The 144179-nt window shown below is 39.1% G+C and overlaps 4 protein-coding genes and 1 long non-coding RNA gene across 8 annotated transcripts; 3 read left to right on the top strand and 2 right to left on the bottom strand.

Annotated features, from left to right (window-relative positions):
- The first annotated feature begins 45824 nt into the window (after positions 1–45824).
- CALB1 (calbindin 1) lies at positions 45825–63850 on the top strand. Its single transcript, XM_033082225.2, has 11 exons — positions 45825–46003; positions 46263–46339; positions 50752–50826; positions 55425–55508; positions 55597–55653; positions 58598–58675; positions 60905–60960; positions 61057–61096; positions 61184–61237; positions 61370–61441; positions 61864–63850. Exons 1-11 carry the CDS (start codon positions 45922–45924, stop codon positions 61975–61977), a joined length of 789 nt encoding a protein of 262 aa, XP_032938116.1. The 5' UTR covers positions 45825–45921; the 3' UTR covers positions 61978–63850.
- Positions 63851–67502: 3652 nt separating this feature from the next.
- Positions 67503–85527, bottom strand: DECR1 (2,4-dienoyl-CoA reductase 1). Its single transcript, XM_033082099.2, has 10 exons — positions 85452–85527; positions 81997–82199; positions 81038–81095; positions 80802–80888; positions 77305–77452; positions 74059–74158; positions 72762–72834; positions 69763–69909; positions 69386–69448; positions 67503–69293 (listed from the first exon to the last, which is right to left on the bottom strand). Exons 1-10 carry the CDS (start codon positions 85515–85517, stop codon positions 69234–69236), a joined length of 1005 nt encoding a protein of 334 aa, XP_032937990.1. The 5' UTR covers positions 85518–85527; the 3' UTR covers positions 67503–69233.
- Positions 85528–86785: 1258 nt separating this feature from the next.
- NBN (nibrin) lies at positions 86786–112162 on the top strand. Of its 2 annotated transcripts, none has more exons than XM_033070416.2 (16): positions 86786–86965; positions 88438–88571; positions 90843–90988; positions 92239–92398; positions 92835–92938; positions 94602–94719; positions 95000–95190; positions 96181–96281; positions 97750–97885; positions 98293–98556; positions 98832–99297; positions 101244–101315; positions 103429–103584; positions 104559–104672; positions 105656–105705; positions 107899–112162. In XM_033070416.2, exons 1-16 carry the CDS (start codon positions 86935–86937, stop codon positions 107927–107929), a joined length of 2274 nt encoding a protein of 757 aa, XP_032926307.1. In that variant the 5' UTR covers positions 86786–86934; the 3' UTR covers positions 107930–112162. The 2 variants fall into 2 exon arrangements, with proteins under 2 accessions (XP_032926307.1, XP_032926298.1); XM_033070407.2 differs by having other exon boundaries at positions 97741–97885.
- Positions 112163–116857: 4695 nt separating this feature from the next.
- Positions 116858–131941, bottom strand: OSGIN2 (oxidative stress induced growth inhibitor family member 2). The gene is made up of 6 exons (XM_033070429.2): positions 131610–131941; positions 128526–128680; positions 123141–123277; positions 121295–121486; positions 120585–120676; positions 116858–118651 (listed from the first exon to the last, which is right to left on the bottom strand). Exons 1-6 carry the CDS (start codon positions 131651–131653, stop codon positions 117604–117606), a joined length of 1668 nt encoding a protein of 555 aa, XP_032926320.1. The 5' UTR covers positions 131654–131941; the 3' UTR covers positions 116858–117603.
- Positions 123385–134199, top strand: LOC117001845. 3 transcript variants are annotated; one of them, XR_004419138.1, is made up of 4 exons: positions 123385–123829; positions 125060–125164; positions 131118–131302; positions 132561–134199. It is a non-coding gene; the product is annotated as an uncharacterized LOC117001845 (long non-coding RNA). The 3 variants fall into 3 exon arrangements; XR_004419140.1 differs by lacking the exon at positions 125060–125164 and having other exon boundaries at positions 132561–134198; XR_004419141.2 differs by lacking the exons at positions 123385–123829; positions 125060–125164 and adding an exon at positions 127193–127743 and having other exon boundaries at positions 132561–134198.
- Positions 134200–144179: the final 9980 nt, after the last annotated feature.

The raw sequence follows: 144179 nt of genomic DNA, 5'->3' as shown, positions 1-144179 counted from the left end.
CTGATCCCCAAAGAACCAGTTCTTGCAGTCTCGCTCAGAAGGTGTGCCATATCCCTTAATTATGTTTCTCATATGTTCCAGTGCTGAATATTGCAGCAGCTTTGTATCAGAATTTAGGTTTCAGAGAATATCTGCAACTAACTGAATTCTCCTTCCAGCAGCAGCAGATGTCTGTGTGTCAGTTCATGAAGTAGCTCACCAAGAAGCTTGTAACAAATTACTTCCAGGGCAATTATTTTGGGTCAGCAGTTTGCAAACAAATTTTCAGAACAATTAAAATGTTTTATTTCCCCACAGGTATGAGGATAATAAACAAAAGGATCCCTTTACTCAGTATGTCTCTCCTTCAGAAATTCTTCAGTTCTCTTGGAATCTGGTCTGAGATACCTTCTTTCAATTTTAGTATATAGGCTTTTGCTTTTTAAATGTTTTAAAGAACCATTTAGTTCATGCATTCATTAAGTTAGATGACATTTACTCTCTGAAAGGTGGGGATTATGCCTGATAGAAAATCCTTGAGTAAATAAATTCTTGCAAAGAATGCAAGTTTAGATGCTGTTTCTGTACATAACGCAGCCAGGTTCAATTTTTTGAGGTTATTTGAATTGTGAGTGAGTTCAAGGAAATTAAGACCCCTGATGCTAACAGCCATTTAAATAGAGGCCTTTTGAAGAAATAGCTACAATGTCTCTTGCCTGTTTCCCAGTGTTCTGGTAACAGCATATTCACTAAATGCCTTTAAATTTTAAAGAGTAAGGTATTAAAATGAACAAAAACTCTCCAGAATCCCAGGTGTCCACCTAAGATTCCCTGCAGCAGAAAAACACACAAACAGAGCTGATTTTTTCATATCTTTGATGTGAGAGAAGGCATAATGAGCTCAACAGTATTAGTCTCTAATAGAAACTAGCAGAAATTAGCTCCATTTTGCTTAATAAACTCTTAAAAAAAACCCTGGTTTTGATGTTAGACGCAGAGGAGATGAGATTTTAAATCTCTTATTTCATCTGCTCTCTGGGATGTTCTTATTTGAACAAAATAAAACTCATCTCTCTAAATTAATGAGACTCTTCATTTCAGGATCTCAGTTTGTAAAGTGTGTATTAGATCCAGTCAACATCTGTTAAATTAAAACAGCTATTCAATTGCAATTAAAATTTTTCTAGCAATTTTTCATTTTGGTCTGTGTTATAGTCTGGTGCTGACAAGTAGATAAAGTGACTCAGACAAATTCATGCTACCTTCGTTTAAAGCATCATTTTCTGGAGCTTGTTAAAATTTTGGGTTTGAAGAGTTCATTAGCAACATTTTCACAGTGAACCTTAACCTTTTTAAAAAAATCTTTGTGGGTTTTGGAGTAATTTTACCACGTAGAATTGAAATCTTTGGAAATCTAAAGAAAGCAAGAAATCAAGTGGCATTTAAGCAGTTTAAATAGTTATTTCTTCAAACCTAACAAGTGAGGGAGATACTTCCTCACTCAGACTTATTTTCAAATATGGAAAACACTTCCACAGTGAAGACAACTTCCTGCACAGCAGATTCCCACTTTCCCGCAGGATCTGCAGGGCAGCAAGGCCGGTGGGGGTGATGGGTTTCCCCATGGGACACAGAGTTGCTTATCATTCCCATTCCCAATGGCAAGGAATGGCATGCTGTCAACAGACCTGCTTTTAGCCCAGTCCTTTAGCCACAGTGAGGGGGTTTAAGAAGAAGAGCTCAGGTGTTTCAGCATCACACTGAGATGACAGCGTTGGCACACTCTGCATCCTTCCAGAAATTTCTGCAGCATTCTTGAATTCAAGCAACTAAGGCAGCAATTTTAAGGGCTGGCTTTACCTTGGTAATTGTGACTGGATACAGAGTTTAAAAGGTTCATTTCCCTAATCTGTTCCATTGCTAATGCCTGCTTAGTCGTCAGGATATGTTGATTATTTGTTAACATATTAAATATTCATTTCTGTGGCAAAATGGGTTCCTTTAGGATATAGCCACACCTGTCCATAGATGCACACTAACTATATGCTTACTGCTGAGCTAAGCCCTGAGGAGGTGCAGAGGAACTTGTGTTCTGGTTCCAGCAGTAACTTCTGCATGGAGCTGCCCAGAGAAGTTTGTCCTGAATCTCTGGGGATGTCAGTCATGCCAGCCAGCCTGTAGTAGAGCTGTGACACTGCAAAGAGACTTTACAGACACCAAAGCACATCTGGCATCACAGCTGGTAACTTGCTGATAGGGCCTGATGCTTTACTTAGCATTCACCCCTTTCTAATGCTAGAGGCAATATTAAAAGCAGAGATCTTTAACACATCAGCCAAAGTTTCAAAGAGCAGATATCACTAATGCTCATTCAATTCCTTCTGAAATTTGTCATTCCAAATCTAATGCCACTGTCATTCTCCGTTTTTTTCCCCATAAATAAATAAACAATAAACAACCTTTAGACCCACGGAATAGTAAGCGATATATTTTCCTTTAATGACCACATTTTTCCAAGTCAGTGGAAGAAAATTCACCATGTTCTAGTCTCTCTGGCTCATTAACTCCAGAAATCTGATAATGATTTTAATGTAAAAGAAAAATGTTAGGTTCTAAATGAGGACAAAATAAAACATGCACAGGAATAAATTAACCTGTTACATCCCCCGAATGATTACTTGCACTGACCTGGAATTTGCATTGAAAAGTGCCTTATAAACAAGTGCACAAACTCGTGGTTCAGCTCACAACATTTAAAATTAATGGGAAATTCTGTACATAGACTTATAGATAGACCCTATAGATAGACCCTATAGACAGATCCTATGTTAGGTGTCTTCTGATCTTGCTCTTTCTCATAGTGTCTCCAAATTCAGAGCAGTGCACAGTAACTGCAGCAGGTACAACAGGGCAAAGTGAGAATTAGCTAAGCACAGAAGCACAGCTGGTTTTTGGAGCACCAAATGCAAAAGCAAGCTGCATTAAGGTTTTATTAAATGAGAACGGTCACAGCTATTATTTCCATTCCAACTTCTAGTGACTGTTAGTCAAGAAATCTCATGTTCTAACATGTTTTGAGCTCCAGTTTTGGTGTAAATATGCATTAGAACAACAATCTGTTGGTTGAAAGGTGGTAGTCCTTAAATGCGATGGCAGCTGAGAACTGCCAAACCTTTTATCTTCAGAATTAGCTTTGAAGAAGCTTCAACCCCAAGAAGAGTGAATTAAGGAGAGCTATGGAAGATCACAGGAAGTTTCTCAGAAAAGAGGAACAAAACCACTCTGGGCATGATATAAGGAGCTTGACAGTTTGAATTGCAGAAGTCAAGAGGCAATGAGCACAAACTGAAACACAAGAGGTTCCTTCTGAGCATTAGAAAACACTTTTTCACTGTGAGGATGACTGAGCACTGGCACAGGTTTCCCAGAGAGACTGTGGAGACTTCACCCTTGAAAATATTCTGAGGTTGTATGTACGTGGTTCTGGGCAAGTGGCTCTAGGTGGCCACTAGGGCTCTAGGTGGTTTGAGCAGGGGGGTTGAACCAGATAACCTCCAGGGGTCCCTTCCAACCTCAACCATTCTGTGGCTCTGAGAGCTCAGAACAGCCAGAAATGAGCTAATGTAATGATTACTAGGTAACACTAGCTAGTAGGTATGCATTTGCAATGCAATGAGGAACTGTTCCCACTGACCTTCAAGTATAACCTCAGCCAGAATATAACTTTAGGTCAGCAGCAGAACCTCTAAACTGCAAAGTTACAAGTTATGAAGACAAAGGGGAATTTAAGAGAAACCTAAACAACTGGAAACAGATCTGTTAAATTCTCAGGAAAAACCCTGGGAAGTCATTATTCAATTAAGGCTTTTATCCAAAACACAGTTCCTACTAAGGACTCCAGAAGCAAATTTATTTCCACTGTTCAAACTTGGTAAAACCATCAGCTCTGCATGGAGAGCATGGCTGTCCAAAAACAGTTCTGATATAACCTGTCATAATGAGCAAGAAAAAGAAGCCATGAATGAAAATTTGTGTTTGACAGAAGAGCAATTCTCTGAAAGTCTGAGCAAGGCTCAAGCAAATCAGGCAATCTGTTAATCTACTCTCCATCCTTGGCAAGGTCTAGGCATACTTCACAGGGCAATGTGTTCCTGTAGGATATATGGGCAGCAGCAGAACATTTTCCACTCCTAGGGAAAGGAAAAAGGCTGCTGCATTTATGTGTTTTCTCCAAGATAGTGCTGAGAACTTCAGAAAACATTTTCCCATAAATATTCCAGAAGAAAAAAAGAAGGAAGTTGGAGGGATGTTTTTTTGTTGGCTTTTTCCCCAAGTGGCAGTTTATGAAATACTTCATCAGACTGAAGACACAGTTTGGCAGTGGGAAGAGGAATTATTCTGCAAATCTAGTATGAAAAAGAGTTCATGTTTTGGGGAGGTCAGTGTAGTGGAGGCTGGCTGTGGAGCTGGACCTCTGTAGGCACCAGGGAACCAGCTGAAATCACATGCTGGGTTTGTTAGAGCCTAAGGAACAGGGAGGAAGAGAGCAGCTGTTGAGTTTGCCAGCTGGAGTCTTAGATAGGTAGGGTACACATCTGTGCTTCTGAATGCTTATCTTTATCACGTCTTGTCCTCAAAGATTTCCATTTGCTCCAAAATGTACCAGGGAAGGAGTGATCTCTCCGACATCCTAGTCCACAGGACCACAGTGAGCATCTTTGTGCCTCCCCTTCCTTAAAGGCAGCAAGCAGATCTAGTTTTAGAGACTGGATGCACCCCTTCCTCCTGGAGCAATTGGATCCTTAGCCTATATCTGAGGCACCCATCACTGCAATGTAATCCCTTGTGATATGTAAATCCCTGTATGGTGAAACAGGACTCATTTTAGGAGTATCCTAGTCCACCAGGTTCATTCTCTGCATTCACAGGGGTGGGAATTCCAGGTTCACCCTCAGATAAAACACCCTGCTCTGAAGCAGGACACTGATGTGATGACCAAGCACATGGTAACTGTGGAAAGGCAACATGATGCCATGACATGTGATGCCTCTATCCTCTATCTGCAAGAACAGGAGCACCATCACTTGCAGACGTATCAGATTTTTCATCAGTTAGCAGTGCAAGGTCTGAAACATGCTGCTAGTTCTGTGTCCATACAGACCAGCTTTTGGAATTGAGACGTGCACACCCCTGGTATGGGCTAAATCAGGTTTACTGCTGGTCTAGCAGCTAAGCAGTGCCTCTCTCTGCTCCTTTCAGAAATGTATCACCCACTTTTGGGGAATCTAAATTTAAAACAGACAAGTCTGTGCTGCCCATCATGCAACTGCCCAATACAGGCTGGGTTTGAAGGAAGAGCACTTCTGGAGATAACACCTGTGGATGATTCAGAGGTTAGTATGTGCTAGTGACCATTCCCAATTAATAATATACCTCTCATCTTGGTTAGGTGTGCAGATGCTCCCTAATCAACAGACAATCAAATTCCCCTGGCTCCCCATACACAGTGAATATCACAGCACCTCAGGGAAACCCTGCTGGCAAAAAAAGTTATGTAAAACTTGTTAAAACACTGACTAAGAAACCTGTCCTCCTTTCTCTTACCAATCAAGTGGTGATGTCTTCCACTCACGAAAAGTGATCCATAGGTAACTACTTCCTCTACCTTTTCTGGATATTTGGCTTATAATCCTTGAAATTCTTAGTGTGGCTATGGGCAGAGGGAGCTACATGGACAGGAGATGGCAGTCTGTATCCTAAACATAGATTCTGCCCTTTCTCTACTTTGCCATTGGTTCAGAAACCAATGGTTTGCACTTAACATAGCAGGATGCCACAAACCACAAGGACAAGGCACAACTTCTTTGGCATCCACTCAAATTTTGTAGAAGAGGAAAAGCTAGACCTCAAATCATGTCCAGAATGTCCTCTCTCCAAGCATCCCAGGAGTGTAGGAGGCTTCAGGGGATAGATAGAGAAGAGGTGCTGCCTTCAAATCTGGCTCTTTCTAGTTACCTAAAATGGAAGGCTGAACCAACCCGCATAAAACACAATCTGTGCAGGGCCACATACCCATCCTAGTTGGGAAGTTTAACTGAGGCTCTGTCTGGAGTGCTTTCTGTCTTACTGTGACTCTGGTCAAGAATAGCAATGTTTTGTAATAGTACTTTTCACCTGTCTTCAGAAATATTCAACATCCACTTATGCGATATGCTGTCGAATATAAACCCAAGATTATTAGAAGTCACTACTGACACTCTGCATGTGTTTTTGAGCAATTATCCTAGGGTGACTGAAGGAACTTTATTTCTTTAGAAAAAGAGGAGCAATAACAAAAGTTTGAGGTTTTATTTTATTTAGTACATGAAAACTATAATTACAAAACTAAGCTTTAAATTTGCTGAAGACTCTACATAAGGGCAAACAAAAGAACAAAGAACAAACAAACATCTGTTTGACAATGTAAGTTTTCTTAAGCACTTGGGTAAATAGAAAAAGGGAAGTCCTTTCATCCAGGTTGTTGAAAGGAGCTAACTCATAAAAACAGAGATTTCCTCCACCTACTGGATTATTTTTCTGCTAAAAGAAGCATACAGGGAAGGATAGGATGACAAAAATCTGCTTCATCACTTTACAAAAAAAAAAAACCAGAAAAAGAAACAACAAACCACTTGCCATGCTCTGGAAAGCAGGATGGGTGAGTGGTGAGCAAAGGACAAAGGGAACTTCTGAAAGCCTCATTTTCCCAGTCAGCATGTAGCAGACCTGCCTAGAGGCTTCTCTTCTCAGTTTACCATGGCAAAGGAAAGAGTTGTTCAGCAACTTCTGAATACCCTAGCAAAGTAGGCAAATGTAGTGACCAAAGGTGGAGAGAATTGTGAGATATTTATGAGACAGTTGTGTATGAATCTCTATTTTACTAGCACATGATATCCCAAATTAGATATCCTAGAGATAGCCAAGCACTAAATTAGAAAGAGGATCAATATGTACAATACACCTTGTTCGAGTTATATGCCAGTGGGCAATCCCTGGAAAGATGCCTTCTTTCTTACAGAGAATTGGTATGAAATATATTTTTTTAAAAATTGCTTCAGGTTTTCAGAAAATGGTGGTGTTATCAGGCAACACTCTGAAGAATCAAAAATGTTGTCTTTCACATGGGATATAGTTCAAAGGTGGAACTCTGACAAAGGGTGTTTGGGAGACCAGAATATCAGTGTATTTGGCAACACAACAGATTGCTGGATAATTTATATACTGTAATATAGGTATTATGTTTGGTTTTTTTGTTGTTGTTTGGGGTTTGTTTGGGTTTTTGTTTTTTCTTGGGGTTTTTTGTGGCGTTTTTTTTTTGTTTTTTTGGGGGGGTTGGGGGGTTTTTTTGTTTGGGTTTTTTTTTTGTTTTCGGGGGGGTTTTGGGGTTTTGGGGGATTTTTTTGGTCTTTTTTTTCTTTTTTTTCTTTTTTTTTTCCCCACAATGGAGACGTTATGATAGGGAGAGAGACTAAATTAAGGAGCAATATCCAGGAAGATATGCAAAAAGAAGCATCAGCCAATCATGTTTGTTTTTTTACACATACTCATTCAAGATTTGTATTACTGGGTAGTGCTGAAGGCACAGCTCTCTCTCCACAATCTTTTCCTTCATTCTTCACTTTGTATATTTTTATTGTGACAAATATTATGATTATCTAGATTCTTGTGTGAGTATAAGATACACTTATCTTGATTGTTTCATAAGTGTTCAGCCACCAATGGCTCAGCTTGCTTCCAACCAGGGGTAAGAGCAAGGAGGAGCACATCACAGACATCACTACTCAGGCAATGTTGATAGCCAGATGTGAAAACCACATTTCCACTGTTAAAGGCCTCTATCTACAAAGTAAGCAAGTTTGCCCTTCATTTTGAATCTCTTGAGATTCACATGGCTGCATAAAGTTTAGAATAGGTGGGAGGGCATTTTAAGTACCTGCTATCAGAGTCACAAGATTTCCTAACAAAAATCCAGGATTAAGCTTATCAAAGTTCCACAACTACCTAGTTAGCCTTTGATATGACTTATGACTTGTCTCAAGAAATGAGAAGATTTATTGAACCATTCAATGCCTTCATTCCCCCACAAAAAAAAAAAAAGAAAAAAAAAAAAAAGAAAAAAAGAAAAAAGCCCGAAAGGAGGTGAAATTGCATACAGGCCAGTCAGCAGGTTTGGTGTTTGTGTTTGTACTTTCTTAATTGAAGCTAACAGCTCTGCCTTCAAGAAGTCAGCTGACAGAGATCCAGTTCTGCACAATTTACAGTTTGTGGACATACAGATTAGAGCTGACTGCAGAGTATGCACAAGCATTATTTTTGTGAAACCATTTGCCTGACAGCTGCCTTCTCAAGAGGAACAAGATACAAGCTCATTCCGGTTTACAATTGATGGAGGAAACAAGAAATCCTTTCTGGTGTTTGGGTGGAAGCCAGGCATGAATGAATGAAAATGTAGATCTACATTTTTCTTACACTGACAAAGGATGTATGCCTCTTTCTCTGCTTTAGTGCAGGGAACAGCCTGTTCGTCAGCTCTTTGAAAATCAAAACAGATTTTTGAAGGAAGCTTACCATTTACTGATTCAAGAAGTGCACTAAAATCCTATCAGCTGTACAAGACTTGAGGAATAGTCCCTCAAAAATCTCCTGAAAATGTAAGAAAAGAACTTGGGAAACATATGAACCATTCCCCTAATGAATGATTGTTTAAATTACAGTAAAATAAAAGTTAGTGAGCAAACAAATAAAGCCATTCCCACCATTCCAGAACTCCCATTTTGCTAATTATGAATGTTTCAACTTCTGTACTAAATTTAGGAGCTCTACATGAAATCTTGGCTCTATTGAAATTAATGGAAGTTTCTGTCATTTTGAGGAGGTTCTAAATTTAGCTAAATGAATTTTCTCCTCAGTAGTTCAGTGCCTTGTCATGGTTTTGCTGACACTAGCCAAATCTACATGTCCTTGCACTAAACAGTAACAGCCAGTGGTTTGTTTGTTTTTTTCACAATAAATGCTTGTTTCAGCCAGTACTTAATTATGGTTCCCCACACTCTACTTTGTTTCCATATATCTGAGAGAGGCCTTTACAAGTTTGACAACTCTGAATATGTTCCTAAAAAACTGACTGAATATATTCAGTGTTGAATACATAAAGATCTCAGGCATAAAAGAGTTTAGAGCCTCACAAGGCAGTGAAGTGTAAATTATAAAACTGTGTAGTTTTGACTGTCCTACAGTGGGATAATCTGTCTACTGATAGTCTGAATATTCTTTCAAAGTCTCCTAATCAATTTTTATGTATGTTAGACCCCTCTATTCTTGTGAAATGGGAAATCTTCAGATATGGAAGAAGTTTGGTAATTGGCTTATTTTGCATTTCCTTCTGAATTAGGCTTGATGAAAATTGTAAGTTGTCACAAGCTGCCATATGTAAAAAAATCCTTCCCTGATCCTTAGAATTTCCACTGCTGAAGTTGGGGCTAAAATAGGTAACAAAGAGCAAAGACCTGGGGATGTCCCCAAGTAACCTGCACAAAAATAGCAAGGAAGAGACAGCAGTAATGACCAAACTGTAATATTTTATTATGCAGAGGTAAAAAACCAGACATAGTGGAGACAACTTCAAGTGAATTGTGTTCATCTTTATAATAAATCATTTTTCTAATAGAAAAAAGCAATACAAAGTGTCAACACATTAATACCAGGACAGCTAGCATTGATGAAACACAGGTCCATAACAACTTGTGAGGAAAGGAAAATGGAAGAGGGATTTCCTGGGGTTTTTTTTCAAACTGTAGAGAATCATGAGGTTCCTCTGCATCTTATCAAGAATAATTGTGCAGAATATCTCAAATCATCTCTAAATGAGGTAGTAAAAGAGTTTAAGACCTTTAGGAGGTAAATCAGTTGGAGCCAAAAATGCATCTGTAATGCTGCTGGGATTCAATCTGGTACCTTTTTAATTTGGCTTCAGATCTAGGATTTCCATTCTTTCCCCACCCGTCACTGAAACAGCTGTGAGCCTTTCCAAGAGTATTTCTTTCTAAAGCACTGCAGGTAGAAAAGGTAATATCAACTTCTTTCCTTTGCAGAGAGTAGATTAAGGATGAGGCACTTAGGAACCCAGTATTTAGTGATATTTCTGAATTTGTATGTGAATGGCTGCCACAGGAAAATATGGAAAATCAGTTGAAATTTTGCAAATCTGCCTTCCTGGGCAGTCAGAAGACACCAATGGACTCCAACATCCCAACAGGTCCCACATTCCCATGCACTCAGGTAGGCTTCAAGGCAGCTCCAAGTGCGGGTGTGTGGCAGTCAGATCTCTGCTCTGGGTACCGTGGACAGAGCCATTGGCTTCAGTGGGACTTGTATGGGCAGGAGCTTCTGAATTCAGTGTCTGAGAGAATCACCTGCAGGCTGCTCCTGATGCCTCGTGACAAGACAGACACAGTCTCCAGACTTTAGGCTCTATTTCCATACACAAAAGGCCTATAGATAACAGAGGAACCCACTATAAGTATTTAAACAACTTGGTTCAGGAAATACTTGAGTCTCAAATTTCAGGAAGTTGAAGAGATCTTGGAGGATATAATACTCCTGTCCCTTCTGTATACTTTTCCCAGTGCTGGTTATCATCAAAGAAGCATGATGGGGCACATAGATCTGCAGTACGTCTCAAATTCTGGTACTGTCTGCAGGTTTCTTGTCCAAATACAAGGTGGAGGAGCACCTGGTGGTGATCAGACTTGGCTTTTGGCAGTATTATCCTAACTGGCATTTGGAAAAGAGTCAGTAATAATATAGTCTGTATGTCTTTCACAGATGGGCAGCAAAGGTGAAGGTGGTGCCTAGAGTAGTTGCATATGAGAAGTTTGGTAAATACAAAACACATAGGCGGAGTTAAGGAATTAGAATTGGTCTAAGATTGATGCTTATTGATCCAAGCTTGCTGCTGTCCAGGGCTGTCATGCCTGGACCTCCTGCACATTTCATTAAGAGATCCAGTTGTCAAAACACACTGGTCTAACCTGAGTGTCCCACTGGCCTCTCTTGAAAGACTTCATAAGAGTCAGAGTCTGTCAGCTTGGAAAATTAAATTAATTGCTCCTTCTCCATAACTTGAAGTTTCTAAATGAGTAAGCTGAATAAAGCCCTGTCAGTTTTCTAGCTAGCAAATTTACCCAACAATATTTTATCTGTCTTTGTAGTCAAATTTCATCCTTCTCCTTGCCTACTCAGCCATTACACAAAGAGCAAATCTTGAGATCCTACCTTATCCTAAATATCTTTATCACATATACATCGTAGCAGAGCAAACCTGAGGGCTACGGTGAAGGCTAAAGGCATTCCAGTACTAGGAGCCCCAAGAGAAGCTGTAAGAACCCAAGAAGACATTGATCTTTTTATACATCAAGTCTCTTGAAAATTCAGTTTATTGATTTATCAACTGATGCAGTACACAATAGGGATTTTCCTGCTCCAAGTTTTATTTAGAACTTGCAGATTCCAGCAAAGCCAATTTTGGCTTAATTCTGTTCATGCAGACGTAACATTGAAAAATCTGTTGAGATGCTCAGTTGAGCTCTGTGTTCAGTAATAGCTTCATTTCACAGTGGAGTTTGGTGGCAGTAACACCAAACCTCACCCAGATAAGAACCCTTAAAGATATGACATGTGGGTTTGCATTCCAACCTTAGGGCTTGGCCTATCCCTCATTAAAAAATACTGGATATGGTTCACAAACTCACTGTGGTGGATGTGTTATACCAGATAATACAGAGCTAGGTGAACAATTTATTCACTCAAATACAAAGGGCTTTTTTGGCTTAAATTCCTAAAGAATTTTTTAAAAATCATATATACTAAAAAAAAAATAAATTTAAAAGTTCATTTAAAGCCTGTTTGTCAATGAACCCTCCCAATACACAGACTCAGTATATCATTCTGAAGCTAACTTAAAGATCAGCAATTAATTCAAAGACTTTTAACTTTATTTCAATATGTCAGAAAATATTAAATGGACGCTGAATATCTCATTTTAATTATTCTACTGTTTTTCCACAAAAACAAATGAGATTATTGTGTGTCATTAATGAAACTTTGTTCTTTGTTGTAAACATAAAAATTCCACCTGAAATCATTGCTGTTTATAAAATTGAATTCAAATTTCTAAGCCTAGTCTAGGGAAGTTATAAAAACTCCTGTGGGAAACAGCTTCACCAGAGCAGATAGAACCTTAGCTGCCGGAGTATGCTGTAAAATGCCCCACAAGATTCTGCACACACAGGGGCAGCCAGGAGGGCAGGCACTCACTGCCCCACAGCAGTGGCACATAGCCACAAACATCCTGAAAGAGATTTTAAAACTTGTGTTTGGCCTTTCCTATATATTTTATCCTTTATTTTATATTTCATTACATTTAGTCAGTCCTGTTGGTGGCTTAGGCAAGGACCGTTGTGAACATCACTGAAAAGACTGAGTTTCTAGAACAAAATGTGCTGAGAAAAATTCATAATCTTGTAAGTCTGGAATGTAACCAGATCCACATTCTTTCTCACTGAAGCTTTAAGTGGAGCTGGGAAACAAGGTTTCAGCATAGTGCTGAGGTGTGGTTGTTTATAGCACGTCAGTGTTAAATAACAGTACCTCAAACCAAACTTACTGCATAAAAACAAACATCCATGACATGAAGTACAGTTGTTAAAGACTCATATCAAGGGGGGATTGAAAGGCTTCAGCTGGAGCTAATGCAAAAAGAGATTTTTCTGCATATCCTGTTGAGTTTTTTTAACTGGATTTCCATAAATTGCACAGACTTTGGTTAAAGTGTTGTGAATGCTCACTGTACTCCTTGATCAGCCCCAAGCTGTGCAGGTTGAAATAAAGCAAAAGACAGAGGACAAAAACACTGAACAGAAAAATCAGTATTGCTATTGTGACTGTTTATTGTTTGGAGCAAGAATTTGAAACGTTAATCTTGTTCCTTTTAGCTATGAATGACTCACTTTTTGCCAAAGAACAGCAGTTTTAAGCCATTTTAAACAGCTGATGTCATCTTAATCTTGATAAATCAGTAAGCATGAAAAGAGATAAAAATCAAGTTCTCCAGAGAGTGACATTAGGCAAAGAATGACACCCACTAATCTGTCATACTCCACAGTCATACACAAATGTAGGTAATAATAGTGTGTATAGTGTTAAAAAAGATGGATTTTAGGATGCTTTAAGGGAAATGCTTTCATTCCTGACTTCTATTAATGTCACATACATTGAGACTGCAAAGACAAAGCAACAGACTTGGACCCTGGGAAAATGGGATTAACAGTGAATTGGATTAATAACTCCCTAGGAAAAGAGACATTTTCTCTATGCAGTTTAGGGTGACTCAACATTCAGTGTTATATCACTTAGATGTATTTTCCTGGCCTGGCAGATTTATTCAGAACCCATAGATGGCCATCTTTGTGGAGATGGCCAAAAGGCTGAAAATATTAACTTAACTTAACTTAAACTTACACTGAAGGACAAGGTAACTTTCAGCAAACACCCACTTCACTGAGGTGGATGCAGGGCACTACTTGTCCTCTGGCAAGAGGCACACGAAGGCAAGCACAGCAGCAACAAGGACCTGAATCATTGTGTCTCAATGGCTGGCAAGAGGCAGACTGTATTTCAGGGTACTATAGACTGTGTGACATCCAGCTTGGTGACAGTGTGGGCTGTCAGACACAACACAGTTTATTTTGACCATCCTGTCATGACTGCCTAGGAATCCCCACGACTGCATAGGGAGCCCTATTGCTGCATGGCCATGGTAAGCTCACCAATTCATGCTAAACATTTATATTACATAGCTGTAGAGGGCAGCCTGAATCCAGCTCCCATTTCCCTTCATTGCTTAGAAAAACTAGGTCTGGCAGTGTGGAATACCAGGTGTGCTGCCCTTGAACACAAGACACAGCACAAACACCTAAATCTTCAATACATCTGAGCAAAGACCCTAATTTTCCTCGTCTGGAAAGCCCTGGGCTAACCACAGATCTAATAAATAAGCAGACCACTGTTGCTAAGATAGTCTGGTCTCTAGTTCTTTCTGGCCTAGGTCTTTCTATTGAAGCTGTCAACAAAAGAACTAATTATAATCTCAGACATTTTTGTGCTGAGACGTTCTCTGTCAGGAAGGAAATAAGTAGCACTTAACACTGCTCTGTGGACAACAACTGGAAGATAGAAAGGTGTGATTGCAGCCAATCTACATCAGACTTGATTAATTTACTTTAAAAGAAAAGCATTCGATGTCCTAATTACAAGACTCATGGCAACCAGGTCCATTTTACACAAGCATGTTTGTTTGGAGCCTTGCAAAAGTGCAAAGGAGGGTGAAAGGTTTGAAGGTCAAGATAAAAGTAGGGGTCACAAAGAAATGCAAGAGGGACATTGGATAAAATAAACAAAATTAAACTATACAATATCAAAACATATGAATTTTAATTTATCTTTAATTTAATAAACCTTATTTATTGATCAAAAGTGAAAAGGACATTGAAGAAAAATTAAAGGAAAAGAAAGGACTTTTCCTCCTAAAGAAAAAAGAGAGGAAATCCTGATTATTTCCTGTTCTCTTAGCTCCCAGGAAAATATTGGATTTACCACAATGTATGATATCTGCTCTTGTTTATAAGAAGGTTTCATGCTGGACATATCAGCATAATATCAAGTCAACAAGGGCAGGAGCCAATTTGATTTGCAAACTCTCCTCCTACTAAATTAGGACTTAAAGCAAGTGGGCTTTGTTCTCCAGGTTCAAGAGCAGAGCTTTTGTCTCCTATAAGCTTCTGCTTGCCTTAAATCTTAGTTCAACTCTGCAGCAGTTGTGTGAGATCCCACATAGACCTGGAAAACTATACTTATAATCTCAGGATTCAGGCTGGAAGGCTTGAAGTAATCTAAATGTGAATGACAGAGGAAATCCTTTGCTTTAATCATCACCCAAAAATTTTCACCGTACTCTAGACAAATTTCTTCATCCTTTTTGGCAAGTAAGTAGGTTAGAAAGTAAGATCCACAGATTTAGTATCGAAAGAAGTTCCTTGAAAAAGTTTGCATTATTTTAGTAAAGAACAGGAGCTCAAGAAAATTGCCTCCTTTGCATTCCTGCTTTGGGGATAAAAATACTAGAAATCACACATGGTGCTTGGAGATCAGAATCAGATTTTCATAATAAAAAAGTAAAAAAAAAGATAAAGAAAAAGAAGAAGAAGAAGAACTGGACTATTTTATTAGGAAAAGAAACAATATAGCTTTGGCCACTGACCAAATGACACCTTCTTTAGAACTACCTTGCATGTATAATGCTTCTCCCCTACTCTTTTCATATCCCACAACTGTGATGATGGTGCTAACCTAAACTTCGGATATTGTGCTATGCCTGCAGTCTCTGTAACTACTCTTTTAATACTGCAGCTGTTTTTTACCCCTGAAAAGAGACATCAGGGCGGGGAAAGAAAATGCAAACACATCAGTTTCCTGTACATAAACCTTGAAAACTTTTTTAGCAGTGCAGCATGAAACTTTGTGTTAGAAGGTGAGATGGAAATCAGCCTTAGCTGTGAAGATTAAAAGCAATCAGGGAGTTATCTCTTCCAACAGCTGTTGGACTCCCAAAATCTTACATCAAGAAGGGGCATAAATATCTTGGTACTCAGCTTCCCTATCTCATTGTGCTGATTTACTTTCAGGATGTAACAATTATTTTACGCTGGGTGAATGTGTGCAGATTGTGGAAGTATTTCACTCACAAATCCCTTAATAAGACATTGCATTCCCCAGCGTATTGCCTTACCCTGCATGCCATCCTGATTGCATGTGCTTCAGCCTGAGAACAAAGCTAGAACCAAAAAAGGGAGCTTAACTTGTGTTTTTCTCATTGATACTGTGCTTAAAACAGTCATCCCTTTTAGTGTGAAACTTCTGCTGAAAAGAGACTAATGACTGGGTAAGGAACAGAGATCCAGTTACTGGTTGGATGCATAAATTCACATTCTGTGTTTTAGACACATTTCATTTGTTGATTCATTTTCTATTCTGTTATTCCAAAGTGGTCTTGATCACCTTATGATTTTTTTCTTAACAAGAATTTAGGGAGTTGTATCATTTACACTCTGTGTATGATTCTACATAAGATTCTAAACATTCTAAGCAAGGGTCTAGTTGTGTTCCTTAATGCCTTGAACATGTTCTGCTGTCCAGGATCAAGGTCTGCCTGTGCTAACACCAGTGTGGAAAACTCCTGAGGAGGAGGGCAGCCTCCCATGCACTCCTGGGTCCCTGTGGGTCACGCAGATGACACAGCTGATGAGCTAATCACAAGTCAGTTTGATTGCTGTTTCAGCAAATCCAGATTTCCTTGTACTTTCAACCCCTTTCTGGCCTCCTACTCACCCTCTCTGGTATCAGCCTCAGTCTTTTTCCTCGAGGAATTCTTCCAACTTTCTCTTATGTCTGGGATCATAGTGTCCATTTCTCATCTGCACATACCCTCTGGACAGCTGAGTTGTCACCCCCAACAAGTGCTCCACAAAACTACCCCCAGTGACAAACTCAGCATTTCAACCACTCTTCCCAAAACCAAACCACTACTTCTTCAGAAGCAGGAGCACAACTTATTATACCAGGAAAAAAGCACATCTTATTTAAAATTTTACCACTCATCTTCTAATACAGACTGAAAGATGTATTGCTCTACAACTATCTATGTTTACACTAGAGTTACACCATTTCTTTATCACCAGACTGTGACCATGGTGCTAAACTGCCTCCGGGACAAACTGTGTATGGGTAATAGTCACCAGTTTGCACTGGCCCTCAGATTTCATGGAAATTGTATGGAAAAGTGCCTGGGCAGCAATGGGGACAGTTTTAATAGTCTAACATAGTATATAATAAGATCTTACTGTCCAGTGACATTTCCTGTCACCATTTGATAGCACAGACACTGCAGGGAGCTCTGTTAGCTGCTGGTCAGTGGAGGAACCATTCTTTAGAGGTCCATGGCTTCAGTGTGTCTCTGTCCCAGCTGTAAAACTGGGAATTCTCCCTTTCATGGTGAAATTCTTCCTTCAAGAGACTCTGTATAGAGAGACAATCTGGATTTAAACATCTAGGCTTTAAAATCATTCAACCATATACAGTAATTTCACGACCATAAGGCGCACCGGACTATAAGGCGCAGCCCCTGGGAGTCAGCAAAATTCACAACTTTGTAGATCATATAAGGTGCACCGGACTACAAGGCGCACTTTTTTGTTTGCTGCGAAGATCCGTGCCACGCTCAACAAAGTAACGAATTAGTAATGGAAAACCATGATTGTGAAGTTTACTGGAAGGAGTACAGTTTGGAAACATTTTTCACAGATCGGCTTAGGCTTTCAAAGGCAGCCCCAGGCGCCCTCCCCGTGCAGTGGGCCCTGGCACTCCTGCCTGCCCCCGGGGCTGCCTCCCCCTTGCGGCTCCGTACTGCCGAGGTGCTGTTCCCCCTCGCGGCTCTGCAGAGCCACCCTGCCGTCCGTCCCTCACTCAGCTCGGCGCTCCTGCTGTGCCGTTCCCTCTCTTGGCTCAGCGCTCCTGCCGTGCCGTTCCATCGCTCGGCTCGGCACTCCTGCTGTGCCGTTCCCCCTTGCGGCTCCGTGCTGCCGCCATGCTCTTCCCCCTCGAGGCTCCACGGAGCCGCCGTGGTGCCTGTCCTCACTCGGCTCGGCTCGGCAGCTCGGCCGCCCTGGTGCCCATCCTCGCTCGGCAGCCCAGCCGCCCCGGCGCCCGTCCTTGCTCGGCTCAGCAGCATGGTTGCATTGCTGCCTGTCCCTCGCTCAGCTTGGCGACTCCGCTGCTTCTCGCCCCTTCCCCGCAGTCGGTGGCAGCGCCGCTGCTTCTCACCCCTTTCCCGTGGCCGCAGGGGCTGCGCCGCTGCTTTCCCGCACCCGGCGGCGCCTGGCGGCTCTTCGCTCCCCGTGTGGCCAGCAGCTCCTCGTTCCCCCCACGTCAGGGCCAGGACCGGGGCCGGCGCTGGCTCCCTCCCTCCCCGCAAAGCTCCTGCCGGCTGTGGCTGCCCGCTCCCGCCCCTCCTCACGACTCAGCGCTCCCGCGGCACTGCCCCCGCCTTGCGGCTCACACTTCCAGGGTGGCAAATGTTGCAACTTTGTCCATCAGATAAGGCGCACTGGACTATAAGGTGCACTTCCGGGTTCGGGGGAAAATTTTAGTCAAAAGGGTGCGCCTTATAGTTGTGAAATTACTGTACTCCATTAGAACAAGGAATAATTGTCTTGTCCCTGCATCCTTGCTGCTGAGGAATCCTTCTCCATGGTCTAACAAGGTCTTAAAGAATGTATTAATGAAGAAAAAAGATGGTACTTGCAAGGAAGCCAGCTGCACTTCTGCTCAGTGAAGGTGTGTGTTTCCCTGCTGATGTTTCCACAGCATCAGTCCATGTCAGATTTAATAATGAATATGGAAAAGTTGTGCATTTAAGATCACAAGTTCTCTGCCTTGCAAGAAGTTTGATAAAAAGTCCCATGCACTGCTCCCTCCCACCATATGCTTGCAGGGGTCTCATGCATGTAAAAATCTGTTTCTGTTAACCTGTCACATATGACAGTTCCTCACACCATCCCACAGGCAGGTAGCAGAACATTCTGTGGAGCTGAAGATGCAAGATACTTAATCCTCTAATACACTTTTCGTAATTTCAAGGAAATTTAACACTCACAGGGAAATGGTAGAGACGACCAGCATCTTGCACTTTACCTTTGAATATTAACATCAGGGTGTGCTCCTTGTTAGGTGGACTCACCAGTTCCCATCAACCCTGGTGCAGAAAGACCTCTCTCTGAGCTAAGAGGCTTGGTTACAGCTCTGGGCTCCAGCTGAGACTGTCACATTTGGGGCCAGCTATGGTCATGGAATTTGGAAGGTCACTCTCAATCCACATGGAAGGGAACATCTCACAGAAGTTAAAATCCAAGCATTATTTTGTGGCAGTTTTAAGCACAGCTAACAAGAACTGAGTGTGAGCCAGTTATTAAGGGACAAATGGTTACTCATATACATATCTATATGTTTAAAGGGGAAGAAAAACTTTGGTTGATTCTGCTTATCTCCCCCGCCTCTCTTGAATTTTTCACACGGTGATGTTGAAGCAGGAATTTGCTGTCAGTCCTCATTAGAAGGCTGCACTAGCTAGTACATGGAAGGCATATGGTTTTCTGTAGGAGCACGCTTTCTCCTGCTTGCTCTCTGCAGCCAGACTGCTAATGAACTTACTGCTTATTCAGTTACAGGGCTCCTCATGAAAAGCTGGGAGGTGTTTATGGCTCCAAAGCCTCATAAATGAGAATGGTAAAATTATTCCTGCTGACTGCACAGCAGGGCCCTGAGAATACAGCTAGCTCTAATAATACTGTCCAGACATCTCATGCTTCCAAGTTAAAGAGCAAACTACCTAATTGAAGCAATACACATGTCCAAGATAAAGCATAATATCCCTTAAAAAGGAGCTTCCAGTAACTTGTGTCCTCAGCAAGAAGTAATTTACATGCACTCATAATTCTGCTGTATTGCTTTTTTTGTTAAGCAGATCGTTGCTCTTTTAACAGCTCTTGTTCTGCTTGATGATGACATCTCTACTGTCCCAATTCTACTTTTTGGGAGGGATGTGGAGACATCTTGTGCTCTTTAAATTACTAACTTTTCTGAAATGGGATGCCTAATGAATCAAGATTCAGACATGAATTTCTGAATGTCACTTCTCTGACTGAGGGTGTTGCAGATCCACAGAGTTAACTGTACTTTTGCTTTAAAATTTAAGAGATCAATTTTCATGTTGAACAGTGTTACAGACTTAGGCTGTTCATGTTTTCCTAAAGGAAGACAAATACAGTAGCAGAGCACAAATGAAAACTACTCCCACTGTACACTTGTAGAGACTGAAGACCATTAATTAAAAATAATGCAGAAATTATTAATGTTTCACACCACTGCAGCTGCTGCAATGTGAAAAATATTACCATATTTTTCAAACCTTTCTGGAGCTAAACAAGATCAATTATGAGGCAGCAAAATGTATTTAGAGCTCTAAAGCACCTTACACTTGTAACACCTCAAGGTTGGTACTAAACAGGATTCAATAGGCTGTCCAGAAGTTTTTGAGTCATAGATTCATAGGATACTTTGGACTGGACAGGGCTGGCTGACCTGGTCTTGAATGTTTCTAATGATTGGGCATCTACGACCTGTCTGGGTAACCTCTTTCAGTGGCTCACCACCCTCATTGTAAAAAAAATTCTCTTTCTAGTTTAAATAGACCCGCTTTTAGATTAAATCCATTGCCCCTTGTCCTAGGTGTCCTAGTCTCTACTAAAAAGTTTGTCCCCATTTTTCTTATAGGTGTCCTTTAAATATTTAGCAGCCACAATAAAGTTTTCCTGGAGCCATCTGTTCTCCAGGCTGAACAGTCCCGACTCTCTTACAGGAAAGATGCCTCACACTGATCATCTTCATGGCCCTCCTCTGGTCCCACTCCATCAGGTCTGTCTTTCCAGTGCTGATGACTCCCAAGCTGGAGACAGTAATCCAGGTGGGCACAAGGGCAGAGTAGAGAATCATCTCCCTTAACCTGCAGCCCATCCTTATCTTGATGTGGCCCAAGACACAACTGGCTTTCTGGGCTGTGAGTGCACATTGCTGACTCATGCCCAGCTTCTCCTCCACCAGTATCCCCAAGTCCTTCTCCACAGGTGTTCTAGCAATCCCTTCATCTCCCAACTTGTATTATACCAAAGGTTCCCTGACGCAGGTGCACCACCTTGCAATTGGCTTTGTTAAACCTCAGGCTTGTCCAGACCCTTCTCCGTGGTATTCTGTCTTTCAGGTGTGTTGACAGCAGCACTCAGCTTGGTGTCTGCAAGACAGAGTTCACCCTCACAGGAGAACTGACTGCAAACCAGAGCAAGATGTTTGCTTTTGTGAATATATCTTAATAGATTTTTTTAAGTACCAGAGCAGGTTTTGCTGAGATATTTTAGATGCTTGGCATCATCTGCAAACTTGCTGAGGGCACATGTGGTCCCACTGTCTGTGTCATTGACGAAGATATTAAGCGGTCCCAATAAAGACCCCTGAGGGATGTCACTTGTCACTGGCATCCATCTGGACATTGAGTCATTGACCACTATCAGCTGGTGGCCATCTAACCAGTTCCTAATCCAACAATCAGTCCAATTTACAAATCCATCTCTCTCCAATTTAAAAGAGAAGGATGTTGTGGGGACCACATCAAATGCCTTACAAAAATCCAGATAGATGACATCTGTGGTTCTTCCCTTGTCCGCTGATGTAATCACTCCATCATTGAAGGCCACTAGGCTGTTCAGACAGGATTTGTCCTTGATGAAGCCATGTTTTGGCCAGCACTTTGTTCATAATCTGTTCTTTGTAATTAAGAATATCTTATTGCAGTGAGGAAGATAAAAAAAATAATTGCTCTGTCCATCTGTTATTTGTCTTCAAACTGTAGTCCTTTAACTGGTTTCTGATGGAAGAGGTAACTCTGTATAGCGTTTTACCTCTCTTAGTCTACTAATTAACCAGATGATTGCTAGTAGCATAGAGTGAGTCTGTTGGGGAGGGAGTGAACAGGCCTGCCTATCATTTTCATTAAATTCTTTTTGGTATGTATATGTATATGTATATGTATATGTATATGTACACAGTAGTTTGCAACTGGCATTGGGATCTCCCACTTTGATGTTGCACTAATGCTGACAAGCTCATACTGACACTGAGTTCAGTGGCTGGAGTGGATGTGTATGTGTATGACAACTTCCATTGGAGCAGTGTGACTTATGAACTGTAATGTATATGCACATGCAAGCATTGTGTGGGGAATGGTGGTTTTCCCATCCTTGGAAGTGTTCAAGACCACATGGAGTGGGGCATTGAGCAACCTGGCCAAAGTGGAAGATGTTCCTGACCATGGCAGGGAGGTTGGAACTAGATGACCCTTCCACCCAAGCTTTTTTATAGCTCAATGTATGTATATGATTTTAAAAGTCACTCCTGTTGCACATGGTATCTGGAATAGAGCTCAGGGTCTTCAGATTTCAGTGAGCTGATGGAATAGGTCTTCATCCAAAATAAGGAGATTATAAGCTTGAAACCTTCTGAAAAGACCCATTTATACAAAATCAAATTAGGAAATTTGAAAAAAAAAAAAGGTTTGCAATTCTTTGAGCCTTTTTAAGAGCGTTAGAGACTCAGGACCCAGTTTTCCCAAACAACTCAGGCAAACCCTCCAAATCCTGCATTCCAAGTCATACAACAGTACCTCAAGCCCTTCCCTCAGCATGGCTTTTTCTTGTATCAAAGTATCCCACTCATCAATATGCCTCAAAATTATCATTTTCCGACTTTTTTAATAGCTTCAGGATGTGTAAAAGATTTGGATTTTATCTCATGTCACAGGAATTTGTTTGGATATGGTAAATTAACTCTTGCTTCTAGTCCTCTGTTGCCCCTTTGCTGGGATTAAAATACAAGATGCATGCTGCTGGTGCTTGACTGTTGTTGTTGATCATTCAGTTGTTCTCCCTCTTCACTTCAAGTTACAGTAATTTCACAATTATAAGCCCCACCATTTTGACTAAAATTTTGGTCCAAACCCAAAGTGTGGCTTATAATCAGGTGCGGCTTATATACGGACAAAGAATGAAAAGTTGCTGTCCTAGTTTGGAGGACAGGTGTCTGCTGAGAAAGGCAAGAGCTTCTCTTTGAAATGGAGAATGTAAATCCCCTCCCTCCAAATTATTATAATTTTGAAATCAAGGGGCTTTCAGGTAAAAATATGCGAATTAGGAATAACAGTTCTTTTCTAGGGAAATTAAAATAGAAATACAGTACTACAAAGAAACAAACCCCAAACCCTGACAAAGTCAGAGTACAACCTGACACCCCATCAGGCAGGGTGTTGGTAGCAGTCCCATTAAATGGTGGCTGCATCCTCCTGCAGTGACAGATGTGATTCAGTTGGAGCAGTGCTCCTGCAGAAGGTGCAGTTTCCCTCCGGAGGTTCAGTGGTGATGCGGAGAAATCCAGTTTTCCTCTGGAGTCCAGTGGAAAAAGGGGCTCCCTTAGTGTCCCAAAACCTCTGTTTTTATCTTGGTAAGAAATGTTGGGCTCTTCCCCCTGGCTGGAGCAACTTCCAATGGGATGAAGTAATTTTATCAGTCACACAGTGGGACTCAATGGGCCATTAGCAGAAAATGACTCCCTGGAGGAAGGATGGGGTGTGAAAAGATAAAGAACAATGCCCCGCCTGGTTTCAATGGATGGCCCATTAGCAGAATATCTGCCGTTGAGATAAGGATCACTGCCCGACCCTCAACAGATGGTGATAGAATAGATACCTTTTATCACACTCTGTATTGTAACGTGTGGCTTATAATCAGGTGCAGCTTATGTATGGACAAAGAATGAAAAGTTGCTGGCACCCGGAAATGCGGCTTATACTCAGTGTGGCTTATAATCGTGAAATTATTGTACTTGTAAAGGATGAACCAAACCCAGCTATTACTGAATTACTTGCAAATAAAAGAGAAAATTTGAGAGAGTGACTGACACAATGGCTGACATACAGGATGTGGTATGTCCTGAAACCTTCTTACATGTATTTTGGATGTCATCCTTTGAGGTGGTCCTCTAAATCTAGCAAAGAACAACACAAAAATAACACAGAGCTGAAAACGATCTCCTGGACACTGAGTTTTTCCCTTTATTATTTCAGGCGGAGTGCCACATGAACTCTTTACTGCCCTACCGAGACTTGCACCAGCTGTATTGCACCACAGTCAGGTGTCAGACACCATCTCACAGAGCCACCATTTCTCTCTTGCAATATAGTAAATGCCAAGTTAAATTTCATAGGGATAGGAAGATATTTTCCCAGCATCTAAAAAATTACAAAGGCATTGTGTTGCTTTTGCTACTCAAAGAGTTCACCAGTTTAACAAAGAAAACTAGTGCATTAATTTCTCCTCAAAATAAAAGTAGCAAACTGCAGGAAGAAATAAGTGTATTAATGAGCAACAGCTCAATACCCAGAGCAGAAAAAATTCAAGGGAGACAGTAGCACTGTTGAAGAGGAGGACTACATTTCCACCACTTGAATAAGACAGGGAATTCAATGGGTGCCTATTTGTTGGAGAACTGCAGAGGACCTCTGTTCTGGATTTGCTGGGATCACCTGGGGTAACCTTGGCCAGTGAGGGTCTAAAAGAGCTCTTCTACCTGACTTCTGCAAAGTGCCCTATAGAAGGTGTGCAGTCAAAACATGTGGGCTCCAAACAGTGCCACTAAAGAATAAAAAAATTACTCTCCATTCAAATTTGTTTGAGGATCTGCTCAGCCAGAGCAGAAGTCTTCTGAGGTTTTTGAGGTCACCACAAGAACAAAAGAGTTTGTGGGCTCTGCCTTCACCTTCCCTTTTCCTCCATTCCTTTCTAAATAGCCATGCCAATCCCTGACTGCTGCTCTGCAGGCTGGCAAACCACTCTGAGGAAACACTGCAGGAAACCCTTCAGATGAGAGAAGGTGGGATGGAAAGCATCACTCAGTGGATTCTACTGCCAAGCCCTGCTTTCGTATTCTCTTCATACAGCTGAATCATTATGAAGCAGCAGCTCACAGTTGGATTGTAAAAGCTCCCTGAGGACCCAAGACAGGCAAAGAGACCTTCAGAGAGCTGCTCTTTGCAGAGCTAAACTGAAGAGAGGGTGGGGCTGATATCTAAAGTGGAATGATAAGAGATACTCATTGGTGAAGAGGAAGGATGCTAAATGGCTTATTTACATCACCATTTCCTCTTGACTTGCACATGCTATCAATATTTGTGCATGTGTGATATGCTTCTCTCTTTCCCTACAATTATGTCCATTTTCTGCACCCTAATAAACAGATTTCCTACAATTAGAGACAGCTAGCAGGAGGATTATTTGGCAGCACAGGACACTGCTCTGTGATTTGGGACTGGGCCTTGCTCATTCACTTGTGAAGAGCAGTCCTAGACATATTGAACCCGACCATTTTTGCTGCTATTAGTTACCTGGCAGAGAGTTTACATATATCCTGGTATGTTTACCCTGACAAAGTTTGGTTCTGGATACCCCAGTGAGCTCTGGTAATCAAGTATTCAAAAGAGCATCAATGACACTAATTAATTCTACTCTGAAACTGCCCCTATCTTTTTCCTCTGCTCTTAGATCAGCAGTGTTAAAACTAAGATTTGTTACAGAGATAATAGGAATTTTAGCAAGCCATCTTACTGAATCCTCTCAGGAAAGACAAAGTAGCAGAGCACAATTGAATGGCCCAATTAACCTCAGCACAACATCTTCAATTGGCAATATAAAAAGCAAATGTAGAAGTTCCTCATCTAATATCATTCAATCCTCTGCCATGATTACTTATATTTTAGAAATTACCAGAGCTCTGATGAAGTTTATATACTAATTTATGGAGGGTTTTTTTCTGTCAAAATACCAGTGGCAGAAAAAAAGTGCAATTTGAAACTAGCCCTCAGTCTAGGAGAAATTCAACTTTTGGTTATAAATAGCAGCAACACCTGCCTAACCTAAATGCTCATTTTACTTTAAACTAGTTTAATTTAAGCAATAGAAGTTACACTTACTTTTAATGGGCAGCAGCTGTTCATTAAATTTATAATGACATTTGGGTACCCTGGTGATAGACATTCAGAAATATCATATACATAGAGACAGAAATTCATTAGTAGCACTACCAAGATGGCTTCGAAAGGAAATTAACTTGAAAAGAGACACTTGTTTCACCTCCATTGGCAGTTTGAAAACCTAGACTTTTATCTAAGGTATATAAATGCATCACAGAGTGGTATTAGCCAAAGCCCATCCTATAAAAATTCTGAAGAATTTTCACTGTGAAGACATACACACACTTAGGGTTTTTCTAAAAAAATTATCATGGTACTGCTACCACTGAAATATAGATTGGTTTCACTTTCATTTATATACAGAGATATACAAATCTAATATAGAGATTTATATATTACCACCAAGGCAGTGGTGTGCATTAGAGTTCATGTGTGTGACGGTATTTTCCTGTCAGAGAACTGCTCATTTTTAATGGACTCTGGCTCTGGACCTTTGATGCCAAGTGGATTATTTTTAGCAGCTTCAGTAGACAAAAGGGTTGACCCACACATTATGAACTAATACAGAAAGTAATTACAGAACTCTGGTAACCAAACAGCTTTAGTCTTTTATGAATGCAGTCTCTCTCTATTGATTATACATTTAAATCTATCTCCAATCTCTTATCTTGGGTCTCTTCTTCATGTCAACTCCATATCTCCTCTCTGAAAGTAGTACTGCTAGATCTACCTGTACCATCTTACCTACACATATGATGCACATGCTTTACAGCCCAGAGAACTCAGCAGGGGATCAGTACTAAAAATATTATTCCTACTTTCATTAATAAGGCAGCCAAGGTCAAATAAAGCTGCATGTATGGACTCCATGGCATTTCAAATAGTCTGCAGTGAGACCTTTGCAACCTTTTTTACTTCAGTGGGATTGCCAAATATAATCCTTTGCATTTCATTAAGTAAGTCTGTTAACTATACATAGGAGTGGACTAGAAGATGACTGGATTAGAAGAAAACTTGTAAAGTGACACGCAAAACCAAACAGCATCTTTGTTAGTTTGGTATGGCAAGAATTGATATAACCTCAATCTGTATTACTTATGTGGATCAGTAGGAGCAGATTTATAGAGGGAAAAAGAGTCTGAGAATCCAATACCCACACAGTACTTCTCACAGGGTTTTGTTTTGCGTTTTTCCCCAGAGCAGCTCTAGTCCAGTCCCACAGACCTGTCTGTGGTTGCAATGCATTAGCTACACTACTAGAGAGCATTTTCCCCTTTAGTTTCATGCAAGAGAAATCCAGTCCATGTTTCAAAAACTGTTCCATGACAGGTACCAAAGCATGGTAATAATGAGCAGAGACATTTGTTTCAAAAAACTCTTCTGATCCAAAATAGTACATGAACGTAAATAAAAAGCATAAAAGCAGGGGTTTTTACATATATAGGAGACAGCTCATACTGGAGCACCTCTGAGGACTGCCTTTGAATAGCTCTGATAATTTAGAAGCATTATAACCTCACATAGCTATGTGCATCGTTCATTTTTTTCTTCTGTTAAGTAAGTCCTCCTGTGGCAGGAAACTCATTAGCAAATTCTCTGCTGAAAGTAATGCTTATGTAAGTTGAAGAAAAGCACATTATCAGAAGAATGTTTTGATTAATTTGCTGTTCATTAATGATACACCTCTGTGGCTGTAGAGTAAGTTCTTTTGAACACAAATATAACAATTACACACAGCTGGGTTTTTGGGGTTTTTTTTTTGAGAATCTAGTGTTCTGAGAACATTTAATCACTTCTAAGAAATGTGGGGTATTTGTTTATTTCAGGTCCCCATTTAAACTCTGAAGCACACAATTGCAGAATGACTGACAATCTGAGGTCCCAGAGGGCTTCTTCCAAGAAAGCTACAATTGCAGAGCCATAAAAAGTCTTCCTGGTGTTAAAAGGTGACCAGGTTTGTATGTCTTGTCAACATGAATCAGAGATAGAGAACACGTATCAGCTTTAAACAGAAAACTTACAGTAATTTTCCAGCAGGTCAACTTGGACCGTTACTATGATGTACCTTAATCTGGATCATGCTTGCTTTACTTCCAATGCCATTGTAAATCAAAAACTTTGACCCCATTTCCTTAAATGATATGCACCTTTTCGTGACCTTTGTCAGAATACTTAGCTTGTGTGACTGCTAAACTGGATATATCTTTCTTTTTATCATATTAGCAATTAGTGTTTGTTGTAAGGAAAAAATAAAAATTGAGTAGCTTTGAATTTTTTCCCTGGGAAAAAATTATTTTAAATGAGGGCTTTATTTCTGTAGTGCATCTGTGCTCTTCTCCATTTTAAGTGGTATTGTAGTGATGAAGACATCATCAGTGTTTTGACAACATCTACTAGCTACAGGTGCTATATTACTCCCAGCAAAAATAGCTGTCCTAGTAACAACACTGTGCCAAGCTGGTACTTGGTAGTTATATTTGGCCAACACAACCTGCTACTAGATACGGTGTTCTTCACTGCAGTGCTAGTGTGGTAATAGAAAGGCCTCCTTCATTCACTTATTGTTTCAAAGCGTAAAACAAAACAGTCCTCACAGACTGTGTGCATTTCTAGGTTTCTAAAGAGCTTTATGATCTTAGGATGAGAACATTTCAACAAATATAAGTAGGCATACTCTCATTTTCTCCACAGTTTGTCATCTGCCTAATTTTTTCAGTAGGTTTGCCCAGAATATTACTTTCCCAGCACTCAGTTTCAACTAAGCCTGATCTGCTCAAAAACCTGCTCACAAGTTTCACTCAGCCTCTGAGCAAAGATTGGCTGGAGTGACTTACCAGTTAATAATTGATTAAAAGAAAATGGCTCTTCCTCCCAGACATCTTCTCACTTTTCCAGCCTGTAACATCAGATGTGTGGGAGTTGCAACGGTCTGCTGTCACTGCTTCCACTCCTGTTTCTGCTGGAGCAAAGAGGGCAGAGCACTGACCAACAAAGAGACATCAGAAACACAGCATGGTATTAAGCTCTTGATCATTAAGGAGAATAAAGGGCCATATTTCAGGCTAACAGCACAACATCTGCCAAAAAATCTGCACGGAGCATTTATAGACACAAATGGGTACTTTGTGAGCACACTTCAACCAAATAACTTGAGCGAGCAGGTAGTTTTCCAAATACCTTCCTCGCTTTAATCCCAAGGCAGAATGCTGTGCACAAATCAAGCAGCTTAATAGCATTACCCTATGGAAATGTGTCCCCAGAGTCCAATGTTCCCTCCTCTTTCTCTAGTACCCCCAAAATGACTCCTGTAAAAAACAGAACTTGTTGCAGGAATAAAAAGAGCTTGAGGAGTTTAGTTCTTCCATTTTCACCATAAGAGGGAAGAAATTCAAAAGCATGATGCACAGAGAAAGTCAATAGGAATTTCATGGATCTCTGTGGAACATTCCTTCCTGCCCTGCTGTTAAACCAAGTTAAATATTTGTTCATTTCTTTCTCTGTAGACAGAGAAGATTTAAATGCCTTCAGTTTTGAACTCTTGTTAAGAATATTAACAAAGGGCTAGATAAACAAGGGATCTTAAGACAGCTGTCCTCTAGCCCTCTGATGTATGGCCCTGGGAGGGAGTCAGTCTGGCTTACACAGGCTGTAAATAGAGCAGAATTTCTAGAGACAGGCAAAACTGGCAACCCAGGGGAAAGCCACCTAAGTCAGCAAAGCAGAAAAACCCCACAGAGGTGTCTTAAACTCCTCCCTTTTCGCAACTGTTAGCTCAAAATCTGCTCCCATACACGAAAACACTGAGGTGCTCAGGGAAAGGTGGCCTTTCAGGAATCGGTGACATAGCAGGAAATCTTCTGCTGATTGTAGAGTTACACTGGGTGCTGGTTAATGCTGAAGTGGAGCCACAATGCATGTGAATCCTGCTGAAGTTTGTTTCTTTTCTAAAGTGATGATGACACAGCCCTTTTATTCAAACCTTTGATGGAGATCTGCTTTCCTTGATGGTGTCTGCAGCTTTCTGAGATGCAGAGATCTTCATTTGGCTTCTGCTTTAGTCCTAACAGGGTTGAACTCTGAGCATGAGAAGGCCCTGTCTACACATCCATCCCCACACTTCTTTGTGGCCTGCTAGAAAGGCATCTCCTCCCTGCCATAGAAGCCATTCATTTTTTGCATGGAAGAGGGGAACAATCATTTTCTCTGTCTAGTGGTTGAGGAAGTTTAAAGAGAAGTAAGACACTGAGAAGTAACTATGGGGCTTATATATCAAGTAATTTTCAATAAAAGATTACCACAGAAAAGCTGAGGATTTAATTTTTATAACTATTCAGGAACTAAAATGGGTTGCATAAAATGTTTCACCTTTAGTATTTACTGCAAATGATCCCATTTCGCCTCAACAGGACCATGCTAGGGCAGCACTTCACACTGGCTGCCATAACTTACCCACCTTCTGTGGTCCCAGCTGGAGCCACAGGAGTGGTTCGGGTTTCTCTGCATGGCACTGAACTGTGTGGCATTGAACTGTCCATTACTTCTGCATAGAGAGAACTTGCTCAGAAAAGTTTTGTTTCCCACTTGAGCCATCTCACTGACTCTGTTTTAAAGTCCTGCCAGTTGACATCCCCTGTCCTTGCTCCAGCAGAAGTAGGACCTAAATTCAGAGTATTTTTCCTCTGAGCAAATAATACAGGAATAGTCATGAGTCTTTTTGACTCTGCAGCCTGCAGTCAGAAAAATAAGTTCATTACCTTAAATACATATAATAATTTCCAGAAGAATGCAGTGCACTCCTCCAGAGGTCTCAAGAATGATTAGGGACTGTACAGGTTTGGAAACAAACCTTGTGCTTTCAAATAAGGTTTCTTATGGCCTTCCATATTACAGAGCTAGCTTAGCATGTCATGGAAAAAACAAGAGGGACTTTAACAAAACAGCATTGTCAGCCCTTCCAGTTTTCCCACTACATTTCTTTAATCCATTCAGAAGAGACTGACCTTTTTTCTTTTCTATTGGTCTTCTATTCTTACCATATTGCACAACTGAAAATCTGACATCCTTAGCTTCTCAGGTATTCATTTTCACCATACTGCTCTAAGAAAGAAAATTCATGAATGGGAAATTGAAGCACCAGACATCCAAAGAGCTCCCAGAGCCATTCAGGGAGTCGATTCAGGGAGCACTGAGTCCAGACCTCCTAAGTCTAACAGCAGGACCTCAGCTATTCAATCATCCATCCTTTCAATTGCACCATTTACCTGTCCAGAGATCACTTTCACATGATAAGTCTTTTTAATTTAAAAAATACTTATATTTTCAGTGTATGTTCATAACAAGAAAACCAGAATATTTTTACTGAATTATGTTCATTCTCTATCAGTTATTTATGAATACGAGGCCTGTCTCTCCTTATTCAATAAAACAGGTATGTATTAATTTAAATTAATGCAAATAAGCACCATTGATTCCTCTGACCCCTTTAATTCATTAGCCAGGCTGATTAGTTTTTTAGATAAAGTTGAAGGGAAAAATTATACCCAAGGTGAATTTTGAAACAACTGTGTCAAACTGAAACCGATCCTAGAGTGATCCTTATCTGCAAACTACAGGATATTTGTTCCACTGAACGTCAGAAGGATAAAATCTGTCTAAAGTCTCATGTTAGCAATGGACAGCCACTAAAGAGCCCTGCATCTGAGAACAGGCTTTACTTTACTGACCATAAAAGTAAACATTGTGTCTTATGCTCCTACTTAGGCAGCAAAATACTCTGAGATCGCAAATTTCTATGTTTTCCATACTGTAAATATACAACTTTTAATGGGCCAGTCCTGTATTAAAAGACAGTCCTCAGCAGAGACCTTGCAAAACCCAGCCATTGCATCAGTAAATGTTCTGGCTGTGTATTCTGACCTTTGCCTCCAGACTTGGGAGCTGGAGGAAGGCAGAGATGAAGATTCTTACAAACCAAGTGGAAATTTCCAGAGTGCTCAGTCTGGTAAGGGCTGCCCAGGTCCCAAGGGAATTACTCACAGCCCCTAAATGCTGGCTGTATGATGTGATAATGGGGCATTTTAAAGCATTTCTCCTCAGAACAGGTGTATCTCATCTTACAGTGTAGAGAACACTTAAGAATGGGGCAGCCACAGAACCGAGCTTTTCAAATAAACCTGAAAAGTTTGTCAGGGATTGTTATAATACAAGAGAAGCCAGGCAGTGATTTCAGAAAAAGGGAAACTTCCACGCCGCAGTCTTTAGCCACGAACTTGAGCTAAGTGTTCGGTGGGGTCTGGCAGCTAGGATTACACCCTGCTACTCTGCTCTTAAGGATTTGAACTCATGGTGCCTTACAGTTTTCAGGGAAGGAAAGCTCTCACTTTTAGGTTATCACATATTCTTGTGGGTAAGGGGAAGGAAAAAATCCTGCTTGCAATTTTTCGTGTTGGAGCCACTCATTTTACATTGGGTGATTAAATAGTAATTGGCCAGAACATAAGCATTATTCTCTAGATGTTCCTTTGGGCAAAGGGATTCCCTGTTTCTATCCTGCCTCATGTTAATGCCTGCACAGAGAAAGGAAAGCAGGTGGGTCTCCTCTTTCAGCTCTTTTAGGAGAGTGCCTAGCAGCTGGGAAGGTACTCCTTCCCTTTGGACAAAAGAACATGCAGCTAAACGATTCAGTGTCCAACAGCTGCAAGGGCAGGATGGGAGAGAACCACAGCCTGAGGTACCCCACCATGTGCTGACTCACGAGCAGAAAGGAGAGGGCAAAACTGCTCTTTATAGTTTTGGAGATGTAGGAAGAGAAAGGGGAGAGGTACACATCCTGGACCAAGATAGATACCTCACCAGGTCCACAACAATTGGAATTCACTGAAATCCAGAGTAACTGTAGTTCGGGGAATGATTCTCCTCTCCTGAGCTCAACATACCTCTCATCAAAGAAAGAGAGATTTGCGGGAAACAGAAATAAAGAAAGGTGACATCTAGCTGCACTAGCAGGTGTCACGAAGCCTGGGACAAGCAGCACCAGGGATTAAGGTCTGGCATTCAACAGAAGACATGACAACCTCTGAAGAGAGACTTGAGGCAGAGGACCCATGTGTCCAGGTTGGTGGTTGCCTTATGGTCATCCACTGACACATCAGTAAAAGTACAGCTTGCATTCCCAGGTTATTTAGCTCTGAATTGCCCATGAAAATGGGAAAACATTCCTTGAAAAATGTACCTGTGCTCTTTACATACTTATTTTCAAATGTGAGTCATAGACTCAAATGCCTTCTAGATTTTTAGGTTATGCAGAAGAAATTAAAGAGATTGCTGTGGATAAAGAGAATTTGTCATATCTATGCCATACCCAGCCATCACCACGTAAGCCCTGGTAAGAGGGCTATGAGCAAGCAGAACCAGCATGGATGGAGTTCTGTGTCCTTCATCAGATGCAGGTCACTGCAAGAAGTTCACTTATACAGTACAAATTTAATTCAAACCTGTATTAAACCAACTGGAACTTTTTATGTCTACTGTGTAAATAGTGAACTCTATGTCATTAATCTTAGAAGACTGATTAATCCTTTTTAGCATTTCATATTACCCAAATGAACTAGATAGGAAACAATGTCTTGGATGGTTTTAAGAGGAACCTTTAGAAACAGTGGGACAAATCTGCACATCACTATTTTCAATACAAATGCATTTCAGGCTTCACTCAAATTCCTCTGGAGAAAACAGGATTCTTTTCTTCTGGGTCAGATTCTTGCTCTGCAGGCAACATTTGTACTAACACCTTGTAAAACAAAGTATTTCTAAGCTTTGCCTACAAACAAATGAAGTAAAATGGGATGCATCAATTTTGGAGGCATATTCACCACGGGTGCAAAAATCTTGAATACTGACCCTACAGGTCTTGAAGCTGTAAACATCAAGAAAATATAAATAACAACAACTAACATAGAAGTGATTCCCACTTATCTCTTTTTTCTGAATTCCCTTCCCTTATTAGATTATTATCTCTATTCTGCAGAAGTAGGTTTTCCCTCCCAGAACCACATTTTTAAGCACAGGTGGGAACAAGAAATTGCCCAACTCATTTACAAGGAAGTTAGTCACAAATCCAACAGCAAATGTGGGGTATCTTGCAGCAAAAAAAAAAAAATGTTTCAATGCATTAACATAAATATATAGCTCCAGAGACCTGTGGCACTTCTCATCACTTTAATGAGGAGGCACTTAGGTGGCTTTTATTCCCTCTCACCTGGGTGTTCACCCTCTTCCTCGTCTCCCCTATATGTCCTGTCCTGGTCGTTAGAGATGCTGAAGGATTTCTCCAATTACTGAGAGTAATTTTCTCACCTAACAAGCTGCCTTGGTCCACAGAGGTGTCATGGCAGTTTTCAAACTGTTTTTTCTCAGTACCAAGGGTCTCCCCAAGTTTGGGATCACCTGGAGGCCAGTTAATCTCATGTTAGGGCTGCTTTGTGTGGAGGATACAAAGGTGAGCTGGGGGAGTGTTTGCACAAGAGTATTTGGGACTCCTTCCAGTGGTGTGAGATTTCTTGGGCATGGTGACCTGGTAACAAGGTGCCTTACTGAGCCAAGAGTGCAGGAGCTGGTAAAAAACGGGTATTTCCTGCTAAAGCTTAAAGGACCTCTCTCCTTACCTTCTCCTGAATAAAACCATGAGGAAAAAAAAATTTAAATCAACAGCTAATCAACACATTTGAAAGTTTTTGTTGTCTTTTTTTACCTCCATGAACTAACAAAATAAAAAAGATTCCAGAATATTCTGAATTATACACAAATGCACAAATGTTTGCTTAGAAAAGAAATCAGGTCCAAAGGGAGATAGAAAAAAAAAAAAAAAACAAAAACAAAAAAAAACCCCAAAAAAACCACCACAAAACCAAAAAAGCCCCACCCAAACCAGTAAAGCTGATAGTGGAGACTGAAGCCAAGGTACATCTCCTAGACTAGCACTCCCTGACAGCTCACAGCATTTTCATGAGCAGTGATATAAGTCAGATTTTTATAAACACCACATACTTAAAGGCATTAGAAACATCATTAAGGAAGGTTACTAAAACAATTGCACCAAATTCTTTTTGATGGTTCCAGATACTTTTATTCGCCAACGTCAAATACTTACCAGTGATCAGTCTATAGCTGCTTTGCCTCTGCTTTAAAGAAAGTGACTGTATAAAAACCATATATGAATGAGAAATTTTACCTGGTAAGGACAACACCTTCTAACAAAAATAGAAACCTATATTTAGGTTCTGTTACTTCATGCCTGGTTAGTCTGGAGAGCATGTCCGGGAGAGCAACTGGTGTTAACCAGTCTGAGAGTGTGATGCCTGCAGCAATACAAACTTGTTAATCTTAAGTTTAAAATAGATTCTCACAAGCAATTCAAGTTAACTATATCTGATCCAACTAGTTTTATCTTAACTCATCACTTCATTTCATCTCCTCTCTTTTAGTGATGGGAAAATTTAATATAATATCTTGATCATTATGTAGCCTGCACTGAATTGTAGATATAGGAAATTTGTGGACTTTCTAAACTTACAGCTTTAGCTCAGTGGAGTTAAATGAAACATCAGACACATAAATATGATGACCCTTATGCATGTTTCAGTTATAATCATAAATTAGCTATGGTCCTGATAAAAAAATAAATAATAATTTTATTCCACTTAGGAAATTAATTTTCTTCCATCTTGAGCTACAGTACACACCACAAAAGGTCCTAAAACTGGTAAGGATGATAATCTTCACCACCTTCAGGAAAAAGCCTTCAGGAAATGATGGTGAGCATCTGCAGCTTCCAATGCCTTAATAGGATCTGTGTGCATTGAGTTTTGGAAAGTTATACAGTGTGTTCACAGGTGCCTAGATATAGACTTTGGAGACAGATATAAATCTCTAAACTGTATTGCCTTTATCAAGCAGTCTGACTAAACAATGTGCATTATTCTCTTGCCAAACTTTCCTTCTCTTAGGAGAAGGAAAGATCCACTTGAAAAACCGGGCTGTGGAGTGTTACATTTTTACTTGTCTTCCAGAATTTTTTAACAACTCTGGTTCCAAGAACAGAAAATCACACTGGGCATCCGCTTAGCTCAGTGCAAAGATCCTGCTTCAATTCGGGCTGCTCCATGGGGATCACCCCTGGTGGGATTTCCTGGGCCCTGTCTTCAACATGCAAGTTCCAGATACTTTCTGATTGCCAACAGTTTAGGAGCACTCTATTGCTGCTTGTTTATGCTTTACTGTCTTTTAATGATATGGAGAGAGAGAAGATTGTGAATTGCAATTGCAATTACCAGTGCTCTCCCCATGAAGAAGTGACCATGAGGAAAGCCTCCGCCAACTCTGCTGCCTAAAGAATGCAGCCTGCCCACTGTGCCTCCTGTGAAATCAAAGCTTCCTCCCACTTTCTTGAATTGTATCTGCTTTGTACATTTTGTTTTTAAGAACAAATGACCTTGAAGCTGTATGTGTAGCAAAAGGGAAGAATATGAGTCCTGTGTAAGAAACTGGAGAAGTATTATGGCTTTTATATCAACATGCAAAGCATCAACAAGCCAGACATACACATGTGCATTGTGAACTAAAAAAAGTCCTGCCCTGGCATCCAGGGAAGATGCAGCTTGCAGTATTTAAAAATACATCTTCAGGCTACTTGAAACATTAATTATAAAGATTAAAGATTAATCCTGCTCTAGGAACTCGGCTTGTCAATGGAAAATGTATGGTGAAAGAGATTGTTCTAAGTCTTTAGCAACAGTACTGGAAAGGGTCACTGAAGTTAGCAAACTTTTCTCAAAGATAAAGGCTCTGTGTGTTTCAGAATCTGAAGAGCAGCCATGTGAAACACTCCTAATTCCTCCACTTATCTGTACACAAGAGAATATCACAGAGAAAAGTGTCACCCCAAAAGGCATATAGGATATTAATGAAATAAAGGGAACAATAAAGGTTGGCGAATCAGAATGGCGTAAGAATGGTAAATCAGAACAAGCCTGCTCTAAAGTATATGAGGTACCCAGAGTGCAAGATTTTGATCAGTCAAGCATATGCTCCATTACATAAACGCAGGACATGAATGGAGCTCACCACCAGAACAAATATTTACTTTCTGGTGTGTCTGTCCTTTAGTCATTGGAGTGACTGCCAGAGAAGCTACTGGAGCTGTCTGCCTCAGAACAGTTCATCTTCTAACATATGTCTGGATAGAGTCACAGCCCATACAGGTGTAGGGAGGAGAATAATCCCTTCTCGGGTCCTCCTTCAGGTCTAACTCAGGCTCTGTCAGGCCGCAGTGATGCTGGTGTTAAAGCTCACAAGTACCATTATTTCTCAGTTACTTTATTCATTTTTTGTGGCTTTCTGGGATATTTTCCTCTGTCCATTCCGGACACAGATTCATATATTGCTTCAGGCTGTTTCACACTCATTTATCTGTCACTTTTGCGTTTTCCATGCTTACCCATGGCACGCACTTCCTTACTTTCCTCCAGACTCTGGAAAGAGTAGGGATGTGGTGAGAAGCAGAGGGACAGACATTTCAAAATAGTCATTCTGAGTGACTGATACAGCCAGTGAAACACTGCTGAAAAGTTGTGGGAAACCTCTGGCTATTCTTCTAATTCCCAGCAAGTCTGGGATAGGTTCACTGCAGACAAAATGGCATCTGAGAGCCAGCCCAAGCACCGGAATATGTAGGATTCCCATGCTTCATGTGAAGAGCCCTATTACAGCTAATGGTGGAACACAAAGAAAACATATGTAAAAATCCTGCTGATGGGACTGTGGAAAACAAGAGGCTTTCTGGAAGTGTCTCTATGCCTCTTAACAAACTGAAATGGGACTAGAAACCTGGACCTGAGGTCAGTCTTGTGTTGCAATTGGTGAGACCAAGACAAAACCACCTGAGCAGGTAAGTTTGTGCCCTGAAAGTACAGAGACTAACTGAAGTATGAATGACATATTTTTTCCTGTATGATTGAGTGCAAAATGCCTTTGTGTTGCTTAGTTCAGAGCTATTTAAATATAGGATGAGCTTTTCCTGATTTACATTTCTTCCTCCTGGTCAAACTGGCAGCCCTGCTGGTGGCCACAGCTAGTCCTTAGTTGAGAGAAGAAAGCAAGCTCCTCAAAAATCTTTCCATGGAAGATACTAACTACTCACATTCACTGATGAGAAATAATACAGCAGGTTGGTCTGCACAGCCCTTACACTTCTGCTGGCTCCCACAGCAGCAGTGCTGCATGAGGCACGGTGGGAATGGCCACGCAATCCAGGTCGATCTCAATCAAAAAGTAACAAAGAACTCAGTGAGTTTGGAAAGAGGACTGTGAGGCTAAAGTTGTAAACTGATAACAGGTTGGACACACTGCACTGTTGTGTTGTGAAAGCCTAACGTTTAGCTTCTGTTTGCTTTAACTTGCTAACATTTTCCATCCTGTGGCTGTTGTAAATGTCATTTCTTTCCACAATCATGAGGTAAGGCCCTGATCTTTTCTCAGAAAAGGGTCCAGCTTTTATATCAAACCTTCTAATCATCATTTTACTGCAGACCTTGGACAATTTCGATAAGTGGTTATGTTATGAATTGTTGGGAATAAGGCTTCTAATCTTGAACTTGAGTGCAAGCATGTAGAATGGATTCAATTTTGAAATAAAACAAAATAAATACTTTTTAATGTATAATTTACAAGATTCCAAGAAGCTGCTGTGATGCTCAGACCCTGCAATCATTTCCAGGAGCTACTTAGAAGAAGCTGTCAATTCCTTCAGAAGTAATTTGCCTAAGAGATTTTAAAAAGAGATGCCTTAGTAAATTTCTCTTTTCTAATTTTGAACTCATCTACAAAGTAAATTATTTAAATTTCTAAAGAACTTTTTTTAATAGATCGGGGGTTTGAAAACAGTGTTCTAAAGTCTGCTTGCACAGTGAAATACTCTATATTCTAGATAAAATCACACACATTTTAATCTGTGGATTAGAAAGAAGATAAAATGTGGAAATATGAAACATAGAAAAAAGTTAAAAATAGAACAATGCAACAATCTACGTAAAACGAGCTCATATAATCTGGGAGATAAACAGCATACAGATGAATAATTCTCATTTTGATATACAGGATTACCAGGCACTGATCTTCAGTGAGAGCTGTGCATAAGAATGGGCTTTACAGCTGAATTATAGTTATGGTATTTGTGTGGAAAAAAAAAACCTGAGTTACCTGCCTGCTTCTGTAGACTTCTAGTTGCAGCAATGACTGATCACACATATCCATACCAAGAACTCACAATGCTGTGCAGTAGCATGCAGTGACTGAAATTTTTATGACAATGGCACTTATGTCATTTTTGCTGAGCTAGTTTTGAGTTCAGCACAGTTGGAAGATGAACCTGTTCACCTTATAATATTGTTTGCTTTATTTATTGTTTTTTCCATATTACCCTTTGAGACTCTCACCGTGTAATTTTATGGCTTTCAAGTTGTGTGGGTTGACCTATAACTGTAATAAAAGAATTTGGAATGAGATAACACAAGTTTTTCCATTACTTACAAAAGGCTGAAGCTACTTATTAAACAACTTCATATTCTCTAACTTTGCTAAGATGACTACTTTTTTCAAGCAACAGTTCTGCTGTGGTAGACCCTTGTAGCACACAGATTGTATGAGATAGGCCTGTGCTGTGAACCCAAACAAGAAAATACTATGGTTTATGTTTTTAATTCAACCTTTATGAAGAACACTGCATTTCCTAGTTACAAATTAACAGTACGTGATCATCCTACATAACTACTCGGGGACACAGGTTGTGTTTCTCATGATTCATGCTCTTCCTAAAGAGCATTGAGTTCAGTTCAGATGATGCAAAGAAAACAGAGAGGAAGATTTGTCTCTCATTCTGTCCCCAGGGGATTGACCTACCAAACCCTTCAACATGGATCCTGTCACATCTAGTGTACCCCTAAGTTCCATGCCTATGGTCACACAATCAGCTTTTCCTCCAAGTAGAACAGTGCCCTGTGGATGTGCCTGGACTGCAGGCAGGTGTGCTCAGGGTGCTCCCCACAGCCCTGCTCCCCCACTCACCAGGACGGAGGGACCTGTGGGTGTGCTGTTTTTCCTTTCAGCTGTCAGCTCAAGTTTCTTCGCAAAAAAAAAGAAGTCAGTGTTCAGGAAGTGAAGACTGTGGGAACAGGGACCACTGACACACACCCACTGCAGAGCTAATGCTTGGCCAAAGCATGCATACTGCCCTGTAAACCAGCCACAGTCTGAGTTCTCCAGGATGTAAAGTGAAAATGTCCTAAATACTCAAAAGAAGCTCCAAAATTCTCCAAAGAGGTAGGCAAACCTTCTAAATTAGGATCCTAAATTTCCAGCTGTCTTCCGGTAAAATGTCTCACAGGGCAGATATCTGAAAACTTTAGTAACTACCACCACTATTAGTAGCACTAACATCCCAGGTCAGTACTTGCTAGACAATTAACTCTGCTGAATTTGCTTGGAATTGCATGCAAATATACATAATCTAAACAGTGAAATGGGAAAAAAATCTAAACAAAAAGAAAATAAAAATCCAGTCTGTCATACAGCAACACAAGCCACTAAAAATCCCACTGAAACTCACTGAAAATCAACAATGGACACTGGATCAGGCTCTCATAGATAGCACTGGGTCCAGTGAACTGCAGCCCATCCCCAGTCAGTCTGTGCCATGGAGAAAACTCAAGGCTGAAGGTCTCCTTGTGGCAGGAGTAGCTTTGGCTATAGCAGTAACTGCACAACACTTCACAGGCCACCAGGGTAAAAGTATTATGGGATTGTGGCTGGTGGGCAAGAGGAGCTGTTTTTCCTGGTTTGAGTTAGATCATCCCTGAGCTGCTTTCTACTGGTATGGGTTAGGTCATCCCTAAGGCTCTTTCAAATCTCACAGTTAGCCAGGAAAAGTTAACAGCAAAACACAAGACAATACAAAGTTAGGCATAGCTTGGGAAAACTGAGGCTAAAAGCAAGAATGCTGCATGATTTCACTTTTCTGCTTGGCTATAGTTAGTCTATAGTAAGGAATAGATCATCAAACAGATCCCATCCACATCAGGTGCTATTTCTGGTGGTACTGATACATTGACAACCCAGTACAACCTTTCATGCATGAGCATGGTGTTGTGTTCCTTCAAATGATAAAACTGTTTCTCTATGTCTGGAGCCACAGGCTATCATGCTCCCAGCTCCTGGGAATGGTTGGGTTGGAGTTAGGTCATTGCCACCTGTGAGGTCTGGGCACCCATTTAGTTTTTGAAGGAAGGGAGCTGCAAAGTAAAGAATGAAATGTTCTGATGTCTATGATGAGGATCTTACAGGTTGGGAAGACAGAGCAAAGCATGGTTGCATAGATTATTGGCCTTCTAGTGCTAACAAAACTGTTGTTGAGCATTGCCTTGTCATTATGCTTCTTCTTGGAAAGCTACAGATGAGACTGTAAAGATATAAAGTGGATTAGAAAGGGATGAACTAAACCCCAGCTTCATCTGTCAGAGAGTTAGGGCTTGGATTATGCTGCAATCTGAATTCACAAGTGACTCATCAATTTGCAGTTTCTATTAAAATATATTTTAAGTTCTCAAAATTATTTTGGACAATTGTGTCTCGTGCATGAAAAATATATTTCTGTCTCTGTATAATACTGTCTGTCAAAACCAGCAAGACTTGAGTATTCCACTATTTACATAATATATTTCCTGTGCCAGTAATGGTTTACCATAATGACTATATAATCCAAGGGCAGCTTAACATAGAAAGTGCATTTCAGTGCTGCATTTTGTTTTTCATTTTTAAAGGATACAAATACTGATTGAAATGTAGATAAAGAAAAAGTAAGCAATAAACTATTCTGTAGGATTAGCCAAAAAGACACATTCCCACACACACAGGCAGGCATACTTGGTGGTAGTTGCACACATCTCAAGCTGCACTCTAGAGCATAACACTACTTCTGCAAACAGCCCAACAGGTACCAACACTGTTCCAGCTTCTCTTCCTGGTTTATGTGTCAAGTGTAAGCTTGGGGATGTTATTTGAGTACCTGGATCAAAGATTTAAAAGAAAAAAGTCTTCTAAGGTTTGAGTTCCAAGGATCCCTTTATAAAGCACTAGCCCTTATCTATCATCTGGTTTGTACAGCTGTCACCATTAAGACTGACAATAGCAGGATATGTTATACTATACTGTGCTATGCTGTGCTATACTCTGTATAGGTACAGGTGTGTTCCCTTTTTCAGAATTAAATAATTTTCATACCTTTTCTTTTATAAAAGACAATTATGATTTTTTCAGATAAGTATTTTAATTAAGAGTGTAGAAGAGCAAGAGACATCTTCTCTGTATCATGAAAAATTTGTAATTAAAATCTTTGAAATCACTTGCTTCAAAATATTTCTTAGTCTTATGGTTCCATATGGAAAAGCTGGCAACTTCAGGCAAAGACCAGGATTTCCTTCCACGTCTCTCAGGAATGACTGTGCTGCTAATAGTCACTATGGATCCAATAGGAAAGAAGAAATTAATAAGGGAAATACAGCTACAACTCAGGATCACACAAAAAAGTGATCTTTCAAAAGAAAGGTGACAAAACAGTCCCTGCCTTTGATACAATTTCTGATGATGGGCTGAGAATAGCTAAGTAAACAACTTCCGTGGTCCTTGTAGTGCTTTTGTGTTCATATTGGACATGTTCATCTGCATCTCTTTTTATTTCTGCTCAACAAAATCTGGTGTGTGATACTTCACATGATGCTTAAATTTTTATGTTTTCTGACTCAGAATTACTTGTCCTGTTATTTATTTGGGGAATATTCTAAGTTATAATTGCCATGTTTGATTTCCACATATGGTGAGAAACCCTTGGGCTATTACCATTAGGTGCTTTCCTGAGAGTGAAAAGTCCAGTAGTCAGTGTTAAGAAGTCTCAGAAAAACAAAAAACATATAAAAAATATTAATGAAAAGCATTTGAACAACAAATTTTTTTCAAAGAAAATCATCATCACTCAGATATTGAGTCAAATCCCCAGCTGACTTCCGTGTAGTTTTTCTGATTTCTATGAGATATGGATCTGGCTCATGTAGCTCCTGTAAAAATGAACTATGAGGCTTGGGCTTCTCAATAAAGTAATTCATTAATCAATATGTATATCTGCTTATCACCATACATATAATTCCTGAAAATGAGAAGAATTTTGTCCTTGCATAAAGCCCTCTAGAATCACAGGGAAAATTTGCATGGATTTCATTGGGTTATAGATCACATCCTGTATATATCTACATTTTAAAATCTTTTCCGGTGCTTCCTCTTTCAATGGAAATTAATAGCTTCTTGAATTGAAATGACCAGTTTCCGATTTAGTTTTGCATAAGCGGAGTCCAGTGGGATTAAATATGAATGCTGGCTTGGTTATTCATTAATCATAAAAATATGGTGTGCAGTTAGTTATATAAGTGATTATTTTTGCACAGAAATGTCTGCTACTTTTATGCCTGTGCAGAAGGATCATGTCAAGTGCAGCAGGGAACTTATAAACCCATTCACCTTGATATACTGTTTTATAAAGAACACGCAAAGATGCATAAATGCTCTGGAGCCAACACTGATTTTGTAGAAGTTAGCATAATGAGAGGTCAACGTGTCCAAGCATCTGCATTCAATTGTACAGTTATGAGGAGAAGCAGCAAAAGTTCATGTGAGACCTCTTTTAAATCCTCCTGGCCACATATGACCTATGTAAAATATTTTATTCTGAGAACTTTTGAAAATGTAAACATTGCAGCTCCTGTTCGTTTCAAAGTCTGAACAGTCAGATGATCAAGGTTGAGCTGGCCCCAAACAATGCTAAATTCTTCGCTCCCATTCAGCTACAGTCTTTTGGGTCAGGGAAAAGGGACAAGAACAAGATGTGATGTGCCATTGGAAAATGGTAAGCATCAAGGAGCAAATCAACATCAGATGCAAGTCAGAGGTCTGCTGAAACAGGTTCAGTACTTGGTTTCTTTTCCTGCAGGCTTGCTGGAAGCTGAAATTCTGCACTGGACAGGGTAATTCAATACGCTTGGCATATAAGAAGTTGCCTCACTGGCACAGACATCTTCTATCTAAAAATGAAGGAAATGCTAGTTCCACCTTTGTCTCCTTCCAGTGTCCTTGCGTCACTGGCACCCCATTGTCTTTTCTAAGTACAAAGAATAATCCCAGGCTTGATTCACTGTGCTTCCATTTGTCGAGGCCAGAGCTCTGCCATGTCCTTGCTCCTTGTAAAAATAAGCCTCATGAATTCTCTCTTTTTGGGTAATTATTGCTACTTCATGGAAATGTGTTAGGTTCAGATTTTTATTTTCAAGAAAAGATGCAGACAGATTACAAAAGTTTCATATGGCTCCCACTGAAGTCTCCTTCTCTGAGAAAGCCATTTCTTAAAAGTGGTTCCTAGATGGGGAATTGGTCCAGTCAGGATTTTTTATTTCTTTTTTTACACAGTGAAACACAGAGCCTGACTGTAAGGAAACATTAACATTTCTTCAACCCTTCTGCAAATATAGTGGGTATTTGTAACGGCAAAACTAGTCTGAACATTTTTCACTAATACAAATATTTTGAACTGGAGAGATTAATAATCAGTTTCTCGTGTCTTTTCTCTTTGCTGCTGGCTTGTTCAGTTGCTAAAAAAACACAGGCAACCTGGTGCATCTCTTGAAGAGCTCACAGCCAAACAGCAGTGCCAGAAGAGAGGGCTGCACATAACAGGTGGAGAAACAGGAGAATGGAAAGATGGAAGGAATCAAGTATAAGGTCTCATGATTACTTAATCACTATGTCCACATCTTGTTCCATAATGCATACAAGATTTCAGCCACTCAATCTACTGAAATCCCGCTCACGACATGTCAAACTTTAACTAAACATCCCCGTCTCATCCTGATGGGTAATCCATCCCCTTTGGCATTTCACTGTCTTCTGCATTATCCTGTTATTTTGTTATGCTCATGCTATTTGTGAGCGTTAACATACTATTGCCCTACTGTTAGTCATGCTGATCACGTAGCACATGGAGGTTTCTGGGTTTCCCAGCTGTTCACATCTCTCATCTTCACTGTACTACCTACTACATTTGACAATGTCCTGTCAGCCAGTGATCTTGACCATCAAACCATTGTAACTCAGTGTAGTATCTGAAGGATCCTGCTGGAAGGAGAAAGGCAATTTCAGTGCTTCAGAGTACCCAGGTAGCCCTAATTAGTCATCCCAAAAGGGACTTAGTCAGCATTACCAGCACAGCACCATGTTTCGCCTCTGCAAGAAGAAGATTTTTGTAAGCTGCTCTGTCCCCTTCCTCCAACTCACTGCTGATGAGAGAGCAAGTCTCCAAAGCTGGTCTACCAACAAAGAGAGCAGACTGTGGTAGTGTCCCTCTTGCCTCTGCATTCTTTCTATGCTCTCAATACGGATATCTCAATATCCCATGGTATCTCGGAATATCAGGTAAATGGTTGCAGCTCTTCATAGATCAGCTCTTTGCAAAGCTATCTGCAGCTCTGGATTGGGGATGGAACAGTGAAAAACGGATTCCTTGCACCCCACATGGTGCCCCAAGTGTTTTTTTTCCTTGTACCGGGACATCGTGAGGTGCTGCGAGCCACGCTCTAAAATCCAGGCGCCTGTTCCACACGGACACCCCACGGCCGAGCTGGGCGGCTGCGCTCACCCTCGGCCCCCACGTCCCATGGGCACAGCGAGGGATGCGCAGGAACTCCCGAGCGGTTCGTGCAGCGCTGCTCTCGGTGCTCTGCGCTCCCCGCTCGGCACCCTCGCACCCCTCCCACGTCCAGGGGTGCCGGTTCCCGAGGGCTCCGCCGTCGGGAGACCCCGGCCCCCCCGCGCCGGGCGGGGAGGGCGCGCCGGGGCCCGCGGAGAGGGAGGGCAGCGCCGGGGGGAGTGGCCCGGCCGGGACGGCCTCATAAATAGCCCTCGGCGGGGCGGCGGCGGGAGGAGCCGTCGGAGCCGCCGCTGCCGTTCCGCGCCGGCCGCGGCCAGAGCCGAGTCAGGACCGCGGACAGCGCCCCCCCCCGCGCCGCCCCGCGCCCACCATGACGGCGGAGACGCACCTGCAGGGCGTGGAGATCTCGGCCGCCCAGTTCTTCGAGATCTGGCACCACTACGACTCCGACGGTGACTCCTTTCCCTCGGGGGCGCGGGGGGCGAGGGGGGCGAGCCCGCGGGAGGCTGGGGGTCAGCACGGCTGCCCGCCCGGAGCCGGCCCGGTGCCCGCCCGCAGCCCCGGAGCCCTCAGGGGCCGGGCCGGGCGAGGTGCGCGGGGAGCCGCTCGCCGGGAGGGAGAGCCGGGTCGGAGACTCCCCTGCCGGCGCTGGAGAACGGAGAGAGAGTTTGGAGGGAGCGGTGACGGCAGCCGTAACTCTTTCTGTTGTAGGCAATGGGTTCATGGACGGGAAGGAGCTACAAAACTTCATCCAGGAGCTGCAGCAGGCGCGGAAGAAGGCAGGCTTGGTAGGTTAATGTTTCGCCCCGCTTTTCCATCTTCTTCGGGAAAGAAGAGCTTTCTTGAGCAAACTCCAGTTTCCCGGTTCCTCTGTTCTCTCTTGCCATCACACGGTTCATGCGCCTGCCGCACCGGGCAAAGGGAAATAGCTTGGTTAGAAATGAGCAGGTTGCAAATCAGATCAATCGTCTGCTTTGGAAAGGTGAAACCAGAGTCCACCTCACTGATGAGCGGCTCCCGCTCATGCCTTGCCAGGCTACAAGCTGATACTTCTGACAGTGCTCAAAAAGAAAAGTCAAGAAATGTATGGATGCTCTCTTTTTGTCTCGCATGGGACCTTATCCCATTGCAATTAATCTTATATGATCCAGATATGTACTCATTAAAACTGGCGGGGAGAAGGAGGGAGAGGAGAGAAAAAAGAGAGAGAGAAAAAAATCAAAAGAAAAAAGAGGAAGAGAAAAACCTAGAACTTCAGAGTAGTTGGACTCTTAATTTCACACCTAATGGGCAGCATGGGCTGAAATGCGTTTCTGCCCCTTGGTGGTCACTAAATAGATCTGCAGATGACTCCTAAACACTTACTGCTCTTCAGTAAGAGTATCAAATCCAGTCTGTTTAAATGGCTTAGAGAGGCAGCAAAATTTCTGGCAGTGTTGTCAAAACACTTCTGTGTGTGAGTTATCAAAACATTAATTATTAATTTCCTCTAAACTATACCCATGCAGGGAGGAAAAGAAAAGGGAGAAAGAAAGAAATTAAAGATTCCGTGTAAAAATACAGCCACTTTTAGCATCAAAATCCAATATATACCTTAATGGAATCAGTCTAAATGAATCTATGCTGAAAGACTTTTGAAGAAAAAGAAAAAAAAAGTAAGTGGATGATGTGTGCATGAAGGAAATAGATTAATACTTCATAGTAAGAATGCCTCCAAATTGAGAAATAGTTTTTTGACAATTAGGTTCGCTTTTAAAGTTCCTATATCTTTTAGACCTAAATACAGAAAAAAAATTTAATATGACTAATTGCTTTTGTGGAAAATTGTATCATATAAATTGTATGAGTGCAAACTTTGCACATATGAAAATGTGTCTCCCAGCAATGCCTCTAATGTTACTGCAGGCTAGGTAGCAGTTAATTCTTATTAGAGACATTGGTGTAGGCTCTCATTTTCCTGAGTGTAAGTTCAAACTAAAATTAAAATAAGGCAAAATTGAAGTTAAAAAAACACAAAACAAAACAGAAAATTCGGAAAGGAATGTGGGTTTTTTTAGGAGGAAAAATAGCTATTTTTTTTACAGAAAAGATTAAACAACTTCAATGAGTTTCAAGTACTGCAACAGAGCAAATCTGTCTTCTGTGCTAAAGTGAGTGCAGGAAACTTAAGTTTGCTTGGTAGAAAGAAGATATTAAAGCCTCTTTATATTTAGTATGAATGACATTGTTAGTAGAAATGCTAATATATTATTGAGTAGCTAGAAATTAATTGGAAGCTCAAGGTAAAAAATAATTTTAAGGTTAGGATCTTTTTTCTCTTGAAGCAATTGTGCATCTCTTAAAAACATAGCCTACTCAAAGCAACACAGAAACCCTTGCAGGATTATTCTTATGTGCTACAAATGTTATAATGGATGTGGGTTTTTAAATAACTCATGCTGATATCTGACACTATATTCTAAAAATGCTGAGATGTTTAAATTTTTCTGTCCCATTTCTCTGATCCAAACCTAGCTTTGGAGTGTTCTGCTGAAAAGAGCACTCTACGGTAGCAAAACCAAATCCAGCACCTGGGCTGTGGGCTCTGGAGTACAGCTATGTGTCATCTTGGGTTTCAAGTCTAACCTGATTCTTGCATTTTAAGGCTCATTTGCTAAACAAGCATCTCATTAGTTCATTTCTTGTCTCACGGGATACTAATTCAGTATCTTTGAATATCTATTCTTTTGCCAGAAGGGACACATTGAGAAACTAGTGTAGGTTATATGTCATTTCCTTGTCTGTCCTTCTTTTAACACCCCAAAGCTTCTTTGTCATCATTAACTTCTGGATTTCAGGTCACTCTTCGGCTCACTATTTTTGAAATATTCAATTATGCATTCTTCATAGCTGGATTTTACATCAGTCATGCCATATGCATTACAGAATTACATTGATGCTGTCATTGAATAGGATGGTTTAATATTTTCCAATATTCTTCCCAACTACAGAACTGTTCTAATTATGTTCTGATGCTAATCCTTGTATTAATCCACTCAGTAAGCCTGTACTTTCACAGCTGCTTTTTCTCAGACAGAGAGGTAGCAGACTAGCACCCCAGAAAGGAGGGAATGTCTACTCAGAACTTTTATTGCTTGGGCTTTGGTAACGTTTGTCCTTTTTGCTTCCTGCATTATGGTAGATACTGAATTGATCTGGTATAACTTCAACCATGTTAAAATAACTTATTTTTAAAGATAAAAGCTACAAAAGTGTATAAACATAGCTTCTGTTTATTGTGACCCACATTTGTGCAACACATTCTCTATTTGGGTGTGCCGATTGCCAAAAGAAACTCTGGGATATGAGTGACCAATGCAGAGGTTGAGAAAGTGTCAATAGGTGGACCTTGTCTGAGCTATTCCACACCCGTTTCTCACTTTCCCTGCCTGTATAGATAATGACAATATTTCTCCACAGAAGTATGTGACTTATGAGTACAGTTATGTGACTGTTTCTGTAGTGCTAACTAGTCTTACATTTTCAAATCATATATAAAAACACTAATTATTTCCACTTGTGGGAAAAGTATCTTTTCTGAGGTATCTGAGGTGTGAAGGGCTAATTTCTTCTTCATTTCAAAAATTAAGCACTGCATCTCTATCAGGTTTAGGACTAAGCTTGGTTAAATTTAGGCTTTAAACACTAAATTTAATGTTTTTGAGCAAAAATATTTATTTGAATAACATAACTCTTCAAGCAGCTCATGAGCAGGTGAACACCAAAAAACTCACTATAATTTCTGAGCAATGAACTAGAGAGTAGCTTTTCTGTAAGTTAACCTGTAATCAACTGTGCCTTCTTCAATGACTGGACACTGTCCAGCACTGCAGAGCTGCTATTAGAAAGATTAGTAAAATATTTAACCAGTACTAATTAAAATCCAAGTGTCTAATTCTCCATTCTATCTGCTAAGCAAACTTGTCCTCACTGGGATCATTAGATGAAAGGTGACTTTGAAGTCCATTATATTAATAACCGCATCTCTAATTAAAGCCACAGCAAATTACTAACCTGCTATGGATGACTTTGACAGAAATAGGATACTAGGCCGTGACTGTGTCAGCTACAAGGAACTGACATTTTAGTTAGCTTTGGTAGGTGAAATTTGGGACAAGCTACAATGGACTTTGGACAGCTGAGAGTCTCCGTGTCTCCAGTGAGAAAATCATTTAGGTCCTATATAATCAGATCTATTATCACAACTAAACCTCTAATTTCTAAAGTCTGACGTAACTTCGTCTATAACTGTAGAATCATCCATTGTTTCAATATAACTGTAACCCTATTCTTGCTGAATGGTTTCACTAGCTTCCACCTCTAAGAAATACAATGAAAACTAAAAGTTTAATCAGTATTAAAGGCTGATGACATATCAAAGAAAGTCAGGTCAAGTTGAAGTGTGAAATTGAATATTTAGATATTTACGCCATAGCCTAGAATGGAAATAGTCTTTAGGAAACAGGTGCTATAATTTATATGGACAACAATGATGGCATTATTCTAGATTTAAGGTACTGCTTAAAGTTTTCTCCCACTTAAATCTCCCTTTCTACATTTAAGCAGTGACATTTTGATTCTGTTTCCATGATAACCAAATACTAAACAGTGAAAAATATGATACCGTGATGAGATCTTTTAAGAGTAAAATAGCATCCATTGTTCAGGAAAAATCCACTCAAAGATGTGGAAAGACTATTTTGGTGTTCAGATGTATTATACTGAATTTTTTTTCCTTATTTTGAAAGATTTTGCACTGCCTTCAAGTTACTAATTTAAAAATGAAAAGTGAGAAAACGGGGTCATAATTGCCTATGAACTTCAGTCACCATCCTAAACAAAGAGACAGTCAGACACATCTTCCAACACATCTGTCTTTATAATTTTTTTCATTTTGTAAATTATAATACCGTTCTAAGTATTTAGATGCCAGTTATTCACACCGGCTATAATATAATTCCCTAGGAAGTAAAATTTATCCGAATGACATTATTTATGACAAAAAAAAGCTCATTTTTATTTAAACTTGATGAGTGTAGCTGCAATGTATGAGTACTTCATTAAATGTGGTATATTATTTGTCAAATAATAGATTATTCAAGTATGTTTACATATGATTATTGTATTTTAAAGTAATGATTCTATCATTGTAACTTTGTAGGATTTAACACCTGAAATGAAAGCTTTTGTGGACCAATACGGGAAGTCTACTGATGGAAAAATAGGTATAGTTGAGGTAAGACAGTTGCTTTGTAACTTGAAGAAAATACATTTAGCACAGAACAATGTGAGCATAATATGCCAATACTTTGGGTTTTTAGATACAGAATATTTCTTCCTTGCCCTTAAAATCTTTTATTTTTTCTTTTCACTAATGAAACTTTTTCATTCCTTACCACATTGCAGACATTTCACAAGTCCCGTAACCTTCCTCTCTTTATTCAATACAAATAAGCATCACCAGCAATTTAAGTTTTCTACAAAGCAGATAAAATTTCTATTTTAGAAATTTAAATAAAAAGGTAATTTGATGTAAAGTAATGTGATGTAGTGCTACCTGTGGTTTTGAACTCATGCTCTGTCACCATTCCTAGTAGTGATGACAACATCCGAGTGAACTTTATTGGGCCGTCACTGTATGTGGTCTATTCTAAAAAACTCAAAATATGGTAAGTCAGCATGTTAATCATGACTGAAAAAGAATTTCTTAGGATTTCCTTTCTTGAACTCTTAACAGAATTGCAACAGAAAATTCTTACATTCCCTACTTTCATTTTCTGAAGAGGATGAAGATAACCAGCTTCTCCTCTACAGGTGCTCAACAATTCTATAGCTTAGACAACTTTCTAGGGAGGGGGGAACCATTGTGTTTTCTCTAAATTACACTCTTCAGCCCTGCAAGTCAAAAAGGAGAGTTTGTGGGGTTATAGGGTTACAGTTTGAGAAGTCACTTCTCTGAGCTCAAATCAATGACTCATTTATGTCACTCTGACTGCATAGAGACCACAGTTTTATTATTAAATGATATTATATTTTTTCTGGATAATAAGAAATCTGACCTAGAGAGCTAATTAAGAAACAGCTGGAAACAAGCCAGGCCTGCAAAACTTCTACAGTGACCAGCTTTGGGTCAGTATCTAATTTTAAAACAGAGGACTGAGTAGAATCTGTAGAAGTCAATAGGAAGTGCCACTGCTGATACGGTAGATCATTTCAAGATACCTTTTCTCCTCTGTCATGTGTCTGAATTTTATATACTTGTTTAAAGGCATATGTAATTGTGACTAAACTACTACAGAAATATGAACAACTTATTTCGCTTGCAGCCACAATTGATTTTTAAAAGTGCATCTTTTAATAACACTTAGCATTGATCAAATTGCTTTGCATCTAGAAAGAAGTAGTGTTTATTTGGCAAAACATTTTTTTGTTGTTTTGGACTAACAAATGCTAATTTATTTGTTATTGAAGAATTTTATTTAAACTAGTCTTTTTCAATATTATATAGCAAGCACTGATGCAAGAAAAATGTGTGAACAGTGCCTGAAAAAGACTGTGCTTCTTCGCTTAGGAAAAGATGACTGAAAGTTTTGCCTTTCAAATTCTATTTCTAATTCTGATATTGACTCAGTGAGGGAAGATGAGCAAATCCAAGTGGGTCTGATATGGCTCACCACCCCCAGTGAAGTGCCAAGCATGCTCAGCATCCACGGAAGCAAGTGAATAGTGATAGTATGGAGTTCAGTGACTGAAGGGACTTTCTCCCTTAATATAGCAGTTTCCAAACCCAATAGCTATATTTTGTTTCCCTTACATCAGCATGAAGCTTGATTTGGAAACTGCTGATGGGACTCATGAAATGTGCAGAGCAGTATGATATAAAAGTTGGTATTTGGACTTAATTCTCCTTCCTTATATTAAAGGAATTATCCAGTATTTCCAGATTGTTCCCATTTACATAGTACATCAAAGAGTTTTTCTGAAAATTGTGTGAATGCTGTCCAAGAAAACTTATGTAAAGTCATTCAGACTCCCAGCCCTCAAAATGAACACCCAAAGACCCAGCCTTTGACAAAGAATGTGCCAGCCAATAATGAGTTTTCAGGAGAGGTCTGTTGACTGAGATAAAGAGGAGGCCTGAGTGGCTTCACAGAGGAAGAAGTGGATTTTCAGCTCAGATTAAGTGTTGATTCTGTCTTTGCAAGCACACTGCAGTTAGTTCCCTGGCTATTATCCAGTGTCCTCCAGCTAAAGGCAGAGCCTGACCTGCCCACTTTCTTGCCATTGTGTAAGAGACCTTTAATTCACCTTTTGTACTCATTGAGACCAATGCTTTTACTAAAATGTGGCTGTAAAACCCAAGGTTTCAAAACTCACAACTGCAGCAGTTACACATTCAAATTATTTGAAGATTACTGCTGCCATAAAATCGACTACTTACTAGCCTAAATTATTCTTTGTACTCCCATGCTCTATTATGGGATTTTAAAAAGCAAATTCACTTTATCAGGTGAAATGAATTTTAAATAGCATTTAATATCAATGGAATTTACTTAGAGAAAAATGTCTAGAAAATAGTTCTGATATTGTTTTAGGTACTGAGAGTGGTTTTTTGCTAGGTAGTCTCTAAAGACACACTTCAGCTTGCAGCTGTCCAGAGAGGAGTCAAACCAGTCTCAGGCTGTGTAGTTGTCCTCTATTGCTTGTGGTCCAGAGATAACCAACCATCTCCATAAAAGCAGCAAAGCTCAAGGCTCACTAAACTACTATTGCTGCCATACACAGACTTGCAGTGGTCTGAACTCCTGCTCAAACACGCTCACAAAGCCCCCCTATGCTTATCCCCACTAAGGAGTCATCACTTAAAAGAGCACCAGGTTTCCATCTTTCTTCTTGGTAGTGGTATAAATCTGGGACTGGGAAGTTGAACCAGTTTCCCAATCTACTCATCTCTTTAATACTGCAGCATTTTTTACAAAAGGCAATTTCATGCTTTCCCCTGAGACTTACAAAGGGTGAGAGGTATAGCTTAAAATAAGGTAATTTTCTTCCAGAGGTAATATATTCTGTGCCTCAAATACAGTTTGGTACTGCTAATAAGCTGTTAATGATCCTTTGGACAGTTACTATTTTACTGTGCCCTTGCAAAATTCACAGGAGTTAGCTATGTCATTGAACGACATCTTTATTTATATTTTCCAGACAAGCAAATCCTTTCCCATTGTTACAATCAGTCACTTCTCCCAAACTATCTTTGTTATTCTAAATAGTTCTTCCATTCAACATTTGCTGTTAAATAAGAGTGTATTCTAACAATCAAAGCTTTCCTGACATGAGAGAAATAAAGACTTTTTTTTCATAAATCAGGACTAAGTTACACACACTTAGCTGTGGCATACACATAAATATATACTTACCCATACGTGTATGTGCTATTTATAATGGAGTAGGTTTTGAAAGCTGCTGACAAAAACGCATTTCTTAGGTTGATTTTGATTTCATGTTCAGCTACTTGGCAAAAGCACTCGGAAGGCTCTGATGGGCCTGACAGCCTGTTATCAGCTGCGCCATTTCTGTAAGGAGAGCGCTCTGATGTGTCTTTTCAGCCGTATCAACACTAAAAGAATTTAACTGAGTCCCTGTAATGTATGATTTTAGAGAAACAAGAGATATGTCTCTGTATCTTTGTTGTGTCTGTGGGGTGAGAGCTGAAGTCGCTTATGGCTCTGCTGGTTCCCAACGAAAAAGCCTCAGCAATTAGGCAATAGCACTGAAATAGGCAGAACAAAAGATGTGAGGGTGTGAAACGAAAGCAGAAAAACAAAAATTTGAATCGAGTTTTTAAGATGGGACTCCAGAAAGTCTGCAGATGTCATTTTACATAAAAGAATGCAGCTAAGAAATCTGTCTTTCTCCATTTTCTCTATAGTAAGCACAGCTGGTCTATTCTTAAAGTAAAAAGTTTTTTTTAAATCAAAACATATTTCATACATTTTGAGGATAGAAAAAAAATTGAGCTTTTGTTAAAAACAAATCATGATTTTACATTAAATTATACAGAATACTTTCCATCTTCTACATTTGTTGCTTGCCAAAATTGAGTTATAGCAAATGAACATTTTCAATAATCAGTTCAATAATGTCTGATTTTAAAAAAGCCTTTTGTAGAAAAGAGGCATTGGAAGAACCATCCCTGGTTTAGCAGAGCTAAAAGCCCTCTTGATTTCTTTCTGGTATTTATAGCTCTTTTTGAACACATCTCTGTGAGTGACAAATGAGAACTGCCATCCCTTACCCTCCCTATTTTATTTTTTTTTTCTCCTGGCTTTTCCTTATGTTTAACTATTTACATTACACACATGTTCTTCATGTCAGTGTTCCTTTCATTCTTGTTTTTCCTTGGTATCTGAGTAGACTGTACTTCTAAGTTTCCTAATTCATTATGCTTCACACTTATCCTCTGTGAATCCTTGTGTTATGCTTTCCCTTCATGCTGATTCAATGGATTTTAATACAGATCCTAATTCTGCACGGACGATTTTTTTCCCCTTTCCCCAGCTACCCTTTTGTTAAAGTGCTACCTCACTCCCTTCTCTCAGACCTCAAGTTCTGTTTGACCTTGGTGACTATGACAAAGCTGCAAGCCAGAAGCCTTTCAGAGGCATCGTCCAAACACTTCAGCTAGCAGGATGAAGCTTCCAAGTGGGCCACGATACGGCAGCAGCAGTATGAACACAAAGAATTCCATGCAATTTAAAAATCTTCATGCTCTATTACAGGCTCAGCTGGCCTAATGAAGAGCCAAAATTTAATCTTTCTGAAATTCTCTTACAGCTTGCTCAGGTATTGCCAACGGAAGAGAATTTCCTGTTGTTCTTCCGATGCCAGCAGCTAAAGTCAAGTGAAGATTTCATGCAGGTACAGTATGAAAAGTTGCCTGTTGTGAAACCATCGAAGACCCATTTGCCATAAACTTATCATTAAAACATCCACATTCTGATTGCAGACATGGAGGAAATATGACAGCGACCACAGTGGCTTCATTGATTCTGAGGAACTTAAGGTAAACCAATATCTATGAGCATGCACAACATGAGAACAGGTGTTGGATTACAGCCTGTGCTGCTATCTCTTTCTTCAGATACCCACCTGCGCATTTTTTTGCATTTCAAACTTGGCAAAAAATGCAATACAATTAGATGATGTTGTTACCGCCAGTAAATTACTTAAAGTGAAACTCTAATCTGATCAATGTTTTTTTAAGCCATGTTTTAATTCAGATTAGTGTTGGTATCAAATGACTTAGGGTACCAGGTAGTTTAGAAGGAAGAATTACTAAGAAAGCAAGATGAGTCTCTGACAGCTATGCTGGTTATTTTTTTGCCTCTTAAGGAAAAGTGCTGCTTTGTTGTGTTTTTCTATTGAGAGCATCACTACTATTAATCACTATGCTGCTGAACAGTTGATGCTGTGTCAAGTACCACATAACCCTACAATTTCCTAACTGTAATACTGTTAGACTAACACAAATGGAACTGTGCTGCCTCTACTTGGTTAACCTTGTAGGATTTTGGTATCAGCTTTAATATGCACAAATAAGAGCAGAATTGTGGTTAACCATCTCAGCCTTGCACAGTTAAGAACTCTTGAAAAAAGAGTGATTTTATTTCCCTAGTCATGCAACAAACATCAATTGGTCAATGCTGAGTTAGTGTCACAGAATCACAGGCTGGTTGTTAGGAACCTCTGGAGGTCATCTGGTCAAGCAAGACCACTGAGAGCCAGTTGCCCAGGACCTTGTTCAGATGGCCTTTGCATGTCTCCAGGGATGAAGACTCTACAGCCTCCATGGGCAATGTGTGAATGTGTGCCAGTGCTGTGTCATCCTTGCAGTGAAAATGTGTTTCCTGATGCTCAGAGGGAACATTTTGTGTTTCACTTTGTGACCATTGCCTCTGGTCCTGTCAGTAGCCTAGCTCCATCCTCTTTGCACCTTCTCTTTGAAGTATTTATATACTTTGATGATGTTCTCCTGAAGCTCCTCTTCTCCAAACTTAAGCATCCTAATTCTCTCTGCCTTTCTTCATAGAGCGGAGATGCTCATATACAACAGCTTTCTGAGTAGAAAGGTGCCATTTTCCACAGTTCAACTGCATTTGATTCATTATTGTAGCTTTACATTCAAAGGAATCAAAGCAATTCATTGCAAGAGAAAGATCTAGAAGTGTTTATCCATCTAATTTGGACTATTTTGTCCATTTGGCATAAAGAGCAGTGATGTAAGTTTTAAATAAAGCACCAAGAGATCAAACTGTTCAACATCTTTACTGTTCTGCTCAGAAAAGGAATCCATGACAGAAAATTCTCATATTTTTTCCTTTTCCCTTTCTCTTTTGAGTTTGATATCTGTGTGACATTTGCTGAGGATCTAAACTTAGTGTAACCCTCAGGCAGACAAGCCCATTCTTCTGCTGACTGGTTGCACCAGGTCGGTGTATTTAAAGTTGGTAGGATCAGGAGAAGGTAGCACTTGAGAACTCTCCAGCTGTTAGATGATGCCTGCTGACTGCTGTATTTTAAAATAGATTTTAAAAGGCAGGGCTGATTGAGGGCCAGCTAAAGAATGAATGATTTTAACTGAATCTCTAACGGTTCATCTCTCTTGTGCTGTGAGGTTTCATTTGCCTCAGAGAAAGAGGTCATTTTAGCACTGAAAATAAGACATAAATGTCCAGTTTTATTTTTAGATCAGTATTTCTTGGCAAGCCCAAGCATTTTTAAGTATTTGCTATGGGAGGAGTACACCCACTTGCAACTTTGTAAGTGAAATTTAAGCTGGAATCAGGAAAACTTTCTAACAATAGTAATGGCAGGAGAATGTGTTGTCTAAGGGGGGGCAGACTCTTCAGCACTGCCTGTATTTAGGAAAGGTTTGGCAATAGCTCAGACCAGAGAGTACTTCAGAAAGTTTAGATAGATAGAGTCCTTTTCTTGAGACATGCGCTGAATAGCCTTTTAATTCCCCTTCCAGTTCTATTTTCCATTGAAGCACAGAAGATTAAACATTTTTCTGTAACACCAATTCACAACATTTCAGTCCTGTTCTTCATTACACAAGCTACCAGGAAGGGCCTCCAGCGTGGAGGGGGCCAGGCTAAAAGAACTACAGTGGGTGTTAGTCATATGACTATTGACATATTTGCATTCAGGTCCAGGAATACAAGTTTAATTTTTTATAAGCTCTCACATTTTCTATCTCGAAATGTGGCCAAAATTCTGTGAAGATAATGACACTCCAACTGATTACGGGAATTAGGTCCTTCATCAGGTCTTGTAATGTCCTTGCTTTACCATTTGGTATCTTCCCTTTCTTGATGTCACAGATCTAGTAGGAAATTTTAAAACACTGAATGGGTGGAAACCATCTTATTTTTTGAAGTAAAAATGCCTGGTGTTTCACATTATGTGACACCAAATTCTCATTCAAAAATGCAATGAAATTGGCTGCACACATTTAAAATACAAGGTAGGAAGAAGCAATGTTCCCTTCTAGCATCAGGTACTGCCATAGGCAAGGACGAAGCTCAATTAATCATTGATCCTTTCTGTAAAATTGTTCCAATGCTGCAAGAAGTGATTAGGCATACAAGCTTTCAAGGAGATTCAAGGTTAATTGGTTTAGTTTACTGATAGTGCTTGTTAAGAAGCAGTATACTTGAAAGCAAACCTTTTTCCAAATTCACAAGAAATGGCGTATGATGCAGGAAGTTTTATTAGGTACTTTTTCCAAGTAAAATGCAATATACTTGAACTTACCAAAAGAAACATATATTTTTAGCTGATAATAACTAGTTTTTCCTAGTTATTGGGAACTTCAGTAAATTTACTTCAGTAAATACTAAAGTGGAAGTAAAATAGTATTTCTCATTCCTTTAATCTGAAGTTAGCAAGTCAAACATTTTATACTGTAGATAAAAATTCACCTATTACTCTATTTATTTTAACAGAGCTTCTTGAAAGATTTATTACAGAAAGCGAATAAGCAGATTGAAGACTCAAAGCTAACAGAATACACAGAAATAATGGTAAGTTCATTTACAGGCATAATGGGCTAATGGGCAGTTTTCAGTACTGCTCAAAAAGAAAAGTCCAGGAATTTTTAACCTTCTTGGTATTTATAAAATATCATACCATGCCATTGTATTTTCCTTGTTTTGCTCCCTTGTGCCACTAGTTGTAAAACCAAAGTCTCCACATTTTCATAGGAGCAAAATTGTTCTTGTCATAATTATATTATTGTGTTTAGATCAAAATAATTTGGTGTTACTTTCTATATTTTGCCTTCTTACAGTGCTGTGGTGTCTGTCTCTTGTCTTAAAAGCTATGGTGGCTTCCTTAGGTTTACAAACATCTCACACTTTCCTTCTCCCCTTGCTTCAAGAAAGATAAATTGATGTTTTAGCTCAAACATAGCAAAACTGTTGCTTTCCTGGCCTTAAATCAGCCAATCCTTGAAGCAATCTGTCCATTCTATTGCTATGGTACTCCATGGTAAGGACCAGTATTGGCTTCTGCATGGGCTTTTCAAGAAAAAAAAAAGAGAATTCTGGTCTCCAGGAAATGTATAACACTTTTTTTGTTTTGTTTTATCAGCTAATTGTCATCCTAAAATACTTTTAACAATCAAAAATATGCTAGAGAGATGCACTAGCCCTCAAACTGGCTTAAGATTTCTGAACAAAACTTGTGTTTTCCGTGGAAAAAGTCTGCTGGTTCATTGTACCATTTGCATAGAATTGTCACTGTTCATCCACTGCTGAAAATAACATTTCCATTCAGGGAGCTTTTTGACCTCCATCCTAAAGTGTGCTAAAATTCTGGCCTCTGCAGAGACACACAATGACAAAGAATTTAGTTCTAAGAGAAAAAAATTAGCCCAGATCTCCAATCATCTCTGCAGAAAACAGAAGGATGATAAAAAAGGCACAATCCTGAGCAGCTGCTGGCAGGCAGGGGCAGCCACTAACAACTCATCAAAATACAAAATAAGTTCACTTCACAGCTGCCACTGCTTACCTCCCTCAAATGCAAATCTGTTTTCCTGGTAAATGCACACAAGGCAGATGCTTTTATACAAAGAAAAGACGTGTTAAAAGGAACCATGGTATGTAGAAATAAATGTTTGTAGAATTGGTCACTTTTTTCTTGGTATCCTTTGTCATTGGTTGTGTATTAACAAAATGAAATTAGGTCTTTTTTCATTGCGTTACATTAGTTCCCTCTTTAAAAGGATATACGTTTATGTATATATGTCAGTACAGGATGTTGCTTTTCCTCTTATCTATAAATTACATCTAAAATTACTGTGATTGTAGGTGATGTGATGGAGTGTGGGTGGTGGTGCTTTCAAAACAATGCTTTGTAGTCTGCTGCTTTTGAGACTCTTTTATACAGCAAGTGCAATAGAACATTCAAAAGTAGAAAAATTGAACTATACAGACATAAAACTGGAAGAGAAAGTCATATGCAGGAGCAATATCTTTATCTATTTCTAACAAATATTAGAAGCTGTTCATGTCTTTCAAGTGGCAGAAACTCATCCTTTCAAGGCCTCAAAGGAGAACACTAATAGTAGAGTTATTAAAAATTATTAGAAAAAGTAATCACTTATTTTTTGAAGTTATATTAACATAGTTATTACTATAATTTAATTATGCTTCTTTGGAGAGATTTCCCATTTTCATACCATCAACAAAATAGGATCATCTGCAACATCTGTTCACTTTTTTTTTTTTTTTAATATATCACAGTAACAAAATATTGTCTTTACTTAAATACTTAGACCTAGTTAATTGAATGAAATGTCTATTCTTTTCTGGCTTGGCAATTGAATGCCTTGCATTCTATTGCACTTTGCCCAACAGTTTTTTCATCTTCATGAATACAGAATAATGATTCTATTATCGAATCATGACATGAAGTCAAAAGTAAATTATCACATCAACAGTTCTGTTATTTATAAATAATTACATGCACATTTCTCATACAAGACATTCACTCATCAGTGTAAGCAGGTTAAGACCTACCTACCACAGGTTAATCAGAATTGCTCATCTGATTTCTTATCAAGATTTTGCAGTAGAATTAATTACTATAAATTACTTAGTACTTAAAATAAATGTATTACACAGCAAACGTGACCTGGGGACATTGTTTCATGACAAAGTTAATTGGATTTAAGTTTACCAAATAAGTGTTTTCTTCATTAGGTTGATTAATTTTGATTAGCAATGTAAAATTATATATTCTTTCAGCTCAGGATGTTTGATGCAAACAATGATGGAAAGTTGGAGCTTACTGAACTGGCCAGGTATGTCTTCTGTTTCTTTTTACAACAAATATCATATACCAAGTGCTGTAATGGGAACAGTTAAATATTCTGACCTTTTTTTTTTTCTCTCCAAAGACTACTCCCTGTACAGGAAAATTTTCTTATTAAATTTCAGGTATGAATATTCACATTCTTCAGGTAACCTGTTACCATCACACATAACTGGTGTCATTAATGTGTTTGTTTTCCTTTTGGCATTTAGGGTGTCAAAATGTGTGCAAAAGAATTCAATAATGCCTTTGAGATGTATGATCAAGTAAGTCTTTAAAAAATGTTTTTATTAATGGCGTATTTAATTAGCACTTATTTTGTGAATTTGTGGAGAACTAGCCATAGCCTCTGGAATTAAAAACAAATGTTTAAACTTACCTTTAATGGTATTTTTCAGGATGGCAATGGCTATATAGATGAAAATGAACTTGATGCCCTACTGAAGGATCTCTGTGAAAAGAACAAAAAGGTAATCCTAGAGGGCTTCTTTCCCCTTTAGAGATTAGATTTAATTTGGATTTTAAGGACACCTTAATCCACCCTAGTAAGATAAATATAGAGCTTCTAAGTCATAATTCCTGAAGTCAAAGCACAACTAAAAATTGTGGTGGAAATAATAGCAGTGTAAATCCTGAACTAGAGAAGTTGTGATTACACAGTTACACTGTCAAGAGCTTGCTTGCTTCTGAGACACCAGCTAGCAGCAAGCAAACATATGGCTATCATATATGTTATATAAATCACATACAAATATGTAAAAACATTTTAGTGTGTTACTGTCCGACAGGCTGAGAATACCTGGGATATTTTCTCATTTCCTGCCATTGGAAGTAAACTTGTTCATGCTGATAACTAAACAGGATTATAAAGCATTATCTGTTCTTTAAATAGGAATTAGACATTACCAACCTTGCAACATACAAGAAAAGCATCATGGCCTTGTCTGATGGAGGAAAGCTTTACCGAGCAGAATTGGCTCTTATTCTCTGTGCTGAGGAAAACTAGAGCTCTTCTATCATGTCCACTTAACTAGTGATGTACTCTACACAATAACTGTGCACTATAAGGGAGTAGGCTGTATTTTTAAAATGCATATAGAAAATTAGCCAGGATGTGTGGCACATTCCTTTCAGTTTGTTTCTATACTGTTTGTAATGTACAGTTTTTGTAACAATAAGATTGATAAAGAGAATGTCAGTGTTTGGGCAAGTCTGTATATTCAAAAAGAAACTAAATATGTCAGGGTTGGCTTTGGTTTTGGTTGGGTTCTTTTCTCTCATAAACACAGCTGGAGAAAAATTAAACCTGCTGACATTGCTGTGGTCATCATATCCTTTGACACTTGCAACATTTCTTGTTAAACTACATAACAAAAAGATCTACACATATCTTGCCCATAACAAATAAATGTGGGGTTCTAAAATATAAAACATGAATAAATATGATCTAGGTCTGAAATAGGAAAGAGACATTGGCATGTCTGATTTTAAAAATTTAATAAGGCACTAAGAAATATTTTCAGTTGTTAAACCACCCACTTACAGGTCTGTACTCTCTGCAGTCTTACAATTACTCTTCTCATTATGAATTCATAGCATATAGACAAAGCGTTTATCTGGAATAGATCTCCATGCAGTAGTTGATAAAAATATAGTGTTCTCAATCTAGCTGTTTTACTGAATTTAAACATAGATACTTCAGAAATAAATGCCTTTAATCTGTCTTGAAATCCTGGCTAAATGACAGGTAGTATAGTTAATACACAGATTAACATATGATATTATAAGTGTACCTTTCATGACTATTGCTGTGTCAGAGAATATGACAATCCATTTTCTAAACTATTTTCACATTTTGCAGGTTATAATTATTCTAGTAAATTGCTGTTTTTACATCATATTCTGTGTAATCAATAATTAAATTTAATATCCTAAGACTGTTGGTGTCTAGTTTGTGTATCTCCTGGATTCTTGTATCTGTACCGTGTAAAGAACAAACTGACTATTTTAAAAAATGTGCCTCCTTGGATCTTACACTAAATTACTAGTCTATCTCACTAACATTAAAATTTGACATTAAATGAAGAAAAAAATACTACAGATTTTTATAACAATTTAGTAATTTAGTTTACATGGTGGGCTCTGCATTTTATTATATTAGAGATGTATTTTTTAAATGGGAACTATACTATGAAGCAGCCCTATCTTCTTGCATCCTTGGGTTTTTTGGCCTGGCTCCCTTTTTACTTTACACCAATTTTATGCTAGACAACTTCATGAATGTCCAGGCTACTGCTCCCAGTAAGTACTGGAGAAGGAAGGAAATTGGGCTGTGTCTTAAAGCCAGTAAACCTTTGCTGCCTCCATGTACAGCTGTTTCAGAGGCAATTCCAGATTAGCAGATTAGCTATATAAAATTTATCAGATGCATTTCTGTGTCTTATTTCACAAATGGAAGCAAATGCATTTTATTTGAAATGTGTCTCAAACAATGAGGCTCAATCCTTCAAGATCACCGTCAATGAACTCCCACTGAAATGAATCCTTGAATTCCTCATGTGAACTCAAGCAAATAAATACCATTTCAGGAATGGCCAAATGGCCTTGGGCTCTTTCCAGGCTGAGCCTCAGAAAGTTAAGGGTTAGGTATGTGTGCTGGATGGGGTCTTGCTGGGAAAAAAAACACACAAAAAAACTAAAATAAGGTTAAGCCAGCTTATTCTCACTGTTTTACTTCCACTCCATGCACAGTGATCTACGTCTTACCTGCTTGTCTCCTCTTTTCTCTATGCAATGTGAAAAACAATTGTGTATATTAAGTGAAGGAACAGTGAATCTGCCTATCAGTACAATAAATGATTGATATTGTTCATACTGTCCATGTGAAACCCTGGATTTTGCCTTATTTTAACATTTCAAAAGCGTAAAGAAAAACCCCCAAACCTTGAGTGTAAAAATACGTTTGCTACATTATTACAGTGAGAGATAAAGCTTTTAAAGTGTTTTGACAGAGTCACCACAGAAACTGTATCTGTCTTCCTGAACATGAGTAAAGGTAATTGTCACAGATCCGTTCTGAAGCCACCCTTGTGCTACTGCTGCTGCCCACCAACTGGCTCTGCTGCAGGGCACAACAAAAAAAATCAGCTCTCAGTTACCCACAGGCAGGATGTTTCCTGCAGTTATTTCTCTTAAATAAAATCTGGATTGAAAGAAAGCAATTTAAAACCCCAGTTCTGGCAAAGGTGTCTACTGTCATTGCAAGGCAAATTGTGACAAGTGGGGATAAGTCAAAACTGCTGCTGGGCAGACATTTTTAAATGTCAGGGTTAGGGCAGAACAAGGCATAATAATAAGAGAGATGATGATAGAGAAGACTTCTTTCTCCTGGTAGACATCTGGAGACCATAGAAAAGCAGAATTGTAGCATGCACAAAGATTAACTACATGATGTAGTGCAGGCATGCCATATTCCAGCTAAACAGAAACTGAGACAAAACTACTTGGGATCCCCTTTACTGAAGCTATTGATCATTTTGCTGCCTATAAATACATTATTTATTAAAATAAACATGCAAATAAGCAGTCAAGCTAACAAATACCAAAACTCAATCTCCTACAAATTACAAGTAAAATGCCGTAAAATATTTTAGCCCATTCTAGTTTAAATGTGTACAGATTAAAACTTAGCATAGCACTAGGTATTCAAATCAAAGAAGGTGATCTAGAAATTTTCAAGCACAAACCAGCAAACTGAAAGAATAATAACAGTAACTATGAGGCCCTTCATAAACCCTTGGTATTATAAATGCAGTGTTTGCTGACATAAGTAAACCTTAACAGTACCAGGTCAGGCAGAGTGCCTGCTTCCACCTGGGCCCACACCATTGTAAATCAGGGCATCTCAGGGGCCATTAACACTGCCCAGCTATATAGAGAATATCATGTGAATTTCCCCCAACTTAATCAAGATTGAACACAACCCTTGAAACAAATACTTGAGCTTTCTTTTGTTCATTGCTGCACTGTTCTATCATCAACAGCTCATGCACAGTATAAAGCACTGATCTAATCCTCCCTGTTTAGAACTTAGTTATCAGCCTTTGAAAAGATTATCCACACAAGCTGATGAAATTTCTAAACACCATATTCCATGGGCAAATGTCAAATACAGACCAGGGTGCCGACAGCCATCAGCACTTTTATGCAAAATGAACCTTGTCAATGAATAAAATACATATACACTGCTGCTAAACTCCCCTTAAACCTCGATTAAGGCTTTGGGTTTTTTGCATAGGGTTTGGTTTTTCTGACTTTTACTAAGTCCTCATCATAATCATGGTACAGCCACTGATTATGGAGGGCAACTGAAATCCACCTCTACTTGCTGTGTCTTTGAAAAGATACAGAATGCATACTTGGGCACCTGGATATACATGGCCTGATTTTCTGAAGTGTTGTGCACCTCCAGTTCCTTCTGAAACCAACTGAGGTTCTACACCAACGAAAAAGCAGGTCAGTGCACTCAAATCCCAAAGACTATTTTATTGCATATTAAATGGTCACATAAAAGACTGCGGAGTTACCTTTGTTCAAGTGGCATTACTTATTTAGCAGTTACAACACAAGATGCTCCATGGAGTTAGACAACGGTACAAATCTTCTTGCAGTTCAGTATCTTTAGTTACATGTTATCGGTATGGGAAAAAAGAAAACATAAATGAGCAGTTCACATGCCCATGAACTTGGAAGCCGGTATAGACAGCTAGGAACTGTCAGTTCCCTCAAACAGTATCATCCTCTGTTTGTAAAGCAAATCCTCAACTTGGCAAATGCAAGAAATATTCTCAACAGTAATTAAAATATTCAAGAGGAGAGATTGACAGCAATTCTGGTATCATAGTGAAGAGGTAATAAAATAGATTTCTCTCATTTGCAATCTTAAATGATCTTCATAACTTGTTGATAAGCCCCTACCGTAGCACAATACCACTTTTGCAACACTGAATTATTCTAAAAAATTGTAACAGGTTCAAAGACAGTAAATCACCAGCAGAAAAAACAGGGCAATTTCAAGATTTAATTAAGCAGACAAGATGTACTTTTCAGTTGAAAAAAGAAAATTAATCCCCTTTGTGGGTGTCTCCAAGTTGAGTTCATGGAAGTGGTAACACCTTTCACTGATGGACCATGCAAAAGTAATTTTTAAAATAGTATTTGGATTTTAAGGAAGTATCCTTGTGATGCATGAAAATTAAACTGCCTCTGCAACCCTGCTGAGTCCTGTTGCAATCTCCAGTGTACACCATCATCTTTTCTGACATATTCCTTCACCTTCTTGACCCTCCAACTTCATAAAATGATTATACCACAAAGCAATACTTTTTTTCATCCTTCTCCTTACATCGTGGTTCCCTGGCAATCCCCGATAGGGTGAGGAATGTAATAATCTCAGGGCAAATATGCCAGCCTGAGACAGCATGGACACTCTCCTCCCAGTTTATCTATGTTTGGAATAAAGTAGCTGTGCTGACCATGCTTTATGTCAGTCTGTGAGTAATACAAAGCTGTGGGACATGCTTATGGGTTGGACACCTCTTGGGTTTTAGAGATATTTTATGCCTTTTTCAGGACAGTCTAATCCTCATCAGCATTTAATAAGAGCTGCTTTTAGAGTTTCCAAATCAGACATTGGGTTAGCTAGTAGCTATAAAGCTTCTCTCTTATTCTTTTTCTGAGGTCAGGTATCACGTGTTGCTACTTCAGTAAGATGTGGTATTTAGGCAAAACATAAATTTGAGATGTTTAGGATTAACGTTTTCATGGTGATGTTCCTTTCCTGTCCCTACCAAGTCTAACAACTCGTACTGAAGGAAATGTGTCCCAGACAGGCACATTCTCCTGCAGCAGTGGATGACAAGATCAGTTATTTTTTTTCATTTAACTAAGTCTATATATTAGCAAATATTTTGTAAGTTAAGTAACATGTAACTCTTAAAACATATGCCATTTCTAAAACCTGCATCAGCATACTGTATATACCTTGTCAAGACAAAATGCTCAGCATCTAAAAGCAGCTAACTTGTGTAATTTGAAACTGACATTAACAAGATAAAAGAAACCCTATTCTTATTACAGATTTTAATTAAAACTTCAAATGTGCTTTCTGGTTCCATCGCTTTAAAAATTGGTTTTTTGTCACTTTACAGTTAATAATTCATTTAACTATGAACAGTTAACAGAAGCAGTACCCATTTCTGCAAATGACAAACATTCTGTTAGTAAATAAATTCCCAGTATCTCTTTACAGGACAGGCTTTAAGAGGCCTCCCTTCAATATTTTGTCCATATCAGATGAAACAAATCTGCTATCCTGTTACTATATATTGCTATGAACTATGTTACTATGTTACATGAAGTCTGTGATAATTTCACATATTGAGCATGGTTATCTCCAGTCTCAGTCCAGTACTTCAACCACATGACATGCTTAGCTATAGTAAGTCACAGAAATCCGCAGATGCAAAAGAGTGGTAAGAACATATTTTTATTGACAGCCTGTCACCAGAGGACAACCTACTGGACACTCCAGAGAAATACTTGGTGTTACCACATCTCACATACATTTGATTTTTTTTCTGAAGCACTTTTTTTCAAATGTCAAAGTCTTACATGCAACTGTGTCGCATACAAGAAGACAATATATGCAAAGGATGACAAGCAGGAAACAGTATATATGGGCCTAATTTCTCAATTATATCACTTTTTGGGGAAAAGATCTCTCTTGCCAGAATTTGATGTTGACAACACACCTATCAAACCCAAGTTACCATAAAAAAGCTTTATATTATGCTCAAGAACATCTTAAAGGCTGCTACAATAACTCAGTTGATTTGTTTTACTATCAGTAGCTAGTGGTCACTCACAGGAGAAAGGCACATGGAAGCCTGCACTAAAACAGTCCACACTTTCAGCAGAACACAGCTTGCTTCAGATTTGTAATAAGGCAATCAAGTGACTTCAAAGTCAGATGTTGGCATATGTTAAGTATATCCTGGATTATTTGGGAAAATACATGACTGCCACCAGCACCTGAAGGAAGACATCCTTAAATTGATTCTATAGTCCTGACTCTTAAAGCACTGTATCAGTCTCAAAGCACATAAAAAACAAACCAACCAACCAACCAACCAACCAAACCAAAAACAAAAAAAAGGCATTAATTTCAGGTTGTAAAGGCCAGAGGCTGATAATTCCTTTGAAGAATTCCAGACATTGTCTGAGGCATGAGGGACAAAATCTCCCAACTCTCCAAATTTGGATAAAAGAGGGAGAGCAACGTTTTTATCACCTGCTTATCTGGGATGGATAAACTGACCAGATTCAAAGGTAATGCCATCTAAATATTTCTTTAGTACCAGCCTGTGAATGCAAACGCAACCTAAGGATTTTTTGTACATTTCAACAAATGAGGTTTCAACACTTTCAGTCCCAATTTACCAACATCCCCTTAATAGTCTTAAATAAACCACTTTTTATGGAGAGCTGCCATAGTCACACACATGGAATAAGAAATGATTTTTGGTTTCTCATTTTCAAGAACATTAACTTCCATTATGACAAAGAGCAAGCTCCTTAGAAAGGCCCTGCAGGTCTGTAAATGGCATTTTTAAAGTTCAGAATAAGATAATTAACAGACTGAAAATGTCAGAAAAGATAAGACCGAGACGGGTTATGCATTTCAAGATTTCCTAAGTAACCTCAGGAGTTACTTCCTTTCTCAGTGTATGAAGTCCTGCTAATAACGTGAAACTGCATTTTCAAGTTTTGCACTTTTTATTGAAGTGTGAAAATTACGATTGAATATTTTGTTTCTCTCTTCACATTAATGATTACATTCAGTTATGACAGCACTGAAATGCTACTGGTATTACAATACTAAGAGACACTTGTATATATATCTGAGGAAAAAAAATCCTCAGAAAGATTAAAAAAAAAGGCTGATTGTAGACCATGGCATGGCTATGTAAGACAGTCTAAAGAAAAAATATTAGTGACCAACTGTTGTTCACTATTGGCAACAGAATAGGTTTTAGACTAGAAAAATATACAAACTATATTCAAAATACAACAATTTCAAAATATTTTATTGAAATTAGCATAAAAAAGATTTTGAAGGCTATTTCACAATTGGTTATTTCTAAATATTAATAAAAAAGTAGTGGTTCATTTCCAAGAATCTCCACCATAAAGTTATGTACTTTAGGAGCCTTTTGTTTTCCTAATCATTGCTTCCATCATATCCCACTGCTCTTTGGTAACCTAATAAAATAAAAGAGATTGTATTGGAATTTCATTTAATAGTTGCACATCAAAGTATCTGAATGTAAAATAGCAAACAAGGAAATTAATACCCTCTTCAAATCATTGAATTCTCCTGCCATAGAAACATACTCTCCACCATCCATTCTGATAACCTAGAAAAAGCACAAACAGTATATTTAGTAATTGTGCAATTTTGTAGCATTCCCTTGTTATGAACTGTGAAATAAATTTTGCTTATTTGGGTGAAAAAAGCCCATACCTAAAATAATGCAACAAAAACACTTTTAAAAGTTCTTTTGAAAGGTGCTAACAACCATGCACTGCACTTACAAGATGAACAATATTTGTAAAAAATTTTAAAGTAAGATGTTTTGTTTAATTTCTGAAACCAGGGCTTTAAAAAAATATCAGCAATACTCACACCACCATCAGGTCAATTGTACAAACAAGATCAACCAAAACTCACTGCTCCATTAACCCAGCTTGCATAGTCACTGCAGAAATAGGCAGCAAGATTTGCAATTTCTTCTACAGTACCCAGACGACCACAGGGAATCCTCTCAATCATCTTCTTCTCAAATGTACCTGTTGGGTCAAGGCGACTAAAAGCACCCTGAGAATTAAAAGAAACATTACAAAAAATGTTGTAACTACATCAGGAAATAAAACATAACAGAGATTTGACTCTACATACACAATACAGAAGTTAGTATTTGTGAATAAGCTTTCTACACCCTCATTGACAGTAGCACAAACAAGAAGGAAGTAGAAAAGAAAAAACAATTTATCAATTTATCAATTTAACAATTTATCCTATTGCACTGATGATAAGTTGGAATTTTACATTTGGGATAGTCATCTATCTGTGAAAAACAAAAGGGATTAATCATCTTCTTTCCTCAAACACCCTTGATAACCATTTGAGGAAATCAGCAAGATTCAAAATTGCTGCAAGGACAGAGGAGAGGAACAAGGGAAGAAGAGGAACAAGAAAGCCACTAAAAATAAATGATACATGACAGAGTAAATAAAAAGGGAAAGAAAAAAATATCAAGTTCAGTTAAATTGCAGCAACTGCTAAAGCTAAAGGAAGTCAGAAGCTTTAGTACTTGAATAGCTTAAAATGGCATGGAAAATAAAAGGTTTTTTTTTTCTGCTCCTCCACAAGGAAATAACCTCCTCACTCAAAATCAGAAATGTATCAGTAACATTTATGTTAAATTACTGAATTCATGATTTAAAGCACATTGTAATTCGTGTAATCATGAAATCCAAGTCTTCTATTGCCATGTTTTTAATTGCCAGTTTATAAGCCTAACAGTGTTGTGCTTATATGCCTTATTCTTTTCCCATCATGACTTAAATAGCATATTTTAAGACCATGAATATTGCACCTAAAGGCAGAAAACCTTGATTTTGCAATATGCTGTCTGCCTTTTCATGCTTTCAGGGAAATTTTAAGTTAGAACCATACACCAAATGTAGCATTTTATCAGTATCTCAAGCAGGTTATGCACCATTAGTTCAGAAAAGGAACATTAACTGGAGGTAGCACTATTGACATTTAATTCTCTTAATCTGCCAAATGTTTTTCTTCTATTCTTACTTAAAAATACACAAGATACAAGGTCTAGAGAACTTTTGGTCTGATCCTCTAATGCTACTTCAACATTCTTATAATCCTGCTAATTCTGCCACTTATTTTTCTTCATAGTGAAAAGAATTAAAACTAAGTTTTCCAGTGTAGCATATAAAACTGACAAGAGAGAAAAAGGAAAAAATAGTAAATAAACAAACAAACAAAAATGTAAAAAGGAAACAACTCAACACCCCTATTCCCAAAACAACAGCAAAAACAACTGAAATATTTTACAGGAAGAAGTAATACCATTATTAGTTGTTAGTGCTCATAATCATAATAATTTGATTCAATGGGAAATGGATGCTCCTTTCTCTTCTTGCAGGAACTGTGTTCTTTATTCTTCCTGTTCCAGCTGCTTTGGATTACTTCCTTCAAACCCTCCAGTCCTGCTTCTCACTCACTTCAAAGCTTCTCATTTCCTTGCCAACTTAGTTTTTCTCTTTCTAGTTTTGAGATTTTCAACAAAACTAGTGAGATTCTGTTCTCATATACCTAAAAGAGATTCTAAGATTTTGGAATGGATCAGATGTTTTGTTTAAATATTAGGGTTCAGGAAGAAATAGGAACTTTATTCCAGGAAGTGTAAGAATTCACTCCACTTGACAAACTAGATACACAGAAATAAGAATCAGCATTACAGTAATTTCACGATTATAAGCCACACCTGATTATAAACCGCACTTCCGGGTGTCGGCAACTTTTCATTCTGTGTCCATATATAAGCCGTGCCTGATTATAAGACGCATGTTACAATACAGAGTGTGATAAAAGGTATCTATTCTGTCACCATCTGTTGAGGGTGGGGGCAGTGATCCTTATCTCAGTGGCAGATATTCTGCTAATGGGCCATCCATTGAAACCAGGCGGGGCAGTGTTCTTTATCTTTTCACAACCCATCCTTCCTCCAGTGAGTCATTTTCTGTTAATGGCCCATTGTGTCCCACTGTGGGACTGATAAAATTACTGCATCCCATTGGGAGTTGCTCCAGCCAGGGGGAAAAGCCCAACATTTCTTACCAAGATAAAAAGGTTTTGGGACACTAAGGGAGCCCCTTTCTCCACTGGACTCCAGAGGAAAACCAGATTTCTCCACATCACCACTGAACTTCCGGAGGGAAACTGCACCTTCTACAGGAGCACTGCTTCAACTGAATCACATCTGTCACTGCAAGAGGATGCAGCCACCATGGAATGGGACTGCTACCAACACCCTGCCTGACAGGGTGTCACGTTGTACTCTGACTTTGTCAGGGTTTGGAGTTTGTTTCTTTGTAGTGCTGTATTTCTATTTTAATTTCCCTAGAAAAGAACTGTTATTCCTAATTCCCATATTTTTGCCTGAAAGCCCCTTGATTTCAAAATTCTAATAATTTAGAGGGAGGGGGTTTACATTTTCCATTTCAAAGAGAAGTTCCTGCCTGTCCTCCAAACTAAAACAGCAACTTTTTGTTCTTTGTCCATATATAAGCCACACCTGATTATAAGCTGCACTTTGGGTTTCGACCAAAATTTTAGTCAAAATGGTGCAGCTTATAATAATGAAATTACTGTAAATATTTTGATATATCAGTTCTTTGAAGCACTAAAAAAAGGTTCAGCTTTTATCAAGAGTAATAGAGGGAACAGTAGCAGGTCTCATAAGTTCAAGAAATCCTATTTTACAAAAAGACTAAGAGGGAAGTGTGTTCAATATTCCAGTACAGCCTTGACTAAACCAAGGAACTCATATTATAATTTACAGCTACAGAAAAGTTAGACAGTTGTAAAGTTAAGGCTGTACTACAGAGCATATTCAAGGTTGGGTTTCACTTCATGCCATGTACCTTTGTTTTTATTGGACCTGGTTGAATCACATTGAATCTCATGCCATATCTACCCCATTCAGCCGCAAGAGACCTAAAAATTCATTAACAGAATGCATCAATATTTTAAACACAACACTGCAATCCTATTCAGAAAAAAAAAAAAATTAATCAAATGTGTAAACACTAAAACATTCCTGAAACAGACACTTTCTACTTAAAGGGGTTTGTTGTGCTTAACAAAATAATTTCAGAGAAGCAAAAGAAAAATCTCATTCACCAACAGCGGAATATTTATTTACTAGGGGTAAAGCAGCATGAAGAAGCAATTCTTTCCCCCTTGCAAATCAGGGATGGTGTTGGCACCTGAATTCTTTAAAAGGCAACTATTAGGCCATAATCCTTCTGTGGCAATTTAGACTACCCAACAAGTACACATTTCTAACATCTGCAACATAGCTCTCACATTATATGTTTTGAAATAACACAAAACAGAGGATATATTCTAAAGCAGGACCACTAGAATAGTTTTGCTTTATGACATTTTCTATGCATGATGAGTACTTTGGATCTACTTTGGTGAATGAATTAGCTGAGTCATAAAGTCTCTGAAAAGTACACATTTCTGTTACAGCTCTGTAGAACAGAAATCAAGATCGTTACTCAGTCTCTCATTTTTTTCCAGATTCCAGAGAATTCTAGTTACTAAAAGGTTGCCAATCTATTAAATTCTTTCTGCTGAAGTGCAGAAAAAGATCTACATGCTATGAAGTACTAGTCTGAAATTAAAAATGAGAGAAAGTCTTTTGTTTGCTGACCATGGATCCGTTGACATGATACTGTTCTGAACTAAGTAAACTACTGAACTTAGTTTTTAATAGTGATAGAAAACAAATTTGTTGATGAATCTAAACAGAGCTGAAGCCACAGTATACTGCACCCAAATAATAGCATGTATTTTCCTCAGAAAAAAGAATTTGGAAGGTGCTACAGATCTCAAACAGTTCCCCTAATAGATGTCTTTAGGTACTGGTTCATCTGTAAGATTGCAGGAGAACCTGATTATCAAAATTCTGTGAAACAAACTTTGGAACCTGCAATTGTCCTTCTCCTGGTCTTGTGAAAAAACAGTAGCAGTTGATACTTTCCTCTGTAAGAAGCTGCCAGCATACTGTTTTCTTCCTAGGACACTGAAGCCTGGATTGAACTCTTGTACAGTGAAATTGGGGAACTACACTACTGAGCTCCATTTTTATAGACCAATTACCCTATCTTAAGGATGTGAAAACCAAACCACACATTTTGCTGTATTACTCACTTGCTCATTGCTTCTACACCAGCTTTGGCAGAGGCACTTGGCAACACAAATCCTGAACCACTCTCTGCATAAATTGTTGTAATAGCCAGGAATGCCGCTCCTAGAAGGTGCAAAAACATTTTAAAAAAAACCCACACCACACAAACCAAACAACCTTGAAGATCAAACCCTCAAGTTCAGGTAAAAGCAAGATAAATGGTATAGAAGTTTTCAACTCAAGTGCAAGGGATACTTTTTCATTCTGGGCAGTGAAAAGGCATTTTAAAAATACAGCCTTTGAAATTTTCTTTTCAAACCTTTTTATTTCAGTTCCCTCTTTTGCATGAGTGCTAAAGAGTTGCTCCAGGTAAGTGCAAATAGCTGTTGATTAGGCTCTGAAGGTCTAAGCCCTCAGACTTCTACTGATAATAAAGTTAATGCATAAATTAGTCTAATTGGAGTGAAGGCCTAAGATCCTACAGTGTTTTTTCAGAAGCTGCCCTAGTCTAGTTGTCACTAACCAGACATTTTGCCCTAAATTCATCAATTACTGAGTGGGGGAAAATACAAAAAAGAATCCAAAAAAACAAACAAGGAAAAAAATCAGCATTAACAGTTGCATTTGGCAGAATTTCAAATTAACAGTTGAGGAATTGAGTTAAAGTTTATGCAGAAAAATAAAGGTTTTTAAGAATTTTTCAAAAGCTTTTTCTGCAGCAGAGCCAAATACAGAGTAAACCTGCATAACTTTTGCTATTATTATCATCATCACAACAAACTCCATTATAGAAGAACTGCTTTCTTTTATATGCTATATTTTATAACACATTTAGCAAAAAACACTCTGGAATGGAAACTGCAACTTCTCATTTAATCTTTCTTTTATAGAATCCCGCAAATTATGTCTGATCAATGACTGGCATGAGCTAACTGTAGCTGGAAAATGAAGGACAAGGGATGACAGTTCACTGCTTACGTCACAGTAACTAAAATAACTGTTCTACTTACTATATTTTTAAAATAATTTCATTAGAATAGCTGCCCAGGGGATATTTCTAAAACAATATACATTACTGATAGATTATATGTAAGTAGAGACTCAGGTAAAAAATTACAGTAGTATTACACAAGAGAAACTAAAGAGAACCATAAACAAGCACAAATGGAAATGCCAAAAGATATCCAGAAACCATGGGCCCTGTTTTAAAAAAAGGAGTCTTCACTCAGAGACTTTGAAAGGAAAAATCTACACAGGCAAAAACCATAGAATAATTTTGAAGTTATCTAGATCTCATTTTTAATTACACATTTTGTAGAATTAAACCACTGGTTTGGTTTATTTTAATTCAGGTTAAATAGAGGTAAGTTAGGTCAGCCTAACACAGAAACTGACAACTTTACAGCTCTGATACTTAAAGAACATTTCAGCTCATACACAACTTTTATTTCTAAAGCCTGTGTTCATAAAATGGACAATAACTGATCAATTAACTCCTCTCACTTTGTAAAAATGAGCAACACACTAGCAGATTACAAATTCCTTTCAAATACCAGCATAAACTTGCAGTCTAAAAGCAGAGAACTTTTGTTTACTACATTAGACTCAATTTAGGTTACACTGCAGACCTAAAGGACATCCCAGTGCTCTAGAAACTGTCAGATTTTTAGTATCCTCACAGACTGCTCTAAAATATTTGCACTAGGTAGCATCACTTTAGAAACTTTAGTCTCTGCTCAAACTAAAAAAAATGAGCAAGTAAAAAGGAAATTAAGGTGAGAAGACAAACAGGTACATGACTTACTTGCAAAAACATGCCTTAAAGAAAGCCTTAAACAAAAAGTCTTATTTACAGATGGATTCCCCTAGGAAGAAGACATCCAAGTAACAGCAAAAGAAATTCATGTATTTTGGAAGCTTAGAAGTCAAAGAAAGAGAGGCAACATGAAGGTGAATGATGTCTGGATTTTACCAAATTTGAGGACGGAAATAAGGAAAGTAGCTTTTCATTCAACAACCACAAACACAAAAGCATGTTTGAATTCATATCTCACATTACTCTACAGGCACACTACGTGCACCTGGAGGACTGTAAGGCAGCCTATTTCAATGGTCTGCCATAATGATAGAGTAAGTGATAGCTGGAGATGGCTTGCTCATGTGGAAATATCAGCACTAGAATGGTGGAAATTAATTTTTCATGCGCTGCTAAAATATAGAGGGGACATACTTGTGTAACAAAAACAGTTACAGACGCACTGAAACAACATTAACTTCATATTGTTATAATCAAATAGCATAAGCTCTTGTAGTACTTTTTGGAGAGTATTTTGAAGAAATTCAGCTAGAGGTTAAAGAAATACAGTGTAAATACTACAAAAGTAGTATTTCAACATAGTGGTTGTACCTAGAACACAGGAGTCAGAAGTGAGGGCACATGGAAAACCATAATTATATCGCACTGCTTTTAAATGAATGATATTTTATTATTCTAATCTCATAAAATAAACTCAGTGTTTTTCAATTTTTAACCAGAATGTAAAATGAAAGCAGTTCTTTGTAAATAATCTATGATATAACATAGAAGGGCATACATGACCTTTCCTTTCAAGACAAGAATCTGGTTAAATAAATCTCTGGCAATACAGTACATAAAAGAACTGTCATATATTTAAGGTAAAGCTATAACATTGAACTAAACTTCTGGGTGGTCCAGAATTAAGAATTAAACCAAGGAAAATAAAATCTAATATGGATTTCAATTTCAAAATTAATTTTCAAATTATCTTAAAGGTAATATTCTCTAGTACTATTAGTCAAATAGCACAGCTGTAAATTTTATTTCACTGTAGGAGGAGAATTCAAAGGGATATCCTGACTTCTAGTTCATTTAAAGAAATATCCCATGTTCAGTTGAATGAAATTAAAATACATAGAGAAAATTCAGAAGTAGTAACAGCTTTTTTTAACACAAAGTTTTATTTTTTTAATTTAAAAAATGTTTTACAACTGGAACTCTTCAATTAGAATTTTACATTCTGCCTCAGTTGGCCTCTGGGTCCAATTGAGAGGCCTGATACTACAATGAAGTAATTGTTAGCCAGGTCTACTGTGTGATAATTAACAACAGCTTTCACTGCAAAAGTTCCTTTCTAGAAGAATGTTAAAAATTGTAATTCTCTTCTCTTCTCTCATGAACTCTCAAAACTGGCTATAATAATAGCAAGGCAAGGAAAGCAAATAATAATATGTCACAATGCTTAAGATACCTTTTTGTGCTTTAATGAGCTCCTTTCCAACTTCCAGAGTTACAAAAGCAGTACCATTAAGTACAATATCAGTTATTGTTTTCCAGGCATTAGCAGAAAGTCGTTCAGAAGGGGAAATAAAGTTTCCAGCTGCATTGTTTATCACAACCTGAAACACATGAAGGAAAAGAGTTAACTAAAAATAACTTTTCTGAGACAAAAGTAAAGAATTTACAAGGAGTGTTTTAGCTTTTACAGGGACAAAAGTAAAAATATGCTCATCGAATGAGATAGTGGGGGCAGAAGAAGAGGGAAAATAATCCATAAGAAATTTTAACATCTGCAGTAACATAAAGTAACAGAAAATAAAAGTATAAAGTATCAGTAACAGAAAATGAGCTGTATTTCCAAACTCCTGTACTAAGGAACTGTAAAATGTAGAGACTGACTTAAGTCACTGTTTTCCATAGTGTCTCAAATGCATCCTAACAGTCAAGTTTGCCCCCACCAAATTCCAACATTGCATCTATTTAATATAATGGATGCATGGGAGTAGAAGCAAAAGGCAACCTGAAAGTCTGGATGAAGTGAGTGCTACTTAACAGGAATTCAAATCAGTTGTGATGAGAATATTATGATACAGCGTAGAGTAGAGGTACATCCATCACTTCCTATGAACGATCACCAGGCAGAGGATACTTCACTTCAGGGGACTAGCATCACATTAGTAGTATTTAAACCAAAAATTATGTAGCCAAATCTAGCGTATTTAATAATATAATGTGCTGAAGCAGTAAAACGATGCACTATTAATGGAATGGCACCTTGATTCATGTAGGTTTGCACATAAGACAAATTCTCTGTCCTGAAGAACTTCTGGGCTAAATTCTAATGAAGATATTAGAATTTTCAATTACAAAACAGAGCACAGTAAACATAACATGAATGTAAAACTAACAATATACAACAGTCATAAATTATACATATGGACAGCAAATTCAATTTAAAGGCCTCCCTGAAATTTGAAGGAAAAAAATCCAAACACCTTGAGATACTGAGGTTACTTGAATCACTGAATAAACACAGGAAAAACACAATAATAAAACTAGTGAACTAAGAACTGTACAATATGATCTCTGAGGTATGTAGGACTGCCAAAATAAGTCCTGACAAAAGAATGATTGCTTTCTAATTGGGAGTAACACTCTTGGGAATGGAATGAACAAAACAAAGCTGGAAGGACTTTCAAGTTACTACCATTAACTTCTGTCTCTGAGATCTCACCTCACATACAGTATGGCAGTGAGTAATACCCAAGATTCCTAAACTGACACCTCATATCTGCAACAAAGAGAAAAACTGGACAAAAATAACTGAATATTCAATTTACTCTGCAGTCTACCTTAAATACATAAAATATGTGCAATTAAAGAGACTTGTAAAGAACAAGTTATAAGAAGCATTTATTCAGAAAATTATTGGTGCTCTAAAAATGTACTACACAGGAAGAAATCTCCTCCCTCTCTTCACACTCATAAAACCTGAAGATCATGATTTTGACTTTGGCCAAAAACTGCATTAACTAATAGTCAAAATAATATCCAGAGAATCTTGTCTACAAATCAGGACAGTGAGTTGCCTCATTCCTAGCACTGTTATAGCAGACAGATATACAGCATACAATTTCTCTACTTCTTACAATATTTAAAATTCAGTAGGCTCTCTATCACATGTATAGGACGTTCCTCAAGAATGCAAATTGTCTACAACACACATACAACAGTTTTAAATTTACAGTAAACAGTTTGAAATCTGACTGTCCTTTAAAATGATGCTACATCACCACACTTGCTATCAGCTAGCAGAATCCAAGTTGTTATCTCACAATTGAATCCAAATTTGGTGATTATCATCCTTCAGACTCCACCAGATCACCCTCTTCACAATCTGATGCAAAGAGCTCTGCTGCTTTGTGCCAAACTATTGAAAAACAGATGCTTGGCTTGACTGAAGACTTTTTTCTTCATTTTATGAAACTTAATCTTCAAATTAGAATCTTCTTTGTGTATATTAATAAACTAAGCAAGAATCAAAGAAGACATGGTTACTTCTATTCCTAATTTTGAGGCATTGTGTTAACATGTAATTCAGTAAACACAAGTAAATTACCTTTTCAGGATGATTTAAGGGCAATATTCCATTCCCTTAATTAAAAGAATCCCTCCAGAACTGTCCCATTATTTGAAACAAGGTATTAGTCCGCAGAGTAATGATAAAAATGTTTTGTCTACTTGGTTGCTATATATTTTAAGAATCACAGGAATAGAGTACAGTAGTTTCACGAATACAAGCCGCATGGAGTATAAGCCGCACTTCCGGTGCCTCGACAATGTTGCTGTCTTTGTCAATAGATAAGCCGCACCCCGAATATTAGCCGCACTTTCGTTCGTCGCGAGAATCCGTGCGCAGCTTTCACAAATTGGCCAATTAGTAACAGGATCGCGGCATAGCGGGGTTTACTGGCTCGGGGCGGGGCCAGGCAGGCTCGGCCCGCTCATGGTTGCCGACGGGGCCGGGTGGCCCAGCTCAGCGCCACGGCTCGGCGGGGCTGGCCGGGTGGTGCTGCCGCCGCCGCCGGGCTCGCTGGCCCCCCTCTCCCATCAGCACCGCCCCGCTGCCGCATTCACTCGCCCGGCTGGCAGGGCTGCCGCCGCCGCCGCCGGGCTCGCTGGCCCCCCTCTCCCGTCAGCACCGCCCCGCTGCCGCGTTCGCTCGCCCAGCCGGCAGGGCCGCCGCCGCCGGGCTCACCGGCCGCGCCGCGTTCGCTCGCCCGGCCGGCAGGGCTGCCGCCGCCGCCGGGCTCGCTGGCCCCCCTCTCCCGTCAGCACCGCCCCGCCACCGCGTTTGCTCGCCCTGGCCAGCACTGCAGGCCCCCGCACCGCCGGGCTCCCCCACGCTGCTGGCCCCGATTCTGCTGGGCTTCCCCCGCTGCCAGGCAGCCCCACCCGCCGGCCTTCCTGCTTCTGCCATGCTCCCCTGCACTGCTAGCCCCAGTTCTCCCGGGCTCCCCCGCCCTGCTGGCCCGGGCTCTGCCGCCCCCCCTGCCCCGCCCTGCTGGCTCAGGCTCTGCCGCCCGCCCCCCACACTGCTGGCCCCGCCTCTGCCAGGCTTTCCCACCTCTGCCGGGGCCGGCCGGGCTCCAGCTTGGCTTGGGGCTGCCGCGGGCTCTCACTTCCGTGTTGGCAGCTTTTAGAATTTTGTTAATGTATTAGCCGCCCCGGAATATTGGCCGCACTTCCGGGTTTCCACCAAAATTTTGGTCAAATTGGTGCGGCTTGTATTCGTGAAATTACTGCACCTGGTCTAACTATGAGTGTTAGATTTATCTTGAAGTACTGCTACTGTTCTGTCTTTTTAGATTCCATTAACTTTCTTTCTTAATAACTTTCTTCATACCTACTATGCAAAGTATTTTCAGTAAGGAAGAATGAGTTCTTTCCTCTCGCTAGAAGACTTACATCAGGATGTCCTGCCACTTGGATTGTTTCAGCAACAGCATTCTTAACTGAAGCTGGATCTCTCACATCACACTGGACGGCGTGAACCTAAAGGATAATGGAAATGCAGTTGTAAGACTTAAAAACTGTATCATTCATAAATTAAACAAGTCCATAGAAGCATAAAAATGCAAAAAAAAGTCCAATAAAATCTAGATTATAATATGTAACATATTAATAATTCTGCAAAGATTTACCTTATTCCCTGTTTTAGAAGAAATTTCATCTGCTGTTCCTTTCAAAACATCCAGCTTCCTAGAAATAAGTATTAACATCCCTTATTGTCAGCTAAATGCAATTACAATTCAGATTACTAAAATATCTTTTTTTTCTGAGCAAATGTGAACTACAACTTAGAATATGTGTGCACATATCAGTATGTTGCTGATTTTCATTAATTAAATGTATGATCAAAACTATGCTTAACCACTAACTTTCTGCAAGAAAACTTTAAGTAATTGATGGTTAGCTACTTTAAAACAACTCAGAAATGACAATGGTAAAAGACTCTAAAGCTAAACAACATGACGAGCTGGAAAAAAGCACATGATCATAACAAACTTAGTTTTAGCTACTACTCTACTAGTATTAAAAAGAAACATACATAATCACATTTAAAACTAAACCAATTACTGTTAGGATGAATGTTGCAACATTTCTATTGATTTTGATTTAAAATGAGATTGTTTTTCTAGACTCTACTGCAGTACTTAAGAGAGCTGTAGAAAATCGTCATTAAAAGAAAATCAGGGGTCTTGTTGCAAGTCAGAAGAGGAACAGATTTAATTCTTTATTGTGATTTAAATCTGTATCAAGAACACCTGTCATAACATTTATTACTGTTCAATACTGCCCATGGCAAATTTTTGTTCTCCTTAAGGTCTTACTTGAATTGATGCTTAATATCTGAGGTTGTTTATTTTGCTGCCACATTTCATGAAAATATGCTTTGTTTATTTCTTCCTATTGACTTTTATACTATTAAACATTTGCAGATAAATCTGAAAGTTTCTAGAATCCACAATACGACGTTGTAATTTAAAAGTGTACTGCAACAGAATAAATAGAATCATTTTTTCTGGTTGGCAAAGAAGAAAACATCTACTTAGCAGTCAGTACTAAATGAGAGTTTTAAAACATCTTCGTTAATATTTACCTGCTTGCTATAACACACTTGGCACCTAAACTGGACAAAGCTGTTGTCATCCCTTTGCCAAGCCCAGTACCTCCACCAGTTATAAAGGCCACTTTCCCTTGGAAGGTATTTGGTGGCAACATCACTTTTTGAAGAGGTGAGAAGAATGCAGCTTGTGGTGCACTGCTGTCTTGATGTAGCACATTTGGCCCACGGCTGAAAAACTGAAAGATAAAAAACCCAGAAAAGTCAGTTTTTTCTCCTTTCTCTTATGCAAGATCAGATTTTCCTATGGCAGTGGAGTAACAATCATTATTCCCTTATTGTAAATAAACATGTATGAATAAAGGAATGGCTAGATTGCATTATAGCAACATACATGGGCCTTTACTTAAATGCTACCACTAGACTAGGAAAGCACTTGAGCTATTTTTATATATTCTACTGCAACTAGAGAACTACTGAAAAAATACTACAGTCGTGCTCCTTGCTACTTCATGCATTTTTTGTACTGATGACTTTTACTAAAGCATGTGGAAAACCATTAACAACTAATTACAGAAGGACTTGGGCTTCAAATGGATATATGCACTGCAATTTATGCATAAACAAATCCATGTGATTTTAGGTTACATATGTATGTATTTACAAATTTAAAATCTTCAATAACAGATTCATGATTTTGATCTTTCACTACTGTACCAAACCAAACCTTCTTCTTTACTGGAGAACAGGACAGAATCAAACTTCACAAGACCCGCCCTAATAGCCACTGGAGCAGCTAAGGAAACCAGTGCTATCTCTCAGACAACATTGGGCAGGGTTAGATTATCAGCATCACACTGTCCCAGCAGAAATACCATCTACAGTAAACTAGCCTCAGAAGGATTTGCCCCTGCAAAAAGACACATGGTTGGAACATGTTTAAAAACAGACATGAAAAAAGAAGAAAATTCAGTATTACATCTAGAAGACTATGCTACTAAGAAAATACCCCACTAATGTAATGAGCAATTTGTGGTATCACCGAGAAAGATGCAGCAAAAATAGCCAACAGGATATTTCCGGCATCCTAATATGCTAAACTAACTCAAGTCCTAATCTATTGAATTGAATGCCTTGGGACAGCAGCATTACAGTACTAAGTCAGAAATTCCCTCATTATTTAATATACAAAAGTTACCCTAACCTGAAGCTGCAAATGCTTCCAAGTATAACAAAACCAGATTTACTTTATTTTTGATGTGCAAAACAATTAGAAGACTGTAAGGCATATTTATTTTCTCTGGTTTTACCTTGTACTTGAGCCTTTAATGTGTTTATTTTAATAATAAATAATAATAAAATATTATTTATTATTTAATAAATAAACAATAATTTAAAAACTCTAATATAATTTTGTGAAAGAAGACTGCTCTTGTATGACCCTGTTAATAAAACCATGCTATTGTTCAATAGACTGACATGAAGAAGAAATGTAGTTTTAAAATAGCAAAAATATTACAACTTGTTGTTCTGTTTACTGATTCACATTTTGAACACTAAAATTAAGAGACAATATATTTAGTGGTAGATCATTACTCTGTACTTCCCACAGTTACAGTGCATTGGGGGTTTCACAGAGCTTGAAGTTGGCCTGCAGAAGTGTGCACATGAATCCTTCTGTGTGGTAATACATATGCATAAGTAACTCAGGTGAAAAAAGAGGGAACAATCATGTAATTACACACACAATTTAATGCATCTTAAAGCATGGTGCTAGTAACACCAGGGTCACAGGCTCAATCCCTGTTCGAGACATCCATTTAGAAGCTAGACTATCCTTGTTAGTCCATCCCAACTCAGAATGTTCTGTGAAAAACGAAATTTGAGTGGAATTGAAATGTTGGAGCCATTACATAGAACAAAATTCAGAAAGCAAAGCTTGAACTAAAGCTAGAATTAACACATTTGTAAAACACTACTGTTTTTTAATTCCCCAGTGAAAATTAAATTTGCATGCTTTCATGGAGTACCAGAATACTATTTAAGCCTCCAGGAAAGGGAAATGTGAACGTTTTCTTTTGGGACTTTCTTAGTGGTCCCCTACTTATATCTCTTCAGGAAAAAAACTCCCTCTGGAGAATTTTAGCTCACGGCAGAGACTGCAAATCAAGACAGAATTTGGACTCCCCCTTCCTTCAGGATATGAGATAACCCCTATGAGTGCTGAGACTCCCTGATCAGGTGCTCTGTTAGTGACAGACACAGCCCGGTCTTCTTGCTCCCCTCGAAAGAAACATTGCAAGCAGCTTTCCTTCTGCTCGAGGGGGGAAGATTAGGACATGCCATAGCAGAGGAAAGCAGAAGGCTGCACCAAGACAAATAAAGTTTGGTAATGATAACCAGCCTGTGAAGTTGGATAATTGAGTAATCTTTTAGTCAGACTGCTATCATCTCCTTACTGCCTTGCACAAGAGGCTTCCATGGCAGCATCTATACAATTTAATCATTCTACTATTTAAGGCTGAGGTTTTAAATTAAATCTCAGGTGTAAACAGAGATACCAAAAAGCTGGTAAACAGCTTTAAAAAACCCAAACCATCAAACAACAAACACAAAACCACTGACAAATCAAAAAACAACTCTCACCCAGGGGAGTAGAAGTAAATTGTGAAATTACTGCAGAAAAGCGTCTCAGAAACACGTAAGTGGTCACTGGCAAGAAGCACTGTGCTCACAAAGAACTCAGGAGAAATGGCCTCCAGCAACATCCACACACTCACAGAATCACAGAATGGTCTGAACTGGAAAGGACCTTATAGATCATCTTGTCCCAACTCCCTGCCATGGGCAAGGACACCTTCCACAGTAAGAGGCTGCCCAGAGATCCATCCAGCCTGGCCTCGAACACCTCCACAGATGGAGCATCCACAGCTTTTCCGGGCAACCTGCCCATACCTAACCTAAAGCACCCTCCTTCAATCTGAATCCGTTCCCCCTTGTCCTGTCACTACATGCCCTTGGAAAAGTTGGCCTCCAAATTTCTTGCAAGCTCCCCTCAGGTACTGGAAGGCTGGCATAAGGTCAACTCGGTCACAAGTCAAGCCACGCCACCGCTTGGACAACAACATTCCAGCCCTTTACCTAGATGGCCCTGCGCAGCTGTGCTATCGGGGCCAAAGGGCAACACCACCACCCAGGTGGGAGTCAGGCAGCGCCCGGAGGCGGGGCAGGAGCCCGCGTGCCGGGGAGCTCAGCCCGCACCCTGCGGGGGCTCCACGGCGGACAGGGCCGGGGGCTGAGGGGAACCGAGGGGTGCCCCTTCCTGGCTGTCTCCCGGGCCCCGGCAGCCGGACCGCAGAGCCCCGCCACGACCTCCCTCTGAGAGGACAGCAGCGCCCGGGCAGAGCCGGGGCGGCGGGGCAGGAGGAGGCGGAACACCTCCGCGGCGCCGCCCGTCCGCCCTCACCCCGGCAGCACCGGGAGCGCCTTACCCGCCCGGCGCCAGACACACCGGGGCCGCGCACCCCGCGCCGCCACAGCCGCGCCACCGCCGCCATCTTCCCCCACCGCTCTGCGCCTGCTCCGCGAGGAGGAGCGGCGGGCACCGGGGCGGGCACCGGGGCGGGCACCGCGGGGAGGAGCGGCGGGCACAGGGCGGGCACCGGGGCGGGCACCGCGGGGAGGAGCGGCGGGCACCGGGCCGGCACCGGGACAGGCACCGGGCGGGCACCGGGGGGAGGAGCGGCGGGCACCGGGCAGGCACCGGGGCGGGCATCGGGGAACCGGCGAGACAGCCCCTGCATCAAGTGTTGCTAAACATAGAATATGTAAACGTTTTTTTTTAAGAAAAGGCGTTCTTTGATGTTTGATTTTTGATGTTTGATCTTTGTATGCTTTCAAGATTAATCAACAAGAAAGGAGCAGACAAGCTCTAAGCGATGTCCAGGTGAAAGACAAATTATTTGTCAGTGGAATTGCCTTGTTAAGGCTTAGGGCTTGACATGTTTCCATGATCTCAGACCTAGAGAGTGATTAACAAAACTTGGGAATAAGGTTGTACCACTGACAGTGTACACGAAGAATGCCGAATTTATGGGATACAAGAGCATTTGGCAGAATCCCCAAAATAAGGGGAAAAAAAATAAGGCAACTCAGCAACTTCGCTCAAGTCAGCTCTGACTGGGTACAAAGTATTTCTGATGGGGAGATTGTCCACTGACCCAAACGAAGAGAAAGACTGAGCACATGGACTAAACAGCATGAGAAGGGAGAGAATCATTAACCAATGGAAGATAGAATACTAATTAATGAGAGAACTAGATAACTGGCCGCCAATGAACATGAATGCTCTGGTTTGCTAAAATGTTTGAATAGTGAAAAGATTTGGTAGTCCTTGTGCGGCCTTTATGGATTTTTCATCCAACAGCCATGGTTTTTAGTAGCGGGGATGGTCACAGAGGTGGCTCCTGTGAAAGGCTGCCCATGGGGCCGGAGATGCCAGCCCCGATCCACGCTGCCAAGGGGAGAAGGGGACCGGCTGCGACAGCAGAGCGGCGGGAGAGCCCCAGCCTCGGCCCCGCCTCGGCCCCGCCTCGGCCCCGCCTCGGCCCCGCCTCGGCCCCGCCTCGGCCCCGCCTCGGCCCCGCCTCGGCCCCGCCTCGGCCCCGCCTCGGCCCCGCCTCGGCCCCGCCTCGGCCCCGCCTCGGCCCCGCCTCGGCCCCGCCTCGGCCCCGCCTCGGCCCCGCCTCGGCCCCCCATCGGCCCCGCCTCGGCCCCGCCTCGGCCCGGCCCCGCCCCGCGCACGCGCGCCGGTACCCCGCCGCAGAGATTGCGCGAGCCCAGTAGGCGGCGCTCTCGCGTCCCTCCCTTATCCCGGCCCGGCGCGCGGGATCGCGGCGGGTCGGATCTTGGGATTTTCTCTTCCCGGCCCAGTCACATCCCGGCCCGCCGGGGGCTGCCGGGCGGAGCTCCAGGATGTGGAAGCTGGTGCCCGCCTCGGGAACAGGTGAGGGAGCGCCAGACGCCGCCGCCGCTCTGGCGGGCCGGGCCTGGGCACTGCGGGCCCCCTGCCCGTCCCGCCCGGCGCCTGCGCGCGTCCCCGGCCGTGCCGGCGCGGCGCTTCCCTTGGGCTGGCTCCTGCCGGGCTCGCTGTCCGATGGTGCTCTGAGTCCGCGTCGCTCTGGGCCTTCGTCCACGGCGGAGCCTCCGTATTTCCCTGGAGCACTGCCGATCACAGCTCCTGTTAAATTTAGTAGGGCTTATTTTCGAACCTGTGTGGGATGTGTTAGGGTGCTGCAGGTTAGAGTCCTGCTTTGAAATACCTCAGAGTTGAGCTCAGAGGCAGCAACCTCAGAAACGGTGTTTAACTGTTGTGTTGATGTTTTAAGGACCGGGTGTTGAACTTCATGGTGTTTCTTGCATGCAGAGTTTTGAAACTAAATCGCCTCTATACTTCTCTTCGTTTTCTTGTCTATAGGAGCTTTAGTAATAGGTATCATATAATAAATACATACATTTCTTTCTAAGTGCTTGTAAGGAACACACCTAATAACTGCATCTACTCTCTGTTTCCTGGTTCACTGTAAGGAAATTTTGGATGTTTGATTTATTTCCTGGTCGATACAGCACCTAATCCTGCTGAAATAAACTACCTGGAGAGCTCTTGAGTGAATCAAAACACTCTTCATTCTATTCACAATGATCATTTCTGCACAGTTCATATTTGGAAAGTTATTTGCCAGGGTTGATAACTGGAATTTGTCTCTACTTACTCATATTCACCAAGAAACATTTTATGTTCTGTTGACCGGTGGTAGCACATCTCAGGGAGAGAGTCAAGCCATTCACTGGGAAGCCACCATGGGGACAGGTACAAAGCAGACGCTGAAGCAGAAGCATTGATCAGAGGCTGAACTTACTAAGTATCTATTTGATTTGAAAATCTTGCATTAGGACATCTGAACCTCTTAATCAGTTATGAATAAATAATATAACCTCAAAAAATTATGTACCCTTGCAAAGGTATCTTACATTGTGGGGATTTTTTTTCTTCTAAATGTTACACTTAATCTTCAAGAAAGTATTGGTAAAAATATGTTATTCTTGAAAAAAGTGTGCTGCCACTTTTGAAACTGCTTTGTCATACAATGTATCCTTTTATGGTAGACAGCAAGGGAGCAAGAAATAAAGGTTTTCTGTATAAGCTAAATGCATAATTCTAATCAGCCTAATCAGAATCACAGAATGCAGAGGGACCCAAAAGGATCATTGAGTCCTGTTCTGAAGTGAATGGCACACAGAGGGATAAAACCCACAACCTTGGCATGATTAGCACTGCTAATGTTCTGACCATTAAAGATGCTTGGCAAAACTGGAATTTAAATGTACTACAAACTCCTCAGTGTCTCTCCTACGTGCTTCAGGTATTTTGGTGTTTTTTCTTAAACTGGTATTTTTCTGTCTCCTGTTTGATTCCAGGAGAGCCATATCGGCTTCTAAGCGGTGTAGAATATGTTGTTGGACGCAAGAACTGCACAATTTTAATTCAGGATGATCAGTCTATCAGTCGAAGTCACGCAGTTCTGACTGTAAATCAGTCTGAAACAAGCTCTGTAAGTAGCCACCATTTTACTGCATTATCAGTGCTCTGTGGGGATAATTCAGGCTGCCATGACCATGCATACTCTTGTTTTGCTCTCACCAGTGTTATGCTTGGAGTAGAACCATTGATCACCTGTCTTTTTTTTTATCTTGAAATTTATTTTTCCCCCCTTAGGATGTTTGCTTTCATTGAGGAATTTAGTGGTATGATTTTAGTAGTCCAAGCTTCCTTTTATCCCAGAGTGAAGATTCAAAGGAATTTGTATTAAAATAATCATAGAAGGAAAATTATGCAATTAAGTTTCATTACACAGGCAAATTTTAGGTTCTGGGGAGTGCTTCAGTTGTTTTACTGTATACTTAGTTTCAGTTTCACTTCACATCATTAATTCTGTATTTGCTTAGGGCACGGGAAAGAAAAATGTACCAAGGAGAGTTAGCAATCAGCAATTTACTGTCACTAAGTGTTGTGACATATATGGAGGTTTTGAAGCCACACAGTAATAATTTCATTTATGTAGTCTTATGTAGTGTTTAAAATAAATATGCAAAATATATTTGTCCCTTTAATACTGCAACTATTGAATGAGTCCAGCAGAGGGCTATGAAGATAATGAGAGGACTGGAACACCTTAGTTGTGAGGAAAGTCTAAGGGATCTGGGCTTGTTCAGCCTCAAGAAAAGGTGACAGAAGAGACCTCATTAATGTCTCTCAGTAGCTGTGAGAGTGTCAAGAGAATGCAGCCAGGCTCTTCTTGGTGATGCCAAACAATAGGACAAAAGACAGTGACAGAAACTGGAACCCAGAAAGTTGCACCTGAACATGAGTAAGAACTTTACTCAGCACTGAAACAGAGTACCCAGAGAGGTTGTGGTGTCTCTGTCTCTAGAGATACTCCAAAGGAGTCTGGAAACATTCCCGAGTAGCATGCTATAAGGAAACCTGCTTCAACAGGCGGGTTGGATTACATCACCTCTAGTGGTCCCTTCCAACCTCATCCATTCTGTAAAATAGCATGTAACTGCATGGCAGAATTTCATAAAAACAAGCTGTCAGTGTTCTCACTGGCTTGTGAACCACTTTGGAAATCTGACAGTATTTAACTTCTTCTCAAGAGATGCTGGTGTCTCCATTTCCTGCAGTTTGGAGAAGACTAGCATTCCTCATGGGAGGAAGTGCAACAAAGTGCCCTCAGGTGACCTCAGGCTTTTACAGTAATTTCGTGACCATAAGGTGCACCGGACTATAAGGCGCACTTGTTTTTTGCAGCGAGGCTCCGCCCCCAGCTCCCCCCGCGCAGTTGCTGGCCAAGGCCCCGCCCCAACCCGGCAGCCATGGGCCCCCGGGCCCGCCTGTACCCGGCAGGGCCGGGCTATGCCCGCCGCCGCTCCGTGCAGCGTCCCCAGGGCCCCGCTGCTCCGGGAGTTCCCTGGCGCTCCGGGTGACCCGATGCCGGCAGGCTTGCCCCGTGCCACCGCCGCTCTGATTCCAGCGGTTTTCCCCCTCCCCGCACAGCGGCCACTCCGATTCCGGTAGCTTTCCCCCTCCCCGTGCGGCAGCCACTCCGATTCCGGCAGCTTTCCCCCTTCCCGTGCAGCAGCCGCTCCGATTCCAGCGGCTTTCGCCCTCCCCGCGTGACGACCGCTCCAATTCCAGTGGCTTTCCCCCTTCCCGCGCGGCGGCCACTCTGATTCCGGTGGCTTTCGCCCCCTCCGTGCGGGGGGGCGCCCCGATGCCAGCGGGCTCGCACTTCCGGGGTGGCAAATGTCGCAACTTTGTACATCAGATAAGGCGCACCGGACTATAAGGCGCACTTCCGGGTTCGAGGGAAAATTTCAGTCAAAAGGTGCGCCTTATAGTCGTGAAATTACTGTACTTACTATTCAGTCCAATGCCCAGGATAGAACTGAGTGATAGGTGAAAAAAATAATAAATCTCAGAGCCTTGCTAAATTGCACTAGCTCAGGCTTTGGTCCAATGAATGACTGCCATTCACAGTCTCCAGAAAGACAAAGTGTAGTCTCCAAAAGATGAAGTGTAAGAAGCACAAAAGTTCTAAAGCTAAAAACATGTTTATTTTCTCTCATTCCTTTACAGTGAAAAACAGAAGATAAATAATTACATATAGCAACCCTCATCATTCAAAGTTTTTATTTAAGATGGTATTTTGTGGGCTGCTTCTTATTTATCCATTGCTTTGTTCCACAGTGATAAAAACTTGTTTCTGATAAAACTGTCTCATTCTGATAAACTATAATGGCTTATTTACGTTTATTTTCAGAGTCAGTCTCTCTCAGTACCTGTATTAACAGTAAGAGATACATCTAAGTATGGTACCTTTGTTAATGGATCAAAACTCAATGGTACTTCAGTTTCTTTGCAGTCTGGTGACAGAATCAACTTTGGAGTCTTTGAGAGCAAGTTTAGGTAAGTGTTTTGATTATAAAATATCGAGTGAAAATTAATTATTTAGAAGAGTGTTTTAGCACATCATACAGCTTTGCAAGTGATACAGCAGTGATGAATTTTTAGAAAGCAAAGGAGGTGAGTAGTATTTTGCCTGTGTTCCACACCTGCTTCTGAAATAGTTTTACATATATTTTTACATAATTTATTTTGACAGTAGGTGATTAAACTTAGATAAGAAAGCATTGGCATTTTAGAAGTTATGTCATGTACAGTGAGTCGTTTCAGTCTCTTTTAGGCAAAGAACAAAATCCTACACCAAACGAAAAGAAGGGAGAAAGGTTTACAGTTTGTGGGAGCCCTTGTTAGCTGTTCATAATGTAATGAGAAAAGGACTGACATTGCAGTAGGATGTGAAGTCAGCTTGATCTTTTTCTGTGATATGGTGGCCAGTGCTATCTGTTTATTTATAGGAAGTGCTTCTGGAAATGAAGTAAAATCAATGTTAAAGTAACCAGAAGGTGGCTTTGTGCCTTAAAATTTTATTCAGTTTTATCAGTGCTGCTGGTATTATTTATTGTTAGAAAAAACTTGTCAATCTCCTCTAATTACTACAATAAAGTAATTTTTTATATTTTAGGTAAACATACTTGAAACACGATACAGAAATCATACCTTGAGACCAGATACGTCATGACTATTTTACTGGAAAGTTTACAAAGTAGAAAAAAATCTAAATAATTTAAAAATTAAATAATGGAATTTTGTATGGAAGATCTAAAATATATATATATAAAGGCTTATGGTCAAGAATAATGGCAATGTTAGGAAAATGCTACTTGAAATTACATTCTATGACACTTGTGTTTTTTAAGTACTAATCTGTTGGTGACCTGTCCTGTTGAACATACTTGAACACACTTTTGCTTTTGGAGGCACACACTCAAATTGCTTTTGATATTCCCAGACCTTGCACTATTCTTGAAGGACTAATTATATGTGATGTCTGTAAAATAGCCACAAGTCCATAGAAATATTTCAGACATCAGGTCAAATTGTTGTTAATTTTTCTGAATAAAAATTAGTATTTTGTTTTTTCAGGAAATTTTAAAGCGGGAAGATTTTATTTTTCTCTAGATTAGAGTATAGGTCTTTTTTATTTTGTTTCCTTTAGATTTCTGAGAGGTATAAATGGGATAGTTAAGTCAGTTCTGTTCATCATAATGTTTGACTTAATTAACTTAAGCAATTCTTTTGCTTGTTCTTTGCAGAGTAGAATATGAACCTTTGGTTGTCTGCTCCTCGTGTTTAGATGTAGCTCAGAAAAATGCTTTAAATCAAGCCATCCATCAGCTTGGAGGCCTTGTGGTGAATGAATGGACAAAAGAGTGTACCCACCTTGTAATGGTGTCAGTAAAAGTTACTGTTAAGGTATGTTGAGCTTTTCCCTGTTGATAGCATTGCTCTGCAGTTTTCCCCACAAATGCTAATTAAATTCTAAACCTGTTCAAGATTTTTTTTCTCTATGAAACTGTAGTCAACTCTTCGTTTTCCAAGTTTAGCTGTGTGTCTTCATTTTCCAAGTTTAGCTGTGTATATCAACAGGATGTTGAAGGGAAAGAAAACAAAAAAAGCAAGTTTTGAACACCTAGGGATTTTTATCAGTTGCCTTCTACATTTTCATAACTTTAATCAATAAAAAGCTAGGTTGTTAGAAGCAAAACAATCCTAGAATCACAAATCAGTATTGTTTTATTTGTTTGATATTTTCCACATCTTAGATCTTAAAAAGCTAATGTCAGTCGAACCATATGCTAATTGAACTTTTTCTATGCAGTAAATTTGTATTTTCTGGGGTTTTTTTCAGACTATATGTGCTTTGATTTGTGCTCGACCAATTATAAAACCAGAGTTTTTTTCTGAATTAATCAGAGCTATTCAGTCCAGGCAACAGTTGCCAAATCATGAAAGGTAAGTTGCCAAATCATCATGTTTACTGTGTTGCAGAATGAAATTCATGGGGGTTAGATTATCCAATAACTACACATTTATCTGATAATTTTTGACATAATGTGCAATTCACAGTAATTTTATTTGTGGAGGAATCCTTAATATGATTAACATTTTAATATTCCAGCAATTTTACTATTCTCATCCCTGGAGTTAGAAAATGAGCTCTGGAATTTACTTTATGCTTAGATGTGTTCCTGTCTCTGAAAAGGAACTTGTTGGTATTTAAATCTTGCTTCAAACACTTCTGGGAATTGATACATAAAAATAAAGATATTGCACTTTTTTATAAAAGGAATAGTATCAAGTTTATTTCATTACATAGATATATCTTCCCAGTGTGCTGTTGGTTACTGAGTTTACAGTAAACTTTGGTCAGAACAGAGTTAACCTGACCATTGAATTCTCTGAAATAGAAGAGGTTTTTAATTATCTGTTGAGAGATGAAGTGCAAGTCATGTGCATTTGCCTTCACTAATTGAGAATAAAATATTCATTGTTTTCATGGTTAAATTAACTTCAAAAGGGAATTCTTAATTTGGAATTATTAAATGTTGCAGAATAACCAGAAAAGCTATTTTCTCAACGAGAAATGTAAAATAGTCACAATATGGTATGTGACAATTTCATCAGAGCCCATACTACTACTCACTTTACCTTGAAAAGGGAGACATTTGTGTTTTGTTTGGGGGTTGTGGTTGTTTTTTTATTGTCTGAACGCATGGTTTATACAGGTGAAAAATTCCCGCTCTGTATATACATCCATATGTGCATAAATATGCGTATATGTTAGGAAATGGCAATTTATTTTCTTTAGTAGGTGTGTTACTAGCCATTGGTAGAATAGTTTGAAGTCTGATCCTTGGTAGATACTAAACAAACTTCTGGTGCACACATGGAAATAGAAACAAAATGAAAGGATTCACAATAAGCTGTGCTTGATATGTGGTAAAATATATTTCACAGAACATGACACTACTTGGTTAGAAAAATGCAGATGCCCATCTGGAGTCATGAGTGGGAAATAATCTTTAGTTTCTAGATGCTGCTTTACATTAGCAGAGTTTATGTAATATGTCAAATCAGTAATCTGTGAGTGGCTTAAAATTCATCTGTTCTTCAGTTTCAGAAGAAAGGGAGAATCTGAATGAATTGCAACTTTCCCTTCTACTTAAACTTTTACATTGTTTTCTGAGGATGTAAGAAGGCTAAACAAACTACTTGGTACTCTGAAATACTTTCCTGGGAGATCTTTTTTTTTCTTTTGTAGTACAGGTCATACAAGCCATCAAAAGCTAGTATTTGGTTGTGCAACTTGAAAATTGTTTGGTTGAGTATTACCTGGTGGTAAGGCTGCTGTTCCTGTGTCTTGTAGGAACAAGTAAACACTGTATTTGTCTGGCAACCAGGATGTGTGTCCATTTAATGCAGCAGTGACAGTGTAATTGGCTTTCAAGTGCTCCCTAAAAAAGAAGCAGATGGATATGTTTACCTTTCTGAGATATTTTTGCTAACTTTTAAGATACTGAGAGGACCTGAACTGGCTGAAAGGTAGTGACACTAGCAGTATATACATTATATAGCTTTCAAAGAGAGTTGTAATTTTCATTTTCTGTTCTTGCAGCTTTTATCCTCCAGTTGATGAGCCTTCCATTGGTACTGAAAATCTGGATTTATCTGAGCATCATGAAAGGAAAAAAATATTCAGTGGAAAAACTTTTATATTTCTAACTGCCAAGCAGGTAATCAGGCTTTTTACACTGCAAAAATATTTCAGGGGTAGGTAACAAAGTACAGATCTGTTCACTCTGAAATCACACTCATTTCGAGTTCATCAGAAAATAAGGAATTCTGTGTATTTATACTACAGTACAATGGCTTAAACAAGATAGAGTGTAGAGGAGGAGCATCTGCAGTAGTGCATCAGTGAGAAACACTGTATTGATAGTTCTATATTCTGATACCTCCAAAATGACTGCATTCTAAGATTTTTTTTCACTTTTTTTCGCTTTCTCTCTTTAGCACAAGAAACTGGGTCCAGCAGTTACTCTTGGAGGAGGGGAAGCAAAGTTGATGACAGAAGGAAGAAAAGAAATGCCTTTACTACTTTCTCCTGAAGTTTGTGTAGTTGATGTGGGTTTGACAGACTCTCAGGTCTCAGGATCTGTCTCTATGACAAACAGGACTGATTCCATTCTGACTGTCTTAGAAAGGTGCAGCATTGTTCTCTTGTACAGCGGTAGGATAATTTCAGAATTTCTACAGAGACTTGGTCATGGCATTTTCATACATATTTAAGCAGGAGGTTGCTTATAAAGAGGGCATTTTTTCATTGTTCTGGGTATTTGGCAGAACAACTAAAACTTCTTGAAGTGGGAAAGAAAGGACTTTGCAATTCTGTGAGAATTTGATGGAATTTCTAGATTCTTTTTTAAATTTTTCTGTAGAACTGAGTTCTACAGAAATTCATTGTAATGAAGCAGCTTTGAAATTACAGGCAGCAAGTAGTTCCTCTAATATATTCTAAGAATGCAAAATAGATAATTTATGATAGTTCATTAATTATATGTACTTCATCAAAAAGAGATGAGATGGCACCTTGAGGTCATGTGATTTGTTGTTGTGTAATTATTTGTATACAATGTTTTTGAAGAACACCTGTTAAATGCGAATCAGTTTTTGTTTTGGTGGCAGGTTTTGTTTGAGAGGGCAGACTGTGTTGTAACATTATAGATGTTAGGATTATCATTATGCCGTTTTATCAAAACAGTAAAACAAATCTCAATCCTTAACATGTAAGCCTAGTTCCCCTAAATTTTCCTGCTAGGTAGAGAAGACAGTGCTCAGTCTTTCCTCGTGGCTGTAGAACAGAAGAGGGGTCAGGTCTTCCAAGTATCTTTTCACACATTTTTTTAATCAGAGGTAGAGCATAATTGGTTAAATGCCCAAAAACCAGGAACAGAGAGCTGTGTGGGTCAGATTACTGGAGCTGGACAGTGGCCACAGCAGCAGGAAACAAGTGAGTTCATTCGTATAGGACTTGGCTATAATGCAGGATAATTGTGCTGACTTAGTCTGTTGGAAAAAAACTGTAGTGTAGGCTGGGGTTTTTTTGGGTTTTTTTTGGTAGGAGGAATGGAATATTTTGAAATACTGAGTAACCTTTTTTTTGTTTGTTTTTTTTTTAATTTGCATATTAACAGCAAGAATCTTAGGGCAATTCCAGAGGCAGAAATTGGATTGGCAGTTATCTTCATGTCTACAGAAAAATACTGCAACCCTCAAAAGCAACCTACTTCCAAAGGTAATTGGAAGAAGGGTAGTAGTGAGTTAAAGAGCCTCAAAGAGGCAGCATTTCTTTTTGTGTAAGAGAAGCAGTTGTGATGTTCAAGTTGTTCTGTTTTGCAAGACCACTAAAATGAGTGACATTCTATGGAAAATGTATATGGCTCCAAAGAGGTAGTTGGCCTTGCAGTAAGTTGCAATGAAAATTATATTGCTCTTAGATGTAAATAAAAAAGTAGATCTAAAACTAGCCTAAAAGGCAGACACACAGAACAGTGACCTTGAAAGGAAAGATAAAAACATTCATATTTTTAGGCACCACTGAATTCATATGTATGTGGTAGTTTGAATTCTGTCTTTTTGTAAAAGACTGGGGTAATCAGGAAGTAAAAGATGAATGTCAGAAATCAAGAGGACAAGAATGGAAATAATTTATTGAGGTTTATTTAAGGTTTGCTTTCTTCTTTTTTACCCTTTGCACAAGTCAGAATTTGCTTTAGGAAAATACAATCACCTCTCACAGAGTTCAAAACTAAAAATAATCTTTCCATAAGTTAAGACAATGAGACATGATTGCCACATTTGCTGAAGTAGTTTGGAAGTGGATGTTCCAAGTCTTGACTTGAAGCTTGTATTTGCTAATGTGGTAGTAATAAAAGTCTTTGAGAGACAGAAAGAGATTTTGTTTGTAAAATCATCTTTTCGTGCCTCTTCATGTTATTCTGTATTTTGTTGCTATGAAATTTTCAGAATTATATTTCATAGGTTCTGTATTGTTCTAAAAATGTTGTATCAGGTAGAAAATGCTACTATTATTTTTAAAATCAAAGAAAAAAATCCATAAGCTTGTCTTTACATGTAGGAACATTACTTACTTGAAAAATCTATTTTGAATAGAGAGAGACATATGCAGTACTGGCAGAGATGCTGATTCTTGTTTCCAGTCTGAATGATTCGACTGGATAAAAGTTAAGTGGTCTGAAATTGTGTAAATAATTGTGTAAATAAAGGGAGCACTGTTTAAAATTAAAAAACACTTGTATCCCGGATACAATAACCATGTTAGAGATTGTCGTAAAGGAGTAAATACAAGGAATTTTATGCTCTGATAGTTTTGCATGATCTACATGTTACATTATATATATTTTATTTTTTCCATAAAATATATACCACATGATTTTTTAAGTACATTGTGTAAATGCGTACATTGTGTAAAATATGTTTTCCCATTATGCTTCATTTTTATTTAAGCAGTATTCCAGTACTTGATCTATGGAATATTTAACTAAATCTGAATTCCAGAATATGGTTCTTTAGAACTATTTGTCAGGTTTTTAAATTAATAAATCTACTTATTTTTTAATTAAAACTGCTTTCAAATAATTTTACAAAGATCTCATGTGATCAGGTAATGTGTGATAGCACGTTCAAAGAAACAACAGATTTGATATTAACCTTTGAATTCTTCTCTCGTGTTGGTCTTGCAGCTGTACCTGGAAGTTCTCCTGCATCAGCTGCCGTAGGCCGAGCCATTTCCCAGAGTCTGGCTGTGGATGAAACCGTAATGCCAACTGCTGCAGATAGCAGCACCTTATGCATAGCTGATACAGAAGAGCAGACATGGTAAAGTATTAATGGAAATTTCTAAGCTAATACTTGCAAATAAACCAGTCCTTTGTGGCAGAGGAACTGTTAGAAATGCTATTCATGAAATTGTCACTTGTCTGGAGTGAGATAATTTCTGCTTATGAGTACTAGATTACAGAAAGCATCCCACAGGACTTAGATGACTTCCAGATGCAAATGTGAATACTGCTTATCTGTCTTGACTGTCTGAACTATTATAGATTTTCAAGCCATTTCACAGTTATAAAAATATATTGATCATAGCAGATTTTGCAGTTTGTTTTTAGCACATTGTTTATAAGTTTAGTTAAAGTACAGGTATAACTTTTTTAAAAAGTGTATCTCTGATTTGATGTATCTCTGATCCTGTCTGTCATTAAGTATTTCTTTCCTTTCTAATCTAGTATGGAGATAGAGAAAAATACCCAGGTGCATAGACAAAGGAAAATGGTTTTCCAGGATACAACTGCTGTAAAGAAAAACAGTGGCACAAGTAGCAGTGTAAATGCAGGAACATCAATACCTAGAGGGAACAGAACATCTGGGTTCAGTCAAACAAGTCAGCCTGTCTCCCCATCTAAAAGTTCAGAAGCTGGCAAACCTTGTGCGAGTGCTTCACGTCACCAGTCGAACTCAATTACAAATTACTTCCCAGTTTCTAGAAAAAGGTGCGTTGAAACGTTCTTGGCATTACTTCCCTTATTGGTATGCTCATCCTGTTTCTGGAAAATTTTGACTCAAGCAATGTATTTTTAATTTGACACATACTTAAAAAGGTAATTTTTAGGTTGAGTTCCTAGAACGGAAGGTTTTTCCTCAAAGGTACTTCAAATTTCACAGTGCAGTCTGTAAAACCCTGGAAGCTATTATGTTGTGGGTACTGCTAATAATACTCAAGAATGCTTTTGTAATTTCTTTATTTTGTAATTTATTTCTGGCTTAGGGAAAGAGCTGAAGAAGAAGAAACATCTGTACCCAAACTAGCAAAACTGGAGGAAAGGTCATCACCTCTTCCCAAGTGCACTGAATCCACAGCTTCTTCAATCTGCAACAGTGAAGCAAAACAGCATCAAAAGAAAAGTAACATCCTGGACCCAAACCCAAATTTTGCAGAAGACATGGGTATAAAGCTTATGAGGGAAAGTGTCAAACTAACAAGTGATAGAACAGACACTAAAACCACTTCTGGTGAAAATCATGCATCAAAAAAGAGAAAGGAAGTAGATGATTTATCTGAAGATCCAGAAGCACTAGAAATCGTGTTTGGAAGTGGAGACATAGACTGGGAAGATCAAATGTCAGATTATGACCAGGAAACTCAAAGAAATAAACGAAGAAAATGTTTGGAAACCAAAGAAAGCAGAATTCCAAAAGTAAATGTAAATCAAAGAGAGGAAAATAAAGTGTTGGTAAGTTTTATATTCTTCTCAGATGCCTAATCTTGAAATTTGAAACTTTATTAGAAGGATGCACTTAGCTCCTTCTAGGAGGAGGCTGCCGGCATACAGAAAGTGATTTTGTAAAACTTATGTAAAATTGCTTAAATCTTGTACATCAATTTTTAGTTTAGAATGATTCATCTTTTACTTGTGAACATTGGAGTTTTACACCTGCCTAAATGTTTTTTCATTCTTGGTATTTTTTTCTTTGTGAATTGAAAGCTGCTCGTGTTCTGAACTTTTCCTCTTTTTTTTTAACTTTATATACTGTAAGTAGAATAGGAGAATATATCCCTTGTCCAAGAAAAACTTCTCATATTGCTTGTTGCAATTATGATGCTATTTATTCTAAGATATTCGCAATTATTTTTATGTAATTAATTTTCTGAAGAAACTTCTAGTTGACCTCTTCTGTTGAATGCCACAGTAGTGTGCAACATCTTTCAAATCAGTCTTTTGATATCGTGTGAAAGATTACTAAAATTTCTGTATAAGAAATTTTAAACCAAAACCAACAAAAACAATAGCAAAACCAAAACACAGTTTGTGTTTTTGTGACTATTTTTCTGATTTTGTTTTTGACACTAAGGAAATTTTCCAAGACGTTTGGAGAAAACAATATACCTTGAGTTAGTGGTCAGTGTATTAATAAAAAGAAAAGCAGGTTTGTAAAATAAAACAATGCTGAGAGTTCTAGACTATTAACACTACAATAGGAATAAGAGAACAAGTTTATCTTTTATTTATTTAAAATATATATTTTAATGCTTGCTGTCCAGTCCATTTACAATGTAGGCTGTGTTTAAGTGTTTAAAAGTTTGAATGCATGATTAATTGCAATTTGCAGGATTCCTTGGACCATATAAGAATTAGTAGTGGCCAGTGCATCCTTAGGTCAAGCCACCTTCACACCTTGTTGATGCTTTGCTGGAGCTTGCTTCTGGTGAAGTGTGAATGTCATTATAATGCTTTTTTTTGTGTGTGTTTTACTGACAGGCAAACTTTAAAAGACAGGTTCTATAATTTAGAGAATTTTGTTTCTTGCTTTTTATACTATTAGCAAGTAGGTTTATTAGGTCTGACCATAGTGACAGACTGAAATTGGTGCTTGGAATAGTCTATTGTTTGGTGCTTGGAAAGTTTTTCTAGTCTTAACTCCTTGTCAGGATTCTGAAGGAGAAACAAAAATTTTGTGTGCAACTAAACTGGTACTTTACCAGATACGCATTTAAAGATTTTTGCAGAAAATAAGTCTTCTCATAGTTTAATAATGACCTGCTTTATCCATGTAAAATATATTTCCAGTGGACTAGGAAGAAAATTTCATTATACAGGCAAATTTGATAACTATTTTCTGTAAGTGTAGATGCATCTTGTACATCTGGCAAGACAAAGAATGTGAGTAATTGACTCCAAACCCACAGGGTACATAAAGCTGATCTGGTATTTTATCAACCATTGAACATAATTTATATAATGCAACTCTTGTTTTGAACTATAGGATTTAATCAATCTGCATAATACTTTCTTGTCCTGGTAATGAAATATCCTTTCTGCACACATGTACATTTCAAATATGAAATTGAAAATGCTACATTTTATATTCAAAAGCTTTTACAGTTTTCCAGAACCTATCAGGACTTGAACATTGTACAGATGGACAATATAATAAAGAAAGAAAAAACCTGAAGTGAGCAAATAAAGAGATTTTTTTTTAATAGAGAAGACCTTGAACAATTGTTACAGTGTGCATAAAATCATAAAAAATTTGAAGTACAAGGCACCTTTTGTTCTGTCTAAAAATTTATGTTGCTTTGAATGTGTTTGTTCTAGCATAAAGAGCAGAAAACAATTTTATATAATTCAATTCCCATTTCATTTCAGTTTTATATTTAAAAAATTTTTTAATCAAATAGAAAGAAGAGGAGCTTGGATCAGTTCTAACTTCAGAAATGAAAAGTAACATCAAGCAAGAGTCACAAGACTTGGTAAGCTAAGTGCAAGTTTGAACAGTGAACCTTAAAAAGCAGTACAAAAACACATCAAAATTTTGCTCCTAAGAACATAGTATTTTTGGATCCTATTTCAGACTAAAGGAGTTTTGGAAGATTGTACTCCTTAACATAATCATATGTAAATTTGAATAATGCAGTCCAGCTTGTGCACTATGAAGTTCATCTGTGTGCTTCTGTAATGGCATTTGGGTGGATACTTAAAGGTTACTGAAACTACATGTGTTTGTGTTAAGTCTTCAATATACAGTAATTTCACGAATACAAGCCGCAGCAATTTGACAAAAATTTTGGTGGAAACCCGGAAGTGCGGCTAATAGTCGGGGGCGGCTAATATGTGAATAATTTTCTGACATTTACAACCCCAGACGTGCCAGCCAGAGTGCCGAGCCAAGCACCTGCCAGTAAAAGCCGGCATTCTGTGATTGTTACAGTGTTACTGTGTTGCCCTGGCTCTCTGCAGGCAGCACGGGGGGCGGGGAGAGAGGCAGGAGAGCTCTCTTCTTCCCTCCTCTGCCGCAGCCCGGGATGGGGGGAGGGGGGTGCGGCGCGCCGCCATTGCCGTGGCCCGGGGAGGGGGGGGAAGTGCACGCCGCCATTGCCGCGTCTCGGGGAGCCGACGGGGGCCCTGCGCCGCCATTGCCGCGGCCCGGGGAGGACGGGGGGGGGGGGGGGGCGCCGCCATTGCCGCGTATCGGGGAGCCGACGGGAGCCCCGCACAGCCATTGCCGTGGCTCGGGGAGGAGGCGGGGTGCTTTGTCCGCACCCGCCGCCGGTGCCACGGGCGCGGGAAAGCTCCATCCCCGCCCACCGCCGCTGCCGTAGGAGCGGGGGAAGCTCCGTCCCTGCCTGCCACCGCGGGGCAGCGCCGACCCGGGGTGACCGAGCCCAGTGGCAGCGGCGGCCGGCCCCGAGCGGCAGTGCCGGGCTGGGCCACCTGGCCCCGTCAGCAGCCCCTAGCGGGCCGAGCCTGCACAGCCTTAGCTCAGCCAGTAAACCCCGCCCTGCCGCGGTTCTGTTACTAATTGCACACGGGTCCTCGCTGCGAACGACAGAGCGGCTTATATTCGGGTGCGGCTTATCTATGGACAAAAACCGAAATATTTGCCAACACCCAGAGATGCGGCTTATACTCAGTGCAGCTTGTATTCGTGAATTTACTGTAGTTGATAATTGTATTGATGTATTTTTAGATTACTACTTAAAGACCTGCCAGGGATGTAATCTTGTCTGCTGTAAGATCACAACTAGAATAGAAGAGATGGAGCATTGGGAAAATAGATGTAATATACAGTGATTTACAGTAGATAGCATGCTAATTTTTTGTAGGTGAGATGAGGGAAGGAGAGGGGAATTGCTTGGAGTGGTAGTGAAGCAGAAGAGGAGGAGACTAGGCTGAATGAGACTGAAATAAAATTCTGAAGAGATAAAGAGTGTAGCCTGTTAACAAGGGGCAGAATAATACCTTTTCACTCATATACAAAAAACAGCCCAAGAAGAGGGAATGCTGAGCAGGTACACCAAAGTGCAGGGTCAGCTCAGATTAAAGGACTTTTAGTTACATTTTGCTATAAAACAGCTGTACTGCATCTGGGCTGGAGCTGTCCTTGAACAGCTGTCCTTTAATATTACTTGTGAACTTTTCCTGCACCCAGACATCCTCTGGAATCCATATAGATGCAGCCCCAGGCAGCAAAATGTGCATGCAGACTTGCTGGCATGTGAGCATTCTCATGGAAAAGAAAAGTTTGGTGCATTGATCAAATTCAGCTTACAGCCCTCGAGTTGGTCAGATATTTGTAGGCTAGAACTGAGCTGAAGATGTTCAGCTTTGTTTCACTTGTGTTTTTAAATACGTATTTAAATACTCCACGGCAGACAAGTTTACTCTATTCACGGTGTACAAGGAGGCCCGGAAGTTCATACATCCTCTTAGATTCTAGCACGGCTACTGCTTCCCCTCACTGTTTTGTAATCCTAACTTTTGCTTAGCTCTGCTCACCATAATTTCCCTACAGTTTGTACTGTTAGATATGCTGAATGTTTGTTCACACACTTGAATGCTTCTTCCTTTTTCTTCCCACATAAGAACCACAGCAAACTGGAAGATGATTCCAACAATCTTCCTAGCAGGCTTTTGTTGACAGAGTTTAGATCGCTGGTTGTCAGCCATCCAAGACAGAACAGTCATCTTCCTAGAAATACCAGCTATGGGGGAAAGAAAAATTTCAAAATGTTCAAAAAGGTTAGTGTGTTTTTTAAATGGTCACAAGATGGCACTATTTAAAAATACTAAAAAGTGTTGCCTTTAGATTGTAGAAATATATTACTGAAGATTTGATAATAGCTAAAGAAAGAAACAATTTAAATACCATATTATACTGTAAACAGATATTTTGTTAATTGATGGAAGAAGTACTAGGTTGACAAAGGTTTACCTCGTGGTAGATTACTTAGATACTTGTACTCCCTATTCCAAGCTGTAGCTTGGAATCAGTTGTTAAATGATAGCTACCATAAGTACTGGTTGTACCTCCAAAAGCTAGCAATTCCATTTCTCCGAAGACCTGTATATACAGCACAGACTAATTCAGAATCCTTCATTTTAACTAATAAATCTTGGATTTCTAAATGGAACTAAATCTGTATCATACCAAAGTAAGATGATTGCTTGCTTGGGTCCTGAAGACAATTGCAAAATGATTCTTAGTGTTCAGTGTAAAAGTACCACTTCAGTTTATATTAAAAATAAAATAAAAATTAAAATTGTATATTAGAAGATGACTAGAAAGGCATTTCAGTAAAATACTGTTCATAGAATGTGATCACATAATACTGCTTCCTGGGAATATGCTCTCATTTTTAGATAATGTTTTAATTTTCTGATATTTTCTTTTCCACCACTTTGTAACAGATGCTTATGCAGTCTGACAATAAAATATAAACTGATTTTTAGCGATATTTTAAACGCCACTTAATGCACTGTGAAATTTATTTAGCATATTTAACTTACCAGATGTATTTTTGTTTGTTTCTCTTGGTAAAAGGAGGGAGTTAAGAGCTTTCTGTAAATGCTTTTCTAACTTCAATCCCTTTTAAATATGGTATTTTTTAAAGAAAGACTGCCTGACTTTCTTCTGTCTGAATAGACTTTTGTTAAAATAGATCTTTACTTGCTCTCTGCTTGCCTTGTAGTTGTAATAATTTTTTGTCCGACAGGTAGCTTACCCTGGGGCAGGACAACTTCCATGCATTATTGGAGGATCAGATTTGATTGCTTACAATGCTAAAAAGAACTCAGAGCTAGAAGACTGGTTAAGACAAGAATTGGAGGTAAGAAATTACTTTTTAAACATGTTCAAATAAAAACTTGACTAATGTAAGTGATCATTACTGGAATACTTCAGGATTTTATTTTTAAAATAAAACCTCAGCAGGTTGGTTGTCCTCACATGCTCATGGGAGCATGTACAGTAGTAAAGTTACTGAATGTCAGAGCTCAGTGGGAACACTCATCTTTTTCTGGTTGTTTAAATTAATTTTGCATGCAAGAATCATATAATGAGAAATATTTATAGAAAGGAAAATCAGTAACCTAAATGAGAACAATCTTTTGATGAGTAAAATAAGTGCTATGTAAACTTGTGACTTGTAAAAATGTGACAGGGAGCTAGAAACAATTTCTATATGGCTGTACTCAAATAGTTGTACAGTACAGCTGATATTTTGTTCTTGTACTGAACAGAAAATGCATGAGTAAAACTCTGTTGGAGTATACTGAAGAGATGTAGTAAGAATAAATTTAAGGTATTTTTCTTTTATGCAAATCCCTAGATATAAAAGTCCTAAAAAAACACTTATTATGGTAGTTCTCTAGCACTTTCGTTTTCCAGTAATTTCCTTAAAAATATTTGCTGGTGAGTCATTATTTCCACAGCCTGATTGAGATCTAGTTGCATCAACACTTCTTATCTCATTTTTTTTAATCCCTGAATATAGATAATGTTAATTAAAATTCCCTTTATACACAAATAATCAGATTAAAAAATCTATATTTCTATAATGGCGCTTAAAACTCTAAAAACCACATTTCTAACTGAAATTGACAGGTTTCACAATCTATTCAATTTATTAGCTGGTAGCAGTAGCCAAATTTCTTTAGTGAAATAACTTGTCTAATGTGAATATGCACTAAATGGAGTACATAGAGAAAACTTACTTCTTCAGGAAAAGCCGTGTTCGTGCAGGAATATTGTTTTTCTAGATGGTTTGTTAGAATTATCCTTAACAATCCAATATTAAATAAACTTTCTTAGGAACAAGACAAACGAGCAAGAGAAGAATCACTTGCTGATGATCTCTTTAGGTAAGCATTTTATGTTTGTATTGAGAAAAATGTGAATTTTTTGCATCACATCTTTTTTTGGACAAATTTTGATTTTGGAAAAGACTACTTTGACTATTCTTTTAAAAATTTCCCCCATGTATAGAATGTAGTCAAAGTGATTCAACAATTTCTCTGGGAAAAAATAAATTGCTATTCAGGCTTCATTTAACATGGTGAGGTGGAGGAGGTATCATGAGATGATGTTCATGACTGTTTGTCAGTGTCTCTGTATCCACTCCCAGACAGGGTTGAAGCTGCTGTTGTTCTGATGTGAGGTTTCCATCATGTATCATCTCCTAACTGCTTTATCTCTCCACTCTGCCCCTCCCCATTGAATCCATATCCAATCCATAGAATCTTCCATAGAATTTGCTGTCCAGAGACCTTTAAGCATTAGAATGAATGTGTTACAATGCTACAGCAATAATACCAAATAACTGTTTTAAGAGGTAGTATAGATGTAATGGGTTAACTGCACCACCTAATTAGTGACTTGCCTTCATTTTCTTCTGTCTTCACTCAGAGTCAGGATTAAAAACATGAAGGAGACGAATTTTCTCATGTTTGGACCTGGTTGTTTTTTAAATCTTATCTAAAGTACAGAGAGTTCTGTAACACTTCTAGCTACCATCTAAAAGCAAGCAAAATGGAGATGAATCTAGCTAGTTGCAAGGTCTTTTAAAGCTAAACAGTCCAATAAGGAAATAACACCTATATTATTTATACTTTTGACCCAATAGCCAAACACTTGTGACTTGCAGTGCAGCACTAACTATCCAACCAAAAACTGCTACTGGAAATTATGAAGAAGGAGGAAGCAGACAGAAAGAGACAATGCCCAAGAACCTCCATCTTGTCCCATATCTATTAACTATATTCTAAAATCCCCAAATTCAAAACCCTTCACCATGTGAAATTACACACATCTATTCTAACTACACACCTGTGACTCTAACTCCATCACTCAAATTTGGAAACCTTCTCCAAGGCCTCAAGTCAAAAGCAGTGCTGTCCTGGGGGTCAGTGCCAGAAAGCAGGCTTCTGGATTCCAACATATAGGGACCACATTTTGTTTACCAGGAACTTCATTACTTTCTATGGTTTTTATGTGAAGAAACAAGTGACCGGTGTTCGACTTCTCACCTCTCATGAATTTGACTAACACCAAAAGTTGTGCATTTAGGTAGAAAAATGTATATGGTGAAGAGGGATTCTTTTTCTGAATCACTATCAAACAAACATGATACTACATATCAATACATGTTAGAGCATTCAGAAAATCTTACTGCATTAACAACTTGCTCTGTTCATTAGCAGTTAATAGTGGACCATTTCTTTCCAAGGGTGTACATTTCATTTTTGAAGTCTGAGTTGTGTAGCAACAGCAGTGGCTGCTAATACCTTTCTAGCTATGTGGTGATGTAATTTGACGCAGAAGTTGTCACACTTTCATGTCTAAGCAAAAAGTCTTGATGAATGAAAGCGGAAGTAGGGAAGTAAAACTGCCTGATCATTCAGTTTTATCTGCAAGTTATTCATGCATGAATATAAAACACATGAGAATTTCAAAGAAATGGCAGGATTTTGGTTGACAAACCACAAATGGATAAGGCCAAGGTGTAGCAGTGTCAAGTAGTGTGAAACTATAAGCATATTGTAGTAAATCAGGTAACTATTTAGTATATCCAGAGAGTATCTCAATTTCTAACAGTCAATCAGAAGCTTTATAAAAGGCAGGGTAGGGCTTTACGTAGGAGTACGAAGCAGCAGAAAGGTTTTGTCTGAATAAGTTGTGGCCAAATATACATCAGTGTAAACATGCAGGACCCCTTTTCCCTCCCTCTTTTGTTGTTTTGGTGTCCTTTTCCAGTAAAGAACTTAGTTGGGACATTAAAGGCTTGGAGAAGCTTGTTCATGCAGATTCAAAGGTTGTAAGTAGTTAGGAAATCTGAAAATTTCATTAAAGGTGAAGTTTGTACACAGGTTTCACCTTATGCATCCTTCAGTCAAAGAGTAGTAAGTGTAGTTAATTATAGGAGTGTAATCGGGGAAGGGATTGAACACTGAACTTTGTTATGAATATATAATAAAGCTGTTTGCATCACACTGTATATCTGTATAAACTTTGAATGCCATTGTTTTACTTATTAGTGACGATTTTTTTTGTTGCAGATATGATCCTAATGTGAAAAGAAGAAGATAAATTGTGACCAGGATTTAAAGTGTTTCTCTGGCAAAATCTGCTTTCTGTTCCTTAGGTTTCCTGGTTACAGTATGATGTTCCTATATATGATCATTTGAATATCTCTTATTGTAAGACATATTTTGTAAGTCTTGCTTTTATTAAAGAAAAAAGAAAAGTTCCTTTCACTGCTTGGTACTTACAGATTGCACCATTGTCAAGAACTTCCCATTATTCACTTCAGAGTAATGCTCAGTAAAATACTATAGATACTTAGGGTTTATTTTAGGCATTTTTAATGTTTGGTTGTCAGTACTATTTTGGGAAAAAAGAAGTTAACATCAGGCTATTTTTTTTTCAGAAAGGCTTTGTTAGGTATTTTCAAGGGTATTATCTTAATTGAAAATCTATTGAGGCTGAGATGCAACTGGTATTTGATCATGATGTGATATGATATGGTAGATATGATATGATCATGATATGATTCATAATGAACCACTTCTCTGTGGATTATATAGAGCATATGCTACGCTATTCCAATAATATCTTGCAACTGAAAAAACAGCTTCTTTTTCTTTTGCTTAAACATATATTCATTTACACTTTTAAATCAGTGTGGTTGAATGTTCATTTGCTAAAATCTACTTCGAAGCCAGACAAAGTCTTTAAGAGCTGTTTACCTCCAATTTGGAATTTTAAATTGTATGACTCATTTCTCTCTCTCACACCTTTCCTTTCTGCAATCACTGTGTAAAAATATGGCCTTCAAAATAGTTTAATTAACAGGGAAAGCTATGAAACAATTACCTGTTTGTCGATTAGGAGAGCTCATCTTAATGATCTGAGAACTTGCAATTTGTGAGATTCCCCTGCAAGTACAGTAAGAAACTTTCCAGACTTCCTGCTCAGCTGTATGAAGCCATCACATATAGATAGACGGACAGTAACTCTATTTGCATCCTATTTCAAGAGGGAGATTCTCCTTCCTCATGTGAGGTAGTAATCTGGTTGATGTAATTGAATTGACACAAAATTACTCTCTCTGCTGAGAGCTCTGAGCATACAAAGAAGATAAACTGCCCTGTTTGAAGCTGCTCTGTTGTGTGTCAAATCTAAAGAACAGCATTGCAAGATCTGTGTATGTCAAGACAGCAGATGTGCATGGTTGCAACATGCAGAAAATATTTGGCCTTCCAAAGCCAGTGTTTTCTCAGTTCTGTCTTGGCATCTTCTTGCTGGTCAGCAATGTCCAGAGTGATCCACAAATTGCAGCCCAATACTTCTGAGCTCCACAAAAGCTGTGAGAGCGTTTGTGTAAGGGCACATCAAATCTTATCCACCAACTACCTTTAAAAAGACTGATCTTAAGCAGTTGAAGTTCTTTCTGGAGGAGATGTACTGACTGTTCCACCCTCAGCTGAGTTTTTCTACTCTCACTCTGAGGATTTCCAGGTTTTCTGGCTGAAGACCTACTGGTCCAACAGAGCTCTTGTAGACTGCTGAAGTTTTTGATTGTTAGTAAATTCAAGCAAATAGGTTGGATAGCAGAGTATCAACGGACAAGATTCTTCAAGATTCTTCAGAAAGGCTGTATTTACAATTTTAAAAAACAGCTGGAGAATTTCTGAGGTGAAAAGACAAAAGGGACAATGTATAGGGGCTTTCTACAAGAAAGTAAAGGCTAAAGTCCTTAGCTGCTCAGACTGCAATCTGCTAGGGGCTCAAACAACCCTGGTGGCATAGCTGAGAGCTCTCTTTTGTTCATATTTTATGTTTAGGGCTCTTCAAATCCAGTTTTCCAGACAGTTGAATTTACCAGATTTGATAATTTTTTGTTTTTTTAAATTTAGTATTTAAGAGTTGTGGGTCTCTTTCAGCTCAGAATATTGTAGGATTCCAACTTGAGGGTGCCTAGTAGGTGATACAGTTTGATTTGTAATCCAGTTTCAGCTGCTGTCCAGCTGATGAAAAGCCTGCACATTAGTGCACCTTAGCTTCTGCTATTTCAATATTAAGTTAGGCTTGCATTAAAAAGCTTAGACATACCAACCCCTTAACCATGACTTGAATTGTAACACCAAATTCATGTAACAAGTCCTATTCATTATTCTGGAGTCTTCTTCAATTTTAAGTTATTTTTGGCATGATTCTCGTCTCAAGCCATTAGAAGAAACATGCTTGTTGGCTTACTGGTTTGGCCTTCTATTACTGAAGTTTCCGAGGTAGATGATAAAGGACATGATTACATAAATTCGAATTTCCAGTAAATTACATCAGTATCTGCCTTATCTCTGCATTAACTTCACCTGGTATTTCCTTTATGGTATAGAACATACTGTTGTAGGCTAACCCCATTAGGCAGCTAAGCCCCATGCAGCCACACAGCCCCAGCAGGATGGGAGAGTCATAGAGTAAGACAAAAAGCTCATGGGTTAAGGTATTTTTATAGGTACAGCAAAAGCTGTGAGCACAAGCAAGGGCATCAGCTTTGCATTCTGCAGTTCAGAAATTGTGCTGTGTGCTCTATTTTCACTGTGCAGCTTGTGCTTTCTGGTTTCAACCATTCAGTTTCTGGGAGAGCTTATGTGGTGCTGATTTTCTTTAGAAGGTTAAAAAAAGTTCAGAGAAGATATCTACAGTTTCTTTCATCTGCCACACTGACGGTCTGCAAGTATATTCACCTTTTTGACAAAATAATGCTCTTCACCTTAAAAATACATCTAAGCAAAATCTTCAGCTCTTGTTTCTTGCATTTTTTTGTGTGTAACAGAGTTTGAGGGTTTGTTTGGGATGCTTTTTTGGTAACATTTATTACCTTTGTTCACACTGCTTACAGGAAGGAGATGCACACAATATATAAACTAAATATGCTTTTTTATTAGCAAGGCTCTTAACATACAGTCTTGCATTCAGCAGCTTAGCTGATGAAAACAGTTTAAAGCAGATTGAATTACTCTAGGTACTACTGAAACCATGCATAGCTGCTGTATCCCTGCATGAAAACATGTTTAATTTTCAGTTTAACTCACACCAATTTCAGCTGACTTCCCATTTTCTACGTGGGATGGGGGGAAGCCACAGGTTTTTCTTTTGGAGAAGACTACCGAGATATTCTCACTGTTGAAGTGTGATTTCTATTTCTGTCCATTCACATCTATGAGTCTGTCCTTTTTTCTCCTACTCTTACTCCCCATCTTCTCCTGGAATGGTGGTGGTTGTGCGTCAGGGCTGCCCTCTTTGTTGTGATGGCACCAGTTCCTATTTGTGGAAAGCGTGTTTGCAGTCAGCTTGAGTTCCTCCCTCCAACCACCTCCCCATCAACTTCCTCTGAAATGGCAAGTCTCCTTCCTTGCCTTCATTGCTGATGTGTGTTAGCCTCTATTCCACATTGATTCCTGAGACAGTAGCTGAAGCTTCTACTGTAGACCTACCTCTAACCCACTCACCTGTCGTGCTCCAGTCCATGTTGTACAATTGATTTCTCAGTCTGTATTTTTCCTGTCTCTCCCTCTCCTGTTAAACTGGAGGGAGTCTTGCACTCTCTTCTCTTGCTCTTTTCTATTTCTTCAGTCAATACTCAGTCACATTTGGCCACATCTGGTTTGAGTCAAATTCACAAACTGACTTTTGATTTTCAAATCCAATTGTGTTCAGGTTGTTCTGGTATCTCCTTAGAATTCAAGCCAAATGTGACAGAAAGTGAACCCTCCTCCTTACCATTACTCCTCCCTCTTCCTCTTGCAGTCTTTGTTCACCATCACCACGTTCCAGTGCGATAGTTACAAAAATGGTACACAATATCACATATCCCTGACTAGCAACTCTCTACCACGTGCTTTAGCGCTCTGCCTGTACTGCTCTGCTGCAGCTTTTACTACTGGAATCTGTCAGTCATTGCTTTCAGCACCAGATCCATGCAAAACAGCACCTCCCTCATCCTGAACACTGCAGCTCTCTGAATGCCTTTTCCTCCACAGTTTGATCTTTCATTTGACTTGAGTTCTCTGCTTCTCAAAATCAAGATAACTGGCTTCTAGATGACACTATTTTAATTTTTTTGCCTTCAGCCTATAATCAGTTTTCACACATTAAGATAAAACAAGCTTGGCATATGCAAACCTCAGGAATATTTATTGTTTAATCAAAATAGAGGTTTTGCTCACAAGTTGCTTACAGAAAATCTTCTGTATGTGTTTACATTGCTCATCTTAAAAAAAAAAATAAAAAGTATGATGCAAGCATACTCCAACAAAAGATGAGAACAGGCACTGCCAGACACAAAGAAATTATATTTACACAGGATTTCCAAGTCCAGGTGCATTGTGTGTGAACATATAGGTAGATTATTATAGTCCTTTATGTAATTTCAAATTAGAATTTGAACTAGAATTCCAGCATACAACCAGCTTAGCAGGTCTAACAGAGAAATGGGCAAGGTCAGAGTACTGACTCAGTAATATTGTGCCAGGGGAGATGTAAGGTAGCAGGATCAGTTCTTGAACAGTAGCTCACTGTTCACACAGCACCTGGTCCTAGCATCCAAACTGATGGAAAATATTTGTATATCTAGTTAAAAAACAACCTAAAAATGCCAGGATTCTATAGTATTTTGTGAATACATAGCAAACCTAGTTGTTAATTTTCTTTCTGCTGGCGTTTAAGTCTACAGAGGATGTTTAGGGGACATACAGTTGTAGGCTGGTACTTACACATTGCCAGTGATCTCAGAATAAACAGATGGAGGAGGAAGGTGCAAATTACAGTTACTTTATCTCCAGAACAAGTTGTTTCCTAGTTTTGATGACTACTGATTACACCTAGGTTTTAAGAGTTGGTTTACGACTGAGATTTTGTGGATTATGATTTCAACTTTATGAAAGTACAAAATTATCAGTTAGAAAATGAACTAATATGCAGACAGGTACAATATAAACTCAAGCTCAAGGTGTGCTTGAACTGAAATGTTCTAGTGTCTACAAAGACAAAACCATCTTTAAAACAGTGCTGAGATTCACTATAGCTATGAAATAACACTAGAAAGGCTTTTCCCTTGCCCATAATCCTTGTTCTTTCCACCAAATTCATCCTTGACCACACAATTCTCCATGTAATTCAAGCTTCAAAAATAAATTAAACTGAAACTTCCAGTGTACCATATTCCCAAAAATACACTGTTTCAGAGAAAGAGCTGTTTATAATTCCTCATTTCAGGTTTGTACACCTAATGTCACCAAAGCCTTTCTTTTTCTGTCAAAGATGCTTCAATTTCTATTCTTTCTGCTAAGTAAAATCAACTGCTATAGTTATTTGAAACAAAACAAAACTTTTCTTTCAGGTTGGGCAAGGGGAAATGGGGGAAATATTTGTACAAAAAGCTCTTACATCCATTGAATGCTCCCATCTTGCTCTCACCCTAAAATAAGAATCCAAAAATTATGACGGGTCATTGTCATTGTAAAGTTCTAATGCACTATCTAAATTAAGATATAACAGTATAAACCTTTTGGCATTTTTGGTTCTCTAACTTACTCTAAATTATGACTATATGGACAATAATAAGATCAGCTGCCCTTAAGGCATATGTGTGCTACCTCTTCCTGCTTAGAAATGTCTGGGAGCACTGTACAGCCCAGATCCTGCTATTACACGCAGATACCTGTTTGCATTTCAGAGGTGGAAAATATGGTAGCAGAGTAACAAAGCCTTATCTTTTGGTACACCACATTGCTGATCTGGTCCTACAGCTTAGTCAGCAAAGACAATTTCCTATACCTGTTGTATTCTGTGTACTCGAGTTAATTAGTTACAAATACCCGGCAGGGTGCTGGATGAACAGCTCCTGTGCAGAGCTCTTGTCACAGACCCAAATCTCCAAGCAGGAGGATGGGACACCCCCAGCCTATTTATTGATGCTGTGCAGAGGCACTTCAGCCCCTGTACGTCCACACTTCATACAGCTTTCCTCCCATCATCCCTCACTGCTCATCACTTGTCAGCAGCAAAGACTCACTACAAGTTTGTAAATTTTACTCCCTTTCATTCTCCTTTAAGAGCATTTGGCCTAAAAATAGCCTTTTCTTTCAACTTGGTATGCAGGTCAAAGTTGAGGTTTTAGTTTGAATTCCTCAAGCTCTGAGTAAATAATCTGGATTTCTGGCTCTAGCCTTTTCAGATCTTAAGCTATGAGAGAAGCTACAGCTAGCTCCTTCCACAAAATTAGTATTTTTCATTATGCAAGTACCACTCTGTGAAATTATTAAAAAGAAGTTGCCCACATCCACCAGGCCAGAAGTAAAATACAATAGCCTACCCACTCCCTAAGTGCTGAGGACTAGGGACCTGCAGCTGTGGGATACACTTTGATATCTCTCTCTCAGTTTATAACCACTGATTCTGGGAGCCATACTCTTTTCATGCAGCCACTGGCAAGCCCAAGTTTCTAGTTCATGACAAAGCACTTCCCTAAGAGAGAGAAGAAATGAAGTGTTGTCACCCTCTCTGGATTCCTTGCAGAAAGGATTCCTGTGGTTACTCACTTGAGTGAAACTTAAACTTACTCCTTTGTGGAAAAGGTTTAAGCACAATTCAGTCAGAAGAGGCACTGGTGTTAAGAAAATCTAGTAGTAGAAATCTTCCTCCCAGTTCAGAATCTGGACACTACTCGAAACACTCTTAGCAATAATTTAAGTAGGAGACACATTCACAGCATTAAGAACCAAATCCAAATGTAAAAGCTGTTTTTTCACTAGCCTATTAGAAACTACACAGTATGGGTTAACACTGCTTTACAAATTCCATAAATCCAAATTAACTTACTTCAGTTAAATATTATGTTCTTCCTGTTTGCATTTTCCTGATAAATCTAAGTACTAAGTATCCTTTTCAAATCCACAATGTTTAAAAGTTTATCCTTTGCAATGAAAGAAGAGCTGAAAGAAACAATCTCCCTTCTGCAAATTATTATATTACACAGGAAATTCAAATGCTTGGGTTTTTTTTTAATCTGAGAAACAAGGTGTTTCCCCAAAAGACAACTATTTAGTCCCAACATCTAATTCACAATAAATGCAGTGCTGTAGCTGAAGCTATCTTAAGGTAAAGCCTGAAATTTTCTATCACCTAGTTCCTCAAAATACTAAACAGGAGAGAAACAAATTTCTCTCAAAATCAGAAAGGTGAAAATGAAGAAGCCTAGCTACAACTTTAAATCTAACAATTCCTAGAAGACACAAGATGATCTTTTAGCAAAGCTTTGGTTGAAAAAGGTATTTTTATACAGGCTTAATAAACATGACTACCGAGATTTCTCTGCCCAACTAGGGGGTCTCACATGCAACATTTATCTCAAAAATACTGGCAAGATTGATGAAATAAAAAAAGCAGTTAAACCTCAAGGTGCTGTAAGATTACAATCAAAGATACTTGGGTAATAATAGATCAAAGATCTCTGCTACAAAATTGTCACTACAACACACAGAGCTTGTGAGTAGCTGCAGCAGCTGAGGCTAGAAAAGGGCCTGAAGAACTTTTCCCCTTTGCACAAAATAACTGTTAAGTAAATATTTCTTCTGCTGGCGTTTTAAATGTCTCCTATGAAAAATGAAAAAGCAGTAACATGCCATATGTTATATTTGGACATTTATATTTATACAAAACAGCAGGAATTTAATCAGAGGGCAGATGTAATCCAAATAACTTAACTGAAATACAATTCTATAATCAAGTATTTAGCACTTACAACAGTTAAAATTATTAGGTATCACAGGTTGAGAATTGGTTTCTATATACATAGTTTCTGCCAGAGAAGGCAAATTGTAGAATCTCAATTAAAATAAGAAAACAAGCCTAGATTTTAGTGGAATTAAAATCAGCTCAATATCAGTATAAAAAAGTACCTTAACTAATACTGACAGTGTATGGCTAAAGCCAACCATGTGGGCAAGGCAGAAATTGATACAACTGCTCCTTTGTTTGTGTTAATGCTGTTGAGTGGCTCTAGACTAAAATTTATTATTAGTAGTAACATAATTTCGTAAATTATTTTGGACTTCCACTGCAAATAGTAATTTTAATCCTTGCATCCTTTACCTTTTCAACTTCTATGTCCAAAGTCCGAGTAACTTATTCAGATGCAAAAAGACCTGCAGTAGCCACAGAACCATGTAATTCAGTAGGCACAGAAAACAGGCATTTATTGACTATAGCTATCTGCCACTTACGAAAGTTAAGACAGCTGGGAAACCAGCAACCACTCACAAAGCTTAACTTTAAAAAAACTATTAAAGTTTTAATATGGAGATTTTTAATCATGCAAACAGAATACTTGAAACTAACACGGCATTCTTTAACAAAAAAAACCAAACAAACCCAAACAGAAAAATAACATCTCTTCTGTCACATTGGATCTAAATAAAAACATTTGGTAAAGAAACCATTTTTGTCTATTAAAAGTTCTGGGAGTTCACTTTCCTAACTAAACCTCACTATGGTAAATAACCTACGACTGTGTTTAGCTAAACTAACTACTGTAAAACCCAGCAAATGAAATCTAGGTCTTACATTATGGAGCAGAAAGATGACACTTGTTTTCAGAGGTAGGTACAAGTTAAGTCTTTGTCTTTCATTAGAAGTTTTAAGATTTAAAGGAACTATTGTACATTTGTTTTGAGATTGGTTTATTTTTTAGCTGGTTGTAAGATATAAGCCTTCCTTAAGTTTCAAAAACTGCAGGCTAAAATATTTTATTATCATGTGCTGCTCTAGGAAAAAAAAAAAAAGAGAACCAAATTTTGGTCATATGGGAGATGAGAATATCTATCACCCACCCCACCTTCTTAAGCCAAGTGATCCCATTCAGTCTTCCTGAGCTTGGAAGCAAAAATCCCTTAATTCTCTCATGTACCTAATTTTTCAGTAGTACACTAGATATTCATGATATGGACACTGTAATAAGAGCACTTACATCAGTACTTTATTGTTTATGTTAATGTGTATTCTCAGAAATGTACATATCACTGTAGGGGAACATCTCATGTTAGTCTTTGTGCACTCACCCAACTCTAGGCATAGTGTGAAGAAACATTAATGGATTGGGTCAAATTGTTAAATTGGAATGCTTATTCTTTTATTCCAATTGCCAGCATAATTTTAAACTGTTGAGGATTACTTCTTGCTTACAGAAGTCCTTCTTACAGTAGAAACCATTTTACTAAGTGCTCATTCCGAGTATTACTGTGGCAAACAAAATCATTGTTTCAAGCAGAAGGCTCCAAATTTGCTTTGGGACAAAGAATCTCTTTGTACTAAACAAGCTTTCTGCTTCTAGAAGTTACTTAAATTTCATGGTAAGACTATTTTTGTCACATTTGACACTTAAATGTAAAGCCACTCTGGCAGGCATTGCCTTTCACAGACAAAGTCTGCTCTCATAGTTGAGCAAGAGATGACAGACAGGCAGGCCAAGATAAGTTAGTCTCATTTTCTGTTTATCTGGAAGCAATTCCAGTTGAGATCATTTGAAATATTTGTATTTTTAAAGAGTGAAATATCGTAATATCAGCATCTTTTCCCAAGCAATACAAGCGCAGGTTACTTGTATACAACAGAAATGTGACTGCTATCAACTTTTGCTGCCAGTGAGTTTTCTGTTAAGACTACGTCTGAAATCCCGGATGTGAGAGTTTCTAACATCTCATTTATGGTACCCCATCACCTCCTCCATCCCCACTTTCAATCAATTCATGTTTCTTCTTCTGTCTTATTGCCAAGCATCGTGCAATGCCCAGAGCACCTCCTTTTAAAAACCGTACAAAGTTGTCTCCCACCAGAGGCCCTAAAGCGAAGAGGTTGGCTTCTTTAGTGCATTCGTAAGTGTATGGATCAATCTCTATAGGATTCCCCTTGCATGTGATGGGCTGATTGGAGTGATGACCTATGCTATGTCCTTGGTCCTTTAAAAAGAAAAGATTTGGGTGAGAACCTATCAGAACTAAGGCTACAGAAAACTTCAAGATTTTCTTCAGTCCGGAGGCACTCTGAAGAACACATTTCATTTCAGGCTTGAAGGAAAGTACATTGTGTTCAGGGAAACTAGTGTAAGCAGAATGTTGATTAGAGTCCATGGTATGAGACTGAGTACACATCATATGATAGACTTTATGGTATTCAGGGTAAAGCTTTTTAGGTAACTGTTTGAAAATTAGGCTTGTATCAGTAACTCTTCTACGAAACACATGGACTACTGGGATGTTGTTGTTATAGGCACATAGCACTGCATCAGCTGCTGTTAGTCCAGCACCCACAATCAACACAGGGTCTGCCTTCCCACGTAACTTTCCTTTGCTGATTGCAGCTCCAAAGTCAGACATGGAATGCAGGACAAAAGGAAAGTCTTCTCCCTCAACTTGCAGTCGGCCAGGAGAATCAAAGGTTCCAGTTGCAAGAGCCACATTCTCAGCAAAGAGGCAGAAGGGCACATGAGAACCATCTGTTGCTCGCTGATAACCTCTGACTTCCCAGTTTCTCTTAGTAAGTGATTTCTGTCCATCTTCCATTTCCAAATGCTGTGTTGAAATATCTTCATTTTGGTGACTTCTACCTTCATCATCCTTTTCTCGGTAAAGCCTGGATACTGATGTTATGTAAACATTGTCTCTGAAATTCTTTTGGAGGCCCATGACTTTAACATAGTGTTTATAATAACAAGCTATTTCCTCTGGCATTACTCGATCACTCTTTATATTTCTGAAAGAAAATTGAATGGTTCCAGTTAATAAATAGACCTTATTGGTAATTTGAATATCAGATATGACATACCACATGACAGGTCAAATTCATGAGGACTGAATCTGCTCAGTGTAAATGGCACTGGGTTCAGCATCTTTAAAGGCCTTTTATTTATTTATTTGTTCTCTTGTTTCCTGATACACAAGACCAGCTAACTTTTTTAATATCGTTTTAAGTCTTTATACAATGTAAACTGCTATGGTGATTAACAAATTAGGTGTAACAAAGCTCTGGAGTATCACAGCAGCTCCCTATGGAAGTTCTTTTTAACATCACAACTATCAACAATACAGTCTTGGCTAAACTTGTACCCAGTGAGAATATACTTACTTACGATCTAATTAATCAAATGTCATACTTAAGTGCTAAATTTGAAACTCTAGGTTCAATATGTTACTGGAACTAAGTATTCATTATACTTTACAAAGGACCTCTCCCTTGGGTATGGTAAAGTTAGAGAAGTATCAAATGAAGTAGTTCCATATCACATGAATCAGTAAAGCAAACATGACAAGGAGTGTTAATGCAACTATGTAAACAGGATTGTGAGGTTCAAGTGTTCAATAAAAAACAGTTTTGCACTGCAACCCTGCTATTACATCTGTGCTTTTCTCGTGATTACTGCAGTCTCATTTATAACAAAAATAGCTGACAGTATAATTATTTGGAACAGTTGCATGAATTTTGCTGCTTCTTTAGAATAAGCTCTACCTACTGGAAGGAGGCAAAACAAACTGTAGCGAACATCACGATTGCCACTAGATCATCTTTACAAGTAATCAAGCTAATAATTTTCTTAGACTAACAAGATAATAACACATGTTCTTTTAAATGCTCATGAGATATTTATTGGAAGAGAATAATGTGACAGTGTTACACCTCTTGCAAGGAAACTTAGGAATTGTTCTAGATAACTAGAATTTTACATTATCATCAATAATTTTAAATAAGCTTGTTTAATTGTAGTATAACAGGTCAGCATTTCTGGTTTTAGCGTTGTTGAAAACTGTAATACATAGTTTCAGATAATAAGCAGCTCTTGGGATTTCAGTTAATAAAGAGGCAAGATTGCTGTGGTTATCTAAGAAAAGGATTAAAGAACAAAGCTACAGCTTCCTCACTTCAAGGGCTGTCCTGAAATGTGTAACAGTCTGCCCTCAAAGACATATGCTCAAGTAACTCTACTTCTTCTTTTCCCATACCTAGTACAAAACCAACTTCCTTTAATTTTGCTAGAAAAAAAGTAAAAAAAATTAAAATTTTAGAAGAAGCTCATGTAGAGTGTTCCTAGGTTCATCTGATGACACAGATCTTTATAAACTGAAGTAAAACCAGTGAGCTTGCACAAGAGTAACTTCTCAAGTTTTTTCAAGAAACTTACTGCTCCAAATTAACACTGAAATACTGAATTATTCTCTTAAAATTAAATATTCATAGATTTCAGATGCTGCAGCTTTGTCTGTAAAAGCTGAAAGATGCTGAAATATACAGCTTGCAAGAAAAGACAGCTGGTGTGCACAGCAGCTTCAGCTGCAGCGGTGTTGAAAGAGGAACTTGCAATACTTCCTTCAGTGGATCTGAAATGCCTTCCTCCATCTTCCCTCACCTCTGATCAGAACTGCTTTCAGTAAATGCCTCTTTCTGAAATGCTGCTGGAACACACTGCTGCCTGTACGTATGCCTTCGGTGTACTCATGAGCAATTGTTCTGCCTGACCACTGTCTGGTTTTTTTCACCAGAGTACACACAGCAGAAGAATTTCCAGTGCCATCAGGCAATTTAATAATCTAAACAAGAAGCCCTCCTGTGAAGGGTGAAGTTTGATTACTTTCCAGTTATCTGGATTTTTATAGCCACTAGGATTCCCAAATAGCTTCTTCAGTATCTTTACCTGCGTTTGCTAGCTGCCCACTCCTTAAAGCTGAGGCCAGGCAATTCCATCCAGTCTCCAAAACTGATGGTTAGCATAGAGCCCTCCATGGACTATGGAGAAAACATGAAGATGCATCAGACACATCTCAAATTCATGTAAAAACCAGTGAAGCTCTTCTCATTTTACTCATTTAGAGAAAAAAATACCAGAACACAACATAAAACCAGGACATTACATGAAGAACTGAAGAACTATTTCTGAGTTGCACTTAGATAACAGGCAATCACATGAGCTAATAAGGAAGAAGATAGAGAGAGGTGAAAGGGAAACTAAAAGCAAGTTATTAAAAATACCAAAGAGGAAGAAAAACATGTGAAAGAAGTATCATATAAAGACATCAAGATTTAAGATTTTGTATAAAAGCACCTGGAAACAATGCAGACAAGAAAAAAAGGTTTTAGAAAATATTCTTGATTATAATTCATTAAAAGTAAACTCAGAGTAAACCTGGTAATATAAGACAGCACTCATGGTCACAAAGACCCAAGTAAAGGGCAGCTTCTTCCTTCTTTTCTCATATCCCCCACTTACTTGGGCTTTGGTAATGAGCAGATGAAATTGCACCAGGCACTACCATCTAAAACAGCCCTAGAGTAAGGCAGTAAGAAAAATCCCAAAACACAAGAGTTATCAACTTACTCTAGGAGCAAGATGAAATTTTTACTCACATGCCAAGCCCCGCCAGGTGGTCCTTTTCCAAGCACTATGTGGGGAATGTAATTATGTTGTTCTAACTTCCAGTGCAGAACAGGCGGGTAGTCATAGCCAAAGTCAGCATCAGGGTGAAGCAAGGTATCAAAAAGCACTGCAACTGGGTTTGAGGAGCGTCCTTCCAGGCCTTCTGCCAGGTACTCCAGATCCTGAAGGATGACAAGTTTTAAACTTTTAATGTTCATCATGCTATTCTGATATACAGAAGTTGAATTGCAACAGAAAACACAATAAATTCAAGTTGCATTTTAGGTAAAGGTATTTAATGTAGACATTGAATCAGAACACTTTTCAGAAATAACTGCTATGATTCAGTTTTTTGTAACTCTGAGTAATACATCTCACTCATTTAAAAATTACATGTTAATAACAGTAATTCTGGGGTAAATCTGTATTTGATATTCATTGTAGAACAAGAAGTATGTGGACAAATAGTCAGAGATCAGAGCAACTTAGTAACATCTATATTTATAGACTACAGACTGCTTTTAACAAAGGACTGCTAATACTTATAGGAGCCCCATTCTGACAAAGCAAAATTGGAATCTAAAAACACTAAGCTTTAAACAAAGTAGAAAAGGTTCTTTTAACAGCTCTTAGCTAATTCTGTTTTATATCTGAAAATAATGAAGATAATATAAACATTATTTTCGAAAAGTAAAAATAGGATTATTTTACACAGCAGTTAATGCTGAGAAAAATTTATAGATTGTATATATTGTATATATACAAACATATTGTAAAGTTCACATTTCAGCATCTATTAACCAGTCTTGTTCTAAAAATTGCAATAATTGCAAAAATTATGCAGTAGCAAATATTTGAAGAGAAAATAGAGATTTGAAGAAAGAACTGGACATAAGATCAATTTTTGCTGACAAAGTCAGTACAGCTTAGCTTCCTAATAAGGCTAAATATCAGGGGGTCGGGAGAGGATGAAGTTACATGAAACACCTGTAGCCAAAACTTAGGCAACTTACTCTCCTGAAAAGACCTCGAGACCTAGGGTAAACATTACATGCAAATAGCACAGCACTGAAACAAAAACACCCTCCAAAATCCAAGGCCAAACAAACTCCTCCTTACTCCCTATACAAACATAAATCCATGTTTGTATTTCAAATAAATTAGTCACAAAGGCAATACAGTGATAACATTGTCAGTAATCCATCAGGAGTACAGTGAGATGAGTGGAAAAGTGTTAACAAGGCAAACCAAGGGAGAAGTGGAAAGAAAAATACTGGAGAATATTTTACTAATCAAATCAGACAGAAAAATTGGATGTATAAAAGGGTAATAACTACAGCACAAGAGCAACTGTCAATACAACATGAACACTGAAGGATGCACACTGTTCCAAAAAGAAAAATGGATGGTGTTTATAGAGGGTATATGTCCCCGGTATTAACAAAAAATGAAATACTAGTAAGAACTGTAGTATTTAAGAATATTTTAACTTGAGATACATGTACTTTATGTACGTTAGTAGCATGTGCTCCTTGGTGATAGTGCTCAAACATTCTAGGACATGACAACTGGAATTCCTGCATCAGCCACTGATCAAGTCACACTTTAGACACTCCTGGCAAGTAGTAAGAATACAACAAAGAGCAGACTTGTAAAACCAAAAAATACCACAAACTAAAAGCCTTCAAGAACCACGAACAACACTACACAGCCCAGGTTTGGACCTAACCATCATGAGTTGATTCTATTTAAATTAACAGAATAACAAAATAACTTCTAAATGCACTAATGCTTGCAGTAGGAAAAGAGCTAGACAAGATGGCAACTAAAGCTTACTTGGTCAACAATGGAAAGATGTCGAGCTTCTTCTAATTTTGTATGTAGGATGGGATTTGGGTGTATAGCCTCAGGAGACAAATATGGCCTGTATCCAGAGAGCAGGTAAGAAAGGCAAATTCCTGAAGGTCCATTTCCTATTAAAGAAAGAAATTACTGCTTTAGTAAAAACGTCTATAATCTACAGTTTGTTAATCACTAAATATACAGCAACAAAATAATACTGAAGTAGTATATTGCCAGACTGTCCTGATTCAAAGCAGCTTATAAACTTTGCAGTAAAACAGAACTTTTATAGGACCATCCTTCAAATAAACAGAGTAAATTTTTTTTTCAGTTAAAGAAAATTGTGTGACTTTTACATCAGGAAGCAAAATGCATATAAAGAAGTTCCCTAATTCAGTATGTCAAATTCACTATTCTTCTGTGACAATGGCCTGACAGATAATGGTCTGCCTGTCAGTCACAGTGATAGCTGAATATTATTGCCATCTTACAACTTTGCATTCCCATAGGCACTGTACAACAAAGAGCAGAAAGACAATCTGGAATATATGCTCTTCAGGTCTGTCCATAAAATAAAAAGAAGAAAGAGACAAGCAGAAAGCTTAAGACTGAAAGTCAAAAGAGAAGTTACAGACACAGCAAAACAACAACATAAAAGATAAGTGAACAGAGACCTCCCATAGGTAAGTGGTGAAGTACAAGAAACTCATGTAAGACCACATTCATTGTTCAGGAATAATATCGAGTCAGCTTTGTAGCATTTTTTTACCAGCTTTGTAGCATTTTCAACGTGTATATGTGTATTGCTGCAATTTTAATAGACACTTACTTTTAAAATGTTATTAAAGGTATGAGATAGATGGGACCAAAACATTATCATAAGGTAAACATTTCTATTTATTTGACTAGTATTAAACAAAGTAGGGGACCATATTTATCACATGCAAATACAGAAGTAATATTTATGTCAGACATCAAAAGTTATGGAAAGCTAAACCAGAAAAGTATGTGCTATGATACCAAATTTAAATATGTGGCTATGTATTCTTATTTCTATAGTTCCTCTTACTCATTAACTAAATATAAAGCACAGTGTTCCCCTAATGAGCCACTTGTCAGTACTTTGTCTTTGTTTGCGTACATGGCATTTAGCGCACACTAAGCAAATTCTGGGTTTAAGTTACTAATTTATTCATACTCTATTATAGCAGGCATTGTTGGATGTTTGCTCTTACTTCTAATAATTTCATCTCTTGGTATCAAGAGTTCCCAGGTCATTTACTTTTCCCCATCACCTCTGCACACACTATTTTCATCATCTATTAACCATCTCACTTCTCCAATGCCTGTCTCTTCTTTTTCTGATTCCTCAGTCCTAAATCCCCCACTACTTCCCTGAGGCCCTGTTCATTCCCAGTCTCTTCATACATTGGATCTCTTTTTCCTCTTTCACCAGATTATACTCACCTGGTCCCCAGTGGCAGAATACCTCATACTTTGTTACAGTGCTGTGCACGTAGACTGGTCACAGCCATAGACTACAAGAAAATAATCTAAAGAATCTAAAGAAAGTGAAAAAGTTCGTCCTTACTCTCACACTGTTCTGCCCTCCCACAAACATCAACATAAGATAGATGGATATGCTTCAGTTCAGGAACTTAAAGCTTAAAGAAGATGCAAGCCCCTCCTGTCACCCATTTGCCATGAGACAGATGAGAGAGAGAACTGCAGCAACACAGAGAAACTATCCATAACAAAATCAAATGAAATTATGAAAACACTTTAATCATACCAGTAGTTCACAAGCATTTCCTAGTTCACAAGCATTTCCATGGCTGAGTAAATTCTTAACAGTTTTTAGAACTGTAACTTGAATTCAGCAAGTAATTTTTTGTATTTTTACAATTGCACAGCATGCTTTTATTTCCTGCTGGGGTATAAACAAAGCTCATCCACAATGGAAAGAGGAAAATGTGTGCTTTAGCCAAAGATGCCATGGGAAAGATCATTCCTACTGGGTAAGGCTAAAAATCTAAATGGGTAACAAATGTTGCCCAAACAAAGACTGGCAAGGGCCAAGCAGATTACTGAGTATGGGATGGATGGGTTATGTCTAGGGTTTAAAGGGAATTACTTCTCAAGGATCCATCCTCACACCACTGGCAACTCAGCCTCACCTCTCTCTGAATGGAAGTTTGTTGAGGTGAAGTCCAGCACTGTGCCCAGGTGGCCAAGAAGGTCAATGGCATCCTGGCCTGTAGGAATAGTGTGGCCAGCAGGAGCAGGGAGGTCATTCTTCCCCTGGACTCAGCACTGGTGAGGCCACACCTCGAGTGCTGTGTCCAGTTCTGGGCCCTCAGTTTAGGAAGGACATTATTAAGATGCTTGAGTACATCCAGAGGAGAGCAATGAGGCTGGTGAGGGGCTTGGAACACAAACCTTGTGAGGAATGACTGAGAGAGCTGAGGTTGCCTGGAAATAAGGAGACTCAGAGGTGACCTTATTACTCTCTACAACTTCCTGAAACCTGGTTGTAGGTGGGGGGTTGGTCTCTTTCTCCAGGCAGCAGCTGACAGAACAAGGGGACACAGTCTAAAGCTGCGCCAAGGGAAATATTGGTTGGATAGCAGAAAAAAGTTTTTTACAGAACGTGATCAAGTACTGGAATGGTCTGCCCAGTGAGGTGGTGGAATCACCATCCTCAGATGTGTTTAAGAAAAGACTGGATATGGCACTCGGTGCCATGGTTTAGTTGAGGTGTTAAGGCATGGGTTGGACTCAATGATCTTGAAGGTTTCTTCCAACCCAGTTGTTCTGTGACTCTGTGATGTTAAGGTGAATTACTGTCACTGAGCTCCCTGAACTTTTCTGGGACCATCCAGAGAGCTGACCCAAACCCAGTTCCTATTCATTAAGCAGACTGAATCCAAGGGAAAGGAAATCCTTTGAGGATATGCTGTCAAGAACACACAGGATGAAGGTTCAGCCACAAGGTCTACAATTAGACTTACTATGATTTTCTCAGAAGATTCTTGGGAAAAAGAAAAAAAGTCTTTTTGAAATGAAAAATTAATACCCAAGGGGGTTGTTCTTTATTTACACACAGTGCCTCCAATAAGACCTCTGACCGAATAGGAGATAGTACTATTACACAAACTTTAGTTGTGCAATCAATATACAGTAATTTCACGACCATAAGGCGCACCGGACTATAAGGCGTACTTTTTTTTTGCAGTGAGGCTCCGCCCCCAGCTCACCCCGTGCGGCTGCTGGCCGAGGCCCTGCCTCAACCCGGCAGCCACTGGCCCCCGGGCCCGCCTGTACCCGGCAGGGGCGGTGCCACGAGCCACCGGGCCCCCCTGGACCCAGCAGCCATGGGCCCCTGGGACTGCCTGGACCCGGTTGGGGGGTGCCGCGGGGCCCCTGGCCCGCCTTCATCCGGCAGCCATGGGCTCCCGGGACTGCCTGGACCGGAGAGGGGCGGTGCCGCGGGCCCCCTGGCCCGCCTTTACCCAGCAGGGGCGGTGCTGCAGGCCCCTGGGCCAGCCCCCAGCCGGCTGCCGTGGCACTTCCGGCTCCCCCCACGGCTCACAGCTCACACTTCCGGTTCGGCAAATTTCGCAACTTTGTACATCAGATAAGGTGCACCGGACTATAAGGCGCACTTCCAGGTTCAAGGGAAAATTTTAGTCAAAAGGGTGCGCCTTATAGTCGTGAAATTACTGTAGTCAAAATTCCCATGGCCCTGTTAATTTAAGAAGTGGTTAGAAGTTTGTTTGAATATCAGTGAAATCTCCTCTTGATCAACAGCAAATACAGTACAATCATATTTACATTATGTGTCTAAATTTAAAGCAAATATTCAATTTCAAGTATCATAACAGACTTGTTATTTGGATAAGAAGTGACAACATTCTAAATAGTAATGATCAAAACTAGTGCAGAAGATGAAAATGTTTAGCACAGAACACACTCAAAACTTAAGAGCTTCAGCATAAAATTGTTCAACCCTGATGAAATGTGTCTGTTTCTTCCCAACAGAGGTACTGCACAGAAGTTACCAAACCAGTAGAGAGTGTGTTTATATATGGGGGCAGAGGGGATGACAACTATTTTCATACTCCTCTACTACATTATCAAATTATTTTAGGTTCCTTCAAAGTCTCTTCAGTGATAATAGGCTGTCAATGGAGAAAATCAGCTTGCAAGATGTCTCAAATATATCTGTGAAGAAGCTTTTGCATGATGAAGAAATGGTTAAAACAGCTGTGTTTGGTGTCACCACCTAGAAACGTGCTCTACACAAAATAAGTATTGAGCACAGGTATTTGCAAAACTAAACAGTGGAAACTGAGTCATAAACCATATGACAAACCTATACTAAGGCTGACAAAATGACACTCTTCAACTGTGATGCAGAACTCATCAAGTGATTCACATCTGTCAAATACACCTAAGTCTGCTACATGGAGCACTATTTTAAACTATCATAAAGAGAGCTCTGAAAACAGGCACTGTACAAACACCAAAGTTGTGGAGACGCTATGAATACAATTATATTGCAACATCAATCTCCAAAACCTCTGCTTGTTTGCAGGTAGGTACTTGCTCTAGTCCCAACAGCTTTGGACTAGATTATTGAAAACCTTCTTTTACTTCAAATCTTTTCCTTATCCTCTCATGAAGTCATGGCAATAATGAGCTGGTGACCAGCTGTTGTTGAAAAACCTTGGCCCAATACACATTATGCTGGCATTCTCAATTAAGTTCTGTATCTATGGAGCCTCCTCCCTCTGTTATCCTGTCATTTTACAAGTACAAGCCCTTAAGAGTTCAATCAAGACTACAATTTATTATTTTAAACTAGCTAAATTGAGCTGGATTCATTTTGGAAAGGATGCGGGAATATTTAGACATTAGTGATGGATGTAACAGAGAAAAAAGCAATTAATTGAAGGTTAGCACCTAACCAACATAAAGCACACACTTTACATTATGCTTTTCACTCTCCCATGTGACCCCACAGATTTCTACTGGTGTACCATTGACAACCTCCATGCATACAGAAATAGACAATCACATTAATCAAACCCTATGTTATCAACACTAAAATCAATACAGTTCTGTTAATACTCCCATATCTGCTGCCAAATAACACAGCTCATTTTTTCAAAGCACAGTTTGAATTCAAATACACTCCAACAAGTCCCTTAATATAATATGGTATACTGTTATTAATTCTAACAACTGCATCACTCTAATAAACATCTTCACTGTAAGATTCCAAGCATTGGTTACTTAATGATAAATTATTTCATGCACCAGGTCTATAAAGACAATGGCAGTGACAGTGAATCTTTAAAAAAGTGACAAACTCACCTATTATCACTACAGGCAGAGTAACAAGGGAGTCCCCAGGCAGAACAGTTTCTTCAATTAAAGGCATTCTTTTAATCTTCCTCCCAAGGCTCTCACCAAAGTACTGAACAAAGGAATTCAAAAGCTGTCCTTCAGTTTCAGTGCTGCTGTAAGTTCTAATTAGGAAGGACAGATGGGAGAAAACTAAAATGAAACAGTGAACTGTTGTCAGAACAGTCTCTTCAAAAACAGTCACTTCTGATGTTTTACTTTAAGAGCTACAAAACTGGCAAAATCGAGACCAAAACAGATATGTTTTATCCAATCTACACAGTTTTACTCTTCAGCACAGCTTTTCTAACAGAAGATTTTTAAAAGTCCACTTTCTCGTAGCAAGTCTACAGAAGGATAACAAAAAGGCACAGATGGCTCTGCAGAAGTGCAGATTTCTAATCTCAGTTTATACAAAGCCGAAGTATAACCACAAGCATTATTTTGATCCCACACACAGCAGAACTCATTCCTCATTATCCTTATCAAGTGAGGAGATACACACTGCCTAGCCAATTAACAACATTAAGGCCAGACAAAGCCTGAAGGAGCAGCTAAGGTACAACAGCAGCCTTCTTATCCCTTCCTGCTGGCTGAGCAGCACACAGGACTTCACCTTAACAAACTACCGTTCAGAGGGAAGTGAGGCTGGTTAAAGTTGGCAACGGTGTGAGGATGGATCCTTGTGAAGTGATTCATTTAAGCCCTAGACATAACCCATCCTACCACTGTTAAAAGTTTTTACAGAAGGAATTGCCATGTAGTCAGGTCAGCTCCTGCACAGTAGACTGCTTTCACCACTAGCCATTTCCTGAGATTTCTCAGTTCTTTCTCTGAAAAATACACTTAAGTTTCTCTTGTAACTCTTCACCATCTAGATGTGCTTCTAGAATACAAAGACTTGTCTTGCAATGTTTTCTGCTTAATTATTTAGGACTGCTTTCTGAAACCTTTCCAGGTCATTGAAGAAGCACACAAACTATCAATCTAGCTGGAAAGACAGAGTCAAATTAAAAATAGTCTTTTACTGCAGTTATTTGTCAAGTCTTTTGTAAAGTAAGGACAACAAATTTTTAATTAAAAATACCACTATCAAGAGGAGGATATTTTTTTAGAAAAAATTCTAAAACTTATTCTCTATATAAACACAGTTAATTATCAATAATAAATAAAAGTACTCTTATCTATTTCTGAAGACTATGCATATCTTAAAGCTATTCTAGCGCTTCAGCAATTATTTTCTACACAAGATCAAAACTGTAATGATCCAATTCCCAGGGCCTTCAAGAAGCCATGTACACTACATACTGTCTGAACTCCCACAGCACCCAGATTCTGTTCCCAAAGCCTTTCCTCTATGGAGAAGTCTGAAGTAAACTGGAGACAGAGCTGTGCAGTAACAATAGCAGTAGCACGCTCTGTAACACATATCTCTGAAGGCATTGTTAAAAAGGGTGGGGAGCTATTCTGAGGTTGCATTTATTTTGGAAAGTACTTGATATCACTATTCCCTGCAGTACAACAGAAAAAAAAAATAAAAAGCTAATTACTAGCTTACTGTTTGATTACAGCTGCACATTAGCTCTTGCAGACACCTCACATCCAAACAGCACGAGTTAGATGAAGACAGGGAGTCAGAGAGGAGATATCTAATTATCATACTGATTTTTTCACCTCTGCTTTTAGAAAAGAGCAGGTAGACTGTTTTATTTTGGAGCCTTTGCTCAAAGCTGACTAAGGCAATACTACCTTATGTTTTGCAAAAGACAGGCTTAAGAGGAGCATGCATGCTTCAGTACAGCTTTATTATACTTGCTGTGCTCGACAGAACATAAAGCCAAAAGAAACATTTAAAAACTGCATTTGAGAGATATGTGCACAATGCTGTAGGCTAAAGAAGAGTCTTCTAACAATACAAATGTTGCTTCTGTATAGCTGAGTGTATTACGAACTACCGAACTGGTGATATTGCACAGGAACATCTGCACACAATGTGCAGTTTCTTGTTCTTTGTACAGGAACACCTGCATACAAAATGCAGTGCACACGAAGGACTGTTGTCAGCAGCATGTTCCTTCTTTGCAAAAGCATCATACCGGAACCCAGTAGGATCTGAAGTTATGGGCCACCACTTTCTGAACAACACTGAAAGCCATCAAGCACAAGCAGTTTTTATCTTGATAAACTCAAGGTAGACAGCTTTGCAGTGGTGGGGACTTGGCACAATTACCTATGGCTCTAGTCCTGCAGACATGCAAGTGGGCACAAGATGAGTCAGTTCCAACACTAGTGCGTAATTTATCTTATACTGGCCATTCAACCAGGGGAATTACATTCTGCCAATCTTCCAGATTCTAAACACGTACAAACACGTGCATCCATGGTTTTGCTTAAAAAAACCATTAAGAGAAAAACCACAACATACACATAACAGTTTTTTCTCCCATTTGAAAATTGTAATAATAATAATAATAATAATAATAACAACAACAATAGTAGTAATAGTTTGATAACAACTCGTAATTTGCTGCAGGTTATTAAAATAAATGGTACTTTTTCCAGGTAGCCGTTCTGAAAGATGCTAGAATACACTGCGTACTTTCAGAAAAAGAAAAAAAGGAAGAACGAAACGGACTGTGGTGGGCGGTTAACAGAAAACTCGTTATATAAACGGAATCTGAATTTGGTCTCAAGCTGACACTTCGAGAAGAGGATTTACCAGCGCCAGACTGCTGGATTTCGTTCAGGTGAGCAGGCGGAGCGGTGCCCCTCGGGGCGGGCATCCCGGGCGGTGCAGCGCTGCGCACCCCGGAGCGACACCGAGCATCAGCGGGCGCGGGCTGCCCCCGGCCCGGCTGCGCCTCGGCGCTGCCCAAGGTCACGGCGCGCCCGCCCGGGCCCCGCCGCCGCCATCCCTCCCCGGCGGGGCCGTGCGGGGTCGGGCAGCGCCGCGCTCGCCGCCGCAGCCCCGCGGAGGCCGCAGCCCCGCCGGTGTTCCCGTCCTGCCCGCATCGCCCCCGCCCGCCGCCCCGCGGCCCCCCGCCGCCGCCCCACCTGAAGTGACCGGCCAGGGAGCAGCGGCAGCACCACACGGGCATGGGGAGCGCCGGCGGGGCCCAGCGATGAGGCTGCGGGCGGACACCGCACGCCGGCTCCCGCTCCTCCTCCTGCCGCCGCCACAGTGGGGCCCGCGCCGTGCGGTCCCTCCTCCTCCTTCACATGCGGCAGCAGGTCACAGGGGGAGGAGGAGCCGCCACCAGCACCGGCAGGGAGGAGGGACGAGCGGCGTGAGCAGAGAGGAGGAGAGGAGAGAAGCTAAGCGGAGGGGAGCGGGGAGGAGAGTGCCGCTTCCTGCTGTCGGCGCTGCCGCGGCGCCGCGGCCCCGCTCCCGCAGGAGGATGCGGGGCTGCGCCGCCTCCCTGGGGAGGGCGGGGAGCCCGGGGAGCCCGGCCCAGCCCGGCCCGGCCCGGCCCGGCCCAGCCCGACTCGGCACGGGCGCCGGGCTCGTGGGAGGACGGTGCAGCGGCGCGAGGCAGCTCCTAACGGCGGCTCGAGAGGGGCTCACACCGGGCTGAGGGGTCTGAGGGGGCTCTCAGGGGGCTGCCGTGCTTGTGGGGGCTCACGCCGGGCTGAGGGGGCTCACAGCGGGCTGAGGGGGCTCACAGGGGTCTGCCATTCCCGAGGGGGCTCACACCGAGCTGCCATTCCCGAGGGGGCTCACACCGGGCTGCCATTTCCGAGGGGGCTCAGAGGGGTCTGCCATTCCCGAGGGGGCTCACACCGAGCTGCCATTCCCGAGGGGGCTCACACCGGGCTGCTCCCGGCCCGCAGCGTCCTGCTGTGCCCCGTCGGGTTTCCCGTATGATGCACATGAAGAAACTGATAGAAATCAGTAAATTAACATTTTTTCGGCACAATTTTTGGCTAACAGCCACCTATTCGGGAACAATGCTTCATATATGATCAGTTGGCCGCTTTGAATTGTGTTTTATAAATACTTTGCAGGAGTGCTTATTTGGGGGAAAGCATTCCTTCCCTAATCACACCTGTCTCAGGGAACCGTGGTTGGCAGGACCTCAGGAGATCATCCAGTCCAACCCCCTGCCCAGGCAGGACCACCCTGAGCCAGCTGCCCAAAACCAAGGCCGGGTGAGTTTTGGGTATCTCCAAGGATGCAGAATTCATGACCTCCCTGAGCAAACTGCTCGGGTGTTTGACCACTCTGACCATGAAAATGTGTTTCCTTATGTTCACGTGGATTTTCTTGTCCTTCAGTTTGTGCCCATGGACTCATCCTTTCCCAGGGAACCACTGAGTTTCCTCTCATCTTCTTTATCCCCTTCCATCAGGTATTTATGGATTAAGGATCCTTCCAACCCTTCTCTTCTACAGGCTGAACAGTCCCAGCTTTCTAAGCCTCTGCTCATAGTAGCCTGCTGTCTGAGGCACCCATGTCTTACACTGCTTTTCTCTCTCAAAGTCTACCAAACAATAAGAGTAAATGCCAATAAATCTGTGACTATTAAACAGAGTTAAACTTGACAATTAGAAATGTTTTCATTGTGTATCTGTTCTGTAAATCACAATATGAAGATCTTACAAAGCTGTGGAGTTGCTGTGTCTGAAGCAGCTGTTGGTAGCTGACAGTCCAGTTCACCTCAAGGTTGTTCATTCAACACACTGTCATGTCTGTAGTCAGAGAACCATTACTGTTGAATAGATTTGGTCTGGTTCCACTACAAAGGATGACTTTATGGGATATGTGCTTTGTAAAAGCTTAAGGTAAAAGAACACTGGAGCTAATTTGTACCACTGAGGAAATACAGAATATTGATACAAAATCTATATTTTGAAAGGATGAAACCTATTCAGTTAAACACATTGTTCTTCAAGTGTAGCACCAGGTCTCATATGTCTTTAACCAGAATTAACAACGTGAAGCTGCATTTAGCTTGTTCTGTCCTCAAAAATACTGCCTTTAGTCCAGGAAACTATGTGAATTATTTTTTTGTTGACCAGATAACTCATACAATTTGAACAATTTCTACTGTTTTATTAAAGCTGTGTTCTGCTTTTCAATGAGTTGCGGAAAACTCAACAGAAATTGAAAAAAAAATCAATATTTTTCATGTAATAGTTTGCTCATAGTCAGGATAACCTCCTCCCAGATACAAAACTCCATGTCTTCAGGACCTCACATTTCAAAAAAACTAACTATAACCAAGCAAAACTTTTTGGGGTTTCACCAGTTACTTGTGACTTCAACGTATTAAGGATGTATTTGGCTTTAAGTATTGCCCTTATTTCCTCCCATAAACAAATCTGGCTATCTAGACTGTAACACAGAGCCTCAGCTATACTGGTACTATTATAGTTTGTGTTCTTATCTTATGTATATACACTTGAGAAGGAAAGCAAACACACCTGTGTCCCTGTCTAAGATCGGGACATGTTTTTCCCCAGCATGCTTGCACATTTAAAATTAAAATATTTTATTGGACCTTTTGTTTGTGATATAAAGAGGTGGTTTGGAAAAAGTGGGGCTTCCCTGGAAATTATGTTCTGCATAGATGTCCTGATTTTCAATGTGTTTCAGTATGTTTCTCCCAGAAGTAAAATCTTCTGTTCCCTTTATATTCTACATGTTAACCTGTATTTTTCAAATGTCTTAGTTTTGAGGTTGGGATTTATTTCTATTCCATGTCTCAGAATAAAATGTATTTCTTTAGATATACCTTTTATTAGGTTTTTTACTAAGGTTGGAACAAATGGGAAGAGACTAAAACACATTAAGCCACAGCAAACATTTCTTCACACTTCAAAGGGATCTGTTTTTCCTGTTGAGTTCATTTTTGTAGAGAGATTTGAGCAATTATTGACTGTTGGCTTTTATTCCACATCTTTACATTTTACATCACACTAGCCAATTAGCTAATTTAAATCTCCTTTCTTTTGCTAACACTCACTATACTAATTTGGGTAATAAAATTGTACATTTGTTCAAGAATAATCCTTTTTCAAAATCAATTTAATTTGAAAATATTTTCTCCCCAAGTATTCAGGGAGTCATTATCTCAACCAACAATGTTGGAAAATGCATTAAACAGCTTTTGGTTAAGCGCAAGGGCATTTTCAACAAAATTTGTAACTTCTCCTGATCAACTGACTGGTACTAAATATGTTTAGTAGTTGATGCTGCAGAATTCTTAACATTCCTGCCTGAGGTGAGAGCATCAGAAGAGGATAGTGATGCCTCAAATCACCATATTCAGCATGGAAAACAAGGACTTCATCCTGTTCTGTAGAAACGACATGGGCAGTGAGTAGCTGAAGAATGACTCCAACTGTGTGCTGAACACAACCTGCACATTGTAATATAGCATGGGAAATTAGGAAAGTGCAACATTCTGGTAAGATTCCCAGGCCCCCACCCACTGCAATATGAGATTGAAGTACAAACTAAATAGAAAATAGACCTGTAAGGCTTGAAATGTCGCTACAGGGTTATTATCAACTCTGTCTGAATGAATAATGCAGTATCTCAGTTCTGGAGCTTACCCAGGACAGATGTTGCATCGAGAGCAAACTTGCTCTCTGTGACATCTGATGACTCCAAGATGTGTGAACTGCAAGGCTCAGCAAGTGACAGTGTAGTGAAACATTTTCTGAGATGAGCAAATAGAAAGTTTGCCACAAGCCTGTGGCACTCTGCCCAAAGCACGAGGTGCTGAAAAAAGGCCAGGAGAGATTAGGAAGGTTTATTTGCTCTCAATGCTGTTAAGCAAGATGGCAACTAGGCAGCCTAGCTGCAAAACAACTTTCTGCCTGGCCAAGTTTAAAAGGAAAAAAAAAAAAGTAAAAATGAGGGAATGTCAGTGAAGAAGTTTTCTTGCAGTTATAACAGATCCTGCCAGAAATTCGAGATACTTGTCAAGAGGGACCAACAAAAGATGCTTATAAAACAATCTTAAAGGAGCAGGTCTGTAAGGTTCCTGGGATATTTTCATCCTCTGTGAATAAAATTATTTTCAGTGGTCCTTTTTAGATGTCAGTGTTAATGAAATAATGCATGCTTGAGAACAAAGATTCAACAATTTCTGTGTCAAAGAGTTATCTTACTAGTATAGAAGTTTTGACTGGTTGGTTTTATGGGCCTTTTGCACCTCAGGGTGCAATTTGCTTTAACATCCCAAAAGGCGTCTATGTAGTATTCTGTGATTAGAGAAGAGAATGAATTCTGCCATTCATTTAACTAAGTCTGGAAGCTAAAACACCACATAACCACTGCCCCCAGGGGAATGGGGCAGAGAATCAGTAAAAAGGTAAAACTCACAGGTTGAGATAACTACACTTTCATAGGACAGAAAAGGAAAGGAAAATAATAATAACAACTATAAAAGAACATACAAAAGTTCACCATTTGCTCTCCCATGCCAAACCAGTTCCCAAGCAGTGGCCTAACGTTTTATTCTGTAAATAATCCCATCTAAGATCACTGATGGTATTGATGCTAGCAACTAATAATTCTGCTTTATATCGCATGTAACTATCAAGAAGCACATTCATTTCTAGGGAAGCAATTAATTAGAAAATACTTCCTATTACCTCTGAGTTTTTATATTTATAAAAAGTACTTTTTTTAGAAGAATAGAATTTTCCCCTCCCAGTTTCTGTGTGCTTGTTTTTTTGCTGAAGTACAGCTCCTAGAGATAAATTATTATATAGGCTACATCTAAACATCTATCCCCCAAAAAACCTGCAAAATGTGTCTCAATCATATTTCTGATTATGCAAAAACCTCATCAAAATAACTCCTTAACTATCAATTAATTTCAAATCTCTATTTTTATGTCTGATTTATAATTTCTTAAAGAAGTAGGCCTATCTCTGTTGTGTTGCTTTGCTTTCTTTTAAATATAGTGCTGTATTACTAATAGCATTTTTTACTAAATGTGAGAATACACAGCTTGTTCTTAACAGTATCCAGGTGCGTTCTGCTGCCTTCTCAGCCATACTGTGTTGGGAACTGAGATGTTGTAGATGTTGGAAAAAGAGTATTGTAGTTCTAAAAGCATCAAAATTGCAGTTGGATTCATGTTATTTTCATGTTTCTCAGTTCTGTTTTGAAACACAGATTGTTCCCAGCCACTGCCCAAGCTGCCTGTTTTGAAAGTCAGGTTGCATCTCTTAGGGATAGTGCCAAATCCACGGGGAAGCTGTGTGTACTGGCATGGATGTTTGAAAAGCATGAAGAGAAGATTGTGTGCCAAGCAAACTGGTCAAGGCTGGCATATACAAAGGACCAAGGGATTTGAAGAATATTATTGAGAATTATAACAATAGTTTTCAAAACAAGGACAAAACCCCAGGGGTTGAAAAAGCTGAGATTATTCAGTTACAGTTGGTTGAAGTCTATTCCACTCCAGCCTACTGAAGGGTTTTTGTTGTGGCTTCTGCATTCTCCCTCCTTTAATCTATTCAAAATCCAGCTGTCATAAATATCCTATAGCTTTTTTCTAATACAAACTTTTCTTTGACTCACACTCGGGTTGTATTGCCCAAGTGGAAAGTGAAGGAGATTATGGCAGAGAGGATACCAAGTAGTGAGAGATGGAGCATTCAAAAATAGCTCTTAAAGATATTTAATTAAAAAGGAAAATAAAGGCTTTCATTTACTGAACTGGACAATGCTATTACTTACTGCATCTTAGAATAACAGCTGTTTTTTTTCTTTCCTGCTTTTCCTATTATCTGCCATGTCTATTTCTAATATTTTGTTTCTGACTGTGTTCTTAAGAGAGTGATGTGTGTTTGGGTGGGCACTGCTGTCCTGGAGGGTTGTTTCTCATTAGGCCTTTCAATTCTTGCAGTAAACCAAATTCAGCAAGTGAGAATGAAAAAACCCGATAAAATAGGAGATAATGAAAATATTTTGTTGAAAATGACAGTTACTACTGATTTGGAACTTCACTAAACTCTATGTAGCAGTCATCTCACTTTCAGTGCAGTTAAGATCATCAGTACTTTTATAATTCTGCTGCAAGATGATCAAAATCCCAGCCTTTGTTTTTTTCTAATTCTCTCATTTCCTAAAGTTGAGCTATAATAACAAAAAGTGACAAATGTTGGATTTTTTTTCTTCTATTGCCAGTGATTTGCGGCTTTGTCACAGAATGGGAGATGCAGTTGCTGAAAATTAAGGGAAGTCACTTCTTGCAGTATCCAACACCCACCATATGCTTATTTCAAACTTTCTACCTTTCCTTCTATTAGGCACCAAAGGAAACAAAAGAACAGCCATACAAATTTTTTTCTCTCTTTAAATGCTAGATTTCTTTAGTCTAGGACCCCAGTACACACTGACAGCTTTGTTATAGCTGCACCTCTGTAGCAACAACACTTCAACCACACTTTGCTATTCATATGAACATGCATCATTATTTTAAGTCACACTGTTTTAATTGTCCCATCTATTAACTGTCTGTAAAAGGCATAAGACTACACAGATCTTGGAACTTAAAGAGTGAAATAAGGTGTGACCAGTCTGTAGTGAGGTAAGTAGGTGGAAAGCAGAGGCTGCAGGTTACAGGAGAGGGAACCAAAAGGGTGTTCTTATCATGCATGTTGCCTCTCTGTGTGCTTTAACTTCACATAGGCATTCTAAAAGTGTAACAAAATCCAGCCCAAAAAGCAAACCAGCCATTAACAAGTATTGCAGAAATCTCTAGAAACAATAACAGGATTTTCTGCTCAGTACCAAATATATTATCAAGCCTCTTGTAAGCCTGCCTAACCATAATTTTTCTCATTCTTTTGTAACCCAGTCCTTTGTTTTGCATTGTGTCACAGAAATGGTGTGCAGCTTGCATTTGGTTTTACATGAGCTTGAAGATAGAATGGCATTTTCTCTTGGGTGGTGACTTGGCAAAATTTCTGAAAGCATTTGCCAGTAATAACTGTACTCATAGATTGTTTGTTTCTCTAAAGAAAGCATGTTTTGTAGTAGGTGAGCATTTTTAAGGACCAGTTTGAAGCACATAAATAAGAACTTACCATATGTTTTCCTGTCTGAGAGCAAGTGGATTATTCCAGAATCTTTTTTTTATCTCTCTCTTGATTTCCTTGTACATGGGCTAAAGGATAATTTGCCTGAATGTGTGATTATTCCATTGCTGCAAATTCAACAGCAATTTGCATAAGATATGATGGATTCCAATGTGGTTGTTCCTCTTTATGTTACAGAAAATGCAGAATTAATTACAACTTCATGCACACATTTTGAGAGTCAACACAGACCTCTTGGTGTGAAATGCTGTAATTTTTTTCATGCAGTTTTTCTCCTTAGGAAATATCAAAATGTGGATCCTAATATTGTCAGTTTCCCTTCTTAGATTTACATAGCAAAATTTTACATCACAATTTCTAAAAGAGAAGTCATATATATTTATAGATATGTATGTGTGCCTGTGTGTTTAAGTAATGAATACATCTGATGTGGTGTGATATAGACATGTTTTTTGAAATATGTTAATTTAATTTTATAAAATTTTATCCTAAAATTGTATTTTAAAGTCTTCAGGTTTTAAAACAGCTGTTAAAAACCAAGAAAGTTACCTGACCCAATATTGTTATGTTTTTCTAATACCAAAGGGCATTTAATATCAAAGTTGAGGAGTGGAAAATGCTTTTAAACTAGAGAACCCATATGACGAAGACAAAAAGATAGAATAGACTGAATTGGAAGGAACCCATCAGGATCATTGAGCCAAACTTCTCAATATAATGGAATAGTGGGAAATATTTGCTAAGCTCACCTGTTTCTGAAACAGATGACTGATCATGTCACAGACCACCTGTAATAACTGTGATGAATTCCAAAAAGAAAGCTTACAAGAAACTACTCTTTAGATACTTTAAGGTCAGTATTATATAAAGACATTAATTCCTCGAAGAGCATTTCTGTCTTACAAAATTAGCAGTTTCACCACTGCAAATCTTTTTTTTTTCCAGCAAGCCATAAAACAAAGTTAAACATTTGGCACCTCCTACATATTTCACAGCTGAAACGTGTGTAAATTTTATGGAGTTAGGGAGTCTTCAACTGTGGAGAGCAAATCACTTTGGAAGCAGTGAAAGAGGTATAGGAAACCCTACCCTGAACGAGCTATCTGATTTTTCATTAAATCTGCAGGAGTAACACAGTCATGGTGAAATTAGATAAGAAAATCCATACCATACCAATGAACCGTGATGCATTTCCTGATCTCAACAGTAAGACTTGCTTCACCTTAGCTATGTCTGTAGGAAAACAGTAGCAATTAGTTTGAGGAGAAAAGGAGGGAAATAAAATCTAAGGGCTGTTTAATAATAGTGCTTTAAAATGTTTATAATAAATATTTGTGGTTTTCTAGTTCCTATAGGATGATCTTCATCACTCTGTCCTTTTTTTTTGTCACTTCAATACTGAATTCTACAGAATCTGAGGGAAAAATAACATGTTTTTTTCTTTATTTCTACAGCATGTAGTATTGTTATACTGTAGTCTGGGTCATAATAATTGGACTACTACAATATAAAGGCATATTTATAATTATATTTTAAATAAATAAGCAGTATTCAGTACCAGGTAAAACTAGATACTGTTATTCCTCCATGAAGTATTTATCTCAATAGTCAAATATATTTTCCTGGTGACCAGATATACAGATTTGCATCTTCAAGGATTATTTTTTGGTGAATGCCTGACAGAAATAAAGTCATCTACCTCCTAGCTGGTGTTGCATGAAAATCTATGGATACAAGTTGCTGTGAACAACTGGTTCAGAAGCAGACAAGACTCTTAATTTAGTATGTTCTTAAGTGGCTTAGTGTTTCTGGTACCTTTGTTTTGGGCTCAACCTAGTAATGCACATAGGTCTCTGCATTTGCTTAAAAAGCCCCATGCTATATTCCTGAAACAACAGATGGAAGTCTCACTGATAATGGCTTTATTCAACCTTGCTGAAAATGTTAAGTCTAGCAACAATAAAGGCTTAACTGTTCTACATGCCAACCAACTGGCCCATGCATATTACAGAAAACAATTGCAAGCATTTAGCGTTTCAGTACACATTCAGCCCAACTACTTGGGAATGTGGATCTGAATGCTTAGCCCCGATGCACTCATACTGCCGAGTGATCAGAATTGGAGACCTCATCTTTGGAAAATTATGTGTTATGTACATTCCAATTGCTGTCACATATTCAGATGAAAGAGAAGATATTGTTTTAAATTTTCTGAAACTCCAGGGACTCCAGGACAGAATCTAGGCTTGCTCATTTTACACTGATGTGGCAGGGTTAGGAAGGTATGAGATTCTAGTGATCCATCTGGGACTGGAATTAGGAATGATTTCTAGCTGCTGCCTGCAGATCCCAGTTAGGTGCAGCCTGCATCAGCTGGAGCCAGTCAGGTCTGCTTTCCATAGCTGTATCAGATGGTTTAGGGAAAAGCATCATCTTTCCTATTTAGTGTTGACCTGTGCAGCTCTTCTGGGGTGCAAAGGCATTGATAAATGAGCAAAGGATTTTTAGCAAATTGTGATGTAAATAGTGTAGGGTCTGTTCATTTACACTTGTCCTTTTGAGTTGTTGATGAGATCATACTTGTAAATTCTACATTGTAAAGCAGGTGTAAAATAAATTTGAGACAAGGGAAGGAGAAAAGCAATGCTTTTATGTTTTGAATTACATTTTGGGATTTTTTTTCCCCCTGAGTATGAGTCACTAGTTACAATTAAAATGATTCCTCTTGATAATTTTAGTATGAAAACCATATTTTTTCTGGTTGCCTTGAGTTTCTTGATTGCGTGGTTATTATGTGATTTTATATGATTATTATATGATTTTGCTTTTTCTGATATGCACTATTTTTTTTCACTCTTCAATTTTCTTTATTCCAAAAAAAATCCACTTCACTTCAGCTGTTCATGACTTTGGGTTAAATACTTGAAGATAATTATGACACTGATTTTATTTTGCATGTCAGATATACTTTCCTTCTTCTCTTGCTTTAAAATCATTTCAATTTCACCAAACCCTTTCTCCAACATTTCATGCCTCAGACCACCGGTATATAAACATCAGTGTTCAGTTTGCTTGTATTAAACTCTTACTTTTTCTACAGGAGGTTTTTTTTTGCTAATACCTTTCCTTTATTTGTTTTTATTTGTTGTGATTTGTCTAATATTTTGTTTGGAAATGCTTCAACTGAGAACAACAGAACTCCATCACTATAAGAAATTATCTTAGCAGAGTATATATAACAGTGTATCATTTCAACTACAATCAAAACCTACAGGATTGTTTTAATTTGTCCTTAGACTCTTTCTGGGCAGTTTAAAATCCATCCTTGGCAATCCACCAGCCAAAATTTTACTAGTTGTGGTGTGGTGTTACAGCAGCAGTGAGCTACCATGCTCAGTATGAAACAATGACAGAAAGGCTTCATCTCAGGAGATGACAGATCCTGAAGAGCTTTTTGCATGAAAGATCACCAGAGCTTTTAACACATTAAAAGCAATGTATTTTCATAGTCTTCCTCTCAGAAATTGCTGAGCTGTAGTCTATACATCCTGTCCTGGCATTCACTTACAAAATCTACTGACTTCACAGTCGCAGACTAAAGCCCTGTGGCTTTGGCCATCTATTCTTTCTATAGTGCCTGATACCAGCCCCCCGGAAGTCAGAGCACTGTGTTCATAGGATTCCTGATATGTTCAGACTAGCAATTCTGAAGTGATTTTATTTTTTTTTTTCAGATATGATACAGGGATAATGTTATGCCAGCAAGTAGCTTGCTTAGATTACTTTTTAATCTCGCAGTAGCAGCCTCTTTTTGGAACATGTGGTTCCTTGTTTTCTCTGAGTAATCAGGTGTCTGTGTTGCATATTTAGGGTACTAGTTTAAGTCATTGGTGTTTTTTATTTTGTTTAATGTCTTTGTTTTTGCTTTGAGAAAATCAAGAGAGCTCCTGTTACTGGCTTGTGTCGCATTTCTGATTAAAAACTTTCCATTATGTGAAAGAAGTATTGCAGATGCCCAGGCTAGATTCATCTAATCTCCTAGGAAAAATCACTCCATAGCTGTATCCCAAAGAGAAAGAATGCTTTGCTGGGGCTGGGATCACATGCTCTGTTCTGCCAGTGTCCTAATCCAAGGCAAACTGAAATGTTTCATAGCATCCATAAAAGACATCAGAGTGCTCGGGGCAACAGGGCATTCAGCCAATGCCTCTAGAATCGCTTTTTCTATTGCGGTCTCTGTGTTTTAGTATAAAAGCCACTTTTAGAGAGGTATGGCAATATTTTCAAAGATGTTCTTGTTAATTTTACTTTTGGAAAATTATCTGCAAGCAGAAACGCTAAGTCCACCAGCACCGTTCCCTTAAACATTGTCACATATTTGTGGTGTTCGGGACACATCCTGAACAGCTCAGCTGCCTTGTCACATCAAATGATTGGAAGGCATTTTGACATCATTTAGCCTCTGACCTTAAATTTCACTCTCAATAAGCAGAAACCAAAACATACCCCACAAAACACTGAGAAAATAGAAACTGTGGCTGTGTCATCCAAAATGAATCCCTATCACTACAGATGAGACATTTCCCGCTTTCACACAATAGACGCTTTTATTTATTACTGTCAAGACTGGAGCCAAATCGAACAATCTCTCATTGTATATGGATACTTCTTTTAATTTGTTAGTGAGTTGATCCTTTTAAAATTGCTAATTAGCTGAGCTGTTACTAATGTGACTCAAATAACTGGAAAATCTCTGATCTTATGATCACAGGGCTATTCGACTGGTGGGTCCACAAGTACCACTCATTCACCTTGTAAGTAAAGTACTGTTTAGCCCAGAAAGAGAAAACCAGTCATACATGCTGCTCAAATTGCCAATAAAAAGAGTGTTCTTAATATAGCATTTTAACACTTCACATATTTGATTAAATGCTCAATTAATTTCTTTAGCAAAATAAGCACAAAACACTTAATACAAAATGAATAGGTAATTTTTATGCAGAGGAGACTTTGTTGATTTCCAAGGTTTCTGGGACATATGGAAACATCTTACTTGCAGCGGAGTTGTTACTGCAGAACATACATCCTCATCTGTATTTTGTGTGCTTTTTATTACACTGTTAAGTCCTTCAGTTTCCTGGTGTCAATCATCTCACCTGTGTTTTAATGTCTAGGTTCACATTACTGTTGTCTGATGTAATTTACAAATGAACTGTAGCATACTTTGCTTCAGCCATTATTCCTCTGTATGTTAAATTTCAGGGGTTTTATTTTTGAAGGTTTTTGCTAAAAAATTTATATAATTCTTTCTCATTTTACTTCCCTTTCCCTCCTCTGGAGAAGAATTTGTCAAACCACTGACCCTATTTTAGTAGCTAACAGCCAGCTGGGCAGCAGGGATTTGTGAGAATTCTTTCTTGCTTGTAAATCAATTTGCTGTTTCATCCAAGTCAACTGAGTTCAGCTTAAATTACCAGGTCCAAAGTTGGTAGAAGCTGGCATTTAGCAAAAGCTTTTAAGCTTTTTTTTTTTTTTTTTTTTTTTTTTTTTCCTCCTTGA

The sequence above is a fragment of the Catharus ustulatus genome, chromosome 1 (genome assembly GCF_009819885.2).
Source record: "Catharus ustulatus isolate bCatUst1 chromosome 1, bCatUst1.pri.v2, whole genome shotgun sequence".
NCBI lineage: Eukaryota > Metazoa > Chordata > Aves > Passeriformes > Turdidae > Catharus > Catharus ustulatus.
Note: the sequence above shows the minus strand (reverse complement) of the source record. Positions and strands in the feature narration are given on the sequence as shown.

Excerpts from the sequence above, each read along its gene's own strand:
- NBN (XM_033070407.2), top strand. The coding sequence starts at position 86,935 with ATGTGGAAGCTGGTGCCCGCCTCGGGAACAG. Across the intron at positions 99,298-101,243 it reads GAGAGGAAAATAAAGTGTTG|AAAGAAGAGGAGCTTGGATC; the intron begins GTAAGTTTTATA and ends TTAATCAAATAG. Across the intron at positions 105,706-107,898 it reads CTTGCTGATGATCTCTTTAG|ATATGATCCTAATGTGAAAA; the intron begins GTAAGCATTTTA and ends TTTTTGTTGCAG.
- DECR1 (XM_033082099.2), bottom strand. The coding sequence starts at position 85,517 with ATGGCGGCGGTGGCGCGGCTGTGGCGGCGCGGGGTGCGCGGCCCCGGT. Across the intron at positions 74,159-77,304 it reads GCTCATTAAAGCACAAAAAG|GAGCGGCATTCCTGGCTATT; the intron begins GTATCTTAAGCA and ends TGCACCTTCTAG. Across the intron at positions 69,449-69,762 it reads CAAGCTGGGTTAATGGAGCA|GTTATCAGAATGGATGGTGG; the intron begins GTGAGTTTTGGT and ends TGCTTTTTCTAG.
- CALB1 (XM_033082225.2), top strand. The coding sequence starts at position 45,922 with ATGACGGCGGAGACGCACCTGCAGGGCGTGGAGATCTCGGCCGCCCAG. Across the intron at positions 55,654-58,597 it reads TTGATTCTGAGGAACTTAAG|AGCTTCTTGAAAGATTTATT; the intron begins GTAAACCAATAT and ends TTATTTTAACAG. Across the intron at positions 61,442-61,863 it reads TCTGTGAAAAGAACAAAAAG|GAATTAGACATTACCAACCT; the intron begins GTAATCCTAGAG and ends TTCTTTAAATAG.
- OSGIN2 (XM_033070429.2), bottom strand. The coding sequence starts at position 131,653 with ATGCCCGTGTGGTGCTGCCGCTGCTCCCTGGCCGGTCACTTCAG. Across the intron at positions 128,681-131,609 it reads TCCCTGGCCGGTCACTTCAG|AACTTACAGCAGCACTGAAA; the intron begins GTGGGGCGGCGG and ends CTTCCTAATTAG. Across the intron at positions 121,487-123,140 it reads ATCTTTCCATTGTTGACCAA|GATCTGGAGTACCTGGCAGA; the intron begins GTAAGCTTTAGT and ends GTCATCCTTCAG.